Below are 121,896 nucleotides of genomic sequence, written 5' to 3'. Positions count from 1 at the left end.
TATTTCAGGCCTGGTCTCCATTCTTTAGGCCAAACTGCTTAAATCATATGGCAGCTATAAGATATTCTATACATAAGAGTAACTGCTATATATATTCATTAGAAGCTTGTTTTATTTGTCATAATGTACAGGCTTCAATATATATAAAAATTATGTTTTCAAGTTTACAAGAGAGTACAAATCTAATAATAAGAATAAGTAACTAGTAATTTGTTCAGGTGACTATCACGTGTAATGCATAACAGCAAATGCATTTGTGTCATTTTATGCTTATGTAGAATCTTTGGAATGGCAGGTCAAAATTACCTTAAAGCCCGAAATTACCTAACCTCAAACCAGGTTTTCTATGTTAATCGAAACATGGGAGTTGGCATTATCATTTACCTCTTCATTTGCACTCGGTTCATTTACCTTCTCATCTTCATTCAGTAACATCAATGGTTGTTCAATTTCTTGCTGTCTGAAAACCAGCTGCATCGGCATAACAAAATTAGCCAAGCAGTACGGGCCAAAGACCTCTCGAAAGTTCTCAAAAACTGTTCTATAGGCTCTCACTTTCTTTCCGGAGTTGAATTCATGCCAAGTTTGACCATAGAATGTTATATGCATTTGCATTGTGAAAAATCCACAACCTGTAAAACAATACATATCTGATGTCACATGAGAACAAAAGTGTTCTGTAGCATAGATTCTATACATATCTGTTTGACCATCTTTTCAAACAAAAAAAGTCAAATGAGTTTGAAGCTTTATGAGATACATATTTTTGCACTGATTAGTATTTATATTATTTAAATATTTATATAGTTTTGCAAAGCTCATTAAGTCATGAAATAGTATAAGTAGTCTGTAATAACTTGTAACAGTTGTTCATTATGTCGATTATGTACATGTAATTGCACAAACAAATTTTTTGTTAGTATAAGAAAGGCTAATGAAGTCGATTCTTCATATCTTATAATGAGTTCTCAATATCATGGTAATTGATTTTGCTTTTGTCTGTTTGGTAGCCAGTATGAATGGTAGACACTTGCCCATAAAACCCATCATGACAAAAGTGTAGCAGTAGGAGACAAGTGTGAACTCTAAGAGAGATATTCGACGAATTAGCAGATGCTTCAGCGTTAGCGGCAGTATATATTCTGTCCAATAAAAATCATCTCGGCTTTCAATTTCATTCATCAGATATCTCCGGAAATAATAGAAGCACATCGCACTAGCTGTGAACAAAACAAAGAAAAGGAACACATAGAAAAACAAATTTCCACTAGACATCAGAACAAATTTCAAATATCTTCAAGTGTTCTCCAGTATTATTTTAACACATTTGCTGCTGCCATAGTTCATGGTAACAAGAGTATGTGAACCTGCATAATAACATGATTTTGAGACTTAAATAGTTTTTGGATATGATAATTTGTTTGCTAAGTTCGCTTTGACCAAGGTAGACCATAAGATGCCTTTTTGAAAGCCTTTCCAAATACTATCCTGCATAGTTTTAAAATATCTTGGAATGACTTGACTAGCAAAAATAAAACATACTCACAGATGCCCATGTAGAAGGTAAGGACTGCGAAGAAGCGTTGATTGTAGTAGCCCACACATGTGCCCAAGAGAAAGCAGTGGTGATCCCGTCTCATGATACATTTATTACAAACTACGCAGTGATGGGTCTTTGAACCATAGGGGGCTATGAGTTTGCATCTGTAAACATATCCCAATTTGATTTGACTTGATGCTGACTTTATTTAACCAGTCATTGCCGATAAAAGCAAGTCCAACCTTATAAAAAAATTATAATATTAGAAATCAATTCTATTTAAAAAAAAGTTTTCTGTGATATAAGATTGTTTTAAATATAAGGACAAGATGTTTATGTCTGGTGTGTTCGGTTTTCCTGTTTGTGCGGCCTAGCTATGGTTTTTAGATTGAGTATGCAAGATAGTCAAACAGCATAGATTCAGAAATACTCACTTTATTGAATAGCCATCTTTATTATTGTTAAAAATATTTTACCTGTTATGCATTTTTTATCTAACACATGAATAAATGGTCTGTAGTGGTTCATGGATAGAATTAATAGTCTGTAATGGTTCATGGATAGAATGGATGGTCTGTAGTGGTTCATGGATAAAATTAATGGTCTGTAGTGGTTCATGGATATAATTAATGGTCTGTAGTGGTTCATGGATATAATTAATGGTCTGTAGTGGTTCATGGATAAAATGAGTGGTCTGACAGTAGTGGTTCATGGATAAAATGAGTGGTCTGTAGTGTTTCATGGATATAATTAATGGTCTGTAGTGGTTCATGGATAGAATTAATGGTCTGTAGTGGTTCATGGATAGAATGGATGGTCTGTAGTGGTTCATGGATAGAATTAATGGTCTGTAGTGGTTCATGGATATAATTAATGGTCTGTAGTGGTTCATGGATAAAATGAGTGGTCTGACAGTAGTGGTTCATGGATAAAATGAGTGGTCTGTAGTGTTTCATGGATATAATTAATGGTCTGTAGTGGTTCATGGATAGAATTAATGGTCTGTAGCGGTTCATGGATAAAATGAGAGGTCTGACAGTAGTGGTTCATGGATAGAATTAAGGGTCTGACCTCAAACCAGTGTTTCATGCTTAACCAATGACTATCATATTAGAAGAGATACTTTGTTGTGTGTATAGAGAAGGGGGATGTGGCATTGTATGAGAAGCAATCAAATGAGAGGATTACTACACTCATGTTTGGATTCATTAAGTTTCAATACAATCAGACTTACAGTGATTGAAATTTTTTTAAACTTTCCCTGTTTTAAACGTGTTCAAATTATCACTAGATCATATACATGTACATAGCAGATGGTCATACAGCAAGTGTAGATGCAACTTGAATGGCTGCATAACCATGTAACATAGTTGTGTTAGTGTACAACCCATGTTTTACTATCGTACACAGAAGCCAAATTTTAGACCGGGAAATTCTGCACAATTTGAAGCTATATGTACTTCAATTAAGTTTACAATTCATTCAAACATAGCGCCAGGATCTGAACATTGCAGATATTGTAGAGCTAGTAGCTAAATCTTGACAACAATTTTTCAGCTCATTAGCTTTTCTCTTCACTTGTAATAGATTGAAAGTCATAATGATGGTGAAATACTGGTATTGCTGTGAACTTTTAGTGCTTCTGACAGAACCTGATATACTTGTAGTAATAACTTCAGACCTTGCGAATGATGAAGCACTATCAGGGTTGGATAGCAGCCGTTAAAGCAAGTACTGTTGGATGAATGACTACACAATGATGTAGTGACCTGGTTAGTTACTCAAAACATTGTCTGTATGGTCATTAGATCAGGTATATCATTAACTGTTAAAGGTTGACTCGCAACAAAATTCACATTACAATTATTTGGTATCAAAAGGTTCACCATGTTTTACTCTGCTGTGTTGTAGATGCAAAATATGGGGAATGTGATTACAAGTTTTTGTGAGCTTTCAAGCTTTTAAAAGCTTGCAAGCTCACGAAAATGCCGCAGATTGGAATCTCTTTCCAAAACAGCTCAAATGTGACGTAGTTGAACACGATGGCTTCTGTTTACACTTTTATGCAACCTCATTCGTCGCAATAATTTCACAAATATTTTGCACGCCTTCAATAAAACCACGTGTATTGTCCTTACGCGTCTATTTCCCCATCATTGTAATGCTGTCACTTTGAGCACTGATATCTCAAAACCTACCATAAAAATATGTTTAATGTTTTAACATTAACTCGAAGGCGTGCATATCATCTTTTGATAAATGTGACCGGTCTGTTGGTCACCTGTGATAGTCGAAAAATGCTGCAGAAATATTCGCGCCATTTAGCGGAAAGTATGGGTCACATGGTCAGATTACGACCAGATGATTAGACCAGGCTGAAATGAAACCGTAAAGTAGCGAGCATCTATATTTGATACAGGCTTTCCGGTAGAACCTGAAGTGCTTGTCTTAAACTAGTGCTACGAGACGTTTTATATTGAGCCTTTTATTGGCCTTCAATTTCACGTGATAACATCACGTGTCAAAACAATGACCACAATGTTTGAATTCGTCATCGAAATAAATTGATTCCAAACTACGGCGCTTTTGCGATGGCTGTGATTAACCGTTCGTTTTTGAGCTTTTAAGAGCTTGTAATCACATTTCCACATACTTTGCACCTACAACACAGAAGACTAAGACATAGTGAACCTTTTGATGCCAAATAGCTGTAATGTGAATGTTTTTGCAAATCAACCTTTAATGCTAGCAATTTGACTGCTAACGCCACAATGAAATATGTTTACATGGGCACAAAATATAGCCGTTACTCTGGTCTCATTAGGTCAATATGATCAGCGTATCAATAACTCTTGGAAGCATATTTACTAGCTGTGTAATGCTGGTCAATGTGTAACTTCTGCCGTGCTTCTACGTATGTGCTATGTAGGTAGTCTAAATTACATGTTATTGTTAATTAACCTTGGATAGTTGTTTTTATTTTTATATACAGTATATATACCCATTTCCATCAGTCTATATACATATATACCGTAAAACTTTTATTTGAATCCCATGGTGCTCTATGTTTCAGCCATTCTCCTGTGGTGACGTTTTATTAAAGGTAACGTTCAAATAGAGGGTGTCGTATTTTTCAAATACCTCGTCAGAATTTTCAGACGATAAATTTAACCCTTTCACGGGCGAAGCGAACGTCACCTAGATTTTGCACTCTCTTATGGGTAGAACAACATCAACCTTTTGGGTTGCAGGAAATCTGCTATAACTTACCTCCAACTTGTCGTAGTTTTCTAAATAAATATGCATTAAAAAGGTGAGGAATATTATTACCAGTACATATCTACCCTTGGACACTTATATTTCGCTAGTATTTAGTTTCGTGAGTAGCACACAGAGTAATATTTTGCTGCAACTTGATTTTGCGGATCTGATAAGTGCGAAACTATAGTGATGTGAAAATAAATGCAATAGAACAAACATAATTGGATTCCTCAGGTCCAGTTCACTAGTAAAAAAATTTTTCAATTTGGGACTAGTTTGTATTTGCAAACCGCGGGTAGAAATGTGTGGGCGAGATCGACAATGCAACTTGATCGCTTGCTGCTATTTGTTTCTTGGACTATCAATGATGTCTAGGTCCTTGCCCTTTCCGCCGTGACTGATGTGGCACCAATATTATATCTCAAGTATTTATAGCGTGCGGTGGCCATGGCTCAAGGTTGTTATTGTTTTTGGATGGTAATAAAATTCATTGCTACAATAATTATTATTCAATTTTATGACTTTCCCTACCAGACTTTCATCCTCATCAGTTACATATTCAGTGACTAAACTAATATCATCATCTTCCTCATTTATCTTGACTTTTCCTGTTTTCCAAAAGAACTTGTTATCTCAATTTGCTTTGCCTCGTTGCCCAGTCGGTGTATTAGCTATAATGATTTTAGCAGAAATTGCCCAATGAGCCCAACGACACACAAAGGTTACCTGCATTTCTAATATGACGATTATGTTGTGGACATCAATGAACAAAGCTATTTAATTTCGCGTTTTCACTCGTTTGTTATGATAGTTTAGTTTCGCTCAGCTCATGAAATTTTCGCGAGATGAATGACTCCGCGAAAATGCGAAAGTTAGATGTCGCGAATACATAAGTGTCCTAGGGTATTGCCTGCGATTAACCTACGATGATCTTGTAGTCTGCATTGCAAGTTTTTGGCCCTTTTATTTCTTTCTAATTTTGAAGGCCTATTTATGTTTTATAACTGTATTTAACAATGTTGCATGAAAGTTCATTACACTCATTGATATGTTTGCTGCAGTTCGCAGCCAAAACTGGCTTTTTACGTGCAATAGAAGAGGTGTTATGAGCGTCGATCCGTCAAAAGCCAATTGTAAACAATGGCAATAATGCTATCAAATAACATGCTATAAATCTGAAAATTTATAAGTTGTATAATAATAATCATCTATCAAACAGACATTCAAGAACAAGTGACATAAACAAACCATAATTATAATACATGCAGAAATAAAAATTTACTTTTTTTGACACAAAAACATTTGCATTGTTTGCTAGGCAGGTCGCATTCTGATTATTGCTTTCGTATGGAACCATTTCATCTTCCTCTGGGTGTTTAATACTGTCCACAGTGTTTGCTGAGCGTTGCTCAGCAAACACTGTATATATATATATATATATATATATATATATCACTGGCTAAATTTAAATGGCTATTGCTTTAATAAAGATTTAGACTACTAGCTTACAAGGTAAGTTACTCAAATTCATTGGGTAATCATTTTATTACACATGCAATGCCGAACATTAGGCTAGTGTGTATATACATGTATATATATATACATGTATATATATATACATATATATATATATATATATATATATATACATGTATATATATATACATGTATATACACACTAGCCTAATGTTCGGCATTGCATGTGTAATAAAATGATTACCCAATGAATTTGAGTAACTTACCTTGTAAGCTAGTCGTCTAAATCTTTATTAAAGCAATAGCCATTTAATTTAATAATCCTTACGTTACGCGTAATGATCAACTGTGCTAGTTAATAACCGCAAGTGCTTCAAGTGTGAGTATTTTAACCGATGTAATGAATGGCATCACAATCATTCATCACTACAGTCAGTTGAACAATCGTAGTCTAGTGGTTTAGATTGCTGGTTTTCAGACCAGGAGGTTTCAAGATCAAATCCTCTGCGAAGCGGAATTTTAATTGCTAGATTGTAATCGCTATAATTAGACACAGGAACAAAGGACAACCATTGATATACAATCGACCCTCCTATTATTTGTACTTCCTATAATGTAAGAAATTTGTGAAGTTTTTGCTTCGTACTATGTAAAAAATTCCATATAACGTAAAGTGTCAAGATGGACGGTTTCTCAAATTTGATTTGAATGGTAACCTATCATGCCACACTTGCAAGAGAGAAAAAACGATGCGCGTATAGCGTTATACCTATTATAAATACAGCTTCCGTGATTTTTTAGTCCATCGTGATAGATCGTCAGATGTGTCGATAAAATAGAGAATAGGGTAGCTGAACTATTTTTCATAAATACTTGAAGGCGATTGATTGGTGCGGGTGTTAGAGTGTCAGTCTACCAATCTGAATGTCACGGGTTGTTGTGTCGTCAGAAGTTATCTTTTATTCTAACCTTTACCTCTGAATACAGATAGACAGCAAACAGGTAGACGCCGCTCTTGTATAGTAAAAAGTATATCTTCTGCTTTATTGTAAACATATAAAATATTTGTTATTAGTTTCAATTTGCAGAATATATTTTGCTGTTTAAATGAATAAGTAAATCGTTGTAAATGAATGTCGAAGATGTGTGCTCTCATTTTATTGTAAAATTATCGCAATCATAGTCTATAAAACCTGTGAACTTAATCAGAAAAAAAAAGTAGTCGATGCAAACCAATTCGAGAACAATTCCAAAACCTAAGTCTAGTTTTTTCTTTTTGTATGACCAAAAGGGTGAGTTTGGAGAGATATTGGAACAGATTAGACAATTTACATGTATTTTACTGTTCGTATAACGTAAAATCTCTATAATGCAAACATTTATGGAACGGATTATTGGCATTGTAGGAGCGCCTACTGTATATAGATAGACTGCAAATGACGGTTAGTCTGAGAACTCACATTACTCACATTTTACAGTAATTGGGGTCTTTGGTATAGTCACCACCATTTTCATCATCTTTCCATAAAGATTTATTCACTACAGCCTTATCTTTTGTCCCAATCAGATGTGTGGCAGTGAACCTGAACAGAACAGTCACAAACAGATACACAGTGCATCATTTCTTTCATGAAAACATTTTAATTGCTATTCGCCGCAATGTGCAATATAATAGAGTCAGAACCCTGCATCTATGAAAAATGTAGTGTGTATTCTCAAGTTAGTAGTCGAAGCTCTTCATAAATTGTTAGTTTAAATAATGAGTGATTACCAACTTTTGCATTTTCTTTATGTCATTGTGATTAATTTTTATGACTGGTAGTAGGTTAGTTGATGAGACACAAGTATACCTACTTCTAAGAATTGATTGCCCTAGATCAGGGATGGGCAAAGTGCGTCTCTAGAGCCGCATGCGGCTCGTTGCAAATCTTGTTGCGGCTCTTTGCAAATTTTGTTGCGGCTCTTTGCAAATTTTGTTGCGGCTCTTTGCAAATTTTGTTGTGGCTCTTTGCAAATTTTGTTACGGCTCTTTCAACTTTGTGAAAATTCAAATTTTTTTGACGTATATAAAATATCCTTATACTATAATGTACAAAACTCCACGCATTGTGACATATTAGGCTTATTTAAAAGTGCACTATTACTGCAATATATATAGCCTACACATGCATCATGAGTCATAATTCATAAAATCATGCACAAGTAGCTTTTTCGAGGAGCTTTTTATTAATAACGTCTGCTGCTGACCTAGTGATGACAAAATTAGAATGCTGCAGAAATGTTCATCAGGAAGTCATTTCATCATGATTTCATAATGCTGGCTTATATAAGATGCTGTGTCTTAGTTGAACATGTCATTTGCAATTAAACCAGTTAATGCAGTGGGGTAGCAATGGCATCTTCAACAAAACGAACCATTTTCAGAGTTAAAATGGGAGCCTCACAAAGTAAACAAAATAGAAACGAATATACAAGAGAATTCCAAGATGAGTGAACCCTGGAATGTGTTCATCTTTAGGCAGGCAAACCGCAATGTCTATTGTGCCAGGAAACAATCTCCGCTAACAAGAATCACGAACATCAAATGACCTCATGAGACGAAGCACAGAGAGTTTACTACTACATTCCTATTGGGATCTGTAGCTGGACATCAGAAGTTAGATAAACTTCAAAAATCACTAACTTCTTCAGAAAATATTCTAGCCTCTTTCATAGCTGCTGATAAATGTGCTACAGAAGCTTCTCTACGAGTGTCAAAGATTTTAGCAAAAGCAATGCTTCCCTATTCTCATGCTGAGATAGTAAAAGAATGCATGGTTGAGGCTATGCAAACACTTTTTCTAGATAAGCGTGATGGGATTGGTAAAGTCAAGGCAATGCTACTTTCTCAGAAAACAGCTACTGATAGAATTAAAAGCATTAATGATTATCTCAGTATGACTTTGCTAACCCATATAGACCAGACAGATTACTTTTCAATCGCTATTGATGAACCTACTGATATAATGGATGTAGCTCAATTAACAGTCTTTGTAAGGTATTTAGGCTACTGTGTGTACACTATCAACTGGTAATGTCCTTTTCACCATGCAGTTACAAGCTGAATTGATACAAGTGCATTTTAAGGAACAGTAAAGAGAGAATGCAACTTCAAGTAAAAATCTATGCACCTATTTTATGATATTTGTCTCAAAGTGACTAACCCACACATTTATACTACATGCTTCTAAAGCATCGGCATGTTTCTTTATAAATCATAGTATTATGCTTTAGAGTTTAGTCCTATACCCTGTGTTGGCGATTCTTTGATGGTGAAGAAATGAAAGAGGGGCTTCTTACTTTGATTGGATTAGAAGGAGAAACCATGGGCAAAGCTATCTATGATGCTTTTGTTAAATGACTTGATAATATGAAGATACTTCTCCACAAATGCATATCTGTAACAACAGATGGCGCACCAGCCATGGTTGGAAGAGAGCAAGGCGTCATAGCTAGATTGAAGAAGGATATTCCATCTATGCTAGCATTCCATTGTATCATCCACCAAACTGTTTTATGTGGAAAACTAATTGATCACCTCCAACAACTAATGTGTAAGGCTATGAAGATGATCAGCTTCCTCAGAAGTCAATCAGCTCTCAGACACAGAAACTTAAAGGTTGACTTGCAATAAAATTCATTACAGTTATTTGGTATCAAAAGATTCACCATGTCTTACTCTGTTGTGTTGTAGGTGCAAAATATGTGGAAATGTGATTAAAAGCTCAAAAACGAAAAGCCGCCGTAGATTGGAATCTCTTTATTTCGATGACATAGTCATGAAATTTGGCTATTGTCTTGTCATGAGATGTTCTCACGTGAATTGAAAGGCCAATAAAAAGCTCAATATAAAACTTATCGTAGCACTAGTTGATGACAAACACTTCGGGTTTTACCGAAGACCCCGTATCAAATATAGATGCTCGCTACTTTACAGTTTTGTTTCGGTTTGGTCTAATCGGCAAGTCGTAATCTGATCATGTGACCCAATACTTCGCAAATAATTTTTGCAGCACTTTTCGATTATCACAAGTAACCAACAGGCTCATCACGATTATTAGACAATGATATCTACTCCTTCACGATAAGGCTAAAAAATTAAACAAATTTTTACGGTAAGTTATAGGATATCACTGCTAAAAGTGACAGCATTACGATGACAATAAAACAGACGCATAAGAACAATAGACATGGTTTTATTGAATGCGTAAAGTATATTTGTGAAAATATTTAGACTAATAAGGTTGCATGAAAGTGTAAATAGAAACCATCTCACACAGCTACGTCACATTTGAGCCGATTTGAAAAGAGAATCCAACCTACGGCGGCCTCGTGTGGCTGCGATTTTCTGTTCGTTTTTTAGCTTTTAAGAGCTTGTAATCACCTTTGCACATATTTTGCACTTACAACACAACAGAGTAAGACATGGTGAATCTTTTCAAATCAAATAACTGTAATGTGAATTTTGTTGCAAGTCAACCTTTAAGGAAGTTTCTCAAAGAAAGCAATGCCACTTGTGAAGATTTACCAACATACAATAACATTAGATGGCTAAGTAAGGGAAATGCTCTGTCGAGGTTGTGAAATCTTCATCAGGAGATAACCGCATTTTTAAATACATGCACTAGCCTGAATGCAAGACAGTTTCAAGAGATGATGAGCTATTCTAAAGATATGATTGACCTCGCCTTCTTTGTTGACATTTGTGGCCATTTGAGTGATCTGAACCTCAAGCTTTAAGGGAAGAACAAGACTATCATTGATACACTACTAGCTGTTCGAGCTTTCTCCCATAAGTTGGAGTTGTTTCTGGTGGATGTACAAAGTGATATGCTTCACTTTCCTTCTCTAAAAGCATTTTTAGATGAGGATGAAGAAATGGCCTCTTGTACAGTTGATTACACTCACTTTATAGAAAAGCTGTGACAAGAGTTCAACAATCGATTTACTCAGTTTCAATCTTTGAAACACATCATACAACTCATAAATGGACTTCAGAAGGCAAAGCCCAATAGAGAGTGGGTTACTCAGTTGCCATTGAAGAGTGCAACCGGAGTTGTGTAACCTCAAAGTTACAGATATAGATGAAATTGAGGAAGGATTCTACTTGAAAGCTTCAACAAAGGCTGAATATCCACAGCTTGCTCTACTTTGAAGATGGTTGCACACTGTGTTTGCTGCCACATATATATGTGAATCAGCATTTTTAAACATGAATAATATCAAGAGCAAGTTGAGATCCACATCTACTCAAGATCACTTGTGTCAGCTCCTAAAGGCTGGTTCACACTATATCGCTGTATTTCGGCATTGATGTCACAATGCTTCGGTGATCGTCAATGATAACTATGTTCACACTGTCACATACCCATCCGCGTTTGCATCAAGAAATACTCCGTGACATAGTGTTTTCATTTATCTTTTTAAATTTTTGCCAAAAACTCTCTTTGTTTTCGTGCGCTGGAATAAAAAACTAGTCTCACGGTGACTATCATAAACGGATATGAATAAATCACTCTATCCGCGACAGCGAGTTACTATCGCCACAATGGTTCAGATTTGAAAGACAGTCGTCGATGCTCGGCAAAATATTGAGAAAGTTTGACAGCTTCCAAATTTCCCGACGAGTCTGCAATGCTTCGTCGATGCTATCATTTTATGGTTCACGTAATCGACGATGAACACTGGAAGGAAAACGCTGACAAAAGGCGATTTAGTGTGAACCACCCTTAAGAACAGCATGCTGCAGTAGAGAGCCAAATTAACAAGAGAAAATGAGCAGCCATAAACAATTCCATGTATCTAACTAAACTTTAAGTTATGCAAAGCTCTTTAGGGCTTACTTCAACATTATTCAATGTTATTGTAAAAGTATTCTAATAAATAAATTTAATTACAATACAACTACCAAAATTGTATTATACTGTAATACACATATGATGCGGCTCCCAAAAATTTTGCAACTTTGAAATTTGGCTCTTTGAGAAAAAATTTTGCCCACCCCTGCCCTAGATGACGCATTCCTCTAATTTTATGGCTCTCATTGCCGTAGAAAAGTTGAACTATGACTCACCGGCAGCAGAGCCAGTTGGCCATGCATTGTAGAGCCAGCCAAATTGTCAAGATCTTCATCCAATATCTCTTCTCCTCCGAGTCATTCCTTCAATATTAATATACACCACTTATGGGGTATAGGTAATAACATGCCTATATGGTAGTTATAAATTATGATTATAAGTTATTTTAATATGTGTCATAAGTTATATAATCACTTTTAATTTTTCTTATAACATGACCAATGCGGGTCTGTCTGTCTGTCTAAAGCCATGAAAAAAAGATAGCAAAAAAGTTGCATCGTGTAGGATTTGAACTCATAACATGTTTATGTTGACCACTTTGCACTACTACCCGCGCTAATCAATTATGTACCTTACAGCATGTTAGAATAGGTAGGCCTATATTAATAGTTATTCTTTGTGCTTTATTGGCCTGCCTGATGATCTTTCACGCCACACTAGACCGTCAGGGTAGCAGCTGGTTATAATTTTGGTTTGATGTTTTCAACATAACGTATTTTCAAGCATAGTTGAGGCTACAATCACTCCAACTTTATCGAGTGTATCAGCCCCACATAGTGAAGAGCAAGTACTTATTTTTATGTGACCATGAATATAGTTATGGGTCATCACCTACATTAGAAACAAGCCTGTGGTGTTATACAATGTGTTTAGCACAACTGTATGTTTATTAAAAAGGAGACGACATGGGGTGAATTCAGACTCTATCCTCTTAGTTTTTAAGCCCGGGTTACAACAACTACAACTGTCACGGTGGGCATTTATCTATCCATACATAAACATATTTGCAGCCGATTAAAAAGTACTGGATTGTCCTTACATAAGTTCTTATGTTTCATTTTGCTTACAGGTAATTTTAAAGAAACATCAAAGCTTTACTAACTTGGCACTTGACTAGCGTTCAATGTTCCATGACTGCAATGAAAATACCCATAAAATAGCTTTTATTAACTTGATCAGTTAATACAATCTGGATAATTTACATTCAGTTCAATATTGCCGAATCTAAATAAATAAAAACAATTTAAATCAAATAAATCTACCAGTTGTAGTTGTTGTAACCCGGGTCTAAAATTAAGAGGATAGTCTGAATCCACCCCATGTCGTTTCCTTTTTAATAAATATACAGTTGTGCTAAACACATTGTATTACACCATACGCTTGTTTCTAACGTAAGTGATGACCCATAACTATATTCATGGTCACATAAATATAAGTACTTGCTCTTCACCATGTGGTGCTGATTTACTCGATAAACTTGGAGTGACTGTAGCCTCTACCATGGTGAAAATATGTTAAATTGAAAACATCAACTCAAAATTATTACCACTAGTACCTGACGGTCTAGTGTGGTGTGAGAGATCATCAGGCAGGCCAATGAAGCACAAAGAATAACTATTAGTATAATAGGCCTTACTATTCTAACATGCTGTAAGGTGATTGATTAGTGCAAGTAGTAGCGCAAAGTGCAAGATAAATATGTTGTGAGTTCAAATCCTACCCGATGCAATTTTTTTCCATGGCTTTGGACAGACAGACCCACATTAGTCTTATTATAAGAGAGATTAACAGTGATTATATAACTTATGACACATATTAAAATAACTTATACTAATTTAGCTGCCTTAGCACCAAGTGTTTCAATAAATATGTCGTTCGTAGATGATGTATTGGTTAAAGATTTCTCTGCCTTTATTCTTGGCACAACGATATTATCAATATCCTCAACTTATGGTATCTATACAGGTAATAATCTACAGAAATCATTAATGGGCTCTAAATATTTTTTAAAATTAATTTAATTTATTTTGTCTGGTTCAATGGTACTACTGTTAATCTTTTTCATTCCCTTTTTGGAATTTAAGCTGTGATGTATTATTTTGGCTTTAGCTCTTATACTAAGTCGTGTGTTTTTACCTGAATTCAGTTGGTATGACATAAGCAATGAAGATGAAGGGTGTAGTAGAAGTCACAATCCAAAAGTATGCAGCAGCGGCAAATTTTGATGCTTTCATTGGTGGAGCATCTTCAGCTCTCGCTTCTTCCATCAACTCCCATATCGTTTTGCCATCTTCAGACTACAGAATGTGATCATATGTTAGAAAACATATAGTTTGATGTGTTAGGTAGCGACTAAAAGCTTCATAGATTTGATTGGTGTCAATAAAAATGTAGTAATATTTAAAGTTGCAAAGTTATATTAGCAGTTTGATAAGCTATAATTGATAAGTTTGAAACGTATTAACTGGAAAATTTAATGAAGGTCACACACGAGTACATGTACTCATAACAATTTGTTTAACCTGAATGCGAGGACAAAGCGAAATGAACGAGTGTTCCTTCAGGCCGTCCACTGTTATTCACCAATGAAATTCTACTGCGCTAACAAGTCTGAACAAGCACAATTCATTAACTACAGAACTTACCCTGAACATGGTAATAGCAGACTAGTAGCTTTTTCTATTTTGGCATCCGTCTACGGGAAATTTATACGAAGATTAAGTTAGTTAATTTCACGAGTTGACATAGTTGACTAGTTCATTACTGTAGAATTAAAGCTACTTGATTATACGTTTCATCTGCAAATAAATTTTAGCTTTAAAAAAATTTAAACTAGCTAGCATTTGTTTGATTAAAATTATTTGCTGTGCACTACAATTATGCTAACTTAATAGTAAGGGTGCTAAGTGTGTACGATTATTACTCATTTACTTATACTCACAAACAAATCGAAGTACATTTTTGTTTACACTTCCTGCGCCTCATATCTCATGGTAGCTACAGTGTCTCCGTAGGGACGAGTGTTTGGGTCCCGTAAAGTTTCATTTGTATCATCGGTTATATTAATAGGCGAAAGGGAAACTTGTTTTGGCCGATAGTCGTTCCGGCTCGACCGAGAAATACGTTATCGGCCAATCGGCTAAACCTTTCTTTTACAACTTAATCACCGTTAGCATGTCACTGCGCTCAAGATTTATACATACATTGAGAAAGGTAAATGATAGTTGAAATGTGGTACACATGTTTTAAAAAGACACTCGTTAATCATCATAAAATATCATCATTTTAAATATTGTCAACAACAAACGACTCACTGCTATTACTTATAAGAGCAATGTCATCTTTACATTCGACTAGAAATCGTTAACTTTTTTGCTGCATTAGTCTAATCAGGAAACAGTAACAGCAGTATTTTTTATTGCATTATATACTCGGCTTGCCTCTAGTTTTACTGCTACTGGTTGTGACAGTCTATGATTTTATGCTTTACACGCATCGTTCTACAATAACTGATTTAAAGTATACAGTTTATCGTTACTAAATTCTATTTGCGACTTGTGCAAGCCAGAAACAACGTTAAAACTAAATGTTCTTAATTTTTACTCAACTCGTATCACATATTTGCACTACTTCTTTGCTGGATACCAGTTTAGTCGGGCTTTAACATTGGAACCTAGCACAAAATAATTCACGTTGCTTTTTAGTTACACCGGCAGGTTTGTCCGTCTCCGCAATGAAACAATTGAAACTGGAAGTAAAAAGTATGTCTTTTTCAATTTGTATTATACTAATCCTTTAACCAGTAACAAGTATATGTTCCTCTTTCTTATTATCAGGTACTGTTTTGTGCTATATTTTTGGCATGACTAAATAATTTTCACCAAATAATCATTTCGTCTGCTTATGTACAATTTAAAACTTATACTCTATTCCAGGAATCGGCAAGTCGCTTAGAAAGCATAAGCATGTCTTTGGTAATATGCTTGTACAATTACGTGTCTATCATCCTACAATTATAGTGCAGTCACGGGCATATACTACAAAATGACAATCTGAAAAGTAATATATGGACTGTAGATACCCACACAGGCAATAGAATCACACTAGCGAAAATATTCGGAATATGGCTTGTGAGTGTGATCATTTCAATTCTCAGATGCTTCATGCAGCAAAATTCAAACCCTACCATAAATGACCTTGACTGCTTCATTTCACCAACATTTTACATATACTTAAAAACTCTTTCAGTACTACCGTCGATAACTTGATTTATGATTTACCCATAGATATATATATAGATATATAGGTATATATATCTATGGATTTACCATTTAATAAAATTGTTTTCAGCTCTCTAAGTTCTTACACAATGGCACATTGGAAATTTAGCCATCATCAGCTAGGTTAATTGTACTACTAATGATAATATAAATAAGATAATAATAGCACTATCAGTCATTTATTGGGGCTATGAATCGGGCTCTACTCAACATGAAGTCAAGCAACACAATGCTATGTAAAGTTATTTGGTTCACTGTACTTATTCCACAAATAATGTTTGCAATAATTTAATATTTATTGTGATAATATAGCAAGTTTGGTATCAACCGACCAGTTTATGTGTTAATATTGTCCTATTTTTAAAGAGAAGTAGCCCAGAAAGTGTTAATAAATCATATTATTAATTAGCAAACTTTACATAAAATATCAGCTATGTTAATTTTATATGTTGCTGGAAAATACTTTCCCTAGGACTCTTGCTCTACTGTGATACCACCATAGTGCTACATTGTCATTTCCTTCACATTGTTCTTAAACAAAGTAAAATGTAAAGGCAAATGCTCACTCTTCTTATCTTCTTATTAGTTCTGGCCACTATTCTCCAACACTGCTAATCATTAAAAGTGTATCTGTCTTTGCTTAATTATTCGAGACAAAGTTACAAAGCCACATTTTGAGAAGTGATAGGAAAAACCTTAAATGTACCTTCTCAAACAATGATCTCTATGGTCGATTTTATACTTTTATTTAGGATTGTTAAAGAGAATATTTATTTTAACAAAAGTTGACTAATTATCATGTCACCAACCCTTTGTAAGGAGTCGTAATATATGCCCCTGATTGCCATGAATGTTGTACTTTTACTCGTTGATGTAACCGTCACAATTCCCTTTTTGTAACTGTGCTTGGGTCATTACCTCTGACCTGTTCTGATACATAATAACCTACAGGGGTGACATGTGATATCTCTGGTTATAGGCCTCAGCCATACAGCGTAGTCATATATCAACAACATCTCGTCTCACTGTGAAGATATATGATACACCTGCTGAGGCCATTCATGATATTGAAGATGGTTCAAAGCTGTTAGTTGGAGGTATAACAAGAACTTTAGCTTGCAGACTTCTCATGAAATGCACATATGATATATATAATTAAGCATTTAGGGTTGGAAAGACTTAATTAACGTATTTTTTTCAGGGTTTGGCCTTTGTGGAATTCCAGAAAATTTAATTGATGCCATATTGCAAAAAGGTACCAAAGAGCTTACAGTTGTATCTAATAATGCCGGAGTTGATGACTTTGGCCTTGGCCTTCTTCTACGCAACAAGCAAGTATGTAATCTGCAGTTGGAGTAGGCTTGATGCCATTGTCCTCATTTTTGTTGTAGAGAGGTCAAATGTTTTTAGATTTACTACGCTCACTATGGATTCACTCCCTTTAGACTGATTGTAAAACATTTATTGATGACTGCTAGCAAGCCATAAACAAAAATGTACTCATAAACCTGGAGTTATCTTCTTTCTACATCCGGTTTTTGACCGTTTTCGATCAATGAATAGTCTCTTTATCGATTTGAAAAAGACCTGGGTATAAATCCAATAACATTAGTTTTAACATACACCAAACTCATCAGTTGTATAGCAAACAGTCGATTACCGTAGTCTACAACAATACCGATCGCTTAAAGTCCCATGTCATATTTTTAATAATGTGTGGTCATGACCCTAGCATACCCTGTGTCAACGAGGCTTCAACGACTTGAATTTTATGTACCTTATTTTACATATATTATCTCAAAAACTACTATGATGCTTTTAGATATGTGAGGGTTATTTGACTTGAATCAAAGCGACTTATAAGGGTATCTCATGCGCATGCCTTTCCTCTATGCATTGAAATCTGAATTCATTCTATGTATGAAAAGCTATTTTAATGTTTGAAGGGTAACCCTCATTAAGTGCAAGCAATAATCTATAATTAATGCTCGCGCTTCATGAGGGGTTGCCCATCATACTTGACACCTATTATAGTTAAAACAAATTGTAATTTTATGCGCATGCATGATAATAGGCCTGATAATATGTGATATAACTTTGTTGGTAATGTTCAGACACACACATTGACTAATAACAGAGTTCAGGGGAGAAACAAATTTATTTCTAAGCATTTTTAACATGGATTCTGCTTTCAATTCAACCATATTTTTATGATGCAGTCTTTTGATTTGTTTTTCTGTTTCACACCATATAGATAAAGCGTATGATATCATCCTACGTTGGTGAGAATGCAGAGTTTGAGAGACAGTTTTTGTCAGGAGAGCTTGAGGTGGAACTTACACCACAAGGAACACTTGCTGAGAGAATTAGGGCTGGTCTGTTTTACATTCATCATTCTCTTATATCATTATGTATTCAGCTGGGTCACTTGTCGCGTGCTTTTTGTAATCTTATGTTCTTCAGTTGAAAACTACATCGCGATCAACAGTTTGCAAATAGATTACTTCAGCGCAAGCTGTGGCAAGACAACTAGGTGAACATTACAAAAAAATTTAATTTGCAGGACCAAAATTGAGCTTTGTTCACTCAATAAGAAAAATACTCCCTTAAAGAATAGAGAAAGCATAATTATTATTATGCTTTATTATTCATCTTGAGGTGTTGACTGATGTTCTAAAAAAAGAATCAAGGAGATCGACCAACCAGAAGCTGAGATATAGCCAGCCAAACACAGGTCTACCAAAAAACATAAGTGTTTTGGTAATCATCAATGTATGATGTATGAAATCGACTTGTGTGCCATTGGTCAATTAAGCCAACTAATGCGCTCTCCTATAACAATCACGGCGTTTTAATTGGTTTAATACCTGGAAGTATAGAACAATCAAATTAGGCCTAAAAATCATCGCTCCTAGAATTCCGAACCAGTCCCTCAGACGTGTAGATTAGTTTTAGCATAAAATAATTACTCGCATCTATTATTTCGCAACATTTCGCTATCTTGCTAGTTCAGCTCAGTTTTGTTGTTTTTCTACTTAGCTTCCCTATTCAGACTCATCTTTAGCGTTGTTCAGATTTTTTTTAACTATAGCTAATAAATGGAATCAATTAAATCAATCATCAATCTCGGTTATCATTTGGAATTTTTTAGAAATTATATTAGTTACATCATTTATTCTATACGCAGTTATATTATTACTTTGTATAATATGCATTATGATTATTATATAATTCATAAAAAATAATCATAGATAAGATAATAGATCAATAGAAAAATCAAATCAAAAGTTATAGTTTTCTTTTAGCAAGAGCAGCACAGTCAAGTTAGTTTTTTAAGATTATGGCTGTGGTGAATTTACAGTCTGTTAATAGTGACGATAATCATGAAAGTCAACTGAATTCTGCAGTAGATACACAGTAGAAGAATGCTGCAGTAGATACACAGTAGAAAAATGATGAAGGAACAAAAAGTCCCATTCCTATTTCTTATTCTAAACAAACTGCAACTCGCGGATATCGCATATAGACTATACACGCGCCGTTCGTTGAACAGATGATCTTCGGAGCATATCCGTGGAGATTGAGTTAAAATTTGAAGCACAATAGTCAAAATCTGCTCTTCTGTTTTGAAAAATCATGGTGAGGGGTTGTGGGCAAAAGCCTTTACCACACAATGTGTGGTTGATTTTTCTGAGAAACCAGAGCTAGTCTGTAAATTACTTAGTATCGCGAGAAGCGTTTCATATCTCGTAGCCAAAACAATCATTATAAATAACGACGGTAAGGGTGGACAACTCCGGCACATGAACATTAAGTCGATTTTGAATGTCACAGTTTTCGGGATTTTCGAAGGGTTTTCCTCTGATTCTTTATTAGGTAGACCTGTGTTTGGCTGGCTATATCTCAGCTTCTAGTGGGTCAATCTCCTTGATTTTTTTTTAGAATTTCAGTCAACACCTCAAGATAACTAATAAAGCATAATAATATTATGCTTTCTCTATTCTTTAACAACTATCAACAGTTCTTTTTCAAGTTACTCACCCGTAGCTATTCTAAATTGTTGTTTTTAAAGATGTTTTTCATTGTTTTCACGTTTTTCATCTTTTAGCTTTTATTTTTAAGGTGCTTTAGATTGAGCTTTTCTGTGTCCATAAATTTAAATAGGTAATAAAGTAAGTAATACTCTAGGAATTTAGCACCATTGTCAGGGATCATTGATAGATGGATTATTAATATGGTATTCAAACTTATTTTTAATTGTCAGGGGGAGCTGGTATTCCAGCATTTTTCACTCCTACCGCCTATGGAACTCTAATACACAATGGTGGAGCTCCTATCAAATATGATGCTGATGGTGCTGTTGGAATTGCGAGTGAGACTCGTGAGGTATAGTTGTTCTTTTGGTATTGCTTTTTATGTTCATCGAACGATTACTTTAGTTCTTGTATGACGAAATTCATCGCCGATGTATAGTGTCGATATTTGCAGCGGCTACACACACCCATGCTAAAAAATATGTCGTGCTGACAAATGGATTAGTCAATGGAAATTGGCCTCAGTTGTTTGAAGAGTCCGACGTTCTTGCTGGGTTTTCTAGTACAGAAGTAAAGTCATGATGTTTGTGTAGTACATGTGCAAAATCAACAATTCATGATAGCAATAGCGTTTTACAGCTGCTTGCGTTACTATTTTATGATCAAAGAAAAATGCGTTATACGCAAACGATGACAACGACTAAGTACACAAGTTCGCTGACAAATGTAAATGGCTATTTGCATGAACCGCTGGCATCATTATCAATTGAAAGCGATTCTTGGACGTAACTAGAACGCGTTGGAAATAGATGAAATTGAATCGAGATCGCAATCATAAACTATTTCAGCCAATCACAGATTTATTTGGTTGTATCATTACTGACGTAAACCAACATGTTGATTTCCAAACGATGCATTGTCGGTGTGTATAGACAATCCTTAATGCTGATGTAGCTGTGAGGAGCATAAGAGACCATTTGAAGGTTACCTTTATCTTCAAAGTCACACCCACTACACGGCTTTTTTCATTCTTGTTTTAAAATAGTAAAGTATCATGTGGAATAATTAGATATGTGGAAAGGGTGAGGTGATCTGGACATAAAGGATGAGATCGGAGAGAAGTTCAACTTCAGTGAGAAAAAATGAGGTGGTGAATAAATGTTAGGAAGCAGATGGGAGCAAAACACGTTTGATTGAACATGAAGGAACATCAAAACTTTAAGGGTTAGTTGTATTTGTAGACGAGACAATTCGCTGGTGTTGACTATATCATGGAGGAAGCCATCACCGGAGATTACTCATTGATCAAAGGGTGGAAGGCTGATCGTCATGGCAACGTAATTTTTAGGTACAAAATTACAATTTGTTTATTCTTCGTGTTTCAGTTTTGACACGAAAAGTCTGCTGATGCACTAAACAATCAGTCAGTTGCCAGAGGATATGGTAGAGACAGACTTTAGTCAATGGTTTGTCTACTAGTTATAGGTGTGTTACAGGATGACAGCTAACAACTTTAACTTGCCCATGGGAAAGGCTTCAAGGAACACCATCTGTGAGGTGGAGGAAATTGTTGACGAGTTGGACCCCTTGCACATTCATTTGCCAAGCATCTATGTGAAGCGTGTGATCAAAGGCTCTGGATATGAGAAACGAATAGAAGTCAGTGGTTTTTAATCAAACATAGCATTCATTAAAGTTTATTTAAACCATTTATCATTGAGTATTTATATAGTAGTGTATAATCTATTTAGTAGAAGTGACATATTATCTGCTACTTTTGATAGTGTACAAGCTCTGTCTCGGTACGACAATCTGTCAACATGATTGATGTCATAGCAGTAAAGAGACCTTTATTTGGACAATGCTTATTCTAGGGAATAGGCATTGTTCCAAATAAAGGTCTTTTTACTGCTGTCTTTTCCCCCATGAACAAAGCTTGCATGGAACTATGCCCATTATTATTTGCAGTTACATTACTTCGTTTTCAAACATGAGTTAAGTGATGAACAGGCTGCATAATACTGTTTAGTGTTCTATTCCTACCATACAGTAAAACTTTGGAATACAACAGTAAACCATTCTGATATTTATGTCCGGAGTCGAAACTGCTGTATGTTGGTGCAGTTATTTTATATGAAACATCGTATTTCGTCCACGTTGATCCACCACTCAAATACAAATACAACGATAAATACTTTAACTAATGAAATGTAACATTAAAGCAATCGCATTATATAAAATTAATAGTTGAATTCTCGGTGTTGTGCGGGTAATAAGATGATTACCCAATGAATTTGGGTAACCTAAATTTGTAACTTGTAACTTAAGCTCCCGTAAGACCTCTATTTGAATGCTATGGCATTCTATTTTTCAACCCTTCATTATAGTAGCATTTAATTAGAGGTGGTAATTAGATTAAATTAATTTAATCTGTATTTTCAGACTAGCTTGTTAGAATTTGGAAGATAAATTTAACACTTTCACAGGCGAAGCGGTACGAATGTCACTTATGTTTTACTCTCCTTTTGGTAGATCGACATTAATGCCGGTTGGCCTCAGCATTTGTGCTAAACCGTCTTTCATACACGTCAAAATATCAGACCGAGATAAACAAGGAGCTACTTTGATTATAAAATATTTAGTGCTGTACTGTTATTAATTGTTTCGATGTTGTCGTTTTCAAAGTTTTAAAGAGAAAACAGTAAAGTTTTGGAGTTGAAAGTGGACGTAGTTTCCTAGTTTCATCTCTCTACACATAACAATCAGTCTTGTTGATGTTTTTTGTTGATTTATTTAAAATTATTGCTTTTTGTTCAAACTTGTTCTGGTTTAAATTGACCTGTCATATTATGCATTCGCTGTCACGGTCACTAAACAATCTTTTATATTTTGTTTGTGTAAATGGTATTCTCACGATAGCATGTTTAGTGTTTTTGTTAACATTCCAAAATGCAAAAAAATTCCTTTGCAACTAATCTATATATATATATACATTTCTCAAAGTTAAGTCTGTTTTTGGTATGTCCAGTTATATATATGCTATTATTAGAATCTTTAAATTAAGAATTTGTACCGAAAAGAATTGATCTCGGACCCTTCTTTCGCCAGTCCGACGCCGTACCAATTAGGTCACAGAGATTGAGTTGTTTGCTAGCCCATATATGTCGATATATGGGAATACCCAAACAGCAAATACCCAACAGTTTGGCATACTGCGCAGGGTGATTGCGTAACTTCACGGAGACGAATAGCTCTCATTAGTAAGCTTACTAAAGTTTTCCATTAGCTATGTGCCAGGCTAATATCAAGTGGCAGGCAACTCTCATTACTTCTCATTGTTTATAAGCTGATTTTTAATAACCGGGCAACGCCGGGAAGCACAGCTAGTTTCCTATATATACATTTCTCAAAGTATGTGGATCTGTGTGTCAAACCAGCTATAACGCACGCTTTGTGCACCACTTGTGGAGAAAATAGAGGAACTTTAGTTGGTTCCCTTACAACATCAGTAAAGTCTGTAGGCCAGTCTTGATTTGTTTGTAACTAATACCGTATAGGATGAATTTATTCGCGGAGTTATATTTCGCGAAAATTGCCATTTCATGCATATTCGCGGATTAATTTATTCGCGGCTAAAAACTGCTACTCTCTATGAAGAGTTAACTCTATTACATCTACCAATAGAGTTAACCCTACGCATGCGCGTATTGTGTGTTTCGTTTTCTATTTAGCTTACAACTACGGGTGGATCGTGTTAAGGCGGGACAGCTAAGCTATAAATTTTTTGCTGCGTTCAAAGGTTTTTACGAATATTCATAGATTTGGAGGCCTTTGATGAACCAACAATTTGTGGTAAGTAATGAGTTTTTTCAAAACCATTTACTAAATTAGTTGAATTTTACTTTGGTTCTTCGGTAAAACGCAATATTTATTTTTTCCATCCCTACCGCTTCATTATTTGTTTTAGTGTGAGAGAGAGATTTTTCATCATACACGCAAGCACAATACTGCAAGGGTGGTATATGTCATTCTTAAGGCGTGGTCACACTAGCACCGAACCGACGTAGGTTCGGTTCGGAGGCTGGTTCGGTTCGTGGCACATGTCACACGGCCACCGAAGTAACTTCGCTTCCTAGATACCATACGTATAGAGACAGGACACGGTTTCATTAGTAGTTGTTATGTATTTGAGTTAAATATTTCTATTGTAAACAAAAAAACTTTGAGGAACAATTATAAATTATAATTACACAGCAGATTTATCAGAAGATCGTTCGGCTGCTCTAAATAAATCACTCGATACAAATATTTTGCTAACCCTTCCCATCAACATAATTATATTTTTTAACATATGAATGTTTTCTATGCTGAGTACATAACAAACAAAAACAGTCTTTATCATAGTACTGTGGTTTTACATAAATAAATCAGTCAACGATAGTTCATCAGGATGAATATGACACATTACTTATATTCTACACGAAAGAAAATCACAACCATTCCCTTACATTTATGCAAAACTTAAGTGCAACATCTTACATTTATGCAACCCAATCACAAGTCCGGGTGAACCTTGTCGTAAATTGCTTCATGTTGTTTATTTAACGAAATAAAATTATCGTCCCATTTCTTTTTTAACTTTACTCACACGCACGTAAGAAGAAATGTGACGCGTGCTCGCTAGAATTCTAGAATTTTAACCAGCCAATAAGAGCAAGGGTTCGGCACGAAATTTCGAGCAATACCGAAATAGTTCGTTTCGGCCAGAAATGTCCTCAGCCGAACTTTTTAGAGCTGAAAACGACGTCGTTTTGCGTCATTTAGTTCGGTTCGGTGCCCGTGTGACCACGGCTTTAGAAGATCACGAATCATTCAGGGAAGTCTGGAAATTGAGGTAGAAGTGACCGCAGCTACTTACGAGGAGAATATATCTGTTTTAAAAAAAGGAACAAAAGCGCCTTTACGAGCACAAATCTTTGGCCAACCTGCAGAACTTTGCAATAGTAAGCCACGAGGAGAGTTCTGATGATAACTTCCTTACCAGCCATGTAGTAGCGAGAGAATTGCCTTTAACATCTACCCAGGACAGTGACAGCGATATAGAGCTGCTATTACCAAAATTACTAGTCAGAGAGCACGATTACACGCTAGTATTCACTTATCAAGAGTATCAGTTTAATTTTATTGCTCTAGACAACCGCCATATAGACTAAACTGTTTATATTTACTCCATTCATCATTTGTAATATTTTATTTGTATTTGAAATATTTTATTTGTACACTCAAGTTTTTAATAAATTATAATATATCTATACATGAAATAAAATATACAATTTAATCATGTTTGCTGCGGCGATATCAAGGAGTTGTTGTCGATGAAGGGGTCTAGGTTGACTGGTTGCTTCTCTGCCAATATTCCTCCCTTGATGAATATTACTAATTGTCTCTAGTTTTCGTAATCGGAGTAGGTTGTTTCATTCTTAATCTGCAGTAAACACAAAAAAACAAAAAATATTAACAAGTGTTAAGGAAGTACAAAAACAATAGCTGAAGTATTTAATGAAAGCGATCAGTTTTTAAACAAAAGAATTAACTAATGCAGTTAATTATGGAAAAACGTATCTGCACTGCAAATCAAATACATACCAAAATGTCCAGATCAGAATCATGATCGTCCTCAACTTCGGTATTAGAGGTTGATTTCAATGTAAAAAAACTAGAAGAGATTTTTTTGCGATGACGAAGCCATGGCGAATAACTTGTGAAAACCTTGATTATTTTTGTAAAGAAGTTCGATGCAATGGCAATAAAACTCGAAGCCCGGCGATGATTTTAAAGAAGTTTTGGAACTCGGCTACGTTTAGTACTTCTGCCTAGCGGCTATTTTTGCGATGACGCCATTCTGCATATCTTGTGACAACCTTGAATAATTTTGTAAAGAAATGTGATGCATTGGCAATGGTGTTAGCTCAGAGCCCAGGCAATGATTTTAAAAATGTTTTGGAACTCAACTACGTTTAGTATTTATATTAAAAACTAGCCTAGCAGCTAGTTTTTAATTTGATGCAGTAGTTATTCTCCCTTGTGATTAAAAATAGAACTAATTATTCACGGAATTTAATAATTCGCGAAATTGACTGTTCGCGAAATCGCGAATTTTTATACCCAACGGATATTTTCATCCTGTAGGGTAATAGCATCATTTTAAAGACCAGGTCTCGTTTAGTGTGTGTCCACACGCGTGTGTGTAAAGCGTTAGTTTAAATGAATGATTGCAGTGTTAGTAAATTGATGGTACGCCACACTGCCAGTGGGTTTGTTAAAAACAATCGCTGTAAAAGAATTACATTATGTCAGCAGTGAGGAGTGAAAAGTCAGGTAGTTTAAGTTCCTTACATTTCCTTGCATCATTCCAAGTCGGGCGAAGCAGACATTTATAGTAATAGCCGCTTACCTTTCGAAGAGTGTATTGTGGCTTTGCTTGTTATGGTCGTTTTGATATAAACATTTCAAACTTTTAGCTGATTTTATTATTTATGGACAGATCAAGAATGGCCTGCAACCTTTCAACAGAGTTCAGCATGTGATGGCACAGCATTTAGATGTGGGAAAATAAGTTAACCGGCTCAATACTTGCATTGTGTTTGAATGTTTAAGAACTTCGTAGATTTTATGTGAAGAATCGTACTACAAGAATTACATAGAACCACCGCTATGCAATAACATAGAACCACCGCTATGCAATTACATAGAACCACCGCTATGCAATTACATAGAACCACCGCTATGCAATTACATAGAACCACCGCTATGCAATTCTTATTGTTTTTGGTATTATTTACTAGAAATTGAAGCTGACACGCGAAAGCTCAGATGGGCACAGCAAGTCAGAGGGGGAAAAGCGGAGAGAAAGAATTGTCAAAAGGGCGGCACTCGAGTTCAAGGACAATATGTATGCCAATCTCGGTATTGGCATGCCCATGCTCTCCAGCAACTACGTGCCACCCGGCATCAGGCTGACCTTGCAAAGCGAGAATGGCGTTCTCGGACTGGTAAGTTGTTTTCTTCTTTTGGTTCCATTACTCCTTGACTGATGTTTTCAAGTAGAGGAAGCTCCTCGGAAGTGGGCTATATCTATTTATTTTTCAAGTCAATACATATTTGTCTTTTGATACTAGTATGATTGATTAGGTTTTTATTAATCACCAAAAAGCTGTGACTTTGTTGAATATTTATGAGTTATGACCTTGGACAAGTCACGGTTCAGTAGCTTGTTTTGGCTACACTTTTGTGGCAGGAAACCATGGCTCCTAATTATAGGCAGAAGGATTTTGGTTCTCAGGCAACCTTTTGGCTCAAACTCTGTTGTTGAGGAATCTCATGTTTCTTTCTGAAGTTCTGTTGCTTCTAAAAACCGTAAAAAACATCTAAAACCAGCTCTAAAACCGGTCGTTATTAGTTCATATAGTGCTTTCTTTTCGTCACTGCATTTTTTAATCATTGATATTTACCATCACTCAATTGATATGTGACATCTACTTTCTTTTTATCTTTCTTTATCTCAGCGCTTCACCTTTTAACAAGGATTATTCTTGTAAATATGTAAATATAATAACAATGTGCAAAGAATAATTGTTCCAATTTATTGCTGCTATGTCACACTTACCAATAGCATGTCAGAAGTTACCTCATTTATCTATTTTTTTTGTCACTTTCCAATGTGTTCTTGGAAAATATCAGATCTGTGATGAGATCTCCACCTGATGTGGTCTCAGGTGCAGATCTTAACGAGGCGTTCTGTTGATAGAAACTAGACGCTACTAGCTTACATCTCCATTTTCGGAGAGCTAGGTTAAGGAGACAAAGAAGTCTGCTTCAGTAACTTTTCAATTTTTTCAACTTCCCATTGGCTACTATGGTTATTTGAAAGGTGGAAAGGTGACATCATGTGGTTGAAGAATGCGAGTTGAATTCAGAGGCCGAAATATGAAGGTGGTATTTTTTACTGGCGGCTCTTACATTGAAGTAAAAAAAAGTTAAGTGTTCGTCAGTGACAGCTTTTTGTTGGTTTGTCATGATGCAGCCTTCTCTAGCCAATTTTTGAAACTTTTTTATTGAACTATATACTTTTTTGTTTGTATTGAATCGACAGTCCTTTGGATCATCAGAGTTCTATGTTTCTTGCAAGTAGGTTATTGTATACTACACATGGGATAGGAGCTCATCATCCGTCTGTTACTATCAGTGAGATGCATTTTGGTGAAGCATCGAGTACGTAATATACTATTTTGCTTCCACCTTTTTACACCCGCATCATCAGTTGGCAGTAACCATATTCTCGTCAATCTTGCAGCATCTTTTTCTTACAGTCACTTAAGAGGACTAGGACTGTATTATGGTTTTGGCTTTGATAGCTCTCCATGATATTTTGTTGTTAGCGATTATCTGCCAGGAACTGAGATGGAGGTTCCTTCACTTCACAAACCATTTAGCGACATCTTTAAATCTCAGTCCCTATGCTCAGATTTCTCAGTCCTAGGTTGTTTATGTGTTTCATCATTGATCGTTCAGTATATGTTTTGGAAGTCGGTTTTTCATCCTATGTTTGGTATCCATAGCTTCCATAGCTATCTTGATCATTCAGGTCTGGTTTACACATTGCGGAATTTCTTCATTTTTTCTCATGTCATACTATTTGATTCCCATATTTCCATTACCATGTCCCTTAGTTGGCTCATTATGTATGCATTTAGTTTTTTTGCTTGGTCCCTGTAGAACCTTGATACCTTGGCACAATTGCATTGTATATTAGGTATTTAGACAAAACGCCTCTCACCCAGTCAATGTGATGCAGATTTTTCACAACTCAAACCTTTTTTCTTTCTTGCTCATCGAAATCGGGTTTTACAATACGCCTCAACTCAAATTTATTTCTGCAATAGATCAATTCAGTCAAAGAGTTGAGTTCATTGGCAATGATTGGTTCTCGCTCATTCAAAATGGTTGACATCTTGAAGATGGCAACACTGTTTCACTTAGTTTGATAACCGCTCTAGAACTTCTCATCGTGTTTCCCCAACTGATATAACACATGTTGGCGACTTTGTATACTCACTCAAGCAGAAACTTCATCCTCTGTTCGAGCGTTGTACTCTGACGCAAGTTTACAGAAAGCTGTAAGCTGTTGAATTTAGATTGGTTCATGACTGACAAGAACTATGAAGCTAGATCACTTGGTAAATTTTTTCTGCGAAACATTTTTAGGCTGACCAGATCTACCCTACAAAACCAGAGTTGAAATATGTCATGGTATACCCTTTTGGTCTCCGAATGAGCCATGGGTTTTTACACAACTTTGCCAATGTTAAATACTACACTGTAACCTCAGCTTTTAATTCATTTCCTTCATCAAGATCTGGCTCAAATCTCTTCTTAGGCATTGCATCTATTTGAATAATAGTTTTCTTCATTTCATTTCCATACGTAAAATATCTATCCATATCTTTTTATTTAGCTTACATTTTATTTTACCTGCGTAGTTTTACCTGCATAGTTTTATGCTATTAAAGACCATTTTTACCTGCGTAGTTTTATGCTATTAAAGACCATTTTTACCTGCGTAGTTTAATGCTATTAAAGACCATTTTATGCCATTCTTTTTTCTCATCAACTTCGTTTGGATTACCGTTTTCAATATGGTATGTTGTTGCCTTCGATTGAATTGTTGTTCACTCATATGAACTGTGACATGGTCTATTATCAAATGCTTTTTCTTCATCGGTACTCTAAAAGATAGCTATTTTTGACTTGAATTTAGTTACTAGGTTTTTTTCCATTTAACATTTCATCATTAACCTAGAATAGTAATCATAAAAGCAGTGCATATAACATTACTTTAAACCTAATCGCACCCGGTAAACTTTTGTTTACAGCGACTCTCAATTCTCAACTTTTTACCATGTCTTTGTTTTGTTTATTTATCGATGTTGTCATACTGGTTCTTTTTTCTTGTCTGTGTTGTGATTTGGTGCTTCTGTATTTTACCCAGAATTTACTTTTTCTATCAGTAATCTTCATGCTAGGGCAAGTGGCTTAAAGAGCCACTTACCCTAGCACATGTTACTTGTAGGAGGCATCTGTTGTAGATTACGCATCTATTGTAACACATGACCAAGCATCCGGTATGCATTGTATGCGCATGAACATACTGGGTTATGTTGAGCATGCTCAACTTACCCCAAATCAACAGTGATCAACTTGCCCCACACGCCACTTCTCAGGCATGTGATCGAACTTGAAAACCTACATTTAGAATCATAAAAAAGTTATATTATTGCTTCACAAAAATTCCATTGGACAAGGTGTATCAATGTATTGATCAGATTGGCTCAATTTGGACTTTTGCACAAGTATGGTTGGTGTACATAAAAATTACAAAAAAAGACAAAATTCTGATTGAATAGCTTATCTCTCTGTTTTTCACTCTGAGCTTGTAAATACCAGGATCTAAGGTTCAAGATCCTAAAATTATGTTAAAATTTTAAACAACAAATCACATGTTTGGTAGGAAATTGTGGTGCCTAACTTGCCCCAATGCTCAACTTATCCCATTTTTCCTAGTAGCAGCTGGTTTTGAACGCTCTTAGTTTTTAAAGAATGCAGCTTACCAATGGAACTACACGGCATGGCAATGGGAAAAACGGGCATGGGGATCCCCATGGCATGGGGATTTGGGAAAAACGGCATTGCGCCTTCCATATTTTTCATAGCTTTTGCTGTTGTAATTGATCTTCTCTACTGACCATAGAGCGGATCAATACACCTATAGACGGGTAATATAGCTTGCTAGTCACTCAACTATTGTTGGCATCAACGGAATATGACAAATGGTATTAAATAAGGACAATGATATTAAATAACTATATTTAATAACGATAAAGATATTTAGTAATGATATTAAATAACAAAAGACACAAAAAGTAAACTTGCCTCAAAACATGGAAAATTTATAAACAGAATTTGGTTTAGTTAGTGATTGATATTGTTCCATAAATGAATGAACTTACATGTACCGATGCGAAGAAGTAACTGCTCCTGTTCTGCACTTGCTTATATAAGGTTTTCTCTGCTGCGTCACTACCACATCACCGACTTCTCGTTTAGCCTTTCGTCACCACCTGTAACTGCCGTGACCTCAGACATAAGCGTAGCCTGGGGCCCACTTACCCGATTATACGACATGCCCTTTTTTTCATTCTTTTTCTGTTTGGGCCATAAACCTTCCAGAAATACACATGAACTCATCCAGTGACTCACCTTGCTGGTGGAGTTCACCTTACTCATTACGACTGGTCCATCCACGCATCCGGAACGCCATCACTCCCGGGCACCCCTGTGCTGCCGTTGTACTTGACAGCACTACTCTCTTCACTTTCCTGGTCCCCTCTACTTCCTGCGCTACTACCGTGACCTCTGTCACCGCCAACACCATCACTACTGTCTCCACCACTACTTTCAACTGGCCTGAAAACTGGTGGTTGGGTCAGCAATGATGCTTCAACCTCAGGTTCCGCCCCTTTCGTCTTCACCACGCTCTCTCCAATAAAGACAGGCTTGACAGGCATCTTGTGGGAGGTCTTCACCTGGGCCGTAACCAGCTGCATAGGGGATGGCGCCGCAGAGTTGGGAAACGATGTAGGCCCACACCTATTTAGCTCGGTTTGACCCTCCCTCGGTGCAAGCCTACTACCAGCAATCTTCCTCTGAACCTCCGCCAAGTGCTTAATCGCCGCCCTCAATGCCTCTGCATTCTCCAACTCGCTGACTGCTGCCCTGCGCTCAGCACTCAGTCTGGCCAACTCTGCCTCAAACTTCCTCCGCACCTCCAACTTCTCACTCTCAATCCTGGCAATCCTCCTCTGACACCCTTCCCTGTCCAACATCCTGTCACTGGATCCATCTGCCAAAAATGAGCTTACCTTCTCCATGATGGGTATCGGTGTAGCAGCTTTCTTAGCACTGCGACTCACTTCGACATAACTCCTCACCTTCCTCACAGGCGCCGGTAGTTCCTCGCTGCCCTTCTTTTTCCGTCTCATTATTTACTGCCCCACCTGAACCCGGCGGGGGCAACCACTAACCGCGTGCCCAGTCTCATCACACCACTGACAAATCTGTACTTTGCAGTCCTGCTAGTGTCCACTTCTACCGCACCTTCTACAAGCATTATCAGGACAATTCACAGCCAAGTAGTCTCGCTTAGCCCTGTAAATCATAAACCACAACTTACCGCTACTACCATATACTACAGGCTTCTTAGCCTTGGTACCATCCTTCTCTACAACTCTCTCCTCACCTCTCCTTTCCGGTCATCCGCCACCGCTAGCTCCACCATCAGAACTGTCTGCCATGGAGATTATTTTATTATCGCTTTGCATTTCTTTACAACAATATGCAACATGGCAACCTTCTTTTAATAACAGTTAGTAGTAATTACTATCTTTATCTAGCCGAGGTCTACTGACTCGGCCACTCCTTGTAACTGTGCCCCTAGCTATTGCCTCTTCACCAAACCCGTGTGAAGTTTGGGTATCCTGACTACTTGAGATTATATGGCATTGCTTTACTGATAAGAATGGTCTTATAGTTATGCTAGTATTAGGTGTTTCTTTTGTCGGGGACCTTCTTTGACCTTTTTTCAGTCCTTGTGTTAGCTTTGAGTATCCTTTATTTTCTCTTTGATTTTTCTTTGTTTTATTCATTGTTAGTCTGTTTTTCTCTCACTGTGTGGCCGTATCGTTTCTTTTTTTTCAGATTTTTGTTGGTATTTTTTCACGTTAGCCTCGCCTATGTAATGTTGTCCTCTCTCTATTTATCTCCATGATTTAAAAGTCATATGAATTCATGTATTATGGTTTGACCTAATGCTATGTTTTTTAAGAAGTAGTGTGCACACTACTTAGTCGTTGTTAGCTATGCTATTGCGTATTATTGGCTTCATCACTCTTCCAGTTTTTTCTTTTTTTCAACTAATTTTGTTGATAAAATTAAACCAAAAATCACACTTTTGGTCTATTTTGTCCTCACACTCCTTGCTACACAATGTCATGCATAATGCAAAAAACAAAACAGTGTTCTGCTAAAATTGGGAGATGTCTGCTCAATGATGAGCTGAAATCATGACAACTGATTTTACATTGAGTATTTCCCAATTTAGCTGTAACAAAATCTCCCGCAGGTAAAGATTGTCCTGCTGATGATAAACAAATATATACCTTTGATAAAAAACTAGTAGATTCTAAATGAATTTCTTATCTAGATGGATGATGACATTATTATAAACTGAATCAGTTTATATACATTTAAGTTGAGTAAAATTTATCACTTTAAAGTCACATCAGGTACTTCTACATTTTACAACGTTCCCTACATTACTAGACGAAAGTATATAGGCTTTTGCATCCATATTTTGTTTTGTAAGGATTATTTTTCATATGATTGTGTTTAATATCTTGAACTATTTTTGATTGAGAAATAGTTCTCTGCTGCCGTGTTGTCAGCAAAATTGATGCCTAAACTTGTCCCATCGGTAGCTTGAAATTTGTTTTGTTTTCAACTTCATGTTAATCTACAGGAAATTGGCAACTACTGAAAGCCCAGATCTTGTTACATAATCATGTACAGTAAGCCCCCCATACCACATTAATTCGTTCTGGTGTTGGGATCGTAAGGTGAAAATGTTGTATGGAGGGCATAAAACCCATAGTAATTTTTAATGCAAAACACCCCCTCAGTAAAAACATTAAAATTTTATATACGTACTGTACTTTACATATTAAAAATTAGTCACAAAATTTTATAGTAAGTAATGCATACTTATATGATCGTATGAAGTACATTACGATTGCGATAACATTATATAAATAAAACATATATAGTATAAAAAGGTGTTCTAGATGTCTTCAATCATAAACTGATTACGTCTATATTCCTTAACGAGGTTGGGGATATGCATGCCTTCATATGTCTTGATTTTCTCCAGGATGTATGGTTCAAGGTCATAAAATTAGTTCACAAATTTAAGCATCAAAGCACTTGTTTGGTAGGAAATAGCGGGGCTCAATTTGCACCAATGCTCACCATACCCCACTTTCCCCTAGTAGCAGCTGGTTTGGAATGCTCTTAGTTTTTGAGAACAGCTTCTGACCTAAAACTACACCATGGGGACTTGGAGAAAATGGCAACGCGCCTTCCAACTTCTTCATAGCTTTTCCTACCGAGCATTAAGCGAATTGATACACCCTCGTACAAACAATATAGCTTGCTAATCACTCAACTATGCTTGGCATCAACAGAATATGACAACCAATATAACAACAGACACAACAAACTAAACTCTCATCAAAAACCATAAAAAAGTTTCTAAACAAAATTTGGTATAATTAGTGGGTGATATTATATCTAATGACTTTACTTATGAGAAGGATCTTATATTTTTGTTAGTAGTAGGTGCTTCCTTTGATGAAGAGGTATTCCTTTCCTTCAGTTGTCGTTGCTGAGCTTTGCATATATTTTATTGTTCTCGTTGAATGTGTTTTTCGTTTTGGTCATTGTTAGCATGTTTTTTTCTCACCATGTGGCCATATCATCTTTTCTTTTTTTCAGATAATAATTAGCATTTTTTCACGTTAGCCCTGTCTATGTATTGTTGTCCTCTCATTATTTGTCTCCATGGTTTAAAACTGGCAGCAACAATACCTCTTCAAAGTCAGATCAATTCAAGTTTTACATTCTGACTGACTGACCTAATGCTTTGTTTTTTTTTCATGAAGTAGTGCACTCACTTTTGGTTTGGTACATTTTGCCCTTGCATTACTCACTGCATCGCATCCAGCATAATTTCATGCATAATACATACAACAAAATGATATTCTGCTAAAATTGGGAAATCTGCTAGCCCAATGATGAGCCAGGCAACATCATGACTACTTAGTTTAGATTTGGTATTTCCCAAAGTCAGCTGTAAGAAAATATCCTGTGCGTAAAACAATTGTCCTACCGATAATAAACAAATGTACACCTTGGTAGGAAATTGTTGAAATTTTAATAAATTTCTTATCTAGGTTGATGATGACATTATTATGAACTGAATCAGTTTGTATAAATGTGAGTTGAGTAAAATTGATCACTTTTCAAGTCATACCAGGTGCTTTTATATTTTAAAACATTCTCAACATGATTAGACAAGGAAGTATATAGGCCTTTACACCCATATGTTAAAAGAATTTGCCGTGCCTCCATTACCTATTCCATGCCTAAACTCAGAGAAACAATGCAGTATGTTTCAGAATGTAAATTTATTTGCTTCATTTGTGCACTGTAATACATGTATACACTAGAAAGTGCAAATAATCTCTTCTTGTATCTTCCATCACATCGCCTCATATAGGTAAGTCTTTCGATAGGGTCCTCTTTACGCTTATGGTCCAAGTCGGGCTGGTCCAGTCTCATTTGCTCCAAGTTGATGAAACCTTTCAGCTATGTTTGAGCAATGGAGTGCCTGTTGAACGAGTTTTGTGACGTCGCCTTCCTGAGTAGCAATGTCACTTGGTTAGTGTTTGTATAACTCCCTAAGACTAATTTATGTATTTGTTGTTTGTCTATATAAAGTCTGTTTCATACTGACTGATGTTTGAAAATTTTATTGACTCAAATTGACTGAAATATAAATGTCAAGTTCCCCAGTTTGTTGTCACCTCTCTTATATACCACCTTAATCTGATTACACATTTTTCTTGCTGATTAAATCAATATTTTTGCTTTGTTTTATCATTGTTACACTTATTAATTACTGTGTTCACTAGAGGTGAAACCCTTTTGGCTATGTTTGAGCAATAGTGTGCCTGTTGAACAAGTTTTGTGAAGATACTTTCCTGCATAGCAATGTCACTAGGTTAGTGTTTGTATAACTCCCTAAGATTAATTGATATATTTGTTGTTTGTCTATATAAAGTCTGTTTCATACTGACTGATGTTTGAAAATTTTATTGACTCAAACTAACTGAAATATAAACGTTAAGTTCCCCATTTTGTTTTCATTTCTCTTATATACCACTTTATTCTGATTACACATTTTTCTTACTGAGTAATTAATTATTCCTATGGTTTGTTTCCCAGCTGTTACTCCTATTATTGTGTTCACTAGAGGTGAAACTCTTTCAGCTATGTTTGAGCAATAGTGTGCCTGTTGAACGAGTTTTGTGAAGATACCTTCCTGCATAGCAATGTCACTAGGTTAGTGTTTGTATAACTCCCTAAGACTAATTGATCTATTTGTTGGTTGTCTATATAAAGTCTGTTTCATACTGACTGATGTTTGAAAATTTTATTGACTCAAACTGACTGAAATATAAACGTTAAGTTCCCCAGTTTGTTTTCATTTCTCTTATATACCACCTTAATCTGATTACACATTTTTCTTCCTGATCAAATCAATATTTTTACTTTCTGTTTCATCATTGTTACACTTATTAATTATTGTGTTCACTAGAGGTGAAACCCTTTTCGCTATGTTTGAGCAATAGTGTGCCTGTTGAACAAGTTTTGTGAAGATACTTTCCTGCATAGCAATGTCACTAAGTTAGTGTTTGTATAACTCCCTAAGATTAATTGATATATTTGTTGTTTGTCTATATAAAGTCTGTTTCATACTGACTGATGTTTGAAAATTTTATTGACTCAAACTAACTGAAATATAAACGTTAAGTTCCCCATTTTGTTTTCATTTCTCTTATATACCTTTATTCTGATGAGCCAGGCAACATCATGACTACTTAGTTTAGATTTGGTATTTCCCAAAGTCAGCTGTAAGAAAATATCCTGTGCGTAAAACAATTGTCCTACCGATAATAAACAAATGTACACCTTGGTAGGAAATTGTTGAAATTTTAATAAATTTCTTATCTAGGTTGATGATGACATTATTATGAACTGAATCAGTTTGTATAAATGTGAGTTGAGTAAAATTGATCACTTTTCAAGTCATACCAGGTGCTTTTATATTTTAAAACATTCTCAACATGATTAGACAAGGAAGTATATAGGCCTTTACACCCATATGTTAAAAGAATTTGCCGTGCCTCCATTACCTATTCCATGCCTAAACTCAGAGAAACAATGCAGTATGTTTCAGAATGTAAATTTGCAGTATTTCATTTCTCTTATATACCACTTTATTCTGATTACACATTTTTCTTACTGAGTAATTAATTATTCCTATGGTTTGTTTCCCAGCTGTTACTCCTATTATTGTGTTCACTAGAGGTGAAACTCTTTCAGCTATGTTTGAGCAATAGTGTGCCTGTTGAACGAGTTTTGTGAAGATGCCTTCCTGAATAGCAATGTCACTTGGTTAGTGTTTGTATAACTTTTTCAAGACAGATTAATATATTTGTTGGTTGTTTTTTTAGTTATGTATATAATGAAGCTTTTTATTTGATTTGAGTTTATAATTCATTAAAAGTAAGTTTTGGGCTAGCAAAGCTTTAACCTTATGCTTCTTTTGTTAGTAAATTCATGCACTCTAGTCCATCACTTATGATCTCCCATTTCCTCGTAGCAGTCTTTTTTTATTATTTCAATATGTGATAGGATGCTAGATATTTTGTGTATATTCTAAAATATTTTGCCATCTGTTGGTCTTGTTGTCTTATTTAAGTTTTTTTTGTCTCCGTGGTTTGCACTCAAATCACTGATTCGTATCACGAGTTGTCTCTTATTGTCGATAGGCTCCATTTTTGTATATAGTTTGATATACGAGTTTTTATTGTCAGCTTTTCATGAGAACTACTATATTCTCGCTATGATGTTTACTGGGCTATTCATCAGACATCTACATCTATGCTTTCTATAATTTAGTTAGTGTTTTAGGCAACTGTGATTGCTCCTTTTCTGTTTTTTACTGTTATCTTTTAAGAGTACATGTAAGCCTCTTATAATGTGATGGCTGTTTCATCGAACGTATTTATTTGACTATAAGATACATGCGTGTATAAGCTGCATCCCCATATTGGACATGAAAAGCAATAGAAAAAAATTTAACGTTTTTATTTGTTATCACATAACATTCACATACCATCACTGCTGTCACTGTCCTCGAATAAAATAGCCCAGTCTTCCTCTAGAACATCCATATCAGCAAGATATCCTCAACTTCATCGCTTTCCTCATCAAAGCTGTCATGGTATACTTTATCATTCCAATTCCATCTAGAGAATTGTCAATTCGGGTTTTCAAAAAGCTTTTTTCATATCTTCAGAATTGTCATCCCAAACACTTTACCCAGGATAGCTACAAAGAGATGCTTTTTTATGTTGCAACCTTTGGGCACAGACTTATTGGCTTTGAATGACATTTAAACAGGCCTCTTTTGTCTCGGCCGCTCTTTAAAAGTCTTGGTAACACAATACCAAGTGGCTGAAGCGCAGCAGTAAAGTCATCTTGTTTACCTTGTCTAATCATATCTTGTGATGTTTGTATCCAATTTAGAGCATATTTCACCTTATCTGTTTTGTGGGCATGAAAATGATCACAGACAGGAAGAGCTGTCCTTTGCATCATGCACCTGATCTGTTGTTCCAAGTGTTTCTCAGTCAGAGTTTGATACTGGCCTCAACTATCCATCCTTTATAGTGAAAAAGCACAAAAATTCTAGCAGCATCTTTTCAACTTTTTGTTTTTTTTTCATTTAAAATTAACTTTTGGTTGCTTCAGCTTGATGCCATTTGCTATGCGAGGAAGCGCAACAGTAAAATTGGTCGTTCATGGCCAGTTGTTTTCATCAGAATGGGTTTCCTGTCTATGAACAGAAAATGTTAAAAATTGAATTTGCGACAATATCACAGGAAGTACTAATACGCGTATGCCATACCTTTGGGATCTATGGTACTGCTTGAAGGCATGTCAAAGCACATGGCTGTTTTATTCGTATTTCCTATTAGCTCAATTTGAACTGGTGTACTTTTCTCTGTTGAATAATAAGTCTGTGGAAGGACATATTTGTTCCTTCAGCCCACATGTCATGTTTTTAAGATCTTGCTCTTCACTTGCAAAGTATGGTCCATGCGTTTTGTGAGTTTTTGTACCCAGCCAATGCATGCCTCAAATGACGGATCGGTAAACTGCTTTAAAACACTTTGCTTGATACAAAGCATGGTTGCAATATAACCGCTGTTACTTTTTTCTGTAACCCAATCAACAATCAAATTTTATCCAATCCATTGTATAAATGTTGCTTTCTCAGTCGTGCTTTCTTGTTTTAGGCATTTCAAGCAAACTTTCTTTGGCCTTACACCAATGTCGAACAAGTTTTTTGAGATAGTATATTTACGCTCTGTAGATCTGTTTCCATGTTCTTCTACAAGTTCTACAACCTTCCGTTTAAAAGCAGCATCATAACACCAATGCTTACTGTTAAAGTTCATAACGATTAAGCAATTTTTGCAAATGAAATACTTGCTGTGACACGTTTTGCTCCAGTATGATGTAGCACCATAGTCATGGGCAAAAGCACATTCTAATTAGGTATGCGTGCCACACGCTTTAGCATGTAGGATGGCAAGAAAATACCTCAACAAAAGTCATTCATGTATAAGTCGCACCTGACTTTTTGGGTGGTATTTCAGTTCAAAAGAGCGACTTGTGTTCGTAGTACTATATGTTAAAGTGTACAGAACTTCATCTCTGTTGTATTTCTTAAGTGTTGTATCCGGTACTCTTTCTCACATTTTCATCTCATCTGCCCAATTTATAACATGGGAAATAAGTTGTTTATTTTTCAAGTCTTTGTCAGGAGTTGTCTGTAACCTTTAGAATTAAAAGACAGTTTTAAAGTAGATTGGGCCAATAGAGAACACTAATCAAACCTGTTTACAAGATGCTTAAAAAGTTTAGGTTGAACTATAATGAGACTTCAACAGTGAAAATTTAGTACAAGTGTTATTGTTTAGTTCCCCTCTAGGAATTTGAATACCCTGAACTTGTTGCAGTGGTAATTTTACACGATTCACCCATGAGGGATGTGAAACAGCTGGCCCAAAATGCTTGTATTTTCACCAAAATACTAGATGTTGACGAATTTATAGAATCGTTACTTTTACTTTCTAAAAGTCTATATAAGTATCATATTACATGAACTTTACATGATGTGAAGCAGCTGCAAATAATGAATTTTAATGTTTTATTTCTTCAATATAAGAGCCTGAATCCACTGATCTCTATGCAGTAATCACATTATGTGAATTATACAAAAATATAGTAATGCAGCTTCACAACATACAATTGAAATTAGCCAGTTGTCTTTCATCTTCATCTAAAAAATCAATCGGGTTACATACATTTTTCTCTGATCCAATAATTGTTCTTAGTTCTGTTTCTTTTTTTGTTCTATTATTCTGAATGCTAGACGTGAAAAGAAGCCCTTCAGCCATGTATGCTAAAAAGCTTGGTAGCCACATTCCTTTGTAGTAATATCACTTGGTCAGAGTTGATGTAACTCCTGAAGATGAATTAATATACTTGTGTCGGTTGTATATCCATGTATAAAACCTGGTTTATACTTGTACTCACTTGTAGCACATAGAAAAACAAGGGATTTGAGTGTAAACACTGCACATAGTGAACTTATATCTGCTCTGCCATGCAATTGGGAATGTTTTTATGGTCAGTTTTCTCTCACTTGTTAGACCTATGTAAGCATTGATGAGGTCTCTCTGTGTCAAGCCACATTGTATTTGGTAATGTAAAATAAATTGTAAGTATTCACAACATTGTAAAACAGTTCCATAGCTGTTTACGGCGATGTATATAGTCTCAAAGGTAGACGGGGAAACCTGTAGTTGTTTGAATGAAGTTGGTAAAGCCGAACTTCTTGGTAGTAATGTAACAGGGTAGTGTCTGTCTAGCTTCTTTTAGGCAACACTTACCTTATATACTTCTACTTACACTTACCCTATATACTTCTACTTACACTTACCCTATATACTTCTATTTTCTGTAGAAATGCATGAGACTATTCATGATAAAACTTTAAAACTGTTTTGAGCAAGATGATGTTTGGTTACTCTCTAATTCCAATCAATAAATTGTCACTATTAAGTCACTCTTCAACATAAGCTATGTAGGATATTTTACTCATTGAATAGGATGAATATTAAATACTTTTTTATATCTTCATTATCAATTTACGTAGTTATGCATTTGCTATGCAACACGGTGGAAAATCTTTACACCAATTATATTCTTGCATCTTTTCAGTATTCAGTTTTAGGAAAGCATCGAGGTTTTCCTTGTTGTGTCACTCAGCCGTATCGCTGGCGGGTCCCAATCCAATACATTTTATATGCATCTTCCTGAATAGTTTTAGGACGGCGTAGCGAAACTTCTCATCTGAAATCAAAAATGCTGTAATGTTGTTGACATTTGTCATGCTATGTGTAAGGAAATCATACTACCTGTTAATGGATTTTATATAATAATAAGAATTTTATACAAGGGACACTACATTTGTACATTTTCATCCTGATAGAGTTTTATGTTGTAAGAAACAGTTGTAGAGTGAGAGGGAAACATCTGAAGAGGTTATGAAATAATGTGTAACATATGTTGTTGAATCAAAACTCAAAAAAGAATCGAAAGAAAATGAACAGTTGGGAAGTTAATTGTGAACATAAATTAAATAGTTTATTATTAATTGAGTAGTTTATTATTAATTGAGTAGGTTTTTACAGTATTTCCTCCAATCAAAAGCTTTAAGAGACAGCAAAATAATCAAAAAGAACACAATTTTCTGTCTCACTAATTTTATTTTCTCCACAATTTTAATGACTGATTTAATAATTTAACATTTTTAAGTCCCCTTTATGCAATATATATTATGCAATCATTATGTTATCCAACTTTAGTTTTTGGCTGTATGCAGAGTTACACATTATTTTAGGGTCGGAATATTTAGTTATTCAATGTAGTAAAAGACATTCAATCTTCTAGTATTCTAAAATCTTTCTACATGTAGTCCCCATAGGATCTGTAGTCCCCAAAGGATCTGTAGTCCCCATAGGATTTGTGTTATAAGTGTGTAAATTATTCACTTTAAAAAGTAGTTATAGGTGAAGGCATAATTGCAATAGTGATTATTCTTTGCCATAGTTGAGTAGATTTATAAATCAAACTGCTTTTAAAAATTTTAAATAATAGAAAAGATTTCACTTTTTGCTTTTTAATAAATGCAAAAGTGTAACCTCAGCTGTGTTTGGACAACTGGTACAGGCGTTGAATTATGTCATTTCCTGTTTTCTAGCTTATATTTATGTCTATGGAACTGCCTTTCCTTCTTACTATTATTATAATGATCATTCAAATTGAATCCTGCTCATGCTTTTTTATTCAAGTCTAAAAATGAAGTTAATGTAGCAGGACGTGTAGTATTGTAAGAGTTAACGAATCAATTAAGTTTGTTAACCCTCTATTAACAAATCAATGCTAATATTTCATTTCATCCAGTCTATCAAATGGCTGGATTCTTCACAGATGTTAGAGCCCGATTTGTTTCGTATTTCTCTGACACATACTTGTGGTTCAGTTGAAATGGTTTATTCCTGCTTCTCAGTGACTTTTTTGGCTCTGTCATTTTTGGGATATATTTCATCATATTTTTGCAGCCACACTTGTGAATTAGCCCGTCTTGACAGTAAAATCTTCCTTTTCTACTAAGTCTTTCAGCGAGCTCACTAATTTGGAATGTGGTAAAATCTTACCTTGCCAATGGTCTGCTGCGTTCCATTCATGATAAATTTAGAAAACATTGATAAATACCTTTTATGCTTGAAGCAAAGCCGTGTTAAGTACACAAACTTTTTATTGTTATAGCTATACTGTGTTCAAATTACTTTACTCATATTAGCAACACGAAGGCCATGTTCACCTCTCTTTACTTACAACTAATCAATTAACTTTTTACATGACAGCAAGCAGAAACAATTTTTATTTTATCACATAGAGGTCGGATTTATAAATTGCGAAAAAACTTTTACAGTTCGAAATATTGTGCTTTAGTGGTTTTAGGGTAAACCATTTTTACTAATTTTATGCCGTTTTGGGATCCATTATTTTGGTTCAAGTCATTCATGTATTTATCTGGTTCTGTCTGACCTTATTCTCTGATCTCAACTCTAATCCTAGTCTCAGGGTTAAGTGAAGAATTGTAGTCTTTGTTGCTTGCATTGAAGTTTAATTTGCTTTATTTGATATATGCGTCAGTGTTGCCTAGGGCAATCGTTTTCTTTACAGATGATGCTGTGCATCCACTTTTATGTGTTCTGTTGATTTGCTTTGTTCAGAGTTTGGTTTTATTGGGTCAATATTTTTCTAATGTCAACTGAAAAAGATAATTTTTACATGACATGCTGTGAAGTACTTCAGGTGATTATTAATTTTTGTCTCTATTTTTATTTTGATCTTGCATTATTTTCAGTAGGTCAGGCTGTTCCAAGTCAGTTGTTTCTTTTTCTGTTTTTGTATAATAGTTCCTTCATTTGTTCTCTGGTACATAGCAATAGCCAATGTTATTCTCTGGTGCATAGCTATAGCCAATGTTGGTCTCTGGTGCATAGCTATAGCCGATGTTGGTCTCTGGTGCATAGCAATAACCAATGTTATTCTCTGGTGCATAGCTATAGCCAATGTTGGTCTCTGGTGCATAGCTATAGCCGATGTTGGTCTCTGGTACATAGCAATAACCAATGTTGGTCTCTGGTGCATAGCAATAGCCAATGTTGGTCTCTGGTGCATAGCTATAGCCAATGTTGGTCTCTGGTGCATAGCTATAGCCGATGTTGGTCTCTGGTACATAGCAATAACCAATGTTGGTCTCTGGTGCATAGCAATAGCCAATGTTGGTCTCTGGTGCATAGCTATAGCCAATGTTGGTCTCTGGTGCATAGCAATAGCCAATGTTGGTCTCTGGTACATAGCTATAGCCAATGTCGGCAAGTACTCAGCAATGCTATCTTTTCATTTTTTTTTTAAATTTTGCTTTGATGGAAGAAATAATAGTCAATCTGGCCTTGATAGTTTTGGTAGTTTTTCTGTGTATGAAATAGGCAATTGCACTATCAAGCTTTGTAAAATGTCTATAGCTGCTAATTACGAGGTCAAATGTAGCGGCAAAAATTCGATATCTTCTGTTAGCTATTTTGAAGTTATTGATAATTTCGCTGAAGGTAACACAAGTTTCTTTTTTAAAAGGCTGCTTTACCGTCAACTTGATCAATCATTTCTGTGTCCACCGCAATTATTGTGCTTGTCTCTAATTTTTTCATAGACGTCCATTGGGTCAAATTGATTAGTAGAGAATTGTGTACTTGTCTGGATGAACAAAGAAATTTATTGCTTGCTGCATGAATGCTTCAGTGGTTGACAGGTAGATAATTGCAGTCCGCTTCCTAGCAATATTTTACTCCATCCATTTACAACAAGCCTGTTTGCAAGACCATAATTATTTCTTTAGGGTATCAATTTTACCTGCTATACAGATAATTATTCTTCCAAATCATAAGAAATGTTTGCACTGAATGACTAACTTAGCTCAGTCAGCCTATAAACCGAGGTGTTTTAGAATTTGATGTATGGCTGAGTTCAACCAGTTGGTTCAGCTACCCATTTCTGTTTTCAAAAGGCTTGTTTCTATAGAGCGTTTTCGATGGCATTTTCTCAGTTCATAGTTCTAGGCAGGCTTTTGTGGCTTGCGTCAAAGCATTCAATGTGTGTAACATTTTTGTTTTCATCAGAGAGAAGAGTTGTTCACATAGTTCTTTGCTGGCAGCATTGAGAGCATCTGAGCAGTTTAGATGCGTTATTGAGGCATTGTTGAGGCATTGTGTTGAAGAAGAAACTAAAACCATGCAGCGCCAACAGTTTTGATTGAAGCTCATCATTTGATTTTGTCAGCAAATTGTGCTAGGCAGCGTGGCAGGAGAAATTTGCCCTGACATGATTTGGCAGCAGGGAAAAATGCTCCAAGCTTCCATGAATTCTCTGAGGCTTCCACAGAAACAACTTAGTTTAAAAGGTGCTCACATCTTGCATGCGTGTTTGTGATGATTTTCTGGTATCTGCAGGTTAAGCACATCGCGATGCTCACAATGTCAGACAGAAGTGCAAACTAACACAGAAACCTTTTTTTCTCAGCTCTGTTATATCCTTCCCCTTGTTTTCCATAAACAGACAGATTTCATCAAAGCTCAAAAAATTGGTTCAATACTTTTTCCCTGCTTAGTAATCTCACCTCTGTGTGATAGGGTAAATATCTGTGTTCCAAATCCATCTTCTCCAGAAGACTTGAACTTGTAGTAATACAAACCTTTGCCTCTTTCGATGTGACTACTCATTTTATAAAGCTAATACAGTACATATTCCATTGGAAGAGTTTTGACACTGAGTGCCATTTGAAGGCTTTGCCATTCGTGATGTTTGGTACAGTGTTAAACTGTAAGTTTACCAGCATCTTTCTCTTGTAACTTCTCCTGAATCTACTCTTTTGACTGCACATTGCAGGTGCACCATCTGTTGTCAGTCCCACAAGTTTATTCCAAGTCAGGCTCCTGCTATGGCTATATTTGAATACCCCTTCAAAGATATCTTTTTTCTATGGTGGTGCCATGTATAGATTTTAATCTTAAAAGTTCCTCTGTGATGCACAGGCTCGCGCCTACTCCACGGATAACCATTGACAGCTGCCAGTATCAGATGTGTCACTGCACTTATTCATGACAAGGGAATGCAAAACAAAAATCATTTTTTACCCCTTCTTACTTATTGCTTTTAAGGTTTAGATATTTAATTCAATTTTGGTGTTGCATCTAGCTATGCTGTGATCTAGCAACTGAATTCCTAGATCTATATTTTAATCCTAGATTCCTAGATTTCTATCCCGATTGTAATCTCTGACCATATATGACCATTAACAAATTTCTAACTGTTTTAGGGTCCTTTTCCACTAGCGGGTCAAGAAGATGCTGATCTGATAAATGCGGGCAAAGAGACAGTCAGTGTGGTGAAGGGCGCATCTTTCTTTTCTAGTGATGAGTCCTTTGCCATGATCCGTGGTGGTCACATCGATCTTACCATTCTTGGGGCAATGCAAGTGTCTAAGTATGGAGATTTGGCTAACTGGATGATACCCGTAAGTGCGGAAAACAATCACTATGTTTCCATGGTGCGCAGTACTGCGAAGCAGCCCCCCTCCGAAGTCGAGGGGATTGTACGTTTCCATGCTGCGCAGTGGTTTTCAGAATTTCAGCAAATTAGCCAGAGAAGAGAAATTGTATAAATCGAATCGCCTGATGGAGAAATAGAATCGATCGCGGATACCGAACGTCATAAACGGTCTTTTTATGATTCTGTCGTCATTATACTTTTATTTACAATACACATTCACAAGGTTTTACAAACCTTAACACACTTTTTACAAAGTAATATATTTTTAATAAGTATTTTTAAGTAATATATTATTTATACGTTAATTTAGGACTTGCCACCTATTTTTCGAAATGTGTTGGCATCGATAACAAAGTCCAGGAAAGTAATCACCTCATCATCCTCGTGAATGCAGACCATAATTAAATTTAAGTGAAAGAAGATCGGAAGAATAAAAAAAAAAAAAGATTAGCAGGACAACCTTTGTACTAGTTTATGGCCTTCGAAGAATCCGTATCCACGGCATGAGAGCTATGCGCAGCCACTGCGCAGTCGCTGTTTCTTTGCTGCGAATTTGCACTGGCTTCGCACTGATCAGTGCGCAGTGATTTCAGTGCGAAGACGCCGTTTCCATGATTCGGAGATAGCGCAACTCTGAAGCACTGCGCATCATGAAAACATAGTGTATGTAAGGCTTTGCAACGGAAACCTAAAACATAGTTTTATAGTATATCATATGTTTGTAGATCTATGAAATATTACCGTGCATGCAAAAGAAAAATTGCAAAAAGTAAAAAGGTAGCAGAGAGCAGCAGCCTACGCTTTGATTCATTTTTGGTGGAAAATATGTGTGATCAACTATTCAATTTTTTTATTAGTTGTAATTTAGGCATTAACTTTGCGCACAAACTTGAATACATTTGTTAAAAATCTTCAAAATAATATTGTCCATTCAGCTATAAAAACCATCTAGTCTTGAAATATGTGACTTAGTATTCAGGATATACAGATATTGTTAGGAGCCATGATATTTTTGAAGTAATATAGGGTGGAACAACCTCATATTTATTCCTGCCATGTAACTACTAAGGAGTTCATCCATGTATTTCAAGCAGTACTGTCAATAGCCAATGAGTGGCCGAATGTTTGTAGATGCTCGTTAGGTTTTTGTTTCATACATTACCTTGTATTATAAATTTGGTTTCGGACCACATTTAACATAATAGTTACTCACTAAATATTTAATACTCATTAAATTTACTTTCTAAATCAAGCTAATTATTCACCAGTTTTTTACCAAGACTTATCATTGCGATTTATTCAATTGTTATAACAGTTTGGTGGCCTCCAATGTTATAATTCACATCCGCAAATGGTGTCTGGCTCTAGGTTTATGCTATCCATGTGTATGCTGAATGTACCATGACAGACATTAGTTAAAGATTGACTTGCAACAAAATTCATATTACAGTTATGTGATATGAAAAGATTCACCATGTTTATACTCTGTTGTGTTGTAGGTGCAAAATATGTGGAAATGTGATTACAAGCTCTTGAAAGCTCAAAAACGAACAGTTAATCGCAGCCACACGAGACTGCTGTAGTTTCGATTCTCTTTCCAAAATGGCTCAAATGTGATGTAGCGGTGTTAGATGGTTTCTGTTTACACTTTCATGCAACCTTATTCGTCGAAATATTTTCACAAATATACTTCACCCATTCAATAAAACCATGTCTATTGTTCTTACGTATCTGTTTTATCGTCATCGAAATGCTGTCACTTTTAGCACTGATATCTTATAACTTACCGTAAAAATTCATTTAATTTTTTAGCCTTAGCTTGTAGGAGTACATATCATTGTCTGATAATTATGACGAGCCTGTTGGTCACTTGTGATAATCGAAAATTGCTGCAGAAATTATTTGCGAAGTACTGGGTCACATGATCAGATTACGACTTGCCGATTAGACCAAACCGAAACAAAACTGTAGTAGCGAGCATCTATATTAGATACAGGGTCTTCAGTAAAACCCGAAGTGTTTGTCATAAACTAGTGCTACGATAAGTTTTATATTGAGCTTTTTATTGGCCTTTCAATTCACGGGAGAACATCGCGTGACAAGACAATAACCAAATTTCATGACTACGTCAGACAAATAAAGAGATTTCAATCTACGGCGGCTTTTCGTTTTTGAGCTTTTAAGAGCTTGTAATCACATTTCCACATATTTTGCACCTACAACACAACAGAGTAAAACATGGTGAATCTTTTGATACCAAATAACTGTAATGTGAATTTTGTTGCAAGTCAGCCTTCAAACATTAGTAAAGCAGTCAACCACTCCAGCCTTACGGACTCACAGCAGTTTTCTTTGTAGGGTAAGCTTGTGAAGGGTATGGGAGGGGCGATGGACTTGGTTTCTAGCCCCAAGACTAAAGTTGTAGTCACTATGGAGCATGCAGCCAAGGTGTGTACTATTCTGCAACTTTTAATTAACTTGTTTTTTTACAGTTGAAATCGTTTAGTCATTCCGTTGATATAATAGTTTGTGAATTTGATGTTTGAGTAATTAATGATCTTGGTGATAGGTAATGAATAACTTTGATGGTAGGTAATGGTTATCCTTGATGTTAGGTAATAAGTAGTGAGTAACCTTTATGATAAAATAATGAGTCACTGTGATGGTAAGGTACTGAGGCTATGTGATGGTGAAGTGCTGAGGCTATGTGATGGTAAAGTGCTGAGGCTATGTGATGGTAAAGTGATGAGGCAATGCGATGGTAAAGTGATGAGGCTATGTTATTTGTAAAGTGATGAGGCTATGTGATGGTAAAGTGATGAGGCTATGTAATGGTAAAGTGCTGAGGCTATGTGATGGTAAAGTGCTGAGGCTATGTGATGGTAAAGTGCTGAGGCTGTGATGGTAAAGTGATGAGGCTATGTGATGGTAAAGTGATGAGGCTATGTGATGGTAAAGTGCTGAGGCTATGTGATGGTAAAGTGCTGAGGCTATGTGATGGTAAAGCGATGAGGCTATGTGATGGTAAAGTGATGAGGCTATGTGATGGTAAAGTGATGAGGCTATATGATGGTAAAGTGAGGAGGCTATGTGATGGTAAATTATTTAGGGTGACTGACTATTAATAATGACTATCTTTATGCTTTGAGTATAATGTAAGCACTGTTGCACTTCACAGAATGGAGATCACAAGATTTTACACACATGTGATCTACCTTTGACTGGCAAAGGAGTAGTGGATACGATCATCACTGAGATGGTAAGTTGTCTGCTGATATTTTTTCATCGTCAACTTTTGTTTTTTTCATTAGCTATACAACAAGTTAGCTATACAACAAGTTAGCTATACAATAAGTTAGCTATACAACAGGTTAGCCTTACAATAAGTAAACATTCTGATGGCACTTTAAATACTTTATCATCAAGTTTTATGTCGCTCAAATTGGTACTAGGATTGGAAGCCAATAATCCTAGTAGCTCATAATTACTTTGATCATACCATGTAAACATTTCCTGTAGGGCGTATTTGAAGTGGACAAGGAGAGGGGATTGACTCTTGTTGAAATAGCCAATGATGTCGAAGTTGCTGACATTGTGCAAAAAACTGGCTGTGACTTCACTGTAAGTAACGATGATTATCCGTGTGATCATAGGGAAGCGGAACTACTGCTTGCAAGGTCTAGGGGTGGCCCTGTAGCATAAAGCATGCTGAAAAAATTTAACTCAGGGCACTTTAAATATTTTAATATAGCTTTTTCATGTTTTATAACAACCATAAGCAGACTGTTTGTGAGAATCTTTCTCTTAGCTTAGTTTCGCTAAGAGAGCTCTCTTCGTTTGGTTTGTCACAATTAATTATATCATTAGTAAACTAATCTTCATTTCTTTGATTTTTGTAATTGAGTTACCTCTCGCTACGAAATTAATCTTTTATGGGAACATAATTACATATTCGGCTAGCTAATATTTGATAAAGGCGCATATAAATTGTCATAACTGTTGAGCCACGCAGTCTATGAACAATATTTTCATACTAAACTAATCAATATAGAATTGTACATCTGCTGAGGCCATAAAAAGCCAAATTTGAAGCTACCGTGAGCATATAGAGTCATCAATAATATCGGTGATTCTTACGGATAAGGAGACTCATCGATATTATTACAGCTCACGGTATTGTTATTACTGTTCAATATAAAAGTATCACTCTCAGTACTACTGATGTTCAATAAAAATCACCCAAAGTCATTGATCTACAATTAGTTGAACCACCTTGGCTGCAATGCATCTTTCACTACCAGTCATTGTGAAGATGAAATTCTGTTAAAAAAATCAAGTTTGTGCCAAGCGAAACTACCCTGGATAGGCCGTAAACACATTATCTATTGTTTTCCATTGAAACAATTTCTCCTTTCGTTTAAGTAGAGATACGATAGGCTATGAGATACGAATAACCACTCACTAATCCGAAACGCTTTGTATGACGCATACTGAAGCAGTGCCATGCAGCTCTTGGCCATACACAAATTGACAGTCAACTAATGAATATACTCTTAGCAATGTTATTTTGCTTTTACCCAGGTGGCAGATATCTACGTGTTATTACTCATAAGTGCTTTATGGAAACAAATAGTTTTAAAATGTTAAAATGGCTGGGGAACCTCGCAAGAGGAGTTACCTCTGATGACAGTATAGTCAGACTAGAATCTCCTGTCTTTTCACATGCAATGATTCCGAGCTCACTTTCCAGAATTCAATAATAAAATCATGAGAGAATTTGTGACAGGAGTTGTGCGCTCATGGCAAAGAATGTAAGACTTGAATGATTATGCAACCAGGAGCTACTCTTCCATATACTTGGCTCTTTTCAAACTATTCTTGCTCATTGTTCACGATTCATTTTGCCGCGTGCTTGACAATGACCTGAGTGTGGTCTTTGCTTGATCTTCTAGAAGTGATTCAAGTTTGTGTTCAAATTTGTTCCTTTTTTGCTGCCAGAACATTCTGTGTCGAGTTGCCTCAAGCAACAGATTGGTATGACAAATTGCTGTGTCATACCAATCTCTAAGCAAGTACTTAGTATGAAATTAGATTTCTACTAAAGTGAGTATTACATTACATTAACGTAATCTTACATTTCAGGTATCAGAAGAGTTGAAGCCAATGGGATCTGTCGATGATCTATAACTACTCGAATACCCACCCATTTTTAATGAAGACGGCTGCATGTCCCAATTATTTATTTTGGATGTGTATTTGTGTTTGTGATATGTGCCAAGGCAATTTCTTGCTGAGTGTTCTAGGGTTTGTGAATCTCTATATTTTTTTTCAAGTTATTGCAAACATTAAAGCTGTAGTTGATATTTTGAGAGAACGATGTTTGTGTCACTAGAACAGCACATCTGAACCACATCAAAGCACAGATAGATGTTCATGACCTTTTAACAGAACAATGAGACCACGATGTAAGATAATTTTATAGAGAGTGATTCCAAACGTCGCTAGTTTATGTACAAAAATAAAATTCATATAAGATAAATACAACGCAGGAAGAAAACACAAAGGCACATTTTCTAATAGATGTGGGTATCACAAATAAATTATACAAATACCATGAGGGAAACTTCTCTAAAAACAATCCGATAAATAACACACAAAATGTGCACTCCTATTGCATACATTTACAACACACCAAGGACCCATGTATCTAAACATCTAAACCTGGCTGCTTTCACACAGAAACTCAGGTAGGTTTAATCTGTAATCTGATTTGTTGCTGGTTGTCCAGGCACTCTCTGATTTTATCCTCAGACATAGTTAGCCTTTGCTCCAAAATTGATACTGTCTGCAAACATTGAAACTCGCACTGTTCAGAAAATTTAACAGAAATGTGTGTAAAATAGACAGTTCTATAATGTAAACAACCTAAAGCGTAAATTCCACTTGAAGAATTTACATGAAGTTTTTGCTTCGCATTACGTAAGAAATTCCATATAACAAGTCAGTGCAAGTTCTGAAATTTGATTGAAATAATGAGAGTACCATAGATAGCCTTAAAAGTATTGTTTTTTCTTTTGCTGCGCATGGGAGATAAAATTATGTATAGGAATATCTCCTTTATATACATGTGTATACACAGTACCCTGGCAAGAGGCCGTGAGAGATCATCAGGTGTGCCAGAAAGCAGAAAATATAAGTAGCAGCACAATTATTGAGAAATGGTCGATCGGTGCAGATGTTGAAGTGTCGGTCCACCAATCTCAATGTAATAAATTGGAGTCTCATTGAAATCAATTTTTTTATCCTAACTTCTATCCTTGGCTTCGGAAAAACAGATCAACAAACACCGCTCTTGTGATAGTAAATATATGTATTTATTTAATGTTAATTTAGATATACAAATTTTCTCTTTCCACCATAGACCATACTGTCTAGGAAAGATGTGAAAAAAATTAATTTGAATTGACATTGAAGGTGTGCCCTCCCCTTAATGTAATGTAAAATTACCGTAATAATGATCACTAGACTGAGAAGAGAGAGAAATGTCGATACAAACCAATAATACCACAGTTACTGTACAGTAATTATATTGAAAAGTTGTTTAGTTTTTTCCCATTTGAAGAGCCAAAGGAGTGAGTATGGGACCATCTTGGAACAGATTACACAATTTACATGTACGTATTTTACTGTTCGTATAACATAAAATCCTTATAACGTAAGCCCCATCCCATTTTGGAACGGATTATTTACATCATAGGAGCGTCTACTGTTTTTCCATTTGAGATTGAAACCATTATCTTCCTATATATATTTCTCAAAGTATGTGTGCATGTGGATCTGTCGGTCACTCCTTCTATAGCTATAGCGCACACTGATTATTTTACCGATGTGGCCACGCGTTACATTGCCCTTGTGAAGAAATATTTTTCGTAAAGTTAAACTACTAATTCTGGGGTCAAGGCCAATTATTCTCACGTGGACAATTATATCGTCTCCGTGGCAAGAGCCTCTACATTCTTTCACCGTTCAATCAGACAAAGACAGTACGATATCTCATTTTTACATTTGTATCAATGTCGAAAGGTACCAGTATCGTTGCATTCAAAGTTTTGATAGATAGCTTCTGGTGGAACAGTAACCTTTTTTAAACACACACTTCTACGCAAGAATTGTTATTATTAATTCTACATATTCAGGATTTTTATTTTCTCTCAGTTCGTATTATTTGTATCATTACCGAATCATCTTTTATTGTAGCCGTATCATAACATCAGCTATCACTTGCTAGTTATTTCACATTTGCATTTAAACCTTTTTATAGTCGTTTTATTTTTTTCAAATTATTTGACCTGCATGAAACATTTTCCTCATGATATGAAGTTTAAAAGATGTTTGACAAAGTTTGAAAACCTTTACAGTTGTTTTTATTTTCTCTCTTAATTTATTTCACTTACACAAAACACTTTTCTCATGATATGTAGTTTGAAAGTTAAACTGGCAAATGTTGTTATATATTAAATACAAATCAATTTTTTTACCAAAGACTTTTTTGTTAACCGGGCAACACAGCTAGTCACCACATTAATTACAAGTCGACTTTATCATTCCACGTGTTAGTACAATGTGATACAAGATTGATGTCAATTGCAACAACAATAAAACCACATTATATAGCAAACACTCAAGTTTAGTGTTATAGTGTTTAACCTAAACACTCAAGCAAAAACTAGTCAGAAGTTGTCTCCACTACCTGATATTCCTATGAGGCGATAAAGAATGAAGTACCTGAGTAATGATGTCCAGCTGACCGACTATGTGCTCCAACGTAGATGACAACTCATAAGGTATTTGCTGCTGCTCCAAGGGCTGTCGTGTCGGAGGAGAAGATGACGGTGTGCCAGTGTCTCCACGCCTAGCCCGATCTCCAGAGGTTAGCTCTAAATCATCAAGAGAAGGCTGGTGGGCCACCCCATTTGTTAGTTTGGATCTACTATCGGTAACAGTAGTTGCACGTGTATGCTGACTGTCACTTCTCTGAGCCTGCGAAATAGGTGATAATTAGATATAAAAAACAAGAGACCTTAATTAGGCACTAACATGAGTGTCGAATGATGACAAACAAATGAGCTAAAGATGGTTTTTCATCAAGAAGGATGTCTAGAAGGACTTACTTGTGGTCTGGAGAACAGCGAGGGTCCAACCTCGACCACACCAGGTCTTTCATCACGCATACTTTTAACCTGTGAGTGTGCATTCACCTGCAAGTCAAAGGTATCGTTGATGAACCTTTGAGGTCAACACGTTTAAGTTTATTGAGCTTTCTTTCAGTCTATAAGCTCTTAATGTTTTACCGTGAAGCAAATATACACGCTACATTCTTTAGCAACCTAAAATACATTTTACTATTTATAGCAACAGCAGCAGAATATACATGTATGTAAAACTACCTGCAGTGGCAGCCTATAGTTCCTTTACTCTATCTTTCCATATAGTCATTCATGGGAAGCGCATCACAAAGCATTCATTCTCACCCAAGCTTGCCCATCTTACCTCTTCAGTAATCAGCTCCTCTTACTAACAATTGTAACAAGCGACAAATACTAACTCCTATTCTTCGGCACTCTTGACACCGTCTCGTAATGTGTAAATTAAGACTCAGTGATATGAGCTATTCAATATTCTATATCTAGATAAGTTAGTATAAGCTGATATCGCATGCGGCTAATTATAGTAAAAACTAAACAAGAGGGAAGGGAACTCATCGAATTGTTGTACCATTAAACTGCAAAACGAAATAGAGTTCACCTTAATTGGGCTCGACCTTGGTTCTGGGCAAGTAGCGACGCGTGGACACCTATCTTCCATTGACATCTTATGCGCTTTCAAAACAGATGTGTAGTCTGTTTTGTCGAAGTTAGTTTTCCAAACCAAACACTGAAACATGCAACATGAATAAATATAAAGTATAGACTACACGCTCGTTTTTCTTCATAGCCAATGTATGATGTTGTTTGGCTACTTTATGCAGCAAACAATAGTATTTTCTAAGTTGGTTAAGTTGCACATATATTGGTGCAGCTATAGCAATGTCATATTATATAACAAAAAACATTGAATGTGTCAGAGGTGATGAAAACACTGATGTTTTCACATTTCAGCCGATGTGAAAACATCAGTGATGTAACTGTCTTTTGTCTTATGCATTTTTCCATTTAGCTTACATACAGTTTTATGATTAGTATTGCACAAAACACTCAGCTGAAGAGTGCATTTTTGCAGCATCCATTCAAGTGAATAGATTTGAGCAACCACATAAATCATGACATCATAATACTCAAAGAGATACATCTGTAGCTACACTACTAACATGTTGGCTCATCCAATCACAACGCAATTAGGTGACCTCTCATCAAGAACTCGTTTTGGGCTTCTGATGATTAACGATTTTTGGTAGTAAAGCGGTTGTCAAGGACATGGTACGTGTCTGTCGATAGGAAAAGTCTCACCACATTGTTGTGTGAAAACACTTTCAAGCATATTCAAGTACGTTTATATCAAGCATATTCAAGTATATTGTTTGATATAAATTTCAAAATCTGTGTGTTAGTATTACTCACCTTTTCATCTGCTCCACCAGTGCAAAAATATTCTCCATTTCTAGAAAAATTCACAGCAGTCACCGAACCCTACAAACAGATTCATGCATCATGAACAGTAGTCAAATGAGCAACTGACCAATATCTGCGCAAGCACTCGCCACAAAGTTCATGAGTAATCCAATCACCATCCTACAAGACCGGTTTTTTATAGAATAGCCATATTCAAGCACCTCACTTAATTAGATTAAATCTCATCAACAGGTGAAAAGAAGATTGTCTCCTGGCCACACCAGACCAACGAGTCAATATTTATGGGCACTATAGGACACCTGAATCAATAAACACATTAGGCCTACTAACAATCTAAGTAGATACAGTGGAACCTCTCTTGACGAAAGTATTTTGTTTTGAATGCCACTTCTTAAGCAAAAAATTTCAGAGGCAGAAGCCGATTGTACCATAGAAATGCCCTAATCTGCTCCATGCCTCCACAAAACTCAGATATAGCAATTGTATAAATTATAAATATGTGTAATGGTAAAACATGACAAACACATTTTAGAATTATATTACTACATAGTAAGTAGGAAAAGTACACATGATAAACAGAAAAATAATGAAAAAAAAGAAAATAACAGCCTCTGGCCGTCTAGACGACGCTAAGAGACGACCATGGAAGTTGGAAGACGACATAATTTGGAAGATGGTAATCAGAAGAGGTGGGTGTTGTATTGTCATTTTGGTTCTGTTTTGCAGGGAATGAATGGTTTTAAAAACGTAAGTAGAAAAATTTATTTACATCAGTACAAACTGAAAAACGGTCATAATAAAAACACAGAACATGACTGCTAAAAATAAAAGTTGTCCTACCCTGCATGTCTTATACATGATAACTCCAAATTATACAACAACAAAAACAAAACACTTGTCGTTTAGTGACTTATGCTAGCAATTGAAACTGAGTGGGGAGCTTTTTAAATTGTATCCAGGAAGAAAACGGGTCAAAAGACAAGCAAGCCTAGCGCAAAACAAGCAGACCTGGAGCAAACATAATGGGCTATGTAGCACAAAGGGCCTTTTGGCCTTTCTTGTTTACAAATACCTTCCTTAAGTCGAAGCAAAATTTCTATCAAAAGACATTTCGTGAATTGAAAATTTTGGTATGTAGGTCTTTCGTAAGTAGAGGTTCCATCCTATTTTGGAAGGTTTTCACAACTTATTAACTCTTTCGCTACCGCAAGCCAATGTATCGGCTTTCGCGGTAATAGAAGTACAGAGCGTAAGTCGATGTATCGGCTTATCCATAGGGTTTCACTTTTCTTTTCATTACGAAGCCTACACATTAGCTAGACCAGTCAAATTTTGTTTCTAACGAAACAACCTTGTTGCTAATCACATGCAACCAATCGAAAAAAAATCTTTTTGCTAAGCAATTCCATTTCTGATCATTTTTCAAAATGACAAAACCAAATCCTATCGTCATGGCAATAATGAACTCACCACATTCTTTCAATACAAAGGAAGCGTCAAAAATTTTGGGATTCACTAGAGTGGAGAGTGGGATTCACTAAACAATATATACTTATCTTGTAGAGAATTTTGTTCTGAATAAGATGCATTTTACAGTAAAACAATATCTGCATTGATTCTTGAGATATTGCATAAATACTAGCGGTATATCGATTTTTCAAAAATTCGTTTAATTAATTCGGTTAGAATAATCATTCAGGCAGAATTTAATGCGGTAGTGAAAGAGTTAACAGTAAATTAGAAAATAATCCTCAATCACCATTTACTCATAAAGGTCAATAAAACATAATTCTAACCTGGTGACCATGAAGTGTGTAGAATAAACGACCTTCCAATAAATCAAACACTTTAATCGTGTTGTCATCTGACCCAGATATTAGGAAATTGCCAGATGTATGGAAGGATATGTCATTCACGGAAGCTGTGTGCGCTACAACATGATAAAGAATATAACTGGTTAATCCAACCGAACTGCAAATTGTTAGAGGAAGTGAGCCAGCAGTAGAGCAAGCATCTCACAAACATGGTAAAAAATCTACATTTGTTTGGCAGGCTTGCGTATGATCAGTAACACGAGTCAAGGACAAACACAAAGTCTGGTAGTTACAGTTATGTAGACAGGTATCTACTAGACTCACTACAAAAAATTGAATGCTCTGTGCAATGAAATATTACTGCAGCCTTTCCTGCTGATCAAAGCTTTTTAAGAACTTTAAGATAATATACTTCATGAAAACACATCATATTATTACTAATACAATTGTGTGGGTTATCATTACAACTAATTCTTTAGCCATCTATTTTTAAGCAATTTACATCTATTGCATGGTGGTGTCTATGAGTACAAGAAATATTATATCACTAATGCGGAAGCTAAAATGTCAGCAAAATTAAAAATTAATTGAATTTTCGTTTTCATCAAACTTATTTAAATATTCCAAAAGCAGCATATTATATATCATATTATATATCATATTATATATCATATTATATATCATATATGCAAAGCAGCTGATCTCTAGCTACTCCTAAACTATAAAAACAGCTATTTTTCAAATTTCTGTTCTATAAACTGATATGAAGGATTGCCTACTCAGCAGTTAAAATGCAGTCATCAGCATTGCAACAGTCCATCGCAGAAGGCAAACCAGGGGAGGCAACTCCATGATTGGTTTTGTTACAAGTCTAAGCATGAAGAAATTGTTATGGTATAAAGTTGTTAAAACTTCTTTGTCACACGCCTTTTAACAAATGTTTGTAATATTCTAGATGACCATAACAGCTGAATGACCTATAAAATGTATCACATGGCGATAAAGTTGTGCATAATCCATATGCACTGCATTACTTTTGTAGTGTCCATATGCACTGCAATACCTCTGTAGTGCCCATATGCACTGCAATACCTCTGTAGTGCCCATATGTACTGCAATACCTGTGTAGTGCCCATATGCACTGCAATACCTGTGTAGTGCTCATATGCACTGCTATACCTGTGTAGTGCCCATATGCACTGCAATACCTGTGTAGTGCTCATATGCACTGCAATACCTGTGTAGTGACCATATGCATTGCAATACCTGTGTAGTGCTCATATGCGCTGCAACACCCGTGTAGTACCCATATGCACTGCAATACCTGTGTAGTGCTCATATGCACTGCAATACCTGTGTAGTACTCATATGCACTGCAATACCTGTGTAGTGCTCATATATACTGCAATACCTGTGTAGTGCCCATATGCACTGCAATACCTGTGTAGTGCTCATATGCACTGCAATACCTGTGTAGTGACCATATGCACTGCAATACCTGTGTAGTGCTCATATGCACTGCAATACCTGTGTAGTGCCCATATGCACTGCAATACCTGTGTAGTGCTCATATGCACTGCAATACCTGTGTAGTACCCATATGCACTGCAATACCTGTGTAGTGCCCATATGCACTGCAATACATGCGTAGTGTTCATATGCACTGCAATACCTGCGTAGTGGTCATATGCACTGCAATACCTGTGTAGTGGTCATATGCACTGCAATACCTGTGTAGTGCTCATATGCACTGCAATACCTGTGTAGTGCTGAAGTAGTTTGTTAACTCTGATGTCCCAGACTTTGACTGTATTGTCTGTGCTGCCAGCAGCAAGGCAGGTGCCACTTGGATGCCAAGCTACCTTGTTCACATGCCTGCCAATAGTAATAAATGAAGTGCAAGAATTCTTTAAACACAGGCTAAAGCTGCGTTCAAACCGGCTGATTTGCAAACAGAGTTTTTGTGGCTGATCACTGAACGATTTTATGGGAGTTATCGACTCGATTTTCCCATTCACACCAGGATGACTTTGGACTGAGAGTGGGCAATTTTGCCAGTTTTTATTTGCAGGGTCAGATAACTTTAGCTGATACATTTTTAGTTAGTAAAGCTTAGCATTTTGTTGACTGTTTCCTACGCAGCTCCTGGTGGACGTTTTTAGCAAGTTCACCAATTATTTTGCACTGCCTAGTTCATCACTAGTAATGGATAACTATAGAGAAGGCCATTGTTAGCCAACAGAATCTGCTTCAATTATTATAGCAGATGCTTCAATTATTATGCTATTGCTACAATAATTGAACACGAGCAAAGATTCGGTTAATAGCGCCTGCAGAGGTGGTATTAACAGAATTATTACTCGCGTTTGGAGCCATGACAAAAAACGTGCACAAATGTGAAAAAAAATACGGCATTCACTCTAGATGAAAATGTGTGATTCGCTGTGAAAAGTGATTTCATTGGCCAATCAAATTGAAAACCAGTGTAGAATTGCCCACCGATCGGGCACGGCTTGATAAAATTTCTCTCAAGATAAAATCGATCTTGGGTTCGTTTGCTCTTTTCACACAAAGTGATTCTCGGCCAGTGAGCCAAATCGTCCAGACAATCAGATGGTGTGAACGCAGCTTAACTCTTCAGCGTAACTACACAATCTCTGATAACAGATGGCCTCAACCTACAAGCTCTGTCATAGCTATTGTATGGAATGATACCTTAGCAAGCTTAGGGATTATCAAGGACTCTGAGCAGCAAACAGCCATAGTATTATAGAGAGAGTATTGAGATGGTTCATAGAGGTGTGAAGATACAACTTACCCAGAGGCTTCGAAGAAGGTGTGAACGCATTCCTTGTTGCTTTTGTCCCAAACTTTGACGGTCTTGTCGTCAGAACCAGAAACGATGAGCCTTGAATCGGGAGAGAATCTTGCACATCTCACCCAGTTCATATGTTCATTGAGGGAGAACTGAAACTTCTGACGGTGCGTTGACCAAACCTGCCAGCACATGTTCAATAGAGAGGATTAGAATTGACCAATGTCACTGGCTTACACAAGGGAGGTGTTTATTCAAGTCATGCGATTGGATGATCAGCGCTGCAGCTCTTGTGGAGTGGCAGATGTGTCACTGCTAAATGGTTTATGGACTACCTAATGAATGATTATAATATAATTTGCCATGGTATAGGAGTAACAACAGAAGGATAGGGCTATCCGAGTCATGTAAAATTATCTATTACTGTGTTCTGACCACTTCAACTGGGAAGTTAAAAATACAAATAGGAAAGCAGACTCAATTCAACACATGCATAGCTAGAAATAACACAAGTGGGCAGAGCTAAGAGCTTTATAAGTTGTCTCGATGTACAGAAAAATGTAGCAATGATATCAGGCATCAGCCATACAACAGAAGAGACAATGTTGTAGCCCATGCAACCATGTCATGCATATCATGTCATGCATATCATTATTGCAGCTACCTGCTAGCAACTGCTAAGCATATCATGTCATTATTGCAGCTACCTGCTAGCAACTGCTAAGCATATCATGTCATAGCATGTCATTATTGCAGCTAACTGCTAGCAACTGCTAAGCATATCATGTCATAGCAAGTCATTATTGCAGCTACCTGCTAGCAACTGCTAAAGCAAACTAGGAGAAAATTTAAACTTAAAAATTATGTCAAAACAACAAGGATTTATTCTTCGTATAACAAAGGGTTGATAATGAAAAGTTGAAGTCATTTAGTACAAAAATCTGGCAGATGTATTAACTGGTTGCTTGAATACTTTTAGAACAGGAATACCTCATATTGTAGAAACTGGGAATCAGGCTGAGTAGTAGATTTTGTTACCAAGTTGTTTAACCCTTTCAGTGCCATCCATGTACAAATTTAGCTATCGGCCTCATGCCAGCCATTTTACCGAAAATTGCCGATATTGCTTCATGATATATATACAATATTTTTTCAATTTCAAACTATCTAGATCATTTTTTGTAACATATTTTATTTTGCCAACATTTTAACCAACACTGCTATGCAAAAAATTCAACGTATCTATACTTTATGTGATGATAAAGCTATGTGAAGCGATCGCTACGAAGCTAAGACGATCATCCACAATGTTCCTTACTCTTACAAAACTATTACTTTCACCACTATCGGAGTCACTGCTGCTACTTTAATTATCTGTATAATCACGAAAATCTAAATCTGAATTGGCTATAATGTCATCAACATAAGTAATTACCTGTTTTCTGACTGGCGCTCGGTACTCAATGAACTCACACAAAAATTGTTCGTTTTTAGGTTAGTAGTTCTCAAACAAAAGTTTAAAATTGCTTCGTTATTTTAGGCTAATTTTATAGAGATATCTTCGGACAACGTTGTCAATATCATAAAAGTCCTAAATACCGTGGATTATGTTGTCAACGAACGATAAAATGAAGTTACTACGCAATTGCTGGGCAAGTCGCAATTATGCGTCTACACCACTCGACCACAGAAAACGCATTTATGCGTCTATGGCATCGAAAGGGTTAAACTACAGTTGAACGTGTTTTTAAATTTCAGGTATACTTTCTAGTAGCAAAATAATAGTTATTTCACACAAAGAAATGTTGCAACAACTCCTGCAGGAGTGCATAAGAGTTAACAAGAACAACAGATAACTTTTGGAGGTGAGTGCATTGTTTGCCATGAGTATACAACTCCTGTTGCAAGACATGTAAAGAGCAAATGGGTCACGATCTCAGAAACAGCGGTTAAGTGGGGGTGTGAGATTTGGAGTTATTTACACTAGCAGAAGAAGAAAATTCTCAGTTATTTTGCAAAAATTTTTTGTTTCTAGCTTAACCCTTTGGCAGGGGAAACGACCAAAATGTCGTTTACCGGTTGCATGGGGAAACGACATTTATGTCTATTTCGGTAGACGTTTATAAAGCTGTCGCCTAGTAATGTTAAACAAAGGATATGAACACTAGTAAGTTTTAAATATCATCAACAAGATATCAGTCGATGATTTACAATATAACACGATTATCTGAGAGGCATTGCTTTGTGCTAAAAGCTAAACAAATCGCGATTCCTTGGAAAAGATTAAAAGTTGGAAAAACCAGTCAACATCGGCTCGACTTTCAAAACGGTAAAGTAAAAGATTATTCTATCCTGCGATCGTTAGTGATTTTTTGTCTGATCAGAATAAAATAATTCAAATGATAGAAGTGATGTAAACTTTTTGGACTTTTAATATACTTGGAATATGCCGAGAAAACGATCGTTATGGTGGCTCGCACGGCTACGTTATAGCGTTTGACTCTACCGAAAAAAAAATGCTTCCAAGCATCTCATACAGGGACAATTGCACATGGTTGTAATTTTTTTTGAGTAGTAGATATGTGAATGAATGTATATGTACACAAATTTTTGTTCATAGAAATAAATTTAAGATTTGAGCTATGCATGTTCATCAAATATCGATTTTATTGAATTTTCGAAAATAAATTACATGAGTTTCGGTTGTTTTTGGGGGGCTTATACCTGGTCAAAGGGTTAATTACAGCAGATTTTATGGTCAATAAACTGAATGCACGTTCAACATCAGTATAAAAACATAGTTCTGAGAAAACTGATGGTAAAGTTTGAGAAACGAAAATCAATGCACAATTTTGTTTACATTTCAAAACATCATAGCAACCAATATCAAAAAGATGTGATATTTATCTAGATTTCTGTATTTATATACAAAAATTATGCTGAATTTAAAAATCTAAACAGATTTTAGCTGGCTGTCATAGAAATAGCTGTATATCTATCAGAAAATGTATCACTCTTGCTTAATTTTGCAGATATTAAAAACGGTTTGGCAGTATCGTGATTTTGAGCAAAGCTGTAGTATCACAAACAAAACCTTAAAAAATATTAACAGTAACATATTGCACACCATTGGACACTATATACTCCAATCTTGTATGTTCGAATAGTTATTCTTGTAATTAAATCTTATAATAATCATATTAAATCGAATAATTATTCTTATAATTAAATATAATAATCTTATAAGAATTATTAAGAAATTATCATCATCATTCCCTTTACTTTCACTGCTTTTGGCATCAGTTGGAATACCAAAGTACTCATTATAAGTCTCCAAAATGTCAGAATTATCTTTAAAATCGGCAAAAACGAGTCAATTACTTTTATCGGACGCCATTTTTTAGTATTTCCTGTTTAGCATAGCAACGGCTTTAAGGGTTTTTTTTTCGATGGTTGGAGACTTCTATTGGCTAAACTGACTTCAGATTTGGAAAGAGCACTCTTTGGTTGGTCTGGATGCGTGTGTTGAAAAAATCGTTACCAATATTACAAATTCAATTAGTGCAGCTTCAAAGTAGGATAACTCAACTTCGTGATTTGCGACTTAACCACGGTTTCTGACATCGCGACCCAAATAGCTTCCATATTGTTTGTCGTGAGTGCACAACTCTGTTCACATACATGGATTGTAAGCACATACCGTAAGACTTCTAATCGAATGCCACCTCTATTTGACTACCACTATAGGGGAAGGGCGCTATAGCGTCATGGTATTAAATTAGAGGTTTTACGGTAATTTTTTATGAATTGCAAGCATGTTCGATACCTTTTAACAAATTTAACTTTACAATTCATAATAAAGTTGTTGCTACCATAAAGTTGTTATTGCTCAGCTAGAATGAGAAGTAAGGCCACCTTGATAGTCTTGTCATCTGAAGACGTCACCATGTATTGGCCATCACAGGAGAAATCAACACTCCGCACTGTTGCAGTGTGAGCTTTGAACACAGTTGACTCACCCTTCCTGAAACAAAAATCGTTGATTCTTCAAGCAACCCTTTTCGTGTTACAAGTGACATTACTTGGAATTCAGATTTGCCTGCCCAGTGCTACAGGCAGCTGTTGTCAAATTTACTGTATATAAGCACAACTAATTCAATAAAGTAAGCTATATTGATCACACAACGAAGCTTTATTCTTGATTAAGCACCCTCAAGGAACTCTAACTCTTCAACTTCGTTTGAAATGGATGGTGCATTCAACTCCTAGCGACTAAAAAAATCTTCTTCAAGAGGTTTACTAAATATGGTCGATGACAAGCTCAAAACACTAATGTTCTTCTTGAAATGATGCCAGAAATTATCAAATGAGCGCCATGAAGTTTGAGATATAAATTTTCTCTCACATCAAATGAGACCTTAATGGCTAGATGATCTTCTGAACAGTTTTCAAGGACTAGAAACAAAATAATGCTTTGATTCTTTTATAATCTGTCAAGTTTTGGCTAAAGGTTTTGTCATAGTCAAAAAAGAGTTAAAATGTTCTATCTTCATAAAAAATAAACATCTCCAGATGTCTTCACGTCAAGTTTCTTGCATCAGTTAATAATGTGACAGTCAGAAGCAATTCAAATATTGTTATGGTTGTATTGGTACGACATCAAGCTTTGTCATGGCAGCTGCAATCAGAAAGCAGTTGCGTTGAAACAGTCAAGAAACCGCTTATGAGGAGTTTCTATTGCAATTTCAGTTGTTATTAAAAGAAACATTTCCTACTGTTTACAATCTACTCATGAGTGTGAAACACGTTTGGTCATCAGATTGTTGGTGTTATTCCACTTCCACCAAAGTAGTTTAGAAGTTAACAAGTTTAAGAGAACTCCAACCTATTTCTTACACTTCTAATTCCGACTAATTAAAGTGTGTTAACGCTAGATTTCTTTTACGATCATTCCGGATCTTTGCTGCGACCTTTCGACGGTCTTTTGTTAGCAATCCTGCAGCAACTATTCTTCATGTTGGACGACCGGGATCGTTGCAGAGAATTTCTATTTCAAGCTTTATCAGCTTCAGTTTATGAAACTCTAGGTCTAGTTTGAGCTCTTGTCTTTTTATTTCCGTACTCGTTCCTTTGCAGACTCAGCTGATCTTTGAGTCTCATTTAAAGTTGGAAGTCTGAGAACTATCTTGGATTTTTGGAGTTTGAACAAATTTGATTAAATATAACTATTAATTTTTTGTTGATTCGAGTAGTTTGTGTGTTTTGTTACACACAAGGTGAATAGTGTCTCTGGCCTCTTACTTGAAGAGCTTAGCTGGAAATAATAATTTTCTTGAGCACGGAAACACTGGCAATAGTTTCAAGCGAGTCAATTTTTTTAGAAAAGCAATCTCCTGAGACCCAAAGCAAATGAGACCAGCGATGATATTATTCGTTATTTTAACACTGATGTCATGTGATAAGACAGATAAACAGACAATTGGGCTAGACAAAAAAATATATAGAAAACATGAAGTCGATTGGTATTCCATATTTGATTGGTGATCAAATTTCAACATACATGTACTATCTTCATTTTTTATAGAAAAACAATTTGCACAGAAATCAAACTCTGAATAAAATGCCTAAATACCCCATGTACAGCTAATTCAACCCAAGCAGCATTACACAGGACCGATCCTTTTGTTATTTCCTACCTGAATATAACCAAAAACAAAGATTTCAGCTAAAAAGCTACAACACAAACTATAAATAGGTTATAGTGATAGTTTACACAACAATCAGTAAAACAACATGCCGCTTTTTAAAGCCATAAGAGACAAATTTTATGTGCTACTGCAGCAGGTGTGACCAACTATTTGGCAGCAAATGGTTAAACAGCGGAAAGGGCATTACTCAAAATTTGTATACATCAAAACCTTCACATCACAAACAGTAATGTTATTTCTCAAGGCCTAAGAAGTACGCTTGAATACAAATGAGAGAGATCAGTAGAGATTGCGTAGAGCGTATATGTTTACTCACACACTCGGTATCCAAAGCCTGACTGTTTTATCTCTAGATGAGGAGGCAACAAGATGCCCAGAGGGAGAAAACGTCACATCAGTCACAGCGTCCTGTCATAAGAAAATGCTAGGCATAACTTTTAACCTATTTCAGCTATATGGAGTTGAATACAGTGGACCCTGGTCAGAGGGTTTTAATTCGTTCCACTATTGGCATTGCAAGGCTAACAGATCATATAGAGTGGTATAGAAACCAAAAGTAAATATCTAATGTAGATACCCCCTGGTGAAATTCAACAACATTTTATATACGTGCTGCGCATATGAAAACTAGAAACAAAATAATATGTTAACCTTAGTAACTATGGTTACATACGGTAACTTCAGTATATTTATTGGTTATGATCTGTGATAAAATGTAACATTACAGTGTAATATGGGCAGTACATACATAGGGAGCTCTTACTTTCGAGGCAGACATAAAATGTTTAGTTTACTAAACACATACTTCAAGCTAAATTTTAGTATGTACTTTTAGCTATTTTACTGAACTTCAATTTGCTATCGCTAAAATTTTATTATTTATCTGTTTTTAGTTTTGTTTTTTCAATAACTAATAATAATTAACGCCGAACTGAGTGAGAGCATCGTATCTCTTTCATCCGCTGTTAGACGAATGTTGGTGGATAGCATATCGACATATTTATGATTCCGACGTAATCAGCAGACAGACAGTCAAATGTGAGTTTGAAGAGATAGTTTTGTTGATTTCTTGTGGCGAAAAATATTTCACATAGAGAGGGCAAAGAATCAGCCTGTTCTACACTGCATAGCGAAAAAAATCATATAACAGGGTCATCGTAACCCGAGGGCGTACTGCCTAAGTAAATTATTCAAACTTTAACCATCTTCTATACATATGAATATTTTGACATACAAATTAAAATTAGAGTTAATATTTGTCTCATCTCACAAAATAATTTTCAACATACCTTGTCTTATACATGTAGTTTTATAAGTAAAAATTGAAAACCACTAAAATCACATTTGAAACATAAAACTAAAATAATGTATATAATAAATTGAGTTTTTTTGAAATATATATATTGCAAGTTAAAGTCAGTTTTTTTACGATTTTTGTCAATCACCTCTGCCATTACTTCTTATTAAATATAAAAGTATATGAAGTATTTATTGTTGCTTTTTAGGCTCTAGAATGGATTCAGCAGAACAAAAACTATTATAGGAGTACTTGCTTCAAGAAATGACAGTTTTAATAAACGAAGCACATGTTGAAACGAATAACTTCAAATGTCGAGGTTTGACTGTACTATCACTGTAATGTAATATCAATTAGTATATATCACTTGAAATAATCAATTGAAAATATCATAAATATAATAATAAATAAATAAAAATAAATAAATAAAACCAATTGAAATATCACTGATTCTACAACCTTTCGCTTATCTGACTTCATCAAATAAATCATGGAATCGGATAATCTTCATAAAATTTAGTAAACTTTCAAAAGACACTGAAATCAAAAAAGCGAACTTTTTTATCGTTACAATACACATTACTAGTTACTTTTTATAAAATAAATAGGTATTATGAAAATGATTTTACACAACCTGTTTGGTTAAACTATAGATATAATAAACTATAGATATAATAATATTATATAATAAATAATAATAGATATACAGTATTATAATGATATAAATATATTCTATTAATATAAAATCTATATTCTATAATATAAATATAATATGATATCTATTATATCATATTATAGTTATATTATTATAATAATATAAATATAATAGATATAATAATATATAATATTGATATAATAATAGATAAATATTTATTATTTTATAGGTTAAACATTGTGAGACATAATAAGTGTTGCCATTGCACATACAAAACTATGAAAACTACACTGTAAGATGGGTGCATCAAACCCCTCACCTTATGGCCTACGAAACGATACGCTCTGGCTTGTGGCTTGAAGTTCCATATCATCAAGCAAGAATCCATAGAGCCAGAGGCTAAAAACCAGAATAGCATCAACTAGGTAAGCGCAAGTCAGGACGGAGTATAACAGCAGTTAGTATGCTGGCCCTTATATAAACCGTGCCGCCACATGAAACGAGGGAAATAAAATAGGCAGTAACTTTGAGAGTGTTCCATGGACTCACGAATAAACATGTGCAGTAACTTTGAGAGTGTTCCATGGACTCACGAATAAACATGTGGAGTAACTTTGAGAGTGTTCCATGCACTCACGAATAAACATGTGGAGTAACTTTGAGAGTGTTCCATGGACTCACGAATAAACATGTGGAGTAACTTTGAGAGTGTTCCATGCACTCACGAATAAACATGTGCAGTAACTTTGAGAGTGTTCTATGGACTCACGAATAAACATGTGCAGTAACTTTGAGAGTGTTCCATGGACTCACGAATAAACATGTGCAGTAACTTTGAGAGTGTTCCATGCACTCACGAATAAACATGTGCAGTAACTTTGAGAGTGTTCCATGCACTCACGAATAAACATGTGGAGTAACTTTGAGAGTGTTCCATGGACTCACAAATAAACATGTGCAGTAACTTTGAGAGTGTTCCATGGACTCACGAATAAACATGTGCAGTAACTTTGAGAGTGTTCCATGGACTCACAAATAAACATGTGGAGATTAGACAAAGAAAAGCTTGAATTTTTAGGTGCTGGAACATTTTTGCTATAGTTGATACCCGAAGAAAGGTTGAGCGAATAATTCCTGTCACATTACTAATAAGATAAACCAATCAACCTGTGATAAAGGTGTCAATGTCCACATGCGGGTGTGATTACAAGTCAACATAGCAATCCTCTTACCCAGCTGTTTCATGTTTGGGTTGAAGTCAAGGCTTGTTACAACATCCCTGTGACCCTTGAAATTCCGCTCAAGAGTCGGGTCCTCCTGCAAACATTAATCAACATCAACTCTAGTTTGATACTCACACATCAAACTAAGTCAAGCACATACACACACGTACATAGTAAATGTCTATTATTACTTTCATTCTGAAGCCAGCAAAAGCCCATGCAAAGCAAACAACACTAATCTTGGTTGCATTTATGCAAGCATCCTGTCATATACTTCACATTAATTTTCAATAAAAGAGGGCAACTCCTATTATTACAATAATTATATACTTGTAAAAAAGAAATGTGTACTTTTCATAATAAATACTTTATATGCATATATACATGTATATGTAACATATATATGTACATATATGTACTTGTATACATGTATATACCGTATATGTATATGTATATTTCACATTAACCTTCAATAAAAGAGGGCAACTCATATTATTACATCAATTATATACTGGTTGAAAAAAATGTGTACTTTTCTAATATATATATACACATATATGTACTTGCATATATAGATAATATGTGTACTTTTCTAATATATATATTAGAAAAGTACACATCTTTTTTTACCAGTATATAGTTAATGTAATAATAGAAGTTGCCCTTTTTTATTGAAAATTAATGTGAAGTATGTGACAGGATGCTTGCATAAATGCAACCAATATTAGCATGCGTTGATGTATATATATATAAATAAATACATACAATACTACATGGTACCTATATAGTGTAAAATAAATCTAAACAGCACAGAAACATGCTCATGTATTGCGTCTGAGGAATACATATTTCCAAACAAATACTTTGCAAGCAAAACGGCACAATGGTAAAAGGAGCTAAACTTACGAGGTTAGTAGTCATGTTGAAACTTTCTTTGCTTGAAACTAAAATGCCTTTGAGTGACTATGTACCACTTTTCCTGAAACATTAGTTATTGTATACAAGAGTGTACTATATATTCAAGTGTCATTACTAATCACAGATAAAAGGTAAAGTACAGGACAAGAAAATATATCATGACAAGAGAATGTAAGACTGAATGAGAGTGCACGAGAGTGATGTGAGTGTTCAACACTTGATTGTAAGTGAAACATATTTTGCACATTCAGCTGAGCAGCGGTAGGCTTAGTTAACCATCAAAATCACACATACATTCTATGTATGTGTGAATTTGATGTACGTGTATGTATGTTCTTAGTGTATGTAATTCACATAAGCCAGTAATATGCACATACCACAATAAACTTGGCAGTGGCAAATTGAATCAAACTTTCAATGTTATACTATTCAGTGTTTTTGCTAATCATCTGGAGGATTACAGGTGTAATACAAGTTTTAAACTTTTCATATTTTGATTTATGTTAAAACCTATTTCAGGTATTCCTGTTTAAGCCTGTGGTTTATGCAATTGTGCATTTAAATGCTGCCAACTTTGCATCATTAATGTTAGTTTCCATGAACCACAACAAGTGAAGTGAGAGATCATTGAATAAAGCACCACCACAAACTCAGTTGTTCCCATATAGAAAACAAAAAAGAGAGATTTGCTTGGGCTAGTTTTACAGTATGTGATGTGTCACTCATTATTTGCTTTGTATTTTAGCAAAGCATCATTGTAGAAAGCTTCAATGAGTGACAAAATTATTAAGCAATAACATTACTAAAACATTTCTATAGCATTACTTTCAAAGTTCATCTACCATCATAAGTTTAAACCATTTTTTATATATGTAGGCTACTTCGAAGCAGAAAGAAGGCGTTAAACAAGAAACTACAATCGGTCTGAGACAGTTACTAGTTATTTTTATGGTGGTGCTTTCAAAGTTCATCTATCATCCTAAATTTAAACCGTTTGTTATATATGTTCTGTGAAGTATCAATATCGTGTTAAACAAGGAACTTCTATTAGCCTGAGACCGTTATAGACTATTTCTATGATATTGCTTTAAATGTTTTAACTAAAAAAAAGGAAAAAAAAAGCTTTGGAGTTGGACGAGATAATTGATTGCTATTAATGTAAACGATTTATTATTAATACGATTTTGTGGACATTCTTCCACTGATCACTTGGTACATGTATATGGGTTCATAAAGATCAAAGATAGTCAAATGGAAATGGCGTTCAAATAGAGGGTGACTGTCAAATAGAGGTGGCGGTCAAATAGAGATGGCGGTCAAATAGAGGTGGCGGTCAAATAGAGGTGGCGTTGAAATAAAGGTGGCGTTCAAATAGAGGGGGCGTTTAAATAGAGGTGGCGTTCAAATAGATGTGGTGTTAAAATAGAGGTGGCGTTCAAACAGAGGTGGAGTTCAAATAGAGGTGGCATTCAAATAGAGGTTTTACGATATCTCTATGATATCTACAAGTACCCTGACAGTTTAGTTCGCTGTGAAAGAATGTAAGGTGTGTCGATAAAGCACAGAGAATCAGTAGCCATGCAGTGATGCAGGTATTCCAAAATACTTAAAAGCAATCGATTGATGCAGATGTATGTTAGAGTGCCAGGCGACCACTCTGAATGTCACGAGTAGTAGTATCATCAAAAGCTATTTTATCTCCTAAGCTTCAATGCTGGAGACGATTAGACAGACGGACAGATAAACCCTGATCTTATTATACCAAAAATATGTTTTGTTTTACTTTATTGTAGACATATGAAGTATTTTTTATCATTTTTCCTCTGTAGACCTTGTTGCATAGAGAAAAAAAACAAATCATTTTAAATCGACATTGAGGCGTGCTCTCCTCTTAACTTATTGTACAATTACCGCAATCATGGACCATAAACCGAGTGAAGGTAAGAAGAAAAAGGAGAAAAGTTGACGATACAAACTAATAACACCACAGTTACTGCACAGCCATTCAATTAAAAAGTTGAGCAGTTTTATTTGTTTTTGAAGGACCATAGGGGTTAGTTTGCAACGATCTCGGAAAATATTAGGCAATTTACATGTACTTTACTGTTCGTATAACATAAAATCTCTATGACATAATCTTTAACCCCTCTTGGAACGGATTATTTACGTTGTAGGAGAGTCTACTGTGTTTCAATTTGAGATTGACACCATTATCACAACATTAATTACAAGTGAATTACAACATTATTTATGCTGTAGGAGCCTCTACTGTACTTACTTAAGACTAATGTATCAATCAACAAAGATTTGTACACATAACTTTAAAAAAAACTAATTTAATAAAGGATTGACAAAAAAACTAAATTTTTGCATGTGATGCGCAGAAAAAAACAATTTACCGTGTTTCATCGCGATCAATAAGCTAACATCAGTCTATGACATAAAAATATTAGCCCTTATATTGCATTAGATCTATAAAACCATCACATTACTGAGAAAACCAACAAAGCTTCCAAGGTTCTTGGATGCATCAAACACACTCTATACAATGCACCATCACAGTCTAAACAATTTTCTTATACAGCCTTGTGTCGTCCTGTGCTGGAATATGCTTGTACAGTATGGGATCCGAGTGACAGACAGCCAGTACATAACTTGGAAATGGTTCAAAACCGAGCAACATGATTCATAGCCAATCTTAAAGGTAGAGATAGTGTCAGCAACACCTGTGAAAAGCTAAGTTTACAATCGCTCCAATCCAGAAGAAGAAATCAGAGAGTAGCTTTACTGATGAAGATTCTATCATATGAAAGCAAGCATAATGTGCTAGCTTCTGCTTATGATGAGCTTACTACTGACAGAAAAGATACTGATATAATCACACGTGCAGCTGCCCGTGGTGAACCAACATCAATATATGCCGTGACTCGCCTCTTTCATAACAGTTTCTTACCCAAAACCGTTAGAGACTTAAGACTTAAATCTCAGACTGAAACATAACTCAGCCTAATGCTGGAATCTAGGTGAACCAAAGTCTTAACCCAATTTTTACTTCTGAGGCACTTTCTCAAGGTCCCTGGAACTAATTACAAGTGTACTATTACTATCGAGTAAGTATCGAGTAAGTAACAGCAATAGACTTATATGTTTGCTATGCAATGCTGATGATACGCTGCAACAGCCAAATAAACTAAGGTTAGTCAATACTTTGAGTTACTGGCAGCAAATTAAAAAAAGGTCTTTAGTATTGGAAAAATCATAGTTAGCGACACTAATTTATTACAAAATAAAAGCAGTATTGTGCACAAACAGCTAGTCTACCTTTACCAACATATTAAACTCATCTAGGAAGCAAATATACTGCTTCACCTGTGGTTACTTGCTAGAAAACGCGCTGAAATGTTAGTTTGTGTATTTTTAAAGCCCAAGTTACAAATGCAAAACGACAATGCTATCAAGACTGTTCGTGAATTTAAAAGCTGTACATCACATCAACAATAAACAATTAATTGCTAATATGGCAATAAATTACAATATTATCTAGTGTTAACAACTGCTCAACATATGAGGCGTGCCGCTTGCCGCAACCGGCTCTAGTACGTTCTATGAAGAAGATGTAAGATGTAAGCCAAGGAAATTTATCAGAGACCAAATATTTCTGTCGCATCGGCTAAAAACTCATTTAAACGAGCCTCCAAGCGCGCGCATGCGGTGTAATGAAATTATAAGCACGTGCGTTTGTAGACATACTCGCTAATGGGCCAATGAAAATTATTCATTGCTATTATCGCTTTTCGGTTATTAACCTTTTTAGCTTATTTCCGAAATGTATAAAAAGTTGGTGGTTTTACATCATTGAACTATGCTATTTTTTTATTATAAATTATGCAGCTTTCACATTTATTATTTTATTTCTCTGTTTATAAAAATTTGTGCAAACAAGTAAATAAAGTCGGTTGAAGTTGTTTGCTTATTAGTGTCAACATAAGACTTCGATATACATTAGTTCATTTTATAACCATGTTAGCATGGTGTGAAATCTTTTCAATGCTATATTTTTTATGGTTGCTGCGAGTTTAATAATTTTTTTTGTAAAACTGTATTAACTGTTAATTTGTGAGTTGAGGATAAAGCATTCACTCTTTAAATAGATGCATTGTCAACACCATGATTTAAGTGTTGCTAGATAAGCTTGCCTAAAATAAAATTAATATTTGTATTTATTTATTTTTTCAAAAGTTTTATAAGACACCTATTTGCAACAACAAAAATTTTGCGAGCATGCTAGAAAGTTCCCGAAAAAACATACCAACGTCATTCTTCTATTTGCAAGACTCTTAAAATTTAAAAGTTACAAATAGAAGAATGACTCTATTTGTCTAGACAAATAGAGTTTTATTTGTCTAGACAAATAGACATTTGTCTAGACATAGTCATTTGTCTAGACAAATGACTCTATTTGTCTAGACATATAGAAGACAACTCACACTTGTCTAGATGTGCTGGCTGTGTTACTGATAATGCTTAAACAGCATATTAGACAGCAATTAGGGCAAATAACAGCTTGTCAAACAGTCATTTCAGGTGTTCATGTTGAAAATAAAAATAGTGATAATAATTAGTATCTGATCAGAATTGGCTGATAAATTATGGTGTAGACTGTGATAAGTTGTGGTGTAGACTGTAATAAGAATGTCAAAATCTTTCTCTCTTGATCATCGGGTCCTAAATAGATTGGTCCAAATGGCTGAATGTTTGTTTCCTAAAGAAATGTCATTGCAACATCATCTGATCAGTATAAAATTCTTCATAGTTTACCATTTCGAACCAGTTGACTAATTACAGTCCTGCTACAATTTGATGACTAGGATGTTATCGTTTTTTTTTTGCGGTGCCACAAATGTCAACCTATGGTTCATGCATCTTCTAATCATTTATATGATCATGATTCAAGCTTTTGAAAACTTTGTTGTGTTCTCAGTTCTTTTTGCTATCACCAGTCTAGATCACTGATTTACCAAGACCCGAGTTTGTGATATAACTTACACACATCAGTTTCAGTACCGATGAATCTGTTTTCAACTATCAGAATCACACTATTATATGTGTAGGCATGTGTTAGATATGTAGGCGTGCATTTGCACAGCTTAATACATTTGCTGTGTGTTTGTGTGCACAATTTTTTCTATGCATGCGATCAAATGTGTTATCTGGTGTAAGTATTTATGTGTGGATGCATGTATGGTTATGCGAATGTCTGCTTATATGTTTGCTAAAATGTATGTAGCCTAGGTCATAAAATATTCTCTTATGAGTTTGTGTTTTTGATTGACCTGTTTTTGGTAGTTATTACTGGATGAAAGCTTTCTGCAGCATATAGATGACACCTCCTGTGTTTCAGAAAGATGGATGCCAAATCCTCTGATAGTTTTTGGGACATGCTGAGTAGTCAGACTAAGGTGGCAGGTTCTCCGTGCAGCTTTGCTAGTGTTACGTCATCTGATAAAGTTGTGTCCAGTTTGTCTGAGGATGAAAGAAAGTCATTTTCTACTTGTTTATTTCTCACAACCTGTGGTATGTTTACCAACTTGGGATTTTATGTTGCTATTCTCTCTCAATAGGGAGTGCGCAACCTACAGCTACTTCTTATGTTTGTTGTTTTGGTTTGGTGAATTGAGGTATACTTTATGATGTTATTTTGTGGACATTGTAATGCTACTTGAGGTCTCCTTAGTTTTCACAACTGAGGTTAGTAAATTCAATTCATCTTTCATCTTGTCTGATTTTTAGCACGCAAGTTGGATTTGAGTTCCATCACTTGGTGCACCTCCTGTTGGCTTTTTCACAAGTTCTCTAGCGCAGTTGGCTCAGAGGACTATGATGAGTATGTAAGTGTCTCTATGTCTATGAGTTGATGTCTGTCATCTTCGGCTTCTTAGACAACGCTCTAAGTTTCATGTATTTTTAGATGGCAGCTATGGCATCTATTTTTCTTGCCTGTAAGATTGATGACTCTCCTATAAAGATACGAGATGTGATAAATGTAGCATATCGGTAAGGATTCTTTTGAACTTCCGCAGTTAGTTTTATTTTGTCTAGTAAGTTACATTGTGACTTCATAATATTAGTCTAGTGCAGATGTTCATTGGTTCTATCTGGATGTTGTTTTATAGCTATTTGTGTTCATATTTCTGTCATAGGTCATAGTTTGTAGATGACTTTTCAAATGCTTTAGATTTATATTCAATAATGAGCAAACAACTTCTGTAGACTCCTTTTATCATTTGCACAGAATGCATCTGGAATCTTCTACGCCAAAAAAAGAGTGCGAAGTATCTCTTTTAAACCATGTTGAGTGTAATATCAACACTTGGTGGGTATTACACTCTGGATAAACACTCTTAAAATGCTGTTGACACTTATTAGATGAAGCTTATACTAGAAACTAGCAAACCAAAGTGTTAGTACAAGTAGTTCATTTTATAGAAGTTACCGGAAAGATTAAGAGTTTGAGTGAGTTGACACATTGTTGTTGTATATGTGTACAGAACTCTTCACCCGGATAGACCTTTCCTCGAGATAAATGAGACATACAGCCAGCTTGTCGATTCTCTTATCCAATTTGAACTTTTCCTCTGTAGAATTCTAAGATTTCAGCTCAGTTATGACAATCCTCACAAGGTGAGTCACTGGGTAACTGCAGTATTAGCAGTACTAGAGCGTCAGTACAGTAATAGTACCCTCTTGCTACTCACTAAGAGGGTACTAGCGCTAATTATGTGTTTGATATTAATAAAATTTTTCTGTAACCTTCAGCGATAATAATAGCAACACTTTGTTTTTATACTAGTCACCTGATAAATCCTTGTTAGCATTCCAAAGCTAGTTAAAATGCTAAAAGTCATTATCTGGCCCTTCAAGTAGAAATCAGAGGTATTTTAGCTCTTCGGTTCATTTACAGCCTAAGTCTTAACCATGCGTCTGTTCTGGTGTCACCTTTTTTACCATCACCATTTGGTGTAGAACCTCAAAACTTGGTGTAAAAACTGCTCACTTCTGCCTAGAACTTGAGTTATAAATCTGCTCCCATCATTGGCCTAGAATACTACTCATAAATGTTGTGGCTCAAACTCACGCATCGATTGCTAAATATTTAGTGTTGAACACGCTTGTTTTGTAGTACCTGCTTCATTACCTCAGATCACTTTGCGATTGGCTATATCCAAGGCAGGAAACACAAACATTTTGTAAGATGGCCTGGGCACTTTTGCATGACTGCCACTATAGCAAAATGTGTGTAACTAGCAGACCAGATCATCTGGCTCTGACGGTGTGTTATATCGCATTGGAAGCTCTCCAAATGAAGGTACCATTGGAGGAACACTGTGAAAAGTCATGGTGGAAAGTATGTATGTCACATACATCAATCAGATTTCATTGTTTACATTGCACCTGCTGGAACTGTTGATGTGCCAATGTTCAGTCATATACTGAAGTATTTTTTTAAATATGTTATGGTTATAGCTCATTATGGTAGGTAAATAGGTTGTTATGGTAGGTACATAGCTTGTTATAGTAGTTGCATAGCTAGTTATAATATGTATATATCCAGCTGTGAGTATGTTTGACATTGAATTTATTGAATAGCTTGAGGCAGCCTAATTTGCTCCTTCATGCACTTTGTTATAATTCTTGATACAGATTTGTATTTCAAATGAGGATCTTGTGGAATAGCTATCTGGCAAGGACAAACATTATTAATTCCATATTTTGGCTTCTTTAGCTAGTTCTAGCTTTAACTTAAAATTGGCTTTTGAAGAATATTATTTCATCAGGCATACTGTTATAGAAACTCCTACATCTTTTATATCTGCGGAGCCGAATATACCTTCAGTACCTAGGACGGGTATAACTGGAGTGTCTCAGAACCTGCATGCAACCTCAGAACCTCTATGCATGCATGCATACATGCATGTATGCATGCATGTATGGTTGCATAGAGGTTCTGAGGTTGCATGCAGGTTCTGAGACACTCCAGTTATACCCGTCCCAGTACCTAAGTACCTTCAGCCTATCAGTTTCCTAATGCTTTTATTTTATATGGAAGTTGCTCACCCATAATCTAGCAAGGAGGGACAACTCTTTACCTCACAATGTTTCGGTAATTCATACTATATCATGTAATGGTACAGCTCATTGGTGTTTTGAGCAATGCTTTTCATGTACAGAGTAGGTATATGCCTCTACAGTTGACCGTTTTATTAAATATCAGGCATTGACTGTTTTATTTGCATTTTTCTGTTTAAAAATGCTTGCTATATCCTATCTGGATGCATCTTGTTGCACTGCAGTTTTCTCATTGTAGGTGTTTGTTGATGACATTCAACTCAGTGATATCACGCTTCTGGCAGATCAAATGCTCCTATTAATTGAAAATGAACGCTTTATAAAGTGATGTTAAATTATGTCATTCATTTGTGCTCAGCATGGTCAATTGTTTAGTTGTAAATAATATATATTCATCAATTTCTATTATTCCTTGTGATTATTGTTCTTTCATTTGCTGGTTTTAATACGCCAGTCTATAGCCCTGTTTCAGCAGTGATTTGTTACACTCATGTGGGGGCTATAACTATGCACCTCCACTATTAATACAATCTCAATTCATAAATATTAGTTAAAGGCTCTGTCATGTTTCTCAGTTCTTTTTGCTATCACTAGTCTAGATCACTGATTTACCAAGACCTGAGTTGGTGATATAACTTACACACATCAGTTTCAGTACCGATGAATCTGTTTTCAACTATCATAATCACACTATTATATGTGTAGGCATGTGTTAGAGATGTAGGCGCGCATTTGCAAAACTTAATACGTTTGTGTGCACATTTCACATTGCATATGTGATTAGGGACCAAGGACCAAAAAAGTGAAATAGTTAATTGGTTTTGTCAAAACAAAAAAGCGTCTGATCAGTAATATAGGTGTTAATGTATTTTTGACATAAACAAGTTAATTGTTTCATTTTGGGGGAGGCAAATACCATTATTTTATGAGGATTAACAGTTTGGCATTTAGCAAATGCTTAATTATCATCAATATATTTCTATGAATAAACCAAATATAAAAAACTTTCAAATGCACTTACAGTGTATACCAAAAAAACTGATAAGTAATTTACCTAAAGGTAATAGAGAGCGGTTTTTGCTGTTATGGGTTTCACAAAAGGATACAGATATCGACTGTTTATTCTCTTCTAAGTGAAAAATTAGGTACAATTCTTGTTTGTGTTAACTACCTTTATACAGATTTGCACATGGAAATACTGTATTAGCTATATTACATTGGCTTCTCAACACGACCGTGTATATATATACACATGTATATATAATACATATAATAACATATATTTATTAATACCAAAATACATATACATGTATAAATAGATTTATATATACATGTATATTTATAAATAAATTTATAAATATATTTATACACATTTATATATAAATATATATTTATATATAAATATATATTTATATATATGCACAGCTAATGGAAGTCTAAACATGCTAAGCAGCCTTGTTGAGGTGACTTTTCACTTGTTTCTGCCTGTCAGATAGACATGTATTATTGTTAGGATACAAATACAAACTGATAAACTAAAAAAGCATTGTTATATTATCAGCACCAATGGCATCATATGACAGTTTAAAAAGTGTCTTGTCACAGGTTCAAAAACAGTAGGGTTTATTTTATTTGAAAGCTTCAACTACCCTGAGACATAAAACTGCTGCTTGGCTGCTAGCAGTTGATTGTTAGTAGAAATTATGCTAAGAAATATTCATGAACAAACATAGTTTAAATGTTGGCTTTGTGCTGAACTTTTATTTCGTAGAACATTTGTAGGTACCTCTCTGCAGTTTAAATTTACCAGTTATTAAAGACAAACTTGCATAAAATATTTAGTAAATTTTAGCAGAAATTATCGATATTTTTCTATCATTTGCAATTGATTTTTTTATGTTTGAGGTGATCTGATTGTCAAAATGTTTCATAATTTAAATTGATAAAACTTTATCAGGATTAAAACGCTAGATCAAGTAAAAGTGTGATTATTATGTCTCTAATTGCAAAGAGACTGACAGAATAGAGATGCGTAATTCTGCAATTTGAACGCAATAGTTGATATCAACTATATAATAATACATAATAATAATATATATAACTACTTAATAGCAATGATAGCAACTAGTGACATCATTTAACTATCAACCTTTAATCGTGATCAAGTTTTATCAACTTTAATCTTGAAACATCCTGGCAACCAGATCACTTCAAACAACAAAAACAATCGCAAATGATAGAAAAATCCCGATAATCTCATAAAATCTACAAAAAGTTTTGAGTAGGCTCTGTAAGTATGGCAGGCTGTGACACATTTTTTGGTGAGAATAAGGCTATTAATTGCTTGCCATTCGCCTGCACCCCCTTTGTAACAAACCCTCCATGAGATAATACAAAACCCAGCTGGCATCTAGTAACAGTTGACAAGGTGGTGCTGTTGAAGAAATCATGAGGAAAAGATCTCTTTATGGAGGGGAGGGAAGGGATGCTCAGCAGAAGGTACATTGCATTTTATCTTGTGTAGTGATTTGGCATGCGCTTGACTGGTGTTGTCTACTAGGGGAATCAGCCTTATCAGAGACTCAAACCGATGAGGAGCATCTGTAAAATATTCCTTAAATTGTCAGCCGCAGTCGTCTACCATCAACAATTAAAAGCTGTCATGGAAGCAGATTATATTACTCGGTATATTTCCTATTGCTGATTAACACATGGAAAAATCACTCGACTGCTCGTTTTGAATATTCTCTGTCTCTCCTTATGCAAAAATTATGAGAACTGAGAAATGTTCTCATGCATGAGAAATCATGCATGAGAACTTCGCATATCTTATTTCATAATAAGTTTTTGTATTTTGTTGTATGTCCAAACCAACTTTATATTTGTTCCCAATGGTCTGCTGTTTATGTAAGAGGGCTTTTGAGGGCTGCTGAATAAGCATTCAAAATATATCAACTATTTTCATATTTTTTTGCAGCTAAAAATGGAAGATTTTCCATTGTTTTTGCAATATGCAAGAGAGTTTGACAGAAACAAACCGAAAATCCAAATAGTATATAATTTTGTTGTCCTTCCCTTTATAGCAATAAGGATCTAGTATCGCGTGTGTCGATGACAGTGACACACGATAAACTACATTCTTTAGCTATTCATACTCAGAAAATTAGATGTGATATACAGACTTCCTTAATTACACTTGTTTTATAATGAATATTAGGCTATTTTAAACAAACTCAAAAATATTTGAGCCAAAAGAAAATAACTCCTTAGTAATTGAGTGCATCGAATTCTTAAAGGTTGACTTGCAACAAAATTCACATTACAGTTATTTGGTATCAAAAGGTATACTATGTCTTACTCTGCTGTGTTGTACACGCAAAATATGTGGAAATGTGATTACAAGCTCTTAAAAGCTCAGAAAAGAACAGTTAATCGCAGTCGTCAAGAAAACGTCGTAGATAGGAGAACTTAAATATGCAAAAGAGCATTGATGGGAGGGTGTAAAATTCTTTAATTTTGTTTAACAGAGTCCCAGCGGTAATGCATGACATGCGAATGTACATTGAAATACTTATCAGTGTAACTCAAAGTGCACACAATTCCAAATCGGCATCATCCACACAATGAAAACATAGTGATCGTTATTTGAGTTGAAATCCCTTTTTGCAAAGTTAGATAAATATTAAGACGTAGCAAATGCTTGTTAAAAGCTTGGCTACAATTTTCATTTCTTATTAGAAATTATCACTGAACTTCTACTATATATAAGTAAGAAAACTCCTCAAAAGTGATGACCTTTTGCTCATCTTCATTTTCGATTAACTCTCTATGTGCTTTAGGAAGCAAGGATTTTGCAAAGATGACAAGTATTCCATGACTGATAATGAATGACACGAAAAATGTTTGGTGCCTCATTTGACATGTAATCACTTCCGCCTCTTGGCTGAATAGCCTACAAGCTGAGCTTTTGCTATATCCTTGAGTAGAAATCAAGCGTGAAATATCTATTAAAAGGACACTGCTAAAGATTTTGAATAAGTCTGTTGATTTTTGGTTAGCTCTATTGTTTAACAGCGTCAATAGACCAAATAAAAAGTATAGAACTTGCCAATTGGAGGAATTCTTATAATGGTCTCTGAGATCGGTCACTTTATAGAATGAAATCTAATTTAGTAGAAAGCACGCTAGTGTCAGATAGTATTTCAAGTCTATGAGGTTAAAATATATTTGTGTTTACCGTCACAAATTGTCACAAATTAGCTATACCGTGGAAACTCTACTCAGGCGATCAATTCATTCCGAAAGCGGTTTTGTAATCAGAAGATTTCGCGAGTAGGAATGCTTTTTACCCTATAATTGTCCTACTCTGTTCCAAGTCCGACAAAACTTCAATGTAATATTTTACAAATTATAAATAAGCGTTACACCAGTAAAAACTACACGTTACAATTATATTATTAAACAATAAATATGAAAAGTACATTTAGAAAGAAAAAAACAGAAAAATAACAAATGAAAACTACAAACTGTGTTCACCTTTGGCATTGGCTGTCTAGGCTAAGCGTTCACCTAATTCCACTAGCATCTGAAACCGTGTGAGACACATTGTACCTGAACGTATGTACCAGCAAGAAACAAATGGGCAATGGGATGGCCAAAAGTTGCCGAGCATCAGCCAATAGCAGAGTAGCTAAGGCGTATCACTTTCGAACCGGGCTGCCAATCCGTTTAATTGGTCAGCAACTCGTTCCCTATTTAGCATTTTTCAATATTTGGAGCAATATTTCTACAAAAAGATATTTAGAAACTTGAAAATTTCATATTGAAAGTTGAGTATGGATTATACCTCTAATGATATCTACTCTGACCCTACTGGTGGTTTCATCAAACATTTGGTAGACATATTTCTTACCTGGGTGGTTCCTCGATATGTGGTCGTATAAAGTCTGCACAAATAGGCATTCTAATTTTTCCACAGCTTTTGCATTCTCAAATCCCTCGACCTCTGTAATTCCACAAGCAAATTATGAATTATTGAGTATTTCATACATTATATCAATCTGTAACGAACAATCGGCTGTTTCATAGCATCCTGTCATATTGAATTGCTTTGAAGGGGAGTCGTCTTTCATCAATTATCCATGGGTCTAAATTTGGGTAAACAGAGACATAGAGTTAATCATACGTGCGTGCGTGCTTTGGACTTTTGAAATTATTACGAATGAGGGGCAATATTGTAGGCTATCTCCCTGCAGTTTAATAACAATTAATAATTCCTAGTTGTTGTATCATAGCTTCTCTGGGATTTAAGGTAAGAATTTAAGATAACCTATGAAGCCTTTGATTGATCTGCCTTATGTCTGTTGATTTATCAAGCTCAAAGCGCCAGTAGTCTTCTGTCTAACAATAGAAATATTCACCTAGCGCAAGTCTCTAGAGACTGATCACACAGTTCTGATCACATAGCAGCTCAGTAACTATTTTACAAACCAATTTCAACGATCCAGTCTCAAGTGTTTTATGCATCTTGTGAGCATTTAGGTCAGAATCTGAAAACTCGAATCTATTTCTCTTCTGCTTTTATATTTGATGCAGACCTCGTATTCATCATGTTTTCGTTGTGATAAAGAGGTCTGACGATGCGGTTGGAATTGTGCTCCCTTTGAGTTACCGCGTGATAAGTGTTTCAATGGACATAACATGTTGCGGATTAACGCGGCTGCTCTGGTAAAAAAGATAACGAATTTTACACCAGAGGTCGAAAAGGAATGACTGATGTGTGGAAATGTTCAAAATGGAACAGCTTGTGCAGCATTTTCGTGCGCAACATTTGCAAGTGCTGTTTCCATCTTATGCTAACATGAAACATTTGATAAAAATTATCGAGTAACTAAGGAGTAACTAAGCACGCCTTGCTTGCGGGCTTTTGTCATTTCCATCTTGCGGACACAGCAAACTTGCAATTTAACATCGTCATGGAAACATGGTATGAAGTGAGACTCCGGTAATTAGCTTGCAGGCTAATTGGCTGATATGCAGTAATCCCTAATGCTTCACCTATCACGAATTTTCGGTGTCCTTCATTTGTACACGTATGCACTGTGGGGCGCTATCAGTCTCATCTCTAAGGCATGAATGATAGCGCAAAGTCCCTCGTAGCGAGCTAATTGATATTAGCAATAAAATGAACTCTCTGCCAAGAGTAACTAAAACCATTTTTCAACAATTGAATGGAAGTTAACCATCTCTCCTTCAATAAGCATGTTTCATCGTTTTGCTATCCTGACGTCGATTGGTTCAATAACATTTAGCATTGAGTTCCCCTCTATGATTCTTACCCTAGTCACGCTTCGCCATCCATTTCTCAAGTCTCTCACCGATATCAGTATTGAATACAAAATGTATTATACAAGTATGCCACATGTACTTACATATAAGTACATGTACTTACATGTACTTATATGTAAGCACATGTAAATACATGTACTTACATGTAAGTACATGCACTTACATGTAAGTACATGTACTTACATGTAAGTGCATGTAAATACATGTGCTTACATGTAAGTACATGTATTCACATGTATAGTAATTTTGAAGATGTAGAAAGCAGTTTAAGTATTCTCAAGTGTTAATATTATGATTCGTACTTAAATACAAAACTAGTTTTATTACACGGAAATCATCGTTTCTGAGGTAGGTCTGAAATGTAAGCCATGAAGTAGGAGGGCTTACTCTACCTCTCATACTTGCTAAGTATCGTTAGATTTTAAAAGTTGACTTGCAACAAAATTCACATTACAGTTATTTCGTATCAAAAGATTCACCATGTCTTACTCAGCTGTGATGTAGGTGCAAAATATGTAGAAATGTGATTACAAGCTCTTAAAAGCTAAAAATGAGCGATTAATCCCAGCCATTACGAAAGCGCCGCAGGCTGGAATCTTTTTATTTTGCTGACATACTCAAGCCAACTTGGTTATTGTTTCGACACGTGATGTTATCACGTGAATTAAAAGGCCAATAAAAGGCTCAATATAAAATGTCTCATAGCACTAGTTTATGGTAACCACTTCGGGTTCTACTAAAAAAGCCCCTATCAAATATAGATGCTCGCTATGTTGCAGTTTTGTTTCGGCTTGGTCTAATCATCTAGTCGTAATCTGATCATGTGACCCGTACATCTTGCCAAATAGCGCAAACAATTTCTGCAGCATTTTTCGACTATCACTGGTGATCAACAGGCTCGTCATGTTTATAAGAGGATGATATGCACTCCTTCGAGCTAAGATTAAAAAATTAAACAAATTTTTATGGTAGGTATGACAGCATTGCAACGATGATGAAATAGACGCCTAAGGACAATAAACATGGTTTCATTGAATGCGTGAAGTATATTTGTGAAAATATTTCGACGAATGAGGTTGCATGAATGTGAAAACAGAAGCCATCTTGTTCAATTACGTCCCATTTAACCCGTTTTGGAAATGAATTCCAAACTTTGGCAGTTTCGTGATAGCAGCGATTAACAGTTCGTTTTTGAGCTTTTAAGAGCTTGTAATCTCATTTCCACATATTTTGCACCTACATCACAACAGAGTAAGACATGGTGAATCTTTTGATACCAAATAACTGTAATGTGAATTTTGTTGCAAGTAAACCTTTAAATAATGCAAAGTAATACTTAAAAACCTAGCTATAGTTAGCGGGTAGCTTTAATGTATCTAGTCTACTTCATCTGTAGGCCTATTATATCGGCTGTGTTTTCATTTGTGGAAAAACCTAATCTGCAAATGTGTCAGTTAAATGATAATCTCATTTAATGTCACGTTTGATGCGATTGGCTATTGCGAGTGACCATAGGCTATCTGGTTGACTATTTATAATTCACATGACAGCCATTTCAAATTTCACACTGCATGTACATGCCCTTGACCTGACTATCTAGTTTTGATAAGCTTCTCACTATAGTACACATATTGGTAAGAATATGCAGTAGAACAGGTTCCTTTATATACTAGGAAAATATTTCCCGATTTTCTTACCAGAATTAACGCCTAGAATGGCGTTAATTAAGCCAGTTTCTTCGTCTGTTATACCTGTCACTCTGAACTCACTTGACAGAATAAAATGGTCATCAAATAGTTTCTGAAATGGCACGGGCATGCTTGCAAAATCTCTCCTGCAACGAAGATTTTACACAATTCACATTCCAGACATTACCAAAGCAGTTCTAATCAGTTGAAAGTGTAGATATAAAATTCTGGCAGCTCAACTTCAGTAGTTCTGGCTCCTTTAGTTAGCACAGTCATACATGGTACATGACAAATGTTTGTGTTCAAATTTCTAAAGCTTAATTATTTAAAAAACATTTGATAACCAAACTTCTTTGCAATTGCCAGTTATTAACCATTTTTGTGCGAGACGTTGTCATAAGAACTTGTTCAACATGTAGAGATCCTCAGTCTTTTTGCAAAAGAACATCGTTTTGAGAGAAGCGATTACAAAGTGCTTTTTAAATTCTTGGCTAAAATTTCTAACCAAACTGAAAGCTTGAGGGCAGCAGATCTTATTGCCGCTGTCGGCAAATATACCATTTTTCCATCCTTAGTACTACAATGTATGTAGCGTTTTTTAATTAATAGACATTAACAAGAACACAGTGGTTTTAATTTTCGAAGAGACATTGTCCTGCGACATTTAATCTCTGAAGAATAGGCTAAAGAAGAAGTATGTATGCAATCCAGTAAAGCTTGAAGATTTCCACTGATAGACAGCATTACAAGCTGTTTGTTTGTGGGTGTATTTACTGCCTACAGTAGTAGAGGTGTTAGCCTTAGGCAGTCAAACTGGGCTTCTCAAGATATTTGAAAACACTAATTTTAAAGAGCTGCTACGGTAGCTTTCAAACTTTTAGCAGCTTATAAACATTATATATATAATCGTATCCGGCATTCTCCAAAATTTCATAAATGATTTCTTTCCAGGATGTTCATAACATCGACAAAGGCTCAAACAAGGCTCAGCGTGGAATGGCTGTAATAGTTGTTCTCAGAGGAAATAGCAATAGTTCAAATGCTGGTCAAAGCATACGTGCTCGAGAGTAAGGAACTAGGCACACAATTATACTCTAGGGACCCTCTTAAACTACCAGCTAACCATTGTAATCAATACTGATGGCTAATGCTGCTCCGTAATTTCTTGTAACAAACTGCACACAATTAGCTTTCAGTCAAGCATTCTGCATAGACTAAACTATCAACAGCGGTTACCGAGTACAAACGTAGGTCGGTAGATCTTTGAACATGAATGTGGTGTGTTGAATAAGTTGTACAGGTGTTTATTAAGCGAAAATGCGCTCCACAAGTGCTTCTAACAGCTCTGGCACAGCTTGGAATAATTGCTCAGAGTATGTTCAGAATGATTTTTCGTTGCTAATGGTTTACTCGCTTATTCTGTAAGCAGTTTTTGCGTCTTTAGATGTTACCAGAAATAATAAGAAGCTTCTTTCGATAACCATTTTCATAGCTAACAAAATAGAGAAAGACGCCTCAACCCTTTGAACTCTTCACGGCTGGTTTTCCGGCATTGCGTAGAGTGTGTCAGGAATCCCAAGATTCACGTGGCTTTGTTTACGAAAGCTGTTTTTCGGTAACAGCGTAAACCAATCAAATTAATTCTTAAACAGGATGTAAGAACAGAAATTTCACTTTCATTTGTAACAGTTTTCAAATATCTTTATCTACTTCTTTCGTTTTAATAGAAAATTTTATTAGAACGATATCGTGAAAAAATCGATACGACTTGTTCATTGGTAGGTCAAAAATGATTGTGATGCAAATAAAGAATTTTATGATACTAATTATAATTTTCCAGTATATTTTGGTTCATGAAATGATGATGAACATGTGCTCAATTGATATGATACTACTGTAAATGTTTTTACAAGTTTTTTTTTAAATCATTCGAACTTTTATAGTTATAGCCCGAATAATGGTGAAGTACTGTTTTTTCTGTTTGATGACATTTGCTGTGGGTTGCCCGACTTTTTTACTAGTGTTTTACCAAATATCATTGTATTATGAGCACATTTAGATATATTTAAAGAAAGTTTGAAAAATTCAGATCATTGGAAAAATTGCCCAGGGTTACTGACACGCATTTACAAGGACGGGCAGGGTACAAGGGGTTAAAACAGTCTTGAACAATATCTTCCATGTCAATATGTATTTCTCAGAGTTGGTAGTGTGTGTATTCGTTCGTCGTTGGGTGTGTCCAGCTATAGCTATTAAAATGTTGGAATAAAGAATGCGTATCACAGAAGATTTGATCTCAGAACTTCCCCATCCCCAGTCCGACACCTTCCTAATTAAACCACACGAGCTTGATAGATTCACTAAGCAATATATGTCGCTATATGGGAGCAAATACGCTACCACTTTTCGTCACAGCGTAACATGATGAGAAGCGGCAGTTCTTATTAGTAAGCTTACTCAAATCATCAAAGTGCCAGGCTAATAGCAAGTGGCAGACAACTCTCATTGTTTATAAGCTGATTTTAATACCCTGGCAATGCCGGGTAGCACAGCTAGTCTATATAAATATATATACATATATATATACATATATATGTATATATATATAGGAGGAGATATATATCGGAAGATATACATAGGAAGAGCAAATATATATATATTTGCTCCTCCTCTGCTCCTCCTCTATATATATATATATATATATATATATATATATATATATATATATATATATATATATATATATAGAGGAGGAGCAGATGCACTTATGCATATGCTTTGATGCATAAGCATCAAAGCATATGCAGCCTCCATGGCCATCTCAGATAAGTTGCTAGCTGAATTTCAATCGGCTGCTGTTACAACGGACCTACGCCCTGATGATGAGGAAATTGACTGGCACACGAAACCTCTTCATGGTGCTTACCACCAACAAATATCTAAGGTTGGCGATCTTCACCCGACATATACCCTACAGGATGAATTTATTGGCGGAGTTATATTTCGCGAAAATTGTCTTTTCATGCATATTCGCAGATGAATTTATTCGCGGCTGAAAACTGTCACTCTCTAGGAAAAGTTAACTCTATTGCGGCTAGTGATAGATTTATTCCTACGCATACGCACACCGCATGTTCCGGTTTATATTTAGTTTAGAACTGCGAGGCGATCATGCTATTCTACGGTAAACAATTTTTGCTGTGTCCAGAGGTTTTCACGAATATTCATCGCTTTGGAGGCCTTTGATAAGCCAACAACTTGTGGTAAGTAATGAGTTTTTTTACATTTACTAAATTAGTTGAATTTTACTTTGGTTCTTCGGTAAAACGCAATACTAATTTTTTCCATCCCTACTGCTTCATTATTTGTTTTAGCGTGAGAGAGAGATTTTTCATCATACACCGAAGAACAATGATTGCAAGGGTGGTAGATGTCATTCTTAGAAGATCACCAATCATTCAGGGAGGTCTGGAAATTGAGGTAGAAGTGACCGCAGCTACTTACAAGAAGAATATATCTGTTTTTAAAAAAGGAAAAAAAACGCCTTTACGAGCACAAATCTTTGGCCAACCGGCAGAACTTTGCAATAGTAAGCCACGAGGAGAGTTTTGATGATAACTTCCTTACCAGCCATGTAGTAGCGAGAGAATCGCCTTCAACACCTACCCAAGACAGTGACAGCGACAGAGCTGCTATTACCAAAATAACTAGTCAGAAAGCACCATTACACGCTAGTATTCACATATCAAGAGTACCAGTTTAATTTTATTGCTAGACAACCGCCATATGGACTAAACTGTTTATATTTACTCCATTCACCGTTTGTAAAATTTTATTTGTATTTGAAATATTTTATTTGTACACTCAAGTTTGTAATAAATTATAATGCATCTATACATGAAATAAAATATATAATTTAATCATGTTTGCTACAGCGATATCAAGGAGTTGTTGTCGATGAAGGGGTTTAAGTTGACTGGTTGCCTCTCTGCCAATATTCCTGCCTTGATGAATATTACTACTTGTCTCTAGTTTTCGTAATCGGAGTAGGTTGTTTCATTCTCAATCTGCAGTAAACACAAAAAAGAAAAAATAGTAACGAGTGTTGAGGAAGTACAAAAACCATAGCTGAAGTATTTGATGAAAGCGATCAGTTTTAAACAAAAGAATTAACTAATGCAGTTGATTATGGAAAAACGTATCTGCACTGCAAATAAAATACATACCATAATGTCCGGATCAGAATCATGATCGTCCTTGACTTCGGTATTAGAGATTGATGGAGTTGGTTCTAATGTAAAAAGACTAGGAGAGCTTTTTTGCTATGCTGAAGCCATGCCGAATAACTTGTGAAAACCTTGAATAATTTTGTAAAGTTTGACGCAATGGCAATAAAGCTCGAAGCCTGGCGATGATTTTAAAGAAGTTTTGGAACTCGGCTACGTTTAGTACTTCTGCCTCGCGGCTATTTTCGCGATGACGCCATTCTGCATATATTGTGACAACCTCGAATAATTTTGTAAATAAATGTGATGCATTGCCTATGGTGTTAGCTCAAAGCTCAGGCAATGATTTTAAAAATGTTTAGGAACTCAATTACGTTTAGTATTTACATTAAAAACTAGGCTAGCGACTAGTTTTCAATTTGATGCAGTAGTTATTCTCTCTTGTGATTAAAAATCGAACTAATTATTCACTGAATTTAATAATTCGCGGGATTGACTGTTCGCGAAACCGCGAATTTTATGACCAACAAATATTTTCATCCTGTAGGGTATGTGGCTGAACAAAGGAAACCTAACGGCCAATACAGAGTCACTAATCATGGCAGCCCAGGAGCAAGTGCTCCCAACAAGGCAACTCCAAACGAAAATCTATCACACTAGAGACGATCCGAGATGCAAACTGTGCAAAGATGCACCTGAGACCATCCAACACATCATCAGTGGATGCAAGCAACTAGCAGGGAACGCACACACTGAGTGACATAATCATGTCGCAGGTGTTGTGTATAGAAGTCTATGTGATGAGTATGGCCTTAATAAACCACAACACTGGTGGGAAGCTCCTGGTAAGGTCAATGAAAATGACCGCGCTAAGATCCTCTGGGACTTCTACATTCAAACTGACAAGCATGTCCTAGCAAACCAACCAGATATAGTGGTGGTTGACAAGGAGAACAAGAGGGCTACTATAATAGATATAGCAGTACCCAATGACTACAATATAGCCAGCAAAGAAAAAGAAAAGGTAGAGAAATATCTCCCTTTTGGAGAAGAAATTGAAAAATGCTGGAATGTAAGAACAACTGTAATGCCAGTAGTCATTGGGGCACTGGGCGCAATAACACCGGCGCATAAAATGTGGCTTGACCAAATACCAACAACAATCAACTCAGGTGAGTTGCAGAAAAGTGCGCTATTGGCAACAGCTAAGATCTTGAGGCGAGTGCTCAAACTCACAGGTCTCTGGTAGGAGACCCGAGTTAGAGCAGAATTTACCACCCATACGGGGTATCCGGAGTGAGGAAACAATTTATATATATATAGTCAGCTAGTCTATATATATATATATATATTTCTCAAAGTTTGTGAGTATGTATTTCTGTGTGTGTTTGTGTATGTCCCGCTATAGCTAAAATAAATCTTGGATTAAAAGCTCGCTGCTTGCTGTTGTTGAACTCACGGTGATTGCAACCGCAATCTTCCAATCCCCACACTTAACCACTGAACTATACAGACCCTATAAATGTGTTGTACTCACACTATAGCGTATACCACGCTATAGTGTGAGTACAAAAGTGACTCATATTGTACCATATGCGTGTGAGTACCACGCACACGCATATGGTACAAAAGTGCACGTCAAATGTGCACTTTTGATTATTAACTAATATTACCTTTTGCATTTGTTATTTTTTGAAATTGTTTAAAAACTAACTTTTTGCTACCACAACATATTTTTTTAATTTGCAATTTTTAAATGTGCCGTCTCAATTTAAAATGTGGGTTACACTTTTATTTCTGGTTTTTCATGAGGTTTAATTGCTAAATTGGAAAAAGCAAATATTTTTCCGCGGACAATTGTATTATCTCTCGAGTAGGAATAGCCTCTACATTTTCTCTCCATTCGGTCAGACAAAGTACCAGACATAGACAGTCCGATATCTTATTTTTACATTTGTACCGATATCAAGAGGTACCAGTATCGTCATATTCAAAGTTTTGATGGATAGCTTCTGCTGGAACAGTAACCTTTTTCTATACACACACACTTTTATGCAAGAATTTTTATTATTAACTCAACATATTTAGATATCTATTTTTTTTTCTCAGTTCGTCTTGATTGTATCATTAACAAATCATCGTTTATTGAAATCGTAGCAAAACAGACTTAATTTAGCTATTACTTGCTAATTATACGCGCGTTTACATTTAAACACTTTTATAGTTGTTTTATGTAGTTTCTAAATTCATTTGACCTGCACAAAACATTTTCCTAATGATATGAAGTTCGAAAGTTACAGTTGTTTGGCAATGTTTGAAAACCTTTACAATCGTCTTATCTTTCCTCTCAATTTATTTAAAATGCACAAAACACTTGTTTCATGATATGAAGTTTGAAAGTTAGAATAGTAACTGCTGTTATATATTAAATAAAAATAAAATTTATGTGCAGACATATTACCCGGGCACCGCTGGGCATTCAGTAGTAGGCTATATAGCAGGGTTAGTAGCGATGTAATTGGTCAATATACAGCAAGTAGCGATATAACTGGTCAATATACAGTAGGGTTAGTAGTAATCTAATGGACCGATATATAGCTAGTAGCATTATAGTTGGTCAATATACGGCTATCAAGAGTATTATTGGTCAATATACAGCTAGCAGATATATGATTGGTCAATCTATACCTAGCAGGAGTACCAATGGTCCATATACAACTAGTTGAAATTATATTGGTCAATATACAATCAGCACTTCCAGCTAAAGGCTGGTCGACACTGCATCGCCATATGTCGTCGTTAATCCCACAAGTCTTCGGTGATCATATGTGATAACAATGTTCACACAGTCACAAACCCGTAAGCATTCACATCAGAGAATAATCTACAGCATAGCTTTTACGCCATACAATGCAGTCGCAAAAGCGATGAAATACTATTCGCCACCAGTAACTGTCATAGAAGAAAATATAGATAGGCCTACAGCACTCCGGGATGGCCAATCACCATCGGCGAAGTGGTGCACATTGGTGACAAACTATCAAAAAATTTTGACAGCTGCAATCTTTTCCGACGCATTTGCATTGTCTTAATGATGTCATTGATTTACGGTGCACATAATTGACGCATAATCACTGAGGGGTCAACAGCGACATACGACGATAGTCGACAGTGCAAACCAGCCTTAAATGCTTTGCAGCTACTACTATACTAACTCTACAACCTTTTACATTCTTCAAATCATGCAACTTGAGAGAAAGAAGTCTAAACGTACAATTTACACGTACCAACTTCAAAATGCAATTATAACGACCAGAAAGACCAGCATTACCGTGTGTTGCGATATTTCAACTGCGGGTCGAGTATACTGAGCTTGTCAGGGTCTACCATAGGCATAGCCTGGGATAGGACGATCTCAAACGCCCCTCTTTTTATCAGTAATATTTGATCATTGATGGGCAGCTCTTTAAAGCCTGGTATATCCTTGAGGAACTTGATGACTCTCTCTATTGCTGGTAACAACTCCGACATCCAATGGGACCAAAAGCCAGTTGGAGGTCCAACATCTTCTCCTAACTACAATGTCAATACAGAAGAAATGTTTTATCAGGCACAACAAACAAGCGTGATATCCTTAATTTATGAGGTACCAAATTATACCCCTAGATGAAAATTGTGAATAATTAATCTCTGCCATCTTTACAAACTGCAGTTGTCTTTGTGAATGCAAAGCTCTCCATAAGTAGAAGCTAAGTAGGGAGTGATAGCTGTCAGTCTACATACGCAGGTAGAAATGATTGAGTTAACATGGAAAATCATTGTTGATTATCTATCTATATCTACTTGGAATAGGCTATAAATAGAAATTGAACTAAGAAAGATAAATGAATTAGTGGTATGCCTTGTTCCTAGTTATAATATCTAGTCATACCTAGTTATATCTCTAGTCATACCTAGTCATATCTCCAGTCATACCTAGTCATATCTCCAGTCATACCTAGTCATATCTCCAGTCATACCTAGTCATATCTTCAGTCATACCTAGTCATATCTCCAGTCATACCTAGTCATATCTCCAGTCATACCTAGTCATATCTCCAGTCATACCTAGTCATATATCTAGTCAAAATATCAATCCCGTGTTTGAAAATATACTGACAAACATCAAAAGTTTTTCAATCTCAAAATAGATTTATATTCTGTTAAATTAAAGTCATGTCAAGGCACGTTCACTCGAGTTGTAGGGCCTAGTTGGCTCGTGAGTAAACCAACTGCGTAGGCACGCGCCTTTGCGTCTAGCAACCTTCTAACCTTATACAGCAGTTATTGCACAAATGAGATAAAATAACTTAGCCTGTGGCATAACATGCTCATTTTAAAACAGTGCTTTGCTAAAATGGATAGATTGTGTAAAGTGTAGATTACCTGACGTTAACATAAATAAAATAAAAAAGGTTTGTAGACGAGGGCAGCGATAGTAACCACTGTCAAGCTGAAAAATGTATTAACCATAAAGTAAAAATTGGAAACTTGTTGAGAAATTAGGTAAAAACCACAACATTTTTTAACATATCATTTAAAAGATGAAATACTTTTTACCACATCAATGCATTATCTGCAGCAAGATAGAAACATTTGCACTTGTTTTGAACAATATCATTCTTTCGTAAAATGCTTTTTGCTTGCTAATGGATAAAAGTTTTTTGATGATATAACTTTTTATAAAAACTTATAAGTTTTATTTCACATATTTAAATGTTAATGTGGAATGTTAAGTCTTTTGGCACCAAGAATGAAAGCATCTTTATTTCTAGCCCAGTCATGGTTTTTTCCCATCCTGTTGGAAAAAAATCCCTATCCATCAAAGATTCACAATAGAAGTTGGGCACTACAAGATTTTGTAATCTAAAACAGTTGTTCAAAACAGTCCCCCAGAACTAAACAATAAAAATATTTATTGCTGAGATGTACTTATATCAAGGCCATACATCTACACGAGCTCAGGTATAAATCAAATACGAATTGACCTTGATCTCACCGGAAGAATTCTTCCGCTCGATCACGCGTTTTCAGTTATTTCTCGATAAGACAATAACTCGGATAGACTGACAGGGCTAACATGCCCAGCCGTCTCTGTTCATAAAGCAATTATTGCTCCATGTTTTCTGCAGATGGCCTATATCTTAAAAAATCACACATCTGCGTTCGAACCCAGTTTCAGATGAAGCGTGTTCCAAATTCATGTATGATCGTTGTTTATTTTTTCATTATCACGTCAATCTTTGGAAAGTTTGAGACAGGTTTTAATTAGCCAAATTTAAGAGAAATTTTTGTCGAAAAATATTTTGAATACGTTGGTAAATGATATGTTCTTTTGCTACTTGTTACACAATTCTTTTATTTTTCTTGTTCATTAGTAAGCCGACTGCGTACACATGTTTTTTTCTTTGTTTATAATCAAGCTAAAAACCTTAATAATGAACAGTAATTTCAACAAATAAATGATAAGGTATTTACTGAGGATAAATGCGGTATCCTCCTGAACAACTTAATTAACCCGGCAAGGCCAGCACAAAATGATTCTTAGCGCGCTGGTCTCATTGTTATTGTTCACTGCTTAAACCGGAGAGAATTGTTCAGACAATGGCCTAGACTAAACCAGTCTTTATTCAGCATGTCTTGGGTGGTAGATATTTGTCTTAAAATAAACCTCCATCAATATCAAAGTCTTCATCAATATCTGTTTATAAAACTCGACTAGCGAAGACATCATGTCCAAAAAAATGAGTAGCGAGTTGGCTCCATCAACATTATTGCCTCCTAGGAATGCAGCTTATTTATTATTTGTATCAAAGCTAAGGCTGACAATTGATGAACGGCTGAAGCCAAGGTCACAGGGCTAATGAGTAGTAAGGCTCTACTAGCAATGATTGATAGCAGAACATACTACGCCGTCATTTGAATTGCTCGACTAAGTGGCTTGTGACATAAAAGATTGCGCGCCAGATATTGCCTGCAGAGTGTTGATGAGGCTAATATTTCACGAACAGTTTGTTACATTTCCCTCGCCAAGTACCTATCAATCAGTGGTTTATTGAGCAAATAGAATTCTTTGATATGAAATACCTCAACTATTTTTCCAATTTTGAACAAAAAAATTATAAAGAAGCATTGCAAAAATGCTGTTCTACATTAGCGCAGAAATGTAGGAGTGAAAGGTGTGGATGCAATTTGACGACAGACCGTTTTGCATCTCAAGTAACTGGCACATGTTCTTTCACGAGTTAGTACATGAATTGTGTTACATGATTGCGAAAACAGACTGTATATGAGGTCTCTCAAGAAGACATGAAATCATAAAATCTCATCATTCCTAAAGGCTGGTTCACACTATAAGGCCATATCTCGGTGTTGATGCCACAATATTTCGGTGATCGTCGATAATAACAATGTTCACACTATCACAAACCCATCCGCGTTTGCATCAGGATATGCTATGTGACGTAGTGTTTTCATTTCTCTTTTCAAATTTTCGCGAAGAAACCTTTTTGTTTTCGCGTGCTGGAATAACATACTAGTACCGAAAGCGACTATCATAAACGGATATGAATGAATCACGCTATCCACGACCGCGAATTACCATCGCTGAAATGGTTCACATTTGAAATGCGGTTGTGGATGCTCGGCGAAATATCGGGAAAGTTTGACAGCTGCAAACCTTCCCAACGTGTCCGCGATGCTTCTTCGGGCCATCGGTTCACGGTTCACATAATCGACGATGAACGCCGAAAGGAAAGCGCTGACTAATGGCGATACAATGTGAGCCTTTAGTAGCAGCCTGAAATTTTTAACTTCAACGTCATTTGTTTTTACAGTGCACCCTCGAGATACGATTACCCTGATATACGATTTTTTCACCTTACGAAGGCAAATATTGTGATATCTTCACCTCGCTATACGAATTTTATTTCACCATACGAATTTAAGAAAAGTTTCGCCCGAGTTAAAATTTGGCTGTCGGTGTGCTCATAACACACGTCGAAATAAAAAAGACACCGAAATATAGTTTGCCGAAAACATTCTTAGAACTTTTAGAAGAGACACGATGATCGACTTCTCTCATGCCCGCGTGGAAAATTTTGTGTAAAATACACAAGCGAGAGCAAATATTCATTTGTAGCATTATTATAGCTTTTACTATAAACATTCAAGTCAGCATACGTATATAACTACAACTATCTACATTTAATTCGTTATCTATGGAATCTGAGACCGATACAAACGTTACAAAACGAAGGAAAAATTATTTCTATGTCAACAAAGTTGGATGTCGTAAATAAGAAGAAGGGACCCGTATTATTAACATTGTCAAGGAATATGATTGCAACCAATCAGCATTTGCAATTATTATTAAAAAAAGAACTCCATTAAAGCAAGCACAAGAAAGAGCTTCCGACTGAAGATTTGAATGAGCTAGGTCATGCACGCGATCAGCATTCAAAAGGAGCAACCATTTTGTAAAGGCGAGGATTTAGAAAATACAGAAAATCCCACATTCGCAGAAATGTTTCAAGTGTTTAATTTACTGATGTGGACTAGTACATTAAAACAATGCATGTATAATATAATATATATTATTCATCTCTTGTGTGGCATGTTTTTCATATTTTATTCATTTTATTTGTTTCCTTTTGATTTTATATTATATTTTCTTGTTTAACCATGTCTTTGCATATGGGCTTGTTATCTTCTACGTGAATACAATTCATCGTATGTATGTATGTAACTCATATAACTAGCTACTCAAGATAGTTGACGCATCCACCTGACTTTCTGAAACTTGCTAAAGCCCTGCCCCCCATAGGGTATAAATACGTACAAACTTTGTATGTATGGTTACATTGATTCTTGTGCACATTTCATACAAGACAAACTACTGTACCACATTCTCTGGATCCTTTTACAAACGCTAGCTAGCAATTTTCTGCATTGCACCATCAATTTTTTCGTAGAAAAGTTGGACAGGAATGGACAACTTCTTTTAGTGTGCTAAAAAATTCCAATTCATTACGTTTTAAATTTATTTTCAAATGTACAGCACCATAATTAACATTGATACGTTTTTGCCTCCTCTCTGCTTTACCCGCTACATGTACCAGCTAGGCTACTCCAAAGGTATGTACGTCCAGTATAGAAAATATAATTGTATTTTTCTTTTCGGTAGCCATTAAATGGTCAAGTGTGCGAGAAGCCGCTTTCTATAACTGCATCGCTCGGCCTTATTGATTTAGGTCGAAAAAGATTTCAACCAGATAGGCTAAGGTTTATAGTGAAAGTGAAGATAGGAACTGCTGAAGGATAAAATTTCGTAATAAAAAGTTGAAATTCAGTAAAATAGTTCAAAATACATACTAAAACTTAGTTTTAAGTGTAGGTTTAGCAAGCTAAACTTACTTGAAGTGAATTCAAAGTTTATGTTATGCGTACCTTTTGAAGGCAAGAACTCCTTACTGTACGTACTACATTTGGTACACACATTATAATTTTGCGTTTTATTGCAGATCATAACCATTAACATACACTAAATACAATACAGTTACTGTAGGTAACTATAATTACTAAAGTTAGCATACTGTTTTGTTGCTAATTGTCAATATGTACACATTTTTATAAACAAAATTGACGATTTTTACCAGGGGGTGTTTGCATGGTATAATTACAATGGTCTTTATACCCCGATATACGAATTTTTCACCATACGATGCCAACTCTGGAACGAATTAACATCGTATCTCGAGGGTGCACTGTATTTTCAAGGCACCGTAGTTACAGAGCCCACGTCTTTAGTACGCACGTTACGGTAGGTGCTCCTACAACGTAAATAATCCATTCCAGGAAGGTTTACGTTATAGGAATTTTATGTTATACGAACAGTAAAATACATGTAAATTGCCTAATCAGTTCCAAGATGTTCCCAAACTCACTCCTTTGGTGTTTCAAAAAGGAAACAACTAGACTTAATTATTTAATCTAAAAACTGCACAGTTACTGTAGTATTAATAGTTTGTATCAACAAGTTTTCCACTTATTCTTTTCACTTTCACTCGGTTTATGGTACATGATGACGATTATTTTATAATAAGTTAAGGGGATCAATGTCCATTTACATTGGTTCTTTTTAGTTTTTCTAGACAGAAGTAGAATGTCTATTCTGCAAAGGAAAAATATTGCTCAGAATATGTCTCAAACAGAATAAAACAAAAATACAGCTTTGCAACGTATTAGGAACAGTGTTTGTCTGACCGTCCTTCTATTCATCAACAAGATTCGACGTTTAGATAAAAGATCCCTTTCGAGAAGACAAACTCGTGACATTCAGCTTGGTATATCGACACTCCAACGTCTGCACCAATAGATCACCTTGAAGTATTTCGGAATTAATGCGTGGCTACATATTTTTTGTGCTTTGCCAACACCTGACAATCTCTCAAGGCGAGCTAGATTGCCAGAACACTATTATATATATATATATTAGAGAGAGCACGATACATCGTTTTCTCTCTTAAGTGTAGCAGAAGAGAAAGCGATATTTTTAAAGTTAACTACGAGATTCTCATTATTTAAATCGACTTTGGTAATGTGCATCGACTTGATACTTGACGATATATAAATCGACTTTGGTAATGTGCATCGACTTGATACTTGACGTTATATAAATCGACTTTGGTAATGTGCATCGACTTGATACTTGACGTTATATAAAACTCTTTACGCTGTACAAAGCAAATTCTTTGCTTAAATTCCTTATGTTATGTTATAAAAGGTATATGTTATAGGAGCGTCTACTGTACATAAATCTTACCTGTTCTTTTAAGTCAAGCTCTGCAGAAACGGCGTATACTCTTGGCCTCTGATGGTAACAGTGTTCTTCGTGGCTCTCAACAATGCCCTTTTGCACCTTTTTTATCAGATCTTGTATGTTATCATTCATGGCAAGTGATGTGTACCTTCTAAACCTGTCCAGCCTGCCCAGCTGTGCCTCGGACATGATTGTTATGTCTGTGTCTGGTTGGAGCAGTTCTCCATTAGGCAGAGACCGAGTGAACGGGGTCACCTCATTCATACAAAAAGGAGAACCTTCGTTATTTTCGCCACTCGCGCTATCTCTTGTATCTGAGCCGCCGTTCGCTGATCTCCTAATCTCTCCGGCCCCAGTGGACGGTAAGTCTTTATTATGCATGTACTTACTCATTACCTTAAATTGCTTTTCCCTCCATTTATTCAAGTCCATATGAGTAACATCAGTAGGTGGTTTTGTGCTGTTACAGTTCTCTGGTGGATTTATTTGTGGAGCGCTAGACGCGAAGTCTACCGAAGCGCTGATGATCTCTGGGGATTGTGACATTGCAAACTCATTAGGAGGTGGCGAATTCATCCCTTGAGGCATAAACGAGGACATTCCAGGGCTACCGGCTTCAGACATTCCAGGTGTACTCATGCCACTCATCATAGAGGGCATCATTTTACTAAATTTGAACATCATATCAGCTGGAAATCCAAACATATCAGAAAGCGCTGCGTTTGCCAAATCTGGATAATCGGGGCTACTACTATTGGAGTGAGGCTGTGTGTCCATGTGTTTAGTGAGTTGCACATGGAGGTCTCTGGAGACGCTTGTTGACTTCATGACTTTCTTTGGTCTCCTGCCTAGCCTTGATGCTACAATATATACAAATCAGCTTCCAACGTTCATGCTAATAGCTGTAACACTTCAAATGCATGTAGGCTTACTTTGGGGACCAAGCTCAAAAGCAGACGCTAGGCATTGCATATTTAATATGTACTTGAAGACTGGAAGAGTTATTGATATCAAATGTTGAAATATTTTATCAGAAAGTATAGATATTTCCCTATCATTTGAAATCTTGTTTGTGGTTGTAGGTGATCTGACTGCCAAGATGTTTCAAGACTTAAGTCAGTAAAACTTGATCGCAGTTAAAACGCTCAAAAGAAAAAGATGTTTCGTAGATTTCTCTAAAGATTAATTATAGTATTGAAGACATTTTATATGTCCAACATACAATAAAATGGCAGTAACACAATGCATTAATCTGCGCAAGACAGAAAAATAAGAAAGAATGAAATGCCAATAAAAATAAACCATTTTGCCACCTCAACTTTTTTTATCTATATATATATTTCTTAAAGTTTGTATATTCGTTCGTCGTTGTTTATGTCCATCTATAGTTATTAAAATCTTGGAGTAAAAAATCCGTATCACAGAAGATTTGATCTTGGAACTTCCTGATCACCAGTACAACACTTTACCAATTCAGCCACACGAGCTTTAAAAAAACAGTAAATAGTTTTTAAAGTTTACAGTTTTTAATACATTTTAATACATACATGTACATATATATATATATATATATATATCTATATATATATATATATATATATATATATATATATATATATATATATATATATATATATATATATATATATATATACACATACAGCAGGGGCTCCTACAACGTAAATAATCTGTTCCAGGAATATTTACGTTAAAGGGATTTTATGTTATAGGAACAGTAAAAAACGTGTAAATTGCCTAAACTGTTACAAGATCTTTCCAAACTCATTTTTTTGGCCATACAAAAACCAAAAACTTGACTTTTTTAATTTGTAGACTGTTCTGCAGCATTATTAGTTTGCATCGACAACTTTTCCCCTTTTTCATGATCAATCTCACTGGTTTTAAAAACCATGATTGTGATAATTTTGCACAATTTCAATGGGGAGGGCACATCTTCAACGTTCATTTAAAACAATTTGCTCTTTTTTAACAGCAAAGTCTGCTCTGCAAAGTAAAACTAATAACAAATATTTCATATGGCTTTAAGAAAGCAAAACAGCATGACATTTTATAAAAAAAAGCGGTACAACCAGTTCCTTCGTTTTCTGTATTCAGTGTCAAGGTTAGGATAAAAGAGAACCTTCGACGAAATTCCAACTCGTGACTTGCGGATTAGTGGAACGACGCTGTAACACCTGCACCAATCGATCGCCTTTAAGTATTCATTAACAATTGCACAGCTACCTATTCTTTGTTTTGTCGACACATTTGACGATCTATCATGACGAACTAAAATGTTGTATAAGTAGTGTATATAATAGATGTAACGTTATGTGCACGTCGTTTTTTCTTTCACAAGTGTGGCGAGATATATTATCATTCAAATTGAAATCAAGAACTCACTCGACTTGAGGCTTCACGTTTTTACGTAGTACGAAGCAAAAACTTCACATAAATCCTTCAAGTTATTTGGAATTTATGTTATAGGAAGTATACGCTATAGGAGCGTCTACTGTATTATATTTATTAAATTAACAGCAAAATTATGAATTATTCTTTCCACAGATTTATCAAAGAGCCAGATGCAATCATCAAAAGAACCACATATGGCCCAACACCTGGCGTAGAGGATTGCTGCAAAATATATGATTAATATCAAATTTCTAATTATAATATAGCGGTGGGTGTAGGAAAGCCCTACTCGCCTTACATTTTTTATTTCATTAAACAACCTTTTTGTTTGCATGTCAAAATATCTATAACAGAATTGTCAACATACAGCAAATAATAACAAAATATTAAACTTGGAGTTGTCTATTCACTTTGGTTTTCTCCATATGTGTATTGAGTTATAATTCAATTTTTACAATCGTTTTGAGTAGCCATGAAAGAAAAACTAAGCATTAGTACTCCTTTCTTGCTATTAAAATTTGACTAGTTAAAATAAAGCAGCGTTTCCGGCTCTATCTAACTGCACTCATACGCTTTTTGCATTGATTAGCTACGAAATACCATATCAAAAGACCTTTTCATTGAATCATGGCCTTATTATTCACAGGCGATTATGAGCAACTCAGACTAATAATGTTCCTTTCAGTCAGGCATTGAGCACTTTGTAACTAGGAATGCTTTTATATGTAGCTAGTTGCGTCAACTCGACGCTGTGACAGCTTCAGTGCCTGCCACATATGCTACGAATATGCCATCAGCATTCCCGCACTACCAATTCCAATTTATAGCAAGCTCTGTACAATGGTTGCTTTAGGCAGAAGTGCAATAGCGACTTTTGCATCCCATTTGTTGACTATCTCAGCACCAAGTGGATTTATTAAATTTTTGAAAGTTTTTAGAAGTGATCCCATTACCATGGTGAAAAACTTGAAGTATACTATTAAACAGAGGCTGGTCTTTACGAAGTATCTTCGCTGAAAATTTTCATTGGCTTCCAACAACTTTGAAGGACAATATCCATATCCTATCGTTTAATCGCCTATTGCCTATGACTTATATTCGTGCTAAAACGTAAATTTGTAATATTTCTGCGTCGATATACAGCTCTTTATAAGCAAAACAAGTCCGTGACATCTCCTTATATGCACTGATGAGTAGACTTAAAAAACTTACGATATTAAGATATCAATATTCTGTTAGTTTTATCACTTTTATTGCTAGAAATATGTTGCTTTTGCGGGTTTCTGACACAATCGGGTCAATCTTTTAAGGTCAATACAACCATAGCGAAAGGGTACTAGAGCGTGTTTGTATTCATATTGAAGACAACAATGCTCGAGTTTTCTATTCAACTGTACACTTGCACAGGTTTTTTATTTCTAATAAAATAAAATAGTTTCCAAACCCTGGAGTAAAACCGTATCTAATGTATATATATAAATCTCAGTTTGTCTGTATGTCTGTCTGTGTGTAGTTCGGTATGTCCAGCTATAACTATTAAAATTTTGGAATTAAAAGCTCACATTCTGCTAGATTTGAACTCACAAAGAATGCAACCGAATGTTAGTAATCCAAATAGATACCCGAAAGTCTACGAAAGCTCCTACTATTCATAGCTCTTACTATGTACTGCAAACACCCTTTTCTTGATCGCACGTGCTGAATGACATTAGTGTAAACTCTATTAAATCTATGAAACATGATGCCTTTTCATGTTTTCCTGAACTTCTATTTCCGGTTTTCGTAAGGTTCAGTTGCTAAAGCGCTGTCAAGGTCAATTCTTTTCCCGCAGACAATTGTATTATCTCGAGTAAGAATAAACTCTACATTCCCTCTCCGTTCGGTCAGACAAAGACAGTACAATATCTCATTTTACATTTGTACCAGTATTGAGAGGTGCTAGCATCGCCGTATTCAAAGTTTTGATGGATAGCTTATGCTGGAACAGTAACCTTTTTTATACACACACTTCTATACAAGAATCGTTATTATTAATTCTACATATTCAGGATTTTTATTTTGTTTTCTCAGTTTGTATTGATTGTATAATTACTGAATCATCTTTTGTTATCGTAGCAAAACCGACTTAATTTGCTACTACTTGCTAATTATTTCACATTAAATTCAAACCCTCCTATAGTTGTTTTATTTTGTTTAATTTATCTGATCTGCACAAAACATTTTCCTCATGATATAAAGTTTGAAAGTTACAGTATTTGACAAAGTTTGAAAACCTTTATAGTTGTTTTTATTTTTTCTCTTAATTCAAACTGCACAAAACACTTTTCTCACGATGTGAAGTTTGAAAGTTAGAATGGGGTAACTGTTGTTATATGTTAAATGAAAATAAATTTTCTGTGCAAAGACTTTTGTGAACCGGGCAACGCCGGGCATTTACCTAGTACTTGTATCTATGTACTAGGTATCAAATCGCCATTTCTGGCTGACTCTACTACCAATCTTTATCGAATCTAAAATTTGTGCTTCCTTATATGCGATACAAACGGAAGATGCCGGCCGATACCAACAGATACCTGATGATACAGTTGATTCAGCAGATATTAAGGATCCCAAAATATGAGTCATAGCACTTACTGAACATTAATTAATCAATAATAATAATAATAATTAAAGCCCAATTAAACACTAAAATATATGACTAACTAAAATCCTGGACACTATAGTTATAAAGATTTGTCAAACCAAATTGAGTGTTGGGTACATAAATATATAAAAATTAGTCGAGCACTATAACACATTCTCAACAGGAGTGATCTTTAACACTATATCACAACAATCGACTCCAATTTTATCGATCTTTGATAGCATAATATCACTACATGGTCATGGTTTTACCGATCTATTAATGAGTCGACCTTTTGTAGATAAAGTTCGTGTCATGGACAGTGGCTCTATGTAAAGGCTGGTTCACACTATATCGCCGTATTTCAGATTTCAGATGCCACAATACTTCGGTGATCACCGATGATAACCATGTTAACACTATCACATACCCATCCGCGTTTGCATCAGGAAATACTCCGTGACATAGTGTTTTCATTTGTCTTTTTCAATTTTCATGAAGAAACCTCTTCGTTTTCGCATGCTGAAATCAAAAACTAGTCCCGCAGCGACTATCATAAATGAATATGAATAAATCACTCTATTAGCGACCGCTAATAACCATTGCCGAAATGGTTCACATTTGAAAGGCAGTCGTCGATTCTCAGCGAAATATAGGGAAAGTTTGACAGCTGCAAACTTTCCCGATGTGTCCGCGATGCTTCGTCGATGCCATCAATTCACAGGTCACATAATCGATGATGAACGAAGAAAGGAAAACCCTGACAAACGGGGATATAGTATGAACCGGCCTTAAAATATTGTGAAAAAAACATCGGCCAGTTTTGTCGTTTGTCACCATAAAAGGACATCTTATAAATGGCCAATTCCATATATTCTGGACCCTAAATTTGATGAACGTAAGTCATAGTAGATTTTTGTTGGAACCACATAGAACTGATTTTCTGCTTATTCTAGGTAGCCACTAATGGTGTTTAGCTTCCACTATTATTTCATGGCTGAGGAGTTTTCCATTTAGCAAAAAAAATTAAAAAAGTGCCCGTTCTGGACACTACTCGATAGAATTGGGAAATTTGTTTCCGATTTTCAATGTCAGAATTTATCGAATCATCCAGGTTTACCAAGATTAAACTTGGTTAACATTAAAGTAACATAAATCAGCTTCACAATGATGTATATATAGACTGGTTTTAACCCATTCTAGACCGAGTACTAGCAAAAAATTAACACACCACACCTTCTGGACACTACCTTCTGGACACTACACCTTTGTCCACTATGTATTGTCTATAGAAATTGACTTCACAGAACTTTATTAACTGTATTTATTACAAGTAGTTGATAAATTTATTTACAGCATAATATAAATGGAAAAAAACATTTGAATATTATTATGACTAATAGAAATGTAAGTTTATGATAAAATTATTTCCGAGAGCAGCGAGACCAAGAAACATAATTAATTGAAAGTACTTTTCTTGTATTTCTCGTATTGCTCGCTAATAACTTTGGAGTTTTCAAGTTTGTAAGATCGAAGCATCATTAGGGCTTATAATTGGCACTGCAGCCAAAATAATATTGACATGAATGAGTTGAGGCTTGTCCTTAGCAGGCCATTTGTAGGTTCCATTTGAGGTGGCAGTAATGAAATTAACATGTATCTTATTTTGATCATCATTGATCCTCTTGATTGATCCTATATATGCTCCACATTCATAAGCTACAACTACCAGTTTCCCAATTACGAAATGCTCAAGAAGACTAACATTGCGACCAGGAGAAATAACCACAGTTGCAGGTGCCGATGTACTGGGATGTGGAGCAGGCATTATTGGGATGGTTTCTAGAAAATTTGTTTTAGTTTCAAACTTGAATGTCTTACTGGTGGAGCAACCAGTATAACGCCAAAAAAGAATTTCTGTTGCCGTCTTTGGTTAGATGTAGTGAACGCCATGGGTGCCAAGCAGAGTTGATATACCTTCCCAGATCTTGTCAAGTCTTTGCAATTGGTGAAGATTTTAACGGCCTTCCTCGCTTCGACTTTACCAGCTTTCAAACGTGTCCATACCGATATCTGCCATGGCCGGTAGCAAAGGAGTTTCACTCAAGTGACACATCGAATGTCTTTTGTAGATGATACAGATTAGAAAAAAGACACTGACTTGAACAATAACAATATGTGAAAGGATTACTAGTTTCGGCGATCATGATTAGAAAGCGATTTGTTTGATGTTTCCCCTAAAAGCTTTCTAGGCTGTTCTGTTTCTCCCTCAACAATCTCTTCATCAGTCAATAATCAGAGCAAATGTTGAGTGCAACTATTCTTTGATATGTCTAGGACTTAATAACAATGCCCCGAATACACTTGTCAAAAATTAATAACAATTTGTAGCTACAGCTTTCTCGCTTCAGGACAGTATGATTTCTTTTGGACACTACAGTATTTTGGGCACTACCAAAATGAATACCGATTTTTTAAACTGCTGAACCGCTGTGAAACAAAAGTTTCGCTATTAAAATCATCAATGGAGGATACTAAGATAAGATTTAATGAAAAAAAAGTATAAAATAATGTATGCGGGAAATATCGGAACTTTTAAAGGTTTTCCCTTCTGGACACTATGCGAGTTCATGTTTTTTTGTTTATATTTTTAAGGATTAAAGTTGAGAATGACATTTTTTTATATTTTCTGTGATTATTGACAATGTTAGAATGCATTATTATTCATAGTGTCTTTGAGAACAATTGTATAGTTACACAACATGACCATAAAGAAGATCAATATTTTTTAGATTTTGGCTCTTGCTGAGACACCGTCTTTGATACCCTATATATATTTATGTGGCAACACGAGGTTTGAAAAAATAATAGCATCATGATTTCATAGCTTCATTTCGATACCCATATTGTTGGTGTACCTTGAATTTTAAAAATCTTCACAAAGGTTGACGTTCATACGGAATTGGCTGAATGCAGCAAAAACATAGCAGCCAACACAAATTAAAATAACTTTTGTAAGTGTTGTGAGTATATATTAAATTAGTTCTAGTGATACTGGAGTATTATTTTCAATATTTTAAAGCAGCACAAGTATTCGTAATACATAAACCGGCAGCTGCGTGAACAGCTCTTCGTAACTTTATTTAAATCATCAGTTTTTTTACTTTAATATCTAAGAAACATCCATTTAAACTTTTTGTTTTTTTTATGCAAGAAATGCATTAATTTTACCTGTTCTTGTGCTGGCTCATGTAGGCTATATCAAGAGACTAATACCAGTAACAAATATACCCTACAGGATAAAAATATTCAATGGATTTAACAATTCACGATTTCGCGAACAGTCCATTCCGCGAATTATTAAATTCGGCGAATAATTAGTTCTATTTTTAAACACAAGAGAGAATTACTACTGCCTCAAATTAAAAACTAGCCACTAGGCAGAAATACTAAACGTAGCCGAGTTCCAAAATTTTTTCAAATCATCGCCGGGGCTTTGAGTTAACCCCATTGCCAATGCATCACACTTCTTTACAAAATTATTCAAGGTTGTCACAAGTTATTTGGCATGGCGTCGTCATTGCAAAATTCTTTTTTACATTGAAATCGACTCCATCAACCAAAGTTAATGAAGATAATGATTCTGATCTTGACATTATGGTATGTATTTGATTTGCAGTGCAGATACATTTTTCCATAATTAACCAAATAATTTCCATGATCGACCCATAGTTGTCAGCTAAATAGAAACCTAAACACGTGGTGTACGCCCATGAAGGGTTAACTCTATTGCTAGTTGCAATAGAGTTAACCCTTAATAGAGAGTGATTGTGTTCATCTGCGAATAAATTAGTCCGCAAATATGCATGAAAAAGGCAAATTGTGCGAAACTTATCTCCGCAAATATTTTCATCCTGTAGGGTGCCATAAAACCTCTATTTGAGCGCCATTTCGCCCCATTTTTTAACTCTTCCCAATAGTGGCGTTCAAATAAAGGTGGCATTTGTTCAATGCGAGGTTTTACGGCATCTACTAAAAAGTCTACATTTTAATAAATTTCCTTCGGAACCTTCCTAGATGGCAGCAAGCCATGCTGACTTTCACTTCCTAGACCGTAGAAGTCAGGTGTATTTTAGTGTAATGTTTTTGAGTCAGCCTCGTCACTTATCTTTCACTCATTCAATGTAGGATACAGAAAAGGGTAGGAAATTTCCATATTTTCTCTTTTTTCCCATAACAACTCTCACAGTACCATCTTTAACAGATGATTCCACATATGTATGTTCAATACTCAATCATGCAACTAAAGTGATGTTAATTAGACTTGAAATTGCAAAAACCGTGGTAAGATTTAAAAAAAAACGGTTTAAACCATAAAAACTGGTTTAAACAAAAAACCTGGTTTTTTCATAAAAACCTGGGTTTTTCATAAAAACCTGGGTTTTTCATGAAAACCGTGGTTTTTTCCAATCCTGCAAAGTGGACAGCACAAGTTACAAATCAGTAATCAGTAAACTGTAGCAGCCAGTGGCTGCTACATATATATGGCAACTACTATATTTCATGTGTCAAGTTGTATTGTATCTGTGACCGCATCTGTAAAATAATCAGCATGCGCTGTAGCTATATCTACAATGTATAGTCGGAATGCAGACAGACGGACATACTTTGAGAAATATATATAGCCTATAGATATATTACTATATTTCATGTGTCAAGTTGTACTATTGTTTGTATTTCAAATGACATGTTATAGTTCACTATCTTCAGAGAATGATCAATTTATACTTGCATATCAATTTGTTTTTACGTATATTTCATGGTTTACAATCATTTAGCATTCTATAATATATCAGCATGTTCGTGTCATGGCTGTTTTTACTACAGGTTTAATCGTGTTACGGTACTGATACTCAAATAAAGATGAATGACCGGAACATAGTCACAACCATTATAACATATTTCAGTAGAAACCCTGTACAAACTCGCTTTTAGATGTGTAAAACTTTATACTCAGTATACAATCGAGCGAAAAATTTACAATATTTTTTTGTAAAATACTAAAACGTTACGAGTTAAAAGCCATTTTAAATGACAGCCATTTTTCAACTGCCATGTAAGCACTTCAATGAAGGCCCATACTGGTCTAACCCCAGTATGATGGCAAGCCAGACAAGCGTCGTGTGTATTTACAGATGCGCACTGCTCTAGGGAAGGACTCACTACAAACAATAAAAAATGTTTGAAAATTCAACAAGAAGGTATAATGAACTTGCTTGTAACATAATCGTCTTGCCTGAATGTGTGGGTATGTGATCTATAGCAGAAGCCATTTGTATTCCCAACATGTTTAGTTATGCAGTATGTAATTGATGAGTTGATAAACATCAGACGGCTAGAAATTTCTTTTTAATGCTTGGACCCGTGGTCTCATATGTTATTTTAACCCAGGGGTGGCTTGTGTAAAGATGCATGTCATCAAACACCGGCACCTGCCATTTTTCTCGCCTTACAAGTTCAGCTGCTAGATAAAGTTACGTGACACCGTCATTTTTGAGCACATCTAACAGGTGTTGGCAGCATATAACAGGTGTTAGCAGCAGACTCCACTGCTTCCTGTACTGAACAGTCATATAACTGAAGCGCAGACCATGTAAATGAACAGTCATCCGGATAGTGTTTGTACCGAAACATGTGAATTGACATCTGAAATTCTGCCAATTTATGGAGTATATTTCGAGTCTTCCGGATGTCATTTAATAGTAGCCAAAATACCGTAAAACCTCTATTTGGATGCCACCTTTAATTGAATGCCACCTCCATTTGACTGCCACTATGAAAGAAGGTTAGAAAATTAATTAAATGCCACATCTATTTAACTGCCACTTCAACATTTTTAATCTTGCCGAACCCATAATAGAAAGTGATCAGTGGAAAAGAGTCCACGAAATCGCACTAATAATGACTAGCTCACATCAATAACAATTAATTCTTCCGTTGTTGCTATTTGTATCGAAGCCCTTTTTCTAACCCCAAAGCTTTACGGTTTTATCGTTAAAACTTTGAAAGCAGCACGATAGAAAGAAAGATAGAAATAGTTAATAACTGTATCAGGCTAATAGTAGTTCCTTGTTTAACTCTTTCACTGCCGTAGGCGCATTTATGCGTAGTCAATGGTCGACTGACGAAAGCACAATTTTGCGACTTTCTCAGCAATTGCGTAGTAACTTAATTTGATTATTCGTTGACAACATAACCTACGATCTTTAGGACTTATATGGTATTGACATTGTTGCCGAAGATTTCTCTATAAAATTAGCCTGAAATCCCGAGGCAATTTTAAACTTTTGTTTCGTAATTTCCAACTTAATAACGAGCATTTTTTTCTTTTTGACATTCAAACTATTTAGTGTTATTATGGCTTTCGTAAGTACCTCCCGGAGTTAGAAAACAGATAATTACTTGTGTTGATGACATTATTGCGATTCATATTCAGATTTTCGTGATTACACAGGTAATTAAAATAGCAGCACTGACTTTGATTGTGGTAAAAGTAATAGTTTTGTAAGAGTAAAGAACATTGCAGAAGATCGTTTTAGCTCTGTAGCGATCGTAGCTTCACATAGGTTTAGCAATGCACAATGTATTATAAATACATTGAATTATTTTTCATAACACTATTTGTTAAGATGCTGGCAAAATAAAATATATAATAAAAATATTCTAGATAGAGGTTGAAGTTGAAAAAACATTGTATACATACCATGAAGTAAAATCGGCAATTTTCGGTAAAAAATAGCTGGGAGTAGGCCGATAGCTAAATTTGTACATGGATGGCAGTGAAAGGGTAACGTGGTCTTGATGCTTCAAGTTACATGAAAAACGATTTAGCACGATAGAACGATGCTGAACCAATAGTTTGGTGCGATGGGAATCTGTACTACTATTGTGAGGCTAAAACCTCTGCGTAGCACACGTGTGCAAGCTTTTATGTAGTTAACAGCTTCTCTTTAATGCATGAAAAGTCTATAAAAATGGCAACGCATAAATTTTGCTCAGCTAAAAAAATGGTTTGAATGCTAATATCAACTAATGCTAATATCAGTGCAGAAAAAGAGTTGGCTCTGAAGAAACTGTAGGAGCTATTGAACAGCCAGAAAATGAAATGGTTCTAAATGAAAGCAACAATCAGAACGCAGCTGGCTGAGCACACGATACAAATATTTTTGTTTCATAAACGATATTTTTTGTTTCTGTATATTATAAGTATGATTTGTTAATGCCATTTGTTCATGAATATATATTTGTAGCATTTGATAAACTATTATTATAGAATTTACAAATTTGCAGATTAATAGCATATTATTTGATAGCATCATTGCCATTATCTAAACTCAGCTTTTGATGGATCGGCACTTGTAACTCATCTTCTATTCCACATAAAAAGCCAGTTTTCACTGCAAACTGTAGCAAACATATTAATGAGTACAATGAGCTTTTATGCAAATTGTTGAAAATGGTTGTAAAATAAAAATATGCCTTCAAATTTAAAATGAAATAAAAAATTGAAAGCCCAACAGGTTACAACGCAGACTACAAGACCATCGTAGGTTAATTGCAGGTAATAGATATGAACTGGGAGAGATATTTCTCAGCTTTTTAATGCATATTTATTTAGAGATCCATGACAAGTTGGAGGTAAGTTATAGCAGATTTCCTGCATCCCGAAGGGTTAATGTCACTACATCAGTAGAAGAGTAGAAAATATAGGCTGAATTTGCTTTGCTTGTAAAAAGGTTAGTTATCTATCAAAGTTTTGACGATCTATTCCAAAAATTTATACAATGCCACCCTCTATTTGAATGCCACCTCTAATAAAGCGCCACTACAGAGGAAAGGTTGAAAAATAGTGTGCCATGACGTTCAAATAGAGGTTTTAAAGTCAGTGAGTTTTCGTGTGAATAACTATTATTGAATATGTAAATACTAAATAGAACCCGTTTGGAATCTTCTAGAATTGTTCTTCTTATGGATCAGCAGCGAGCATATTCATCTTGAGTAAGTATTCATTCATAATGTGCAGCTCAAACTCTCTGTGATAATCTTATCATAGTTACAGATAATATAGTCTGATGTTTGAACATACAAAAATGTTAATATTAAGCTTAGCAGTGAATGTTGGTAATAGAAAGATTATCAGAAACATGTATCTTTTAAATGATATTTGGTGAAAACCTGTTCAGTTTAACTTAGCTTTAACTTCGCCTGAACGAGGCTATTTTAACAAATATTAAACGACTTGACAGAAATTTTTTTTAAATCCATAAATAAGCAACATTTCAGTTGGTGTGCTCGTGATAATTAGAAACATTTATTACATGAATGTCCGGGTGCGTGTGTGGAGGGTCATGTAATGAGGCCTGTGAGTTTTAGTTTAAATTTATGGTCCATAAATTTACATTTGTTTCAACCCAACTGACGAAGACGCTAGACTGGGTCACAAACAACTTTTACTATTTCCACCAGTAGGTCTCTACTAGGCTCACTAATTGAAAACTTAAAAAGAATTCTCAACTTCTCTTAAGTTTAAAATGAGTACTTCTAACCATAAATATGGTTGTTGTGGCTAGATGTGTCTTTAAACTGTTTTCTATCGCCCTATTGTTACAGTTTATTGCAGGTTTTCTTGCTAACCACATCTTCATTTCTACTTAACATCTGACCAAAGTAGGCCACATCACTTTTTAACATCAGCCTAGTTTTTGACCCTGTGGCTTGTGGCAGAGTTATGGCTTGTGGCAGAGTTATGGCTTGTGGCAAGAGGTAGCGCTTCTGTTCGGGTTTAGTCTGTCATTCTGGAAATCATTTTCCTCACATGATGCTCGCAGTAAGTTGTGCCAGACTTCAGAATGTCCGTGTTATATGTATACACAGAGAATCTCAGACTTGCCTAGTTAGCAGCGGGAACCTAAAACACGCTGATTGATATGGATCATAGTATTTGAGTTTTACTCACCTTCTCGAGACATGCCAACTTGAAAACATTTTTTCAATCTACAGTACTGGCAGCTGTTTCTGGTGAACGGCGTGACCTGGCATTTTTCTCCATTTGAACAACAAAAGTTTATTCCTTGTGTGATGCATCTTCGAAAGAAGCCCTTCAAGAAAGAGATACTATATAAGAATGTGGCCAGAAACACCTTATGGAGTTCAATGTCAACTCGTCAGCATTTTTAGGATTGTACTTTATCGTTTGCAAACTCATTATGTTTTTCCATGTTGTTTTAATAACTAGTCTTTGTGACCTATAGTGTACACAACTAAGGCTTAATGTGACCTTCAGGCTGTTGTTTGGGCTAATGTAAAACGGAGAGCTTAGCAGAAACATACTTTTTATATCAGCCTGGCTGTCTGTCCTGTCAGAGTCAGCAGGTTGAGACTATACTAATGGATGGACACACAAACTAACGCTTGGTGCTGATGAGCGTATACCTTGGGTGTCAGTAGAGCTTCTCGATTTTCAAAAATCATCGCATGATTCGATATTGCAAATGGATGATTCACGATATATTCCGATATCATTACTATGTAAAAAACTTGAAAACTTTGATAACGTTGTTTAGGCTACATATTTCAACTTGAAAAGAAACTGTTTTGCGTTCGTGATAATTAGAAGCATGTATTATATGATCGCTGTGTGCGTGGAAGGTCATGGAATGAGTCCTGTGCGTTTTAGTTCCAGTATACTCACTCTAAAAATCGTCAGGTGTGAAATGAATCACCATTGCAAGATTATACTGTTTATACAATTGGTGGTATCTCTTTAAATGCTGGCGATTTTCAAATGGTCTACCTCAAAAACCACCACCAAACAATTAAATCGCCATATCGTGAAGCTCTAGGTGTCAGCACTGGTTCGAGTACGTTTAGTGTTTTGTCAAATCATCTTGATAGATATCGATTACATCTCATTCACTACTTCTGTAAGCTACGACGGTACAATTTGTCTTTTTAATAGTTAGTTGAAGTGATAATGTTTCATTACAATTATTTGTTTTTCAGTTATTAAAATTTGGAAAGAATAATTTGAAACAGTCATGATCATATTGAAAAAGCAGCATGTATGGTCAGACAGAGTCTGACTCAGTAGTCATAAAAAATGAACTTACTCAAAATTTTAGTAGATTTTATCCGAAAGTATCAGCTTTTTTCTATCTTTTGTGAATGTTTTTGATGTTTGAGGTGATCTGACTGTCAGAATGTTTCAAGATTAAAATCGACAAAACTTGATCATGGTTACAATGTTAAGAAAAATGCATGCTGAAATGATGTCACTAGTTGCTATCATTGCTATAACTGCTATAGGCTATAGCGGTCAAGTTACAATGTTGTCGCTGTCAGTCTCTTTGCAACTATAAGCATCATATTCACACTTTCACTTGATCTGAGCGTTTTAACAGCAATCAAGTTCTGCTCAATTCTAATCTTAAAACATCCTAGAAGTCAGATCACCTAAGACAGAAACAATCGCAAACTATAGAAAAATGTTGATACTTTCTGATAATATCTACTCAAACTTTGTGCAAATTATCCTTAACCAATTGTCTTACTAGGCCACAGTGCCCTAGAACATCAGCCCCCTCCCTAGAATGTTCTACCTGCAACTAACTTTTCTTATATTTCAAGTCTGTCACAGCAGAGCCAAACTTACAAAACAAAGCAAGAAATTATCAAGGAAAACTGCCGTGCACATTTGGCCGTGGACTGTGATTCTTGACTAATGAATGTTTAGTCCTTGGAATCAGTGCCATTCAGCACTATTCACCTGAGAAGCACGATTGCGCTGTCGAGTGGAATATAAGCCTTTGAAACAAGTGAATACGAGTAGTTATATGACCGGAGCTCAATATAATTCACTAACATGAAGAAATATGATGCGATAATATCTGAGAGAAAGTCTGCAAGTTGAAAATCTGGTAAGAAACTTATGACATCAGCATGCATCGACCTTATTGACATTGTTCTTGCCTGATTGATGTGACCGCACAGCCACAGTCAGAGGCTGGTGGATTTTCAACGTTCTAGTTATTTTTATTAGACAGCAGGTAAATTTAGCAATCTGATTATCTCTTTATGCTGCTCGTGTTATATTTTAGTTAATTTTCTTCTTTTTTTTAAATAGCCAATGTCATAGTGATAGTATTTTAAAATTTTTCTCCGGTAAGCAAAATCATATTAAGGTGAGAGTACTTAAAACAGGAAAGCGTTAAAAGCTGGAATCAATTTACATGACTTGTCATTTGGTCAACGCATTAAGTACAACAGCTTAGCTTTCTTGTTACATCTAGACTAATCATGAACATCCTCAACAGAGTTGCCCTACCGATCACCCTCTTTATCTTGCCTACATAGACTGCAAGACCATCTAAAAATGCAGCTAAACTAGGCCTATCATAACAATATTTGCATTTAAATTGTTGCGTGGCAGTGCCTTTGCATTGAATGTTCAGAACGACCATTTCTGCACTCTTAAGAAAATCGTTATGCATGTTGGAATGTATGTCATCCATATACATTATTTGTCTATCTGCAGTGTTGGGCTGCATACTATTACTTGGTATTTCAGAGTCTTTTTAAAAATAACTGTATCAAGGAAATGAATGCTTTAATTAAAACACAAACAAATTGGAACATTGTCAACATTGAAATCAACACCTATTTGCTACAGGCCACTCATCTCTGTCATATCGTTTGGAATACTGCCACAGATGCAGTCAAATGAGACTCGCTGATTACGCTTTAGTAAAAAACGATTTAAAACTGTAGGCTACAAGTGTTCACAAGAAAATGTTCTGTAACGCAAATGTTCTGAGTAAACCAAGCACTCACATTTACGCAACTGACGGACAGATTTGATTGGCTACCAACTATAGTCAACCCAACATTTCCTATTCACAAAGGCTACTAGCGTCTACATAAACTAGTAGACTACTATTCGATGAAGGTAAGAGATTCAGCATACCTTGCAGCCTTCACAAGAGTCAACACCATAATGAAATCCGCTCGCATCGTCATTGCAAACTGCACACTTAGCGTTCGCTGCCAGCTGGTGTTGGCCTTTCATTCTTCCAGCTGGGACACTACTTGTGCGCTGCGTCTCACCACCGTTGTAGCTAGTGTACATTGTCATCTAGTCAGCGAGTGTGAATAACGAACGACCTACTATCATATATTGTTTATTTGAAAGACAATCAATCAAAGAGTTAGCGAAAGACAATGTCCTGCAAGTCACCTTAAGACTACAATAAAAGCTCCTACACGGCTCGTTCTCCGTTCAGTCTCTGTCCCCAAGTAGGACACATGCGCACATTTTTGTGCCTCAAGCGAAACTAATTGGTTAAGTGGGCGGATCTGCGGCTCAGCGCTACTGAGCATACTTGCGATCCTAACTGGTCGTTAGGACTTTTACTAGCCGCTGATTGGCATCTAATAGCTGTACGTACTAGTGAACAAAGCGTTTAGACGCACACGTGCTTGCCCCCTGCCCTCTGTATTGTCGTGTGTTAGAATACTTCACTTAGGGGACACTCACTGCCTTCCGTAGAGTCATGAGTTAGTATGCCTTAGTGTAGGGGCACATCTTTACTGCCTTCAATAGATTTATTAGTTGATATATTTACCCTACTGTAAGGAGCGTAAAATAGCTCTGCTTAGCAAGTAGAGCCCAGTTGTAATACTTTACAAGAGTTATCTACTCTTCAGTGCTACTTTTCAACACTTGCACATATTTTTTGTCTTTGCAATATAATACAACTGAGCAAAATCTGCTCTTAGAAACAGATAAAGTCCCAAAGCAGCATTACTTTCGTTTCGTTTATAGACGTTGTTCCTTCCCATCTAAATATAGGGCTGCTTTCTTTTGGTATATGACTACTATCTTCAATGATATACAGCCCCAGGGGGGCTGTATATCATTGCTATCTTAATAACTTTTCATGAGATATTTGCAATTTAAAAAGACATAAAACTCTTTGGTTTTTATTTATTCATGTTAAAAATAAGTAAGTCCTGGTTTCGCTTGTTTTACCAACAGCACACAATGGTGCACTGAAGGGTTGTCAACTGTGTATTTTTACTTCTGCCTATGCAGTACAGTACTTCATGGTAAGGCATTTTTTATTACTAGAGGGATACGTATAGGAGAGCATCCGTCGGATTATCTAAAGGGCTACACTTGGGAGAATATCTGCTATGGAATGAAGAATGCAGTAAGCATTCATTTAGTCTGCCTGCTTTCAGAGACATGTAATCGACCCGGTTATTACTTTATAGATGCCCTTCAAATGAATTCAATAAATACCTATATTTAGCACATATGCCTACATAATGTTTTTATTATGTCAGGCGATCGCTTATCATAGCCTAAAATCTCGATAAAGTATTTACTATAGTGAGAGCCATGTTCATTCACCCATATGTTCGTTTGTCGGAAGCCACAGTTGGAGTTTAGAAAAACATAGTGTAAAATTTGGGATTCAAACTCGCAACTTTTATCATGATAAACCAACACTTCAACAACTGCACCAATGAACATGTACATAGAGTTATTACACCTGAGGATCTTTTGAGCTGCACACTGAACTGCCAGGGTGCTAGTTTTTTCTATAATACGAGCTGTGTTAAGCCATGCTTGAAGCCACAGTTAAAAATTGAAAAGAAATGGCATCATATGGGTTTCGAACCTGCAACATTGACCTATGCCACACCATGCACTAGTATGCAATAGTATACCATATAATAGTATATATAATATGGTTTTAATAGTGTACTATATAAAGATATCTAGTCGTGATATCAAGTAGCAATTGCCAACTTACTGTCACAGCGCCCTGCCCTACCTTATTTCTTAAAAACATGTAGGCCTACATGTGATTGTCAACCTCAGATTGCTATCTGGGTTAGAGAAAACTTGAAAACTTTCTTATTTTTACTTGCATTATATCTAAACAAATTTTAACAAATAAATAAGATTTCAGCTATACGCTTTCTTAATACTTAACTCTTTCCCTACTGAATTTATTTCTAGCTCCACCCGGGTTTTTGTTTATTCATACAAATGTTGACATAACGTCACTAATTTTGCGATAACTTCAGAAATAATGAAGATATTCCCTTAATTTGAAAAACAGGTTTTTGAAAAGAAAATATTTAAATTAGGAAATAGATAAAAATCTTAAATTATTTTCATTAAAAAACGACAGAATTTATACAAACTTTACCAACAATATTTTGCTAGCCATTTCAATAGTTGTATTTTGACTGTCGCCATAATATTCGGTTACTATTATTGTTTTTCACATGAAATACCTGCGCTAGAAGAGTCATAATCACTCGATATAGAGTTACTGGAGTTCCAATTGCTAAGAATGTTAGAAGCTTCTACAGCTTAAACGATTGTGGTGTTCTTTTTTGTCTGTGATTTTTCCGCGGTGAACCTTCTGTTTGATAATCAGTGAGCCGCCAGTTAGAGGCCTGTTGATTAGTGTATAACGTTAGCAACAAGCTTGTTTTCATGGAGACCAGATCTTATTGGTCTATCTGAAGCGAAAGCTGAGTAATAGCAAATAAACTAACGCACTGTCTAAAAGCCGATGTATCAGCTTCCGGCCACAAAGAGAAAAAAACCCAAGCCGATACATTGGCTTGCAGTAGTGAAAGAATTAAACAAATTCAAAATAATGTAATAGCAACATAACATGTTTTGTCACTATAGCAACATAACATGTTTTTTCACCATAGCAACATAGAGCTACCGTACTAATGTGCACCTGAAAAAAGTTTGGTTCGATATCAAAACATCTTGGTATTTGAAGTAAGTTTTACTAGACAAGGATAGACGACTCCCAACTCAAAAGCGAGTGCACGCAAACTCGATGAGTCGATAAACAGACTCGAGGGTGAGCCGATAAACAGACTCGTGGGTTAGCCGATAAACAGACTCGACTGTGAGCCGATAAACAGACTCGTGGGTGAGCCGATAAAAAGATTTGATGGTGAGCTAGTGCTGCACGATATCTTTGCATGTATATTTGATTATTTGGTCTCTAAATATATCGAATATCGAAAAATATCGAACATTGGAGTTGTTTTCTATCGATATATAGTGTTAGGCTTTAACGTGAACGATATGAAAAGATATTGGTCAACATTAGTTAAAACAGGAATTGTCCCCTCTGTACAATAAAGAGAGTAGACAACTCCAGTTTTGCAAAATAAAATACGCCAATATTTTGATAAAATTAATATTGACTTTGATATTCATATCGATTTGAAAACTAGTCAAATATAAAATCATCCACTGAAATATATCGTCACATCAAGTGATATTGTTTTACCGTGCAGCACTATGGTGAGCCAATAAACAAATGCGAGGGTGTATAAACAGACTCGAGGGCTGAAAGCTTCTGAGGAGCGCTTTCACCAGCTCTCTGATATAGTTTAATCCTGCCTTCCTGCTGCACCGACAATTTTCCGTTTTGCTCCATTTCGTATGTTTGGTAGGGCAGAGATTTGATAATGCGGTAAGGCCCAACATACTTGGCTGAAGTTTTGTTCCTCTACCTTTTGTCTTGATTATGATTTGAGCCAGATTTGATCACCTTTGACAAATTTTGGTTCTTCTTCACTGTCATCCGTTTGAGGTTTGCGCTTTTGATGCTGCTGTAGTCTTATGTATGCGGTCTGCATGTCTTTTTGTAGTTATGCTGCATACTCATACTCTGCACAATCTATCCC

General features: G+C 35.6%; 5 protein-coding genes across 7 annotated transcripts; 2 read left to right on the top strand and 3 right to left on the bottom strand.

Annotated features, from left to right (window-relative positions):
* Positions 1 to 224: 224 nt before the first annotated feature.
* LOC137395027 (putative ZDHHC-type palmitoyltransferase 2) lies at positions 225 to 14,961 on the bottom strand. The gene is made up of 7 exons (XM_068081813.1): positions 14,820 to 14,961; positions 14,311 to 14,471; positions 12,390 to 12,476; positions 7,747 to 7,860; positions 1,547 to 1,704; positions 1,035 to 1,220; positions 225 to 632 (listed from the first exon to the last, which is right to left on the bottom strand). Exons 1-7 carry the CDS (start codon positions 14,826 to 14,828, stop codon positions 331 to 333), a joined length of 1,017 nt encoding a protein of 338 aa, XP_067937914.1. The 5' UTR covers positions 14,829 to 14,961; the 3' UTR covers positions 225 to 330.
* A 325-nt stretch (positions 14,962 to 15,286) lies between these two features.
* Positions 15,287 to 52,127, top strand: LOC137395025 (succinyl-CoA:3-ketoacid coenzyme A transferase 1, mitochondrial-like). Its single transcript, XM_068081811.1, has 13 exons — positions 15,287 to 15,387; positions 17,434 to 17,551; positions 17,656 to 17,789; positions 18,709 to 18,829; positions 20,719 to 20,840; positions 21,730 to 21,836; positions 21,985 to 22,147; positions 27,334 to 27,540; positions 46,527 to 46,724; positions 49,118 to 49,207; positions 49,938 to 50,018; positions 50,279 to 50,380; positions 51,902 to 52,127. Exons 1-13 carry the CDS (start codon positions 15,349 to 15,351, stop codon positions 51,944 to 51,946), a joined length of 1,527 nt encoding a protein of 508 aa, XP_067937912.1. The 5' UTR covers positions 15,287 to 15,348; the 3' UTR covers positions 51,947 to 52,127.
* A 145-nt stretch (positions 52,128 to 52,272) lies between these two features.
* Positions 52,273 to 70,897, bottom strand: LOC137395026 (POC1 centriolar protein homolog A-like). Its single transcript, XM_068081812.1, has 13 exons — positions 70,807 to 70,897; positions 69,910 to 69,994; positions 68,997 to 69,076; positions 67,042 to 67,133; positions 64,933 to 65,041; positions 61,021 to 61,199; positions 59,962 to 60,077; positions 58,185 to 58,318; positions 56,377 to 56,445; positions 55,565 to 55,693; positions 54,931 to 55,017; positions 54,545 to 54,799; positions 52,273 to 52,604 (listed from the first exon to the last, which is right to left on the bottom strand). The coding sequence occupies exons 1-13, from the start codon at positions 70,819 to 70,821 to the stop codon at positions 52,503 to 52,505; spliced, it is 1,452 nt and encodes a 483-aa protein (XP_067937913.1). The 5' UTR covers positions 70,822 to 70,897; the 3' UTR covers positions 52,273 to 52,502.
* Positions 70,898 to 76,224: 5,327 nt separating this feature from the next.
* Positions 76,225 to 79,350, top strand: LOC137393699 (cyclin-Q-like). 3 transcript variants are annotated; one of them, XM_068080351.1, is made up of 7 exons: positions 76,225 to 76,392; positions 76,609 to 76,706; positions 76,787 to 76,872; positions 77,367 to 77,499; positions 77,999 to 78,223; positions 78,926 to 78,979; positions 79,184 to 79,350. In XM_068080351.1, the coding sequence occupies exons 1-7, from the start codon at positions 76,257 to 76,259 to the stop codon at positions 79,271 to 79,273; spliced, it is 822 nt and encodes a 273-aa protein (XP_067936452.1). In that variant the 5' UTR covers positions 76,225 to 76,256; the 3' UTR covers positions 79,274 to 79,350. The 3 variants fall into 3 exon arrangements, with proteins under 3 accessions (XP_067936452.1, XP_067936453.1, XP_067936454.1); XM_068080352.1 differs by lacking the exon at positions 78,926 to 78,979; XM_068080353.1 differs by lacking the exon at positions 78,926 to 78,979 and having other exon boundaries at positions 77,999 to 78,227.
* Positions 79,351 to 79,909: 559 nt separating this feature from the next.
* LOC137393357 (nuclear receptor ROR-beta-like) lies at positions 79,910 to 118,467 on the bottom strand. Its single transcript, XM_068079871.1, has 7 exons — positions 118,124 to 118,467; positions 115,118 to 115,259; positions 101,070 to 101,926; positions 94,539 to 94,783; positions 86,991 to 87,127; positions 83,858 to 83,950; positions 79,910 to 81,546 (listed from the first exon to the last, which is right to left on the bottom strand). Exons 1-7 carry the CDS (start codon positions 118,289 to 118,291, stop codon positions 81,392 to 81,394), a joined length of 1,797 nt encoding a protein of 598 aa, XP_067935972.1. The 5' UTR covers positions 118,292 to 118,467; the 3' UTR covers positions 79,910 to 81,391.
* Positions 118,468 to 121,896: the final 3,429 nt, after the last annotated feature.

Source organism: Watersipora subatra, chromosome 4, assembly GCF_963576615.1.
Source record: "Watersipora subatra chromosome 4, tzWatSuba1.1, whole genome shotgun sequence".
Classification (NCBI taxonomy): domain Eukaryota; kingdom Metazoa; phylum Bryozoa; class Gymnolaemata; order Cheilostomatida; family Watersiporidae; genus Watersipora; species Watersipora subatra.
The sequence above is the reverse complement of the archived record's forward strand: the minus strand, read 5'-3'. Positions and strand labels throughout refer to the sequence as shown.

Excerpts from the sequence above, each read along its gene's own strand:
- LOC137393699 (XM_068080351.1), top strand. The coding sequence starts at position 76,257 with ATGCTGAGTAGTCAGACTAAGGTGGCAGGTTCTCCGTGCAGCTTTGCT. Across the intron at positions 76,393-76,608 it reads TTTATTTCTCACAACCTGTG|CACGCAAGTTGGATTTGAGT; the intron begins GTATGTTTACCA and ends TCTGATTTTTAG. Across the intron at positions 76,707-76,786 it reads CAGAGGACTATGATGAGTAT|ATGGCAGCTATGGCATCTAT; the intron begins GTAAGTGTCTCT and ends ATGTATTTTTAG.
- LOC137395027 (XM_068081813.1), bottom strand. Across the intron at positions 12,477-14,310 it reads GTCATACCAACTGAATTCAG|GAATGACTCGGAGGAGAAGA; the intron begins GTAAAAACACAC and ends TTAATATTGAAG. Across the intron at positions 1,705-7,746 it reads GACCCCAATTACTGTAAAAT|ATGCAAACTCATAGCCCCCT; the intron begins GTGAGTAATGTG and ends ATATGTTTACAG.
- LOC137395026 (XM_068081812.1), bottom strand. Across the intron at positions 61,200-64,932 it reads CAGATGACAAGACTATCAAG|GTTTGGTCAACGCACCGTCA; the intron begins GTGGCCTTACTT and ends ATGTGCTGGCAG. Across the intron at positions 55,018-55,564 it reads CAAGGTCGAGCCCAATTAAG|GTGAATGCACACTCACAGGT; the intron begins GTGAACTCTATT and ends TTTGACTTGCAG.
- LOC137395025 (XM_068081811.1), top strand. The coding sequence starts at position 15,349 with ATGTCACTGCGCTCAAGATTTATACATACATTGAGAAAG. Across the intron at positions 21,837-21,984 it reads CATGGCAACGTAATTTTTAG|GATGACAGCTAACAACTTTA; the intron begins GTACAAAATTAC and ends GGTGTGTTACAG. Across the intron at positions 27,541-46,526 it reads AGAATGGCGTTCTCGGACTG|GGTCCTTTTCCACTAGCGGG; the intron begins GTAAGTTGTTTT and ends TAACTGTTTTAG.
- LOC137393357 (XM_068079871.1), bottom strand. The coding sequence starts at position 118,291 with ATGACAATGTACACTAGCTACAACGGTGGTGAGACGCAGCGCACAAGT. Across the intron at positions 115,260-118,123 it reads ACTCTTGTGAAGGCTGCAAG|GGCTTCTTTCGAAGATGCAT; the intron begins GTATGCTGAATC and ends TCTTTCTTGAAG. Across the intron at positions 83,951-86,990 it reads CATTCTAGGCGTTAATTCTG|AGGTCGAGGGATTTGAGAAT; the intron begins GTAAGAAAATCG and ends GTGGAATTACAG.